This window comes from Gordionus sp. m RMFG-2023, chromosome 1 (assembly GCF_954871325.1).
Source record: "Gordionus sp. m RMFG-2023 chromosome 1, tfGorSpeb1-WG-v2, whole genome shotgun sequence".
Lineage (NCBI taxonomy): Eukaryota > Metazoa > Nematomorpha > Gordioida > Chordodea > Parachordodidae > Gordionus > Gordionus sp. m RMFG-2023.
In genome coordinates this window covers 17120660-17264838 of record NC_088775.1, presented here as the reverse complement: position 1 = coordinate 17264838, position 144179 = coordinate 17120660, and the positions used below count along the sequence as shown (strand labels likewise).

Here is a 144179-nt window from a genome sequence, read left to right as displayed (position 1 = left end):
TAAAAATAAAAAAGATAGTAAAAATTTCTGAGCGATATATTATATTTTCTAAGAAATTCAATTCTGAGAAAAAATAAATTTTAGGAAATTTTAATAATTTATAAGTAGTTTAAATTCTGAAAAAAAATAATGCATGTTGAAGCACTAACCTACATGTATTGTAATGGACTAACGAAAAAGGTATAGAAAGAATTTGGGACGACTGTATTGAATAAATATAGAAGATTGAAGGTTAAGAATATAGTATCAATTGTGGAATATGGAATCCGTGAGGATTAGGAATATCTCAATTTTAAGTAAATTACTTAGAGCAAATCTAATTTTACAATATGTAGTATATATTAAATAAAGTTATTTATTTTCCAAAAAGATAAAAAAAAGGTAAAACTTAATCATAATCATCTTGGTATATATACAAAATTAACATCAATTTAATATTATATAAAAATCATTGTATATTCAAACATCAATTTAATATAAAATAAATATAATATAATATAACGTTTCTAGCCTTAAGTCTTCTACAATAAATAATCCATTAATAAAATTGTTACTTATATTTAACATGCATCATATTGTAATTAAACATTACATATATTACATATTGGCTTAAGTATTACATATTGTCTTAAATTTCAGAATTAGTGCTTGCCAAAGTTTGACAAACTTTTTTTTGGCTACGTCTTAATATTAGATTCAGATTCCTATCAAATTCTTTGAAAATATAACTAATATGTAATTTAATTTCGAATCGCCATTCAAAATTCGATAAAAACAGTCTAATGATGTTATCGTTTCTATTTAGCCCATAACTCTGTTTTTGGTTAGTGATTGACAAAACTGATTGATGAATTTATAAATAAATACTCATCAGATAATAAATATTGGCGTAATCCAGATATCAATTTTGCTAGTAAGAATCAAGGTTTAACAGATGAACTCAATGATTAATATATTGACTGAGCCCACTATCGCGATTCTTAATAAGATTACGAGGAAAAGCAGAGGATAGGATGACAAATTTTTTCCATTCATTAATAAATTTTATAAGCCAAAGTTCATTAATCATTATATAAATTTATTAAGGAAAAAAATTAAAACTCTATCATGAATAGAGATGTAAATTTCCCTGGGAAATTGGTTCAGGGCAAATTTCCCTGGAAAAATTGGGTAAAAAAGGGAAAATTGAAGAAAAAAGGTAACGGGAAATGGAAAATTAAAAAATAACCACAAACACTCTGAACCTTTCAATTTTTTTATTGAATAACTTTATTAAATTTGGAGAACTAAGGGAAAATGAAATAATTAAACAATAAACAAAATACACTATAAACATTTTGAATAACTTTATTAATTACAAGTAGCATGTATTATAAATTACATTTAACATTCATGGGATGCTAATGAAATAGCATCAACATCTTCATGGGATGTAATTGAAATAATATAATTATCACTTGATATTGATAAATCTGAACTCTTTTGATGATATACCGAACATGATATATTTGTGTGATCCTTTAAATGTATCTTATGCCTGATTTATAATAATCTTTCGACTCCATCATTCTTTTTTATATTTCTCGTTTTTGAATAAATTTTTCATATGCTGACCAGACTCTTTCTGACGGAGCACTTGAGGGTGATATCGAAAGACATCTTAAAATGGGGTATATTTATAATAAGTTGCATGTATTGTCTTAGGACAAATTCCTAATACTCCAGTAAATTCTAAGAAGGGATTTTAAAGAGTGAAGAAGGAAGGGTTATTTTTATCTTTTAAATGTAATAAGATTAGGTTATAGTTATTCCTAAGAGAATTATTATCCGTTCCATCATATGAGTGGTTTGGTATGGATTGAGCTCTCCCATAAGCCAGTTCCTTTTTAGAAACCTTGTTTTGAACGATATTCTGCTAAATTACCCATAATTTTTCAATATCACAATTAATTTGTTCTGAAATAATATTTATTAAATTTAAAGCTACTGTTAATTTTACCCCATAATATCTATAATCCAGAAGATTTATTGTATAATGATATTCTCGGCAACAAAATTTCTTTCGTTTATTAATATGCATCTCAACACTTTTTAATCATTTTCATTAAAAATAAAAGTTCATGAATTGAGTTTATCTTAATATCCCAAAATATTTCTGGTACGTCAGATTATACCCCTGTATCCGATTCTACAATTATAATTTTATCATAAATAAATTCCAAAGTCAATACAGACTCTAATATATCCCAGTATCCTTCTTTGTCAAATATAATACGCCTTCTTTATTTGTAGACTTGAAATTGCAATTTCTTGCAAAACTTCCATATTTACAACATTTAGCATAGATGGAATTTTTAAGGAAGATTATATCCTTTAAATATTTGCCTTTCTTTAAAAGTTGCTAATAAAATACCATTAAATTTTATATATATAATTATTTGTTTAAAACGTATTTGGCATTCATAAATCTTTAATAAGCAGATTCAAGCCATGTGCGGCACATCTAAAGCATTCAATTAAAGACTCACGAGGAAAATAAAAATTATTTTAAAATTTATGATATGATAAAATTAAATTAAATTACAAATCATAATTTTTGAAATAAAATATTTTATTTTATAAAATATAAATCATAATTTTCGCAATAAAAGATTATATTTATATTAAGGGAAAATTAGGGAAATTTCGCAGGCAAATATGAAATTTCCTTGGAATTTTCCCGATATTTTCCTATCTTTACATCTCTAATCATGAATCAATCATTTTAAAAAAATATTATTCAATTAATATGATCATAAAAATTAATGTTTTAAATAAAATAGTCCCTAACAGCAAATATCGCGATATTGTCGATATAATAGCTTCCGAAATATAATAAGCAAAATAGTTTTCGCAATATTGTCTTCGCGATTTGGGGTTGGTGATAATGACTTCGCTATAAAACTTTCTCGAGATAAAAGTTTCGCTGTAATGAATTACTTTAAAGGTTTCGTGAAAAGGGTTTCATTATTAAAAATTCACAAATTGTCTTCGCAGAACAGTATTCGCTAATATGGATTCTCGATAAAGTTTCAGTTATTTGACCCCTAAATTGTTTATATTTTAGTTTATCTTCAATCCGTTTGGTAAACAGTATAAATGTAAAAATTATTAGAAATATAGGAGAATTACTAGAATATATACCGAGATTAAAAATAGAACAATGAATATAAAAACAAACGATATATCTAAGAGAAATTACTATCATCATAATATTAAAACTTTTGTCATATCCCAAAATATGAGACTCCATGTCCCTCGTTCTAACTTTGATATTTTTATAATTTAGAAGAGGTGGTACAAAAAATTAGTCAAATAGACTTTTTATTTAGGTTATGGATCACAGACCTTTAAAATATATCTTAGGTGATAAAACCTAAATAAAATAACAAATAACCGTTTAATACGGTGGGCGACGAAGCTATTAAATTACGACTATGAGATAATTCATAGACCTTATAATCAAAACAAATATGTCGACGCTCTGTCCCGTTTGGAGGTAGAGAGGGAAAAAAACTAATGAAGTTACAAAAAAAATCGAAGATAAAATTAGAGAATTAAAAATTAATTTAATAGAAGATTTATCTTTCACTCGCAATAAAGTCGTAAGTGAAACGAGCAATGATATCAATCTGAAAGAGATTATAAAATTAATTAAAAGTCGGTATATAGATAATATAAATAATTATTCGGAGATTTTAAAAAAATTTAATTTTCGAAGAAGTATTATTATTTTATAATAGGATTTTTATCCCTGATAATCTAAAGAAGGTTTAGAATGTTATTCATCAAGGATATCCTATGATAGTGGGAATGAAATTATTATGCAGATACTATATCTTTTGGGAAATTTGATCGTGATGTTGATTTTATTAAATGCTGCAAAAGTTGCCAGGAAGAAGGACCGAAGGCCAGAGAGGTGCCGTTATGCAATTAAATCATTCCTACCCAACCTTGGGAACGAATACACATAAATTTGACAGACCCCTTATGGAAAAATATTGGCTAATTTGCGTAGGCGCCTTCACCAAATGGGTTGAAGTTGCATTTACACATAAATTCGGCAAGTGTAATAATAATCTGCGTAATTATTTCTATAGATTTGGGTTATCTTATTATATTGTTTCAGATAACGGTACTTAGTTTATTGGATCTGAATTCCGTTTCTTTTAAAAAACAACATAAAACATTTTAGATCGGTCCCTTATAGCCCCAAATCGAATGGTTTGGCTGAGCGCTATATACGTACGATAAAGACGCGTTTCTTAGATGGAAGCAGATGTGGGACTCAGGACCAATTAGATTTAGCGAATGTTTTAATGATTCACCGAAATTCTAAATGCGACCGGTAAATCCCCTGCCGAAATGATGCTTGGAAGGCTGCTCAGGATAACGTTAGATCAGTGGAAACTATCAACGAGAAAAAGGACTGAAACGCATTATGGAAGCAAAAATATAATATAGATAGGAACGTTGATTCCCGTTAATTTGACGAGAAACAAAAGGTTTGGGTAGAAAATGAAAGGCTCTGGGATTGCATGAACGGACAGAGGTTCAACGGAAAAGTGGGATATTGTATAATGTTGAGCCTGAGGATATTGTAAAAAATAAATATGCAGACTAACTTAGCGATTCTCATGTACAAGCTAAGGAAATACACACAACAATGAAAGATTTGGACAATGCAGAACATAATGGAAATATAACTCTTAAAAAATCGAAACCTCCACTACGTTATCATGGCTAATTCAATTTGTAGTGAAAAGAACTGTAATTTATTAACTTTAAATAAATTGTATTTTGTTTGAGAAATACAATTCATGATAATGATTGATTATCGTAAATGTAATTTCGTTCGATGATGATAAAAATAAATTATTGTAAGTTAAATTAACTTTTGATCTTTCATTAGGTTAATTTTACGTTGCCCAATTTTGCAAACATGTTTATAATATCTTCCCTGGCTCTTTCATAATCCATTAAAATTTTGACTTTTTATCTATGAACTATATTTTGGATTCTGGGACTAAATATCCTACCTATGAATATATTTTGTCCATAAGATTCTGTCGGCAGAATTTTGGCCGGCTACTAATCTATCAGCTTGCATTATTATTCTGGGAGTTCCCAAGACCTAGATCCGGCCATTAAAGTGATAGTTACCATTAAAATCAATATATTTTCATTCAAATTTCATTAACGCGAAAAAGTTAGCCAATTTTGGGAATAGCATTTTGGGACGCGCCCCGATCTGGGAAATATAGGTTTGAATTTCTCTAATTTTAATATCGCTAACACCCTAGTTAATTTGAGTTTAAATAAATTTTGCAGTAAACTTTAATTGATAATATAAAAAGAAAAACAGAACATAATTAGCTTACATGGTTTAAATTAAGTATATATATATTTTTAATTAAACCAATGAACGCAATATTATGCAATTGATCCTTTTTTTAATACGTTCAAATCTAACAGCTGCTCGTGGAAAATATAAGTATAAATAAATTTATATTAAACAATCAAGCAAAGCTTAATTAATAAGTAATTACATGTTATGTGTTTGGAAATTTTTTTGTTTTATATTATAAGAAAAGTTTAAATGTTTTTAATTCATCTTAAGCGAAAATATTTTTATTAAAATTTCCTTTCTTATATGCTTATATAATATTTGATTTTTATCAGTGAAATGCTTTTCAAAATAAAAAATCTTCAAAGATTTTGATATCTGAAGAATTGTTTTGAGAATGCTCAAATTTTCCAAATCTTTTTTGTAAAAAAAATCTTTTATAAGCAAAACTTTTGTGATTTAAATTTTTCATGATGAAATCAAAAATTTTTTAAAAAAGGCAAAAAATTTTCAAAAGATATTTGCAATTTTTTTTTCAAAGATTTTAACATTAGCATAATCTCTTACAAAAAATACTTATATTTTTAAATTTATTAATAGCTAGATGGGTTACGCATATAATATTTGTTTTAAAAATTATAATTACATGAATTTTTTTTATAAATATAAATATTATAATAAATATGTACATAATATTACATCATTAATTTCGATATATTTAAGTAAAATATAACGCAATATAAATAAAGTAATAAGATTCAATTGGATAAAAAAAATTAATATTTATATTGGAATGATATATACATTTAATACCTTTAATGTTATATTGCATGGCATGGGTACAATATTAATTATTTATATGTTAGCGTCAATGTGATTTTCCGGCAATGTGTTATTTTTTCAAATTTAAATCATTTATTGAGCGCGTTTTTAAAAATCTGACTTTACCGGAAATGTATACCGTCACGTTTGGAATACCTACCCTATGAATTTCAGACAATTTTTCCATGAACTTTTAAACTTAATATAATTTATATTGAATTTTTCATATATTTTTTACATAAATTATAAATGACTCAAAAGTTAACAGCAAAATTGTCTACAATTCATAAGATTGGTATTCCAAACAAGATAGAATATTTTTCCAGTGAAATCGATTTTTAAATATAAAAAAAGGGCGCAAATGATCTAAAGTTGTAAAGATAACACATTGCCGGATAAAACACATTGATGCTAAGATATATATAATTTACATGTTTATAAAAAAATATAGTCTTATTCTTAATTTAATATTAAATAACTTAAAATTATTTTTTAAAGGCTATATTATTGAATTATTTACAAATCTTTGGTATTAAATGAATACTAAATTATTATTATTTTATTAATTTAACACTATTGTCAAAATTTAAACTTATTTTTTTACGCGTTGCAAATGGAGAAAATTATAAAAAAAATAAGATTCATTTATTGTTTGCTATTGAAATATTATTATATCGCGGTCAGTTTTGCTAAGTTGGAAAAAAGTATTAAACTCTAAATTGCCCATCTTTTAATAAACGAGAGGCTGTTTTTTTGGTAGTGAAAGGGAAACAAGATACAGTCGAGGAATGGGCGGTCTTACCAAAAAAATTGGAAAATTTTCGAGTGCCGTTAGAGAATGATTTATCATTATGCTTCCCAAATTTGGCTCTTAAATAATGATTAATTCCTTCCTCGGACATAGCATCTCGTTCTTTATCGAAGGTTGCCTTAGAATTCGCGTTATCGATTGAATCGGTGTTATTGATACTGAGGCTTTGGCAACTTTTGACTCCCACTTTTCTATCGGTTGTTGATGAGAGCCAGGCGGATAGTGGGTTGAGTAACGAAACTTTTTTAAGGGTATCGTTATTAACCTTACCGTTTGGAATTAGCGATTTTACGCACTTTTTTTTGTCATTTTTTTGATCGGAATCTTTGCCCCTTGACATCGCTAAAAAGGGGGTGAGAAGGAAGCGAGGCAATTTGTACGAAGAAGATCCCAGCCAAAGATTGGTGGTGCGTTTAAATGAATGACTCAAGCTCTTGGGATTGAAGGGATGATAGTTTTTACCGGGAGTCGATGAATGGTTAGAAGAATTGTGATGATCGGAGTGATGATTAAGGGGTTTAAGGGAAGAAGGCAGGTTTCGCAACTCATTTTTCTTTTTGTGGTTCGTCATGTAATATGTTTTGAGCTGGGATTTCAGGTTTGAAGGCAAGCAAAGACGGTTTATCTGAAAAAATTTGACGCTAACCATCAGGGATATGAAACATAACTCCTGTAGTGATTTCACTAATATATCAAAAAAATAGATAATGCATTTGTGAGCCACATTAAAAGTGGTGAAATTCGGTTTAAAAAAAACAATAAAAAATTGTTATAAAATGTCAGGAATATAATGAATTAAAATATAATTTGAGACGATAAATGAATAGCCAGAAGATATAATCTGAATTGCCATAATTATAAAAAAAATAAGAAGAAAAAACTATTGCCATAAACTAAAAAAAACTACTTCTATGGCTAAATATAGGTAAATTTATCAGCGCATTTTTTTAAAACTGAATTTAATTTCTCTTTAAAAATAGATAAGCTATCATTGCCCAACATTTATAAATATTCAGATAAAAATTAACCTTAATCAAAGAGTTTTTTATGAAGATAAGTCAAGGGCCACCTGGACTTTGTAAAATTATAAATTTAAAAAAACCGGTTTTATTGGTCCAAATTTTATCCATCCCTATCCTATGCAGAGCCAAAACCATAAGCTCCATTATCGACTCAGTCACGTTAAAATTACACAGCGGACTGATCTCAAAAAATTCCATGTTATGCTTCGAGGCGTATAGTTCGGCAGTCTCCTGGCTCACCTCTCTTTTGTATTCCAAGTGGAGTCTATTGCCGATTAAAATCTTGGGTATTCCAGGAATATGCTATTTTTTTTAAAAAAAAGAAGAAATATAATATTAATTTAGGTGGTAAGGAAGGATAAATTTTTATATCACAAGGAAAAAATAGATAATATAACTATCTTGCCTATCCGGAATGAATAGAACCATGAACTAACATGGCTTCCGGGTACGGGTGTGATAAAAAAAATGGCTGGCTTCGATTCCTAAAATTTTAAAAAATAAGATTATACTTTCGGTTCGTAAATATGACCCGGTTCAGAAGGTTTCAGATCTTTTGTCAGGACCGTTTTTGGAACAGGTTCCTGGAACTTGAGTACGGTTTAATAAATTTTTAAAAAGGGATCCAGGTTTTGGTTCATAGATTTACCCCGGTTCGGTTCCAAGTTCTCGTTTGGTTCCATATTTAGAATAGAACAACAATATAACATTGCCTGGGCAAAATAACTGATAAAGGGTCAAAATTTTATACAACAATCTCTTTGCATTCACAAAAAAGATAGGTTTCTTTAAAATTAAAATTCTCCCTGACATTTTTTTTATGAGATGCATGTATAAAATTTATCAATGTTAATATAGTAGTCGTTTTTTAAAATAATTTTTTAAAAAAATCGATATCTACAATTTTTATGTATAATTGGATAAAATGAAATAAAATATTGTTAGAAGAATTTTTTTTAACTTAATAAAACATAAATCCATCATGTTGCATAAAATTAATCTATTTTACTGTAGTGTATAAGTTAGTGTCAATATTCAGTTACTGTGATATTACTTTTATTTAATCATTTTTTGAGCAGGTTTTTTTTAATTTTTAAAAAATCTGATTTTACCGGAAATGTAATTTATTTTAGAACTATATCTGGGGTAGGAAAATTCTAATCGAAAAATAAAAACACCATTTTTTTATTTAAATAAATTGCTTGGCCCCTAATCCCATAAATATTCATAGTTTTATTTATTTTTAATTTATAGATTCGAGCTGAGGTTCAGACTGACTTATGCGGTTCTAGTTGGATGAAAAATATAGACAAACGCCATTATAAACTGGATCATTGATTATAATATTATAAGGTGGTATTAGTGGACGTGAACCACGAGAATCTCCGTGCCCCATTAAGTCACGCCAAGGAATTTAAAATTTTAACGTGACGGGCCTTGCCAAAAACCGGGTGTGATAAGGGGTGAATAGACATTTTGCGCGAATCACGTAAAATTTTAAAAAGTAATATCAATGAAAACCAATTATAATTTTATAACATTTTCCTCACAGAAACTATTTTAAGAGACTATTTTCAAAAAATTTTTTCTTCAAACTAGAAGCCTTTTACAAATCGAATTTTACAAAAAAAAATTAAACTCTTTAGAATTTTTCAAAATTATTGTTTGAACATTTTGATTTATAAATATGACGTAAGTAGTGAATTCTTTACCGCAAAAATATGTAAGATTCTTTAAATATTATTTTTGCTATTTGTGTAGAATTATAATTTATGAATATAAATTCAAAGGTAAAAAATATTGATAATCATGCTTTGAAAAGGTAAGAAAAAATTGATTCTAAATTTTAAAATAGTCATTGGATATATCGGGCGTGATTAAAATTTTGTATTTCGTGAGTGGGCGATGAGGGAAAATGAGTATCGGGCGTGAATATAGGACAAATTTTTTTAGTACCAGCCTGAGTGGACGATAGAGGTCTACAAATGGCAAAATATTTAGGCCTAACCCTTTTGGAATTTAACTTTTACCCAAGCCATATTTGTACTCGGCCCCGCTAGTTTTCATTTTTTACTAAAGTTTACCGATCAGGATTCTTTAAATAAAAGCCCTATATGTAGTTAAACACCAAAATAAATAACTATTTATAATAATGGGGAGTGGTTAAATTAAACTATACTATAAGTATTATTACTATCAAATATTAGAATTCATCGATAATTTTTTTGCCCGGCCCGGTCCAAGTAAAAAAAATTCAGATGTTACTTGCCCCCCCATTACGCGCCCAACTATAGGTGGTATCGGTCTAGCCGATCAGATGATCAACGAAAAATTTGCAGATCGGAACAGCTCTAATGATATAATATAATAAATATTACAAGAGGTATCGATCGCTCAATTCTGACAAAAAAAATGTTTCTGGCACATGAAATTTGAACATTCTTGGGTTTTTTACTTTTGAGATATTTTACTTTGAATATTCGAACCATCAGTTGGAGCGGCAGCCCGGTTCGCGGGCCGGATAACTTTTGCAAAATATTTCTACAATTCGGGCGCATCTTTTTAAATCTTAGAATTTGGTATATTTTTGTTTCTTTCCCTTGATAAAAAAAATTACTAGGGGTGGACCGAAAAATTTTTTCAAAAATTTGTAGAACTATAAAATTGCTCGATAATAAACATTTCCGATTATATAAAGGTTTCCATGATACTTATTATCTACTATAAACATAATATTTACTACATTCACATTATTTTATATAAGTTCTCTCTCTTATAGTTATAATTTCACTTAAAAATATAAGACTTTTTTTGTATACGATAATTATTTCGCTATTGAAAATAAAAAAAGAGAAACTTTATAACTACGATTTTGACAAAAGAAAATAGATTATAAATCTTAAAAGTATAAAAAAACCTAGAAGGACATTCGGTGTTAAAAAAATTTAATTACGTATTTTATTATGAATAAGCAAAGCCAATAAGTACTCATTATTTAAAAAAAATTTATATAGGTTATGGCTTAAAAACTCTCGTAAGTTTTTTTTATCCTTGATCAGATAAATATTTTTGGCCTATTCAAGAACGAATACGAATAGTGCATTAAACGAATCGGATAGTGCATTAATATAACGAAATTATGATACATATTAATTTAATTAATGTCAAGCTGATTTTTAAGTGAGAGTTTTCTTATTCTTCTTTGTAAGACAGGCGAGATTATTATACTTTGTTAATCGCACTACCTGTCACGGAGAGGTTATCAATAGAGAATGACAAAATTTAAAAAAACATCATTATTCCGAATAATTTGTCAAATATTAGTATCATTCGAATTACTTATTATATAAGAATTGAATATATCCCTATTCGTATTCAAATAAAATCGATTACTTTTGAATAGGTTTATTACCCCTAGTTAAAAAAAAAGTTAGAAAAGCCGCTGATAGCTAAATAAAGTTAGGAATGCGATAAAAGGGGGTGGGGTAATATAAAAGGTACATATTGTATGATTAATTTTTCATTTATTCCCTGTAATTTTAGTATATATATTTTTTTTTCTTTAGCTTTCACCTTTTCTGGTGGTAAGCTCCTTCAACATTTCTCTCCACTTTATGTTATTCATACAATCTCTTTTATCTAATTTATACTTCTTTATATTGGTTCTAACTTTATGGCCCCATTGAAGTTTTGTTACGTTTGCCCATCACTTCCAAACTCTCAACCTTATTTCCTATGTAGTTCATAGGCCTTCTCATTGTGTGTCCATACCACCTAAGTCTGTTTACCATTAACTTAGTCTTAATGGGCACTACCTTTAAACTACTTAGTAATCTTGTACTGCGCACTTTATCTTTTCTTGTTACCCCAGCAATCATCCTCAGCATTCTCATCTCCATAGTTTGTAGACTTCTCTCGTCTGATTCTTTGGTTGGCCATGTTTCCGAACTATATAGAATAGTTGGTTGTACTATGGAACCGTAAATTTTCCCCTTTAATTTGTATGGGATTCTTTTGTCAAATGGCACTCCAGATAAAGATCTCCACACCACCCTTGATTAATTTTACTCTTTATCTCTTTTTCTATTGTGTCGTTTGTTTGTATAGTGGAGCCCAAATATTTGCAGCTTTCAATTGCCGATATCTGCCATTCATTTATATCAATACTCTCTGTTCCTCCTAATTTACTTTTAGTCCGTGCTTTTCTAGAATATTTATCCAACTCACTAATCTTTCTTTCATATCATCTCGGCAAGTATCACAATATCATCTGCAAATATCATATTCCACGGGACTGTTTGAGGTATACTGTAATGAAGAGAAGTGGGCTGAGAGCCGATCCTTGATGAACTCCTTAGGCTATTGTGAAGCCTGCTGAAGTCCCTGTTGTTCTACGGACCATTGTTGTATGGCCCATATACATATCCTGCATTATTCTTATATATTTTTCGGGAACCTTTTTGTGGCGTAGCGCTCACCAAGTAAGTTTTCTTGGGAGATCGAGAAAGACCATGTGTAGCTTTTTGTTCTTTTCCCTGTATTTTTCACTCATTTGCCTAATTGCGTGGATAGCATCAGTTGTTGATCTTCCAGGCATAAAGCCAAACTGAGTCTCTCCTATTTCGATTATGTCTCTTAATCTTTTTTCTATTATTTTTCCGTATAGTTTTAGACAGTGTGACATTAGTTTGCCCCTGTAATTTTGACAATTGTGTGGATCCCCTTTATTTTGGGGAACCTCTTCATTTCCAAGTATTTTATTGTACACATCATCTCCTAGTGCTTTAAGGCTTTCTATTGGAATATCGTCTAATTTGTTGTTTTTCATATGCTTGAAGCATGTGATTATTTCTTGTTCTGTTATAGGTTGTACAAGGTTTTGACATGGGGAGTGTGTTCGTCTAGATGTAGTATGTGGGGATTAAAGTTAAAAAGCTCCTCAAAATATTATTTATTCGTTAATTCTTTTTCCTTTATTATCAATTTCCCATCTTTATTTTTGATTACTTTCGGAGCTCCGTTTATATCCCTAGAGTTCTTTTCTCGCTGTTTGGCTAATCTGTATATTTTATTTTGCCCTTCTTTGGTATGTAGTTCTTCATACATGTCAACGTATGCCATAGATTTGGCCAGCCACCGCCTTTGTAGCTATTCTCTTGGATTTTTTGTAATTTGTCTTGTCATGTGAGTTTTTGGATTTGAACCATATTTTATATAGGGCTTTTTTCTCCTTTATAGTAGTTTGTACCTCTTCATTCCATCACCATAGTTCTTTGTATGATTTGTTGCCTCCCCTTGTCAAGTCTAGTGTGATTTGGCAGTGTCTATTAATCTGGATGAAAGGTCTGTCTACATTTTTTCACTGACTTGTGAGCAATCTATTGTTTCAATGTTTGCATTGATTGCAAAGGCATCTGTCATTGTTTTTAATTTACCCCATTTGATGCATGGTTCCAGTTATATCTTGTTTTGAGCGGATTTATTTGTGAGGTGTAAATCCATTACTAGTAGCTTGTGTTGCGCGGCGATATTTTCTCCTGGGATGACTTTGCAGACTATTACATCTTTTAATCTTCTGCGAGAGATTAACATGTAATCTATCTGTGTTTTCCTTGTACCACTTTCATATGTTATTAGATGACTGTCTTGTCTTTTTTACTATAGTAGGTGTTGGTTAAGGCAAGGTCGAGGGCTTGCGCAAATTTCAGTACATGCTCTCCTACATCATTTCTTTCTCATTATCCAAAACCATCATGATGCCTTTTGTAGCTATCTCTTGCTTTCCCCATATGTGCATTTAAGTCACCACCAATTATGACTAGGTCATCCTTAGGGATTTCCATTATCTAAAGTCATCTTTCTCTTCTTCCTTGCAACCCGTTTGAGGAGCATATACTGAAAGGATGTGTAGTATTGATTGACCAATGCAGAGTTTTATCTTCATTAGTCTATCAGAGATCCTGTTGACTTCTACTACTGAGGAGGTTAAATCTTGACTGGGGATGATGCCGACATCGTTCCTATAGCTAACAATTCCATTATAGTACAATTTATAACCATCTCCAATCATTAAAGTCTTCTGACCTTTCCAATTCGTCTCTTGTATGCACGCTATATCAACTTTTCTCTTGTTCAACATTGATGCCAATTCTCTCGTCTTACCTTTAAGCGTCCCAATATTCAAACTTGCTAATCTTGTCTTCTTTGCTTTGACCTTTACTTTACTTTTCACAGGATGGAGGTCTACACCCTGCGCGTCGCTTGGAGGAAACGCCCTAGCTTTCATATTCATATTTTCATTTGTTTCCTTCATTTTGTTTATTGGACAGGTATCCTTAGCACCCGGCTGTCCAGGCCTGTCGGTGACCGGGGTGTCATCTCTAAGCTCCGAAATTCATCTTACCATATGTCTTTACACATCAGTCATCGAAGAAAAACTTAAAAGTTTTTATGCTCCTACCAGGATTGAACCTGCGTCCTTGTTTTTAAGCATACATCTAACCCATTAGGCCACCCCGGCGATAGTATATATATATATATAAATTAAAATAACTTGACTAAATTGTTTTAAAATGTAAGATAGATAATTTACATATAATGTAATACATTCTCGGCAATAGATTCATTAAAAAACGTGCTCAAAAAAATTTTTTGTTATATTTTCCAATTTTAAATCATTTATTTGGGCACTTTTTAAAAAATAATTTTTAAAAAATCTGAGAAAATTATACAATATTGCCGGCCAGTAACATATAAAAAAATATAGTACCAATGGAAATAAATTCATTTTTTGAAAACTAGAAGTGAAAAAGCGACATAATAATATTATTTTTAAATAATAAGATATATTTAAAAAAATAACTTTCAAAAGATCTTGAACTCCGAATAAACTAAATAGTAAAATATTATATTTAGTTAGAGCTATCCAAGATTTAAATTAAAATTTAAAGATAAATTATACACTAAAGCCCTTAGGGATGGTTCATTCAAAATAATTTTTAACCAAAAAATAATTGCATTTTTATTATTATTATAATCTTATAAAAAATAAACTTTCCTCGAGTCATATTTTGTATGTTTAAGGGATGAGGAGTTCCGTTTTGTTAATTAGCAATATCGATCTAAACGACACGGTTTATTTAGATCGATTTGATTCGAATAATAAAATTCGTCAACTAGGGTAGAATCCGATTAATCAAAAACAATAGGAAGGGTAGAGATAAATACGTAATTACTTTCTTCCTTTCTTTTCTGCTCCCATTTTATTTTATATTACCCACAAAATTTTTTTTAATTTTTTTTAAAAAAGGAAAAATGAGCCAGATAAGACGTTTCTTCTCTTGCGGTCATACGAGGTTTGTCTCTGTTAGAAGCTGCCCGAATATACTTATTTGACGTTGCGTTTAAAACATTCAAAATTCTAATCCAATGTTAAAATATTTAAGTGATACGTGATATTAAGCGCACTAGACCTAAAATGTCATATATATATCAGAGATATATATATAACAGAGCAACGCTTGGTTCTTTCATGAAAAAACCCATCAAACTGGGATAAAAGATGGAAAATAATTAAATTATTTTATTTTTTAACATCAAAATTTTTTGTCGTTCTAAAAACGTAAAACAACTATCCCGGTCGGTTTCTTATTGAAGGAAATTAACGCGCCCTAATTCTAATAAATATTACATTCTTTTTTTTTAAAAAAAAATTTTTTAAATAGTATATTATGCGTGATATAATTAATTAGTCGGCTAATTTAAAAATAAATAAATAAAAATCAGGATAAAGTTTTAATTCCATTCTAAATTATTTTATATATAATATGGTGAATTCCATATCAAATCTACAAAAAAGTCGATTTTATACCTGACCCCCTCAGAATTTTTTTCAATTTTGTATATTGGTGGTCGTATATACTAAAAAACTAAGAAAAAAAATGAAATTTTACTTCCTTACACCACTTACTAGCTAAGATAAAGGCGTAAGAGCAGAAAATAGTACATTTTTGAAAAAAGATGTACAATATTAATTTTCAAATATCTTAAGAATAAATTAAGTTAGAGCAATAATTTAAATTTTACTATGTAGCTTAACATGACATATAAATAAATGTGATAAAAACCCGATGAATACCAAAAACAGGAAGTACAAAACTGGAAATGGCCATAGAAAAAAATATTTTTTTCAAATTTATTTTCTATAAATATACCAGACTGCTTTATATTTGTAAAAAATCCTAGACTGGGCTGATGGGTCTAGGGGTTATGATTCTTTATACGGCTTGAATTGATCAAAATTTAACATAAATATCATTATATTTAAATTTAATGGATACCGTAATAATTAAAAATTATGTCTAAATGAAAGGCCCTTACTTTATTCTTTAAAAAAATTATTTAAGATGTGTGTGTGGGGGGGGGGGGGGGGGAAGGGGGTAGTGGGTGATTATCTAGTTTATTTGACATTGGTTAAATTTTCTCTTGAAATTAATTAGTAAAATAATTTTAAATCTTTTATTTTAGCATAAATCAAAAATAAAAGACTATTTATTATTTGACGTGAATTCGATAGATTATATTACTGATCTTTCCAAAAATTATCATTTGTAGTGCAGGATCATGTACAAGGATTCCATTGAACCAATAATCAGGCAACTATCCACTTTTTATGATCCTTACCTTTAAGACGGCTTAAGTAAATTTCGTTTCAGATTGTTTAAAGCACAAGGCATGTGCATTTCATTCATTTAAAATAAAATTGATCTTATTCTTTGAAGAAAGGGCAGAGTAATCAAAGTCCATTATTTTTCTGCTGAGGCAGTTACCCAATATGAAAATACAAAACCTTTATTAACCTCTACAATTATAAAAATGATTTTGGGATAAAGGCAGAGTGGCATTTATTTGCAACCGCACATCTAAGTATGAAAAATCATCTTAAAAACAGGTTTTTGACAGCAAAACAAATTTCTGGAACAGAAAATTTTATACTTTTATTCCCCTAGCTGAAAATAAAATGAAAGTGAAAATTTATTCAAATGGATGAATTAATATGATATCAATAAATTTTTGATTGTATTACTACATGCACCAAATAAAGTTATAAATATGTTTAGAATTATTTTGACACGTAATTTCAAAAGAAAAGTTAACCAAAGTATTAATAAACCACATTATTACCCCCCTCCCCACTTCTCAAGTAATTTTTTTAAATAATAAAGGGCCTTTCCTTTAGACATAATTTTAAAATAAAAATTATTACGTAAGTATCCATTAAATTTAAATATGATATTTAATATAAATTTTGATCAATTTTATTCATGTAAAGGTTCATAACTCCTAGACCAACGTTTCTAAAATTTTGTAAAAATATAAAGCAGAAAATTTTTTTGGAAAAATACCTTTTTTATGCCCATTTTCGGTTTTATACTTTTTATTGGTATTAATCGGATTTTTATTATATTTATCTATAAGTCATATTAAAGATTATTATTAAGCTATATAATAAAATTTAAAATATTGCTCTAACTTAAGTTATTCTTGAGATATATGAGAATTAATGACATTTTTTTCAATAAACGCCCATATGTATACTACCAATATCCAAAATTTAAAAATTCTGAGGGGATCTGGTTGAACTCTTGATTGATTTGATATGGAATTCAGATTTAAAATTATTCTGAGGGGGTCGGGTTGAACTCTTGGTTAATTTGACTTCTAGATAATGATATGTGAAACAAAAGATTAGATTATAACTTTTTGATATTGGATTATAAAAAAATTTCATATAGCTGATTTTTAACTTTTAAAAAATATATATCATATTAACCTTATGCATATATAAATTATAAATAAGGGGTTCCCTTATTTTTAACTTAAAATTATATAATGATTGTTTGTGTAAATATATGTTACAATATCAGGAGTAGAGATCAGGATAGACCTATTCAAAACTGGTAAAAAAAAGTATAAATTTGAATTCTTATAAGTTTACACTTTTTTAAAAAATAATTTTATTTTCCCTCCTCAAGAAACATTAAATATTTTGGCATAACAATAATTCGGTTTCGTTTATTAATATTATTCTATTTTTAATGGGTATATATATTCGCTCTCTAGCCCGTTCAAATTTTAAATAGAATTTTAGTCTTTTGTCCATAATTGACCTCCTGGACACGAGACTATCAATTTTACAGATGGAATAGGCAGGGCGGGTTTATAAATATATTAAATTAGTTTTTTATTCCAAAATATTGCACATTTTTTTAAGGTTAAAGATTATGTGAATATAATTTATAAATCTAGTCCACCCAATCAAAATAATTGTTTAAACAATGGGCGGGGCTGACGGTTAATAAAAAAAATTAAAAGTCCAAATTTGATTTGACCGAGCCTAAAAATTTGTTAATTTTGTCTTCAATTTGTTAAAAAATAAAATGATATTTGAAATCGATTCTTGTAACAATTAGGTAATTATTATTAACATTTTATATATGATTATTAATAGTTTTCAATTTAAAAAAATTTTTTTTGAATAAGGCCCTAAAAAATATTAGAATTTGCTAGAGTTTGAAATGGTCCTCAAAATCTAAAATGAGGAATATTTTTTGATCTAATTTTACCTTAAAGTTTCAAATTACTTATTTGTAATTTAGATGCATAAAAAAATTTTCAAAATTTTGAAAAAACATTCAATTTTATGATTTTTAAATCTTTGATTTTTTTCAAGCTATTGAATTCGCAGTGTCTCTAAACTTTATTTATTTAGGCCCCGTTTGATAATATAATAACTTTCGACAAATTTATTTGGTCCAACCCATAATAATTTTTGATGAAGGAAATATATATAAATTTGCCTAATTTTAAGCGAAATTGTGGCTTGCTCTGTAAAAAATATTTTGCGCAAGTTGCTACAACCCGGCCCAAAATTTCTACTTCTAATTTGAACTAGCAGTTACCTAATTTATATAACATTTGGCTTGTAAAAGGTGTTTTGTTATTAATTTTTATTGTATATTTTTTCAAAAAAAATGAAAGAATAAATATTATTGGCACTAATCTTTATTGGAACATAATCAATTTAAACAAATAAAATCTTTAATTAATAGGATATATACAATTTCTGGGGGTGGGTTGAGTATGATATCAAGAAATATGTGGGGTTCACTTAATTATTCAATTATCAATATAATTATAATTTAATTGAAGTTTCCAAGATTAAACAAAAAAAAAATATATAATTAAATACACCCTTATTAAAATTTTGTTTTCTAAACATTATATAGTTTCTAGTTTAATAAATATATATATTCCATTTTCAAACAAGGCCATAAATAAAATGCAAGATTTCATATTAAAATTATATTAAACTTAATTTAATGTAACTCAGTCATCTGATAAATTACGTAATTTTACTTTCAAAAAAAAAAATTTTAATAATAAGACTATTCTATATTTATATAAAATATCTGATTTATTAATAAAAAAAATGTAGATTTAATCCTACATAAAATTATGAAATAATTTTGATTAAGTGAATTTGTAATTAAACTATAATAATTCATAATAAAAAAACAGTAAGAATTAATTTTATGCATTAGTACCTACAGAGTTGGGCAGTGCTACTAAACTTGTACTAAGTAAATTTTTCACATTTTTAATAAGGCATATATTGGTAACTAAAATATATTATAATTTCAAAAGAATTTTGTATCTTTTTGATATTTTTGATTAACAAAAACCAAAAACTAATAATCACTTTAAACTCTAATTTTCATGAATTCTGCATTAATTTGGTTGTTTTTTATATACTTTATACTTTGGCATACCACTTTTTCATATTAATATAATCATTTAACACATTTTGGCAAAATTTGTGATCCCCTTTAAATGAGATATTTTACCTCTACTTCCTGTGTAATTGCTAATAAATAATAAAAGACTAATATTAGTGGTCTGTTTATGTTTGTTTGACAATGTATTTTATCTTATAAGTATTAATAATTTAATTTTTAATGAAATATTTCATTATAAATTATAATTTTTATTATTTTATTCAAATAAAAAGAAATATAATGGGAAGTGAGGGGGGGGGGGGGGGGTAAATACATTTATTTTTATTTCAATATCCAAGATTTAAATTGTCTTGCCTTGCACTGTATATAAAAATAGAAATACTTGGTAGATCGATTGTTTAATAAACATTTAATTATTTTTATTTATGCTCATTAATTATATATATAAATGATAGCGGAAAATATTATTATAAAATATCTTAAGCTAATTTCTCTCAAAGAAACCATAGCTTGGTGTAATTTATTATTCAGACATAATATATCATATATCTCTATCTATGCACATCTGTTGGTTGATTTATATATCTCCCTTAGTGAACAATGTAGATTTTATCTTGGCTTTATCATTAACATTATAGTCTATTATATAGAAAGAATTATTATACCCAATCCCCTATTATATTTTAATTTAATGCAATATTTACCATGCTAATATGAACTAAATGAGATATATTAATGCTTGTATTCAATGTTAAGAATATAAATCTTTTATTATATTATATATTTAAGTTCTACAGAAATAAATAATATATTAAAATTTTTATAAAAAGTATCTTGTACCTTGTTTATAGTAAAAGAAAAATACTGCAATATTGCTCAGGAAATGTGTAATTTACAAAACATACATTATTAAATTATACATCTTATAAAGGGTTGTTAAAAAGTCCAATTCAGGTCAATTTTTAATAACAACCCAATTTCTTAGTTAAAATAATATTATGTAAGCCTCAAAATTTGACAAAGGAGAACCTTTTTGCCATTTATGAGCAAAATTTCCCAGGCTTATATATTATTTTAGATAAAACTTTAATTGAAAATCAACTTGAATCTGGCTTTTTAACAATCCTAATCTATTAACATTAAATGATAAATTGTGCATTGTTAGGGCAATAACATGGTATTTCTTGCTTACCATAAGGCTTAATTTTAGAAAAAAAATATGAGTCTTATATTTATATTCGATATTTTTAGTGATGCAAAATTGCTCCATTTGAGCATTTTTAGAAATGTCTAACTCAGTTATCCAGAAATATATGCAAGTCTAATGATTTTGCTCATAGATGGCACAAAGGGACATTTATTAGTAAAATTTTGAGGCTTAGGCAATTTATTTTTATGAAATGAATCTGTATTTGTACATACTTTTTTTTAGGACCTGTCCAACTCTGAATAGCCACATAATATCAAAAATTTATAATAAGCTTCTGAACAATATATATTAGATACAATTTATCTTACATTATCAATCTCTTTTAGCCATCTATCAATCCCTTTGAATGACCATTTATTAGTTATGTCATAAACCAAAAGAACCCCCTATAATTATTAAAATAAAAGATATACATTTTAATGTTACATGTGCTCCTCTTGAATAAGAACGTATTATTGTACAAAATCTCCCTTGCCCAGAAGTATCCCTGGTTATAAATTATGATAAATAATACAAAAATAAGTATACCATAATTGAAGTTTAATTTTTTTCCCATCTAAGTTAAATAATGATGTTTTAGAGTTTATTCCTATATATGGTTTAAAAATTAATAGTTTAATAATTAAAATACCTAATATATTATTTTCATAATATCCCTCAAGATAATTTAATATTTCTGATTTACCAACATCACTATCACCAACTAATAAAAATTTTAGATAATAATCATGAGCACCCGGTGTTAAATTTGAGTATACGCTACACATTTATAAAAATTACATATGATCACTTTTAATGATATAACTTAGAATATCCTAAATGAGGTATGTTTGATTGACATCTTTGAAAATATTTTGACAAATGCCATTTTATAAATTTTTGACGAATTAACAAATTTACCGTTTTTTAATTTTTTATGGGATTTATGTAATAATAAATTTTCCAAATTATTCATGGACTAAGTAAATTATGTTAACATTTATTTTATTATTAATATTACATTGCATTTTATCATCATTGGTCTTTGATTATTATGGATATCAAAAATATATCATTATCCTTCAGTAAAAAATTTATTGTTTTGATTTATCCTAATATTTTTAGAAGCGTGTTGCAAATTAATAAATGTTTCTATGAAAGCGTTTACTCGTGTAAACATAAGTAAAGTTGTTAGGATTAATTAAAGTATTTTTTTTTCTAAAGGATAATTATATATATCAATGATATGAGAAATGAGAGGTAATGTTTTCAGGTAAACATTTTATGAATTGAATTGAACCTTTCCCTTGACGAAAATATTCTGAAATATTCGCTTATTTGTAACTGAGATTAGGCTTTAAATAATAAGATTTTAAACATCTAGTAGGGCTTGCTAAAAAATTTCAATAAATCTTGGCTTTATCTAGGAAAGATCAATTAAAAATATGGATTATTTGACATTATATTTACGCTTCATACATGTTTAATTACTCTTTAATGCAGCCAATTTAAAATGACAAGATTTTAAAAACCCAGGGGATAGTTATAAAATAATCCAAATTTCAAAAAAATATGGCTCTTGAAAATCAAAACAGAAGCTGAATTTGAAAGTGGGAAAATTTTTTAAAAATCCAAATCCTGGCCTAAAAATAAATCAGGGTTTCACAAAATTCTCAATTATAGTGAGTACACGTAATCAAAATTTTTAATCAAATTGCCAAAAACTTTAATTTTGTATTCTTTAATTTATTTGCTTAAAAATTCTTTCATGGGGAAATTACAAATTTTTTTTAGAAAATCTTTATTTTTGTTCTACAATAATTTTGTTGAAACATTAAATTTTCATGTGAACTCTGTAAAATGGACGACCTCTGCATGTCTCTAATTTCCATAGAGATGTCTTGTGCTATTTAAACTCAATTGAGTAATATTTGTTATTAAATTGGAAATTTTATTCCTGTTCAGTAGAAGTAAACCGATATAACTTGATAGAAAATCAATCTTCAATTCAATAATTACCTATAATATCAGTCAATACAAGTCTATAATGTTGGGAAACTGTCTATCAGAGTATAGAATTAAATAAAATTTATGAATGATAGTGTGTTGGGCAGCAAGAACTCCAATAATCCAATACAGTAGATAAGAATTTTTATTAAGTTAAAAATAAAAAATGAAAAGTACATATTCTGACTAAAAACGGCTTTTTTAAACCTTATAAATCAATATATAAAAAATAATTCTCTAAAATAAAAATAATACAACTCATCTTTAATCATACAATCTAAAGAAACAAATGAGCCATAGGCGTAGCCAGGGTGGGGGGGGGGGCAAGATGAAATTTCCCCCCTTCAGAAATTTAAAACTTTTTGTGAGTATCATTTTAAGCTAATAAAAAATATCCCCCTTAGTCCTACCCCCACTCCCTGACCCTCAAAAATGTATGCATATATCTTAAACAATAATTTGTAAGAAAGAATGAAAAGGTTGATATTTTTTTATAAAACTATTCATCATAATTTATACATTTTTGGAAAAAAAGCAGTCCTCCCCCCATTCCCTGACCCTCAAAAATGTATGCATATATCTTAACCAATAATTTGAAAGAAAGAATGTAAAAGTTGATATTTTTATAAAACTATTCATCATAATTTATACATTTTTGCGAAAAAAGCATTTATATATATATAAAAAGTGAACCAAAAATGTTTTATAAGAAATAGCCAAAGATAAGTTGTAAAGTAACATGAATTAAGTGCCGGTAAATAATAAATATGTTTTATTAACTTTATTAAATAAAAAATATATTTTATTAACTCCTTTCTTTTTCTTTTCTAAAGGTATATATACATTTTCTAAAATATAAATTAGAATATAAAACGAAATACAAAAAAGTAAAATAATATAAAAAAAGTAAGGTTACGCCGTTTATAAAATAAAATTAGATTATAACAAAAAATAAAATTTATATTGTAATTAGAATAATGCAACATTCTCCCTCTTCTGATAATTTCATCGGAGAAGTCATAGAGAGTTTGTTGTCCAAGTGGTTTATCGTTTTGGTAATCAAGTTGTATCACAAATCATCATAACGTTGGCTTGTCCCAATCGTTGGTTTGATCAATTCGATTTTGCACGTTGGTTTGTTTAATCACAAGCTTGATATCCATATCGTAAATTGTCTCCATTAATCATAGCTTGTTTGATAGTACTCAATTGTTATTATCATATTTCCGAAATTGTTATTATCATAAATAAGTTGCGAATAAGAAATAATAGTTCATCATAAGAATAAATAAAGAATGATAAATCAATAAGATTGTTATATTTTTAGCGTTTTAATTTTTTGCGTTTTAATATAAGCGTTTTATTATTTAACTTAGTTTATGCAATTTAACATTTATTTTATATTTTAAGTTACATAGTCTTTTAAATAAGCAGGTAAATAGGTGTTATATCGTTATTATCAGTAATTTTTATATTTTTGTCCATACTTCCCTCCTTAAAAGAATCCTTAGAGTCATAGTTAATAATTGTGTTAAAACAGTTTCTAATTCTTATTTGATCTAAATGTCTCCTCAAAATACCTTTCTCAGTCTTAATTTGGAACATCATATCACTTTCTTTATGTGTGATAATACCTTTGCACCATTTATCATTCCCTTGTATTTTATACCAAACAAAATCTCCTACATTAAAAGTTATATTTCGTGGTAAAGTAACGTTTATTTTATTCTCCTTCTCCTCCATCGGTTTTAATAAGTCCCATTTAATTCTAATATCTTGATTAAACATTCTCTGTGATGGTGTAACTCCTGTAGTATCATTACGCGTATTTCTGTAATTAAGTAAAAATTTGCTAAGTGCGATATCTGGGTCTATTTTAATATTCCTTTTCATATGTGTTTTGAACGTTCTAACCATGCGTTCAACCTGGCCATTGGATTGCTGGTGATAAGCAGATGTAAGCACATGTTTAATACCAAAATTGTTGCAAAATTTTTCAAAATCGTTACTCGTAAAATTAGTGCCGTTATCAGTAACTATAGTTTCAGGTATTCCGTATAGCGAAATAGTTTTAAAGATTTCTTTTAAAGTAACATTAGTCGTAATATTTTTAACAGGAATAATAATTGGAAATTTGCTGTAGGCATCGACTATTATCAACCAATTTTTTGTGAAAAACGGACCCGCATAATCTATATGTATCCTTTCAAACGGTTTGGTTGCCGAAACCTATGGTTTCTGTATCTTTATAGGATTATCGTGATATATATTACAATCGTCACAACTCTTCACTTCCATAACGATATCATTATATATGCCAGGCCACCACATGTAATCTTTGGCTAAGGATTTGATTTTTCCTGCTCCCAAGTGACCTTCATGTAATGACTGTAGTATAGTTTTTCTCATAGAAGACGGAATTATGATTTTGTTGCTTTTGTAAAGACAATCCTTAATTTTACTTAATTCCAATTCAATGTTTTTATAAATATTATTCATTATAGGTCTGTTGTTATTAATATCATTTATGACTTGTTTTAATTCCGTATCTTTCAAAGTTTCATCACGGATTTGATCAAAGTTAATAGGAAAGTCCTCATATTCATTTATAATGGTTACATTTTCAATAGTTTCATCACGACATTCTTGTGGTAATCTCGAAAGGCAATCAGGAACAACATTATATTTACCGGCTTTATACTTTATATTAAAATCATATCCCCCTAATGTAATATTCCACTTCTGGAGTCTTAACGACATAGTGCTATTATCCTTAAGACCCTTGGTGAAGATGTGAACTAGAGGCTTATGGTCAGTAATAATTGTAAATTTTGTGCCGATTAAATATTCCTGAAATCTCTTTATGGCGAACATTATAGGGAGAGCCTCACGCTCAATATTGGTATAGTTCATTTCAGACTTTAATAAAGTTCTCGACGCGAAAGCTATAGGTTTTTCTTTACCATCTTTTTCAATATGAAATAGTACAGCTCCTAAACCACATTTTGATGCGTCAGTGGCTATCCCTATAGGTAATTCAGGGTTAAAATATGTCAAAGCAGGTGGAAGACTAATTAACTTCTTTAGATCATTAAAACTTTTAGAGTGTTCTAGGTTCCAAGCCCATTTTTCTTTGTTGACAATCTTATAAAGAGGATCGGCAATTTCCGCAAAATTGTTCAAAAATTTTCTATAGTAGCCAGCCATTCCCAGAAATGTTGATAATTCAGCAGCTGATTTTGGTTCTGGCATATTAATTATTGCTTCAATTTTGTCGTGATTAGCATGAATCACCTTAGCGTCAATATCATGACCCAGGAACCTCACTTTGTTTTTAAAGAACACACTTTTATTAAAGTTAGGTATTAGCCCATACGATGATATCCTATCAAATACTTTTTTTTATGTTGTTAAAGTGGGCTTCATCGTTTTTACCAGTTATAAGTAAATCATCAATATAAAATATAACGTCATCCATGTCACCGAAGATTTGATCCATAATCTGTTGAAAAATTGCAGATGAGGTCTTAAGCCCAAAAGGAAGTCTAGTAAATTGGTAATATCCCTTATGCGTAGATATGGTTAAAATATTTCTGCAACTTTTATCAATTGGAATCTGTAAGAAAGCATTTTTAAAGTCAATCTTCGTAAATTTCTTTCCTTTCGAAAGTTTAGCAATTAGATCATTAATTCGTGGTAGAGGGTATCTAAAGTCTTCTAGAACTGGGTTTACAGTATCCTTAAAATCAGCGCAAAGCCTAATGCTCCCATCTTCTTTATAGACAGCGGTAACAGGACTTGCCCATCGGACATCATTCACCGGCTCAATTATCATGTATCCATTTTTTGAGTTCATTACTAACAAGATCAATTTTTGAATAAGGGATACGTCTAGGCGGTATAATTTTAGGTTGGGCATCACTTCTTAAATGTAACTTGACACTTGCTTTGTTGATTGGCCCATTAGTTAATTTCGATTCACACTCTTTAATCAATTTTTTTATTTCATCTTCGTAATTAGTGTCAATATTTGCTATAAATTTATTTAAAATATTTTTGAAAGCATTGATCCACGTACGTCCCAACAAGGCATTTTTACTTGATTCAACCACTACCGCTTGTAAATATTTCGAAATACCATCATAAGTCACTTTAACTTGAGTAGTTCCTATGATTTTGATTAAATTCCCGTCATAAGTAGTGAGTTGTAGCTCGGATTTCTTAAGATCTCTAATACCAAATTTTTTAGCCAGACCATGAGGTATAATAGTGTATTTGGATCCAGTGTCCACTTGCATACAAGTAACAACGTCGTTCACTTTTAAAGTAGTCATAAAAGCGTTATCTTTGTCATTAATCACGTCACCAGATAAATTGTTGACATTAAAATCATTATCATCTTTGTTCTTTGTAGAATCAACTTTCTCTTCAATAATTTCTTCAATATTCATATTGTAATCATTATTGTATTGTATTTGCTTTCTATAATTTTCGTCGCCACTTCTATAATTATTTGAGTTGTTGTTATATTGTATTTGCTTTCTCTGATTATTATCATTACCTCTATAATTATTTGAATTGTTGTAATAAGATTGGTAATTGTTACGATTTCTGTCACCGTATTGGATTTGTTTTCTTTGATTATTATTATACCATGTATTATTTCTACCATAATTCGATTGATTATTATTATTATAGCGATAATTGTTATAGTTATAATTGTTATAATTATCGTGGTATCGCGAATTATTATTACCATAATTGTATCTAAAATTATTATTGTAATTCCCATTTCTATATCTAATATCATAATTATTTCTAAAATTATTTCTAAAATTATTATCATTTCTACTGCAAAAATTTTTATCTTTATCGGACTTTTTATCATTATTTATATAACTTATATCATTATCCTCAGACTTAATATTACTAGAGTCCAGTTTCACCCCTAATTCCACCATCTGATTCAATGTAAGGTCAAAATTTTTTGAGAATTTGTATTTAATTTTATCGTTTAAAGTAGATGTCCGTAATTTCTCTTTTAATCTACTATCGTCCAAAAAATTACATTTCTTATGAAGTTTCGATACTCTAATGTACCACAGCATAAAACTCTCTGATGAGTTTTGTTGAAGAAGATTAAATTTATTAATTAAAGTATTTAAATTTAGCGCTGGTAAAAGATAGGTTAACTTTTTAATCACAATTTTAAGATCTAAAATATCGGTATCAGAACAAATTGCCTTAATGTCGTCAAAAATTTCGTCTGATAAATTATTAAGCAAAGTATTAATTTTAATAGAGTCCGATAATGTACTGGTCGAAAAGTAATTTAATATTCTGTCTAAATAAATTTCAGTAAGAGGACCCACTAACTTAGGGATCTTATGTGTGTTTAATTTCCATATTTAATTAATAAGACACATAAATAAACAATTATAACATTTATTATTTTATTAATTCAAGTTTTGGTATAACTATTTATGATTTAACGAATATACAAATTAATTCAATGAAATCACTATCGCCATAAATATAGTGTTTCCCGTTTAATAATTCAAAGCAATTTATCATGTCTCTTAAATTCATAAATTCAAACAGTACATCCTCCTTACCGTTTATCCTATAAAAGTTGACATCGGAATTATAAGTTAACTTAAATAAAATATCGTAGATGGAAATTTGATGGGGTACAATTAGTAGTTTGAAGGCGAACATAATTGATGAAAATAATTTTGAAATGACTTACCCTTTTTTTATCCATCTTATATAGAATTGTTTGTACCATTTTATAATTTTTTTTATTAATCATATTCAAAGGGAAAAAAATTTTATTAAAAAAAAAAATTTCCATGAGGCGAGTTTCTTTTGCCAAAACTGGGGCAGAGTAACATGAATTAAGTGCCGGTAAATAATAAATATGTTTTATTAACTTTATTAAATAAAAAATATATTTTATTAACTCCTTTCTTTTTCTTTTCTAAAGGTATATATACATTTTCTAAAATATAAATTAGAATATAAAACGAAATACAAAAAAGTAAAATAATATTAAAAAAGTAAGGTTACGCCGTTTATAAAATAAAATTAGATTATAACAAAAAATAAAATTTATATTGTAATTAGAATAATGTAACATAAGTTTTAAGACAAAAGTGAAATGTATTATAATTATTAATAATAGATCCATAAAATTACTAAATAATATAATATATCAAATATAATTTTTTATAAAGTGAGTAATTTTAATTTATTTATCTTAATAAAAGTAAAATATAATTATAAAACTATTGATAAAATTAAATCATAAATTAAATAAAAAATTAAAGCACAATACAAACAGTGGAATATTATATGTTGTAGACTTACAGTATATCTAATTTTATCAATTATCATGAAAATCAAGTAATTTTTACCAATATAGCGAATTATATATTTTACAGAAACTAAAAAATATTGATAAGGACATCAGAAAATATCTTTTAAAGACATTGTGGGATGAATAATATGAAGATTAGTTTTTAATAAAATAAATAGATGGCGTTAAATAATTGAATGTAAACTGTTGCTATATTTAATATCAAGAGCAATGATTAGAAAAATTTGTTAAAATAATAACTGTAATATATTCTCTAACTGTCAAATATGTTTGTAGGAGTATAATATTACCTAGTATTTTGTAACTAATTCTATATAATAGAGGAATATCAACTATATGTCTACTTACTTTTTATAAATAAATTTCTTATACTTGTTTGGAATAAATTATGGTTCCATGTCAATTCAGCGAAACTTTTATCGCGAATCCATAATAGCGAATACTATTCCGCGAATGCAATATCGCGAAACAAATATCGCGAATTTTTTATAGCGAAACCTTTATCGCGAAACCTTTATCGCGAAACCTTTATCGCGAAACCTTTATCGCGAAACCTTTATCGCGAAACCTTTATCGCGAAACCTTTATCGCGAAACCTTTATCGCGAAACCTTTATAGCGAATATATTAACGCGAATACAATATCACCGAAACAAATATCGCTAATTTTTTATAGCGAAACCTTTATCGCGAAACCTTTAATGCGAATATATTACCGCGAAACTTTTATCGCGAATCAATAATCGCGAAGATTTTATAGCGAAACCTTTATCGCGAAACATTTGAAGCGAATACATTACCGCGAAACTTTTATCGCGAATCAATAATCGCGAAAATTTTATAGCGAAACTTTTATCGCGAAACCTTTAAAGCGAATACATTACCGCGAAACTTTAATCGCGAATCAATAATCGCGAAAATTTTATAGCGAAGTTATTATCGCGAAAATTTTATAGCGAAACTTTTATCGCGAAACCTTTAAAGCGAATACATTACCGCGAAACTTTAATCGCGAATCAATAATCGCGAAAATTTTATAGCGAAGTTATTATCGCGAAACCCAAATCGCGAAACCCAAATCGCGAAACCCAAATCGCGAAACCCAAATCGTTAAACCCAAATCGCGAAGACAATGTAGCGACAATTATTTCGCGAAACATATCGCGAAGATATTATAGAGAATTTAATATCGCGATAATTGCTAATTATGACTAATTTATTTTGAATCATTTTTTTATAATTATATTATTTGAATAATATTTTTTTAATTCACATAGTTTGATTTTCTTTTAACCTTAAAAAATTTATATAATGATTAATAAACTTAGATCTGGTTTATGAAATTTGTTATTGAAATACACTTTTTTCGCTATCCTATCCTTTTCTTCGAAGTTCTTATTTTATATAATTGCGCACAAGGAACTCAGCTTTATCAATATATTAATCATTGAGTTTATTAGTTAAATCTTGATATTTACTGGCGAAATTGATATCTGGGGATGACTTAATATTTATAAATTTATCAATCAATTTTGGCCAGGGTTAGCAAGTCAGTCAATTGACCAGTCAAATGACTAGATTTTGACGGAAATTGAACGGGGGAATATTTGACCTGGTCAAATGGTCAAATATTCTATAAGATCTGAATATAAAAATATGTTTGAAAAGAAAAACGATATAAATACATGTGTTCACATTGCTGCTATTTATTGAGTTCCTAATATTAAGGAGAGCATTTTAATCATAGTAAATTTAATGAAGTATGTAATATTATAAAAGGATTAGGCATCCAAGGTGGTGATCAAAATATTTCAAGTTATATCATAAATTTCAGAAATAAAAGAGGCTTGTTTAATAGAAAATCATAGAGAAAGCAGTAACTTCCATAAGAAACAATCAGATTTCAATCTCAAGCAATGAAATTAGTTTTGAACACCATGGCCATTAAGAGAAGTAACATTACTAACAATTCCTAGATCTACTTCTTCTTCTTCAGAAAAAAATTGGTCGATTTGTGTCAATAATATTACTAAAACAGAAATCGACTGAAAATTTAGACAAAAAGAAAATTGATTAAAAAATATTAAAGAAAATGATGATATTCAATATAAAAAAATATTTATTTTATTTTAACCATATTTGATTGGTCAAATGCACAACCGTGGTTTTGGCAGTCACTATTCATAAACCGTGTAGATGAATAAAGTTCACAACATTATTGTTTAGAATGTCAATTTTGAATGGCAATTCAAAAATAAATTACATCTAAGTGAAATAAAGCCCAATTTAAAATATTTTTTAATCTTATTATTTTACGATCTTTATAGATATCTTTTTATCTTTTCTGTTTATTTAGAGGGTGAGGGGGGGGGGGGTGATAAAAATTTTAGTATAATATCTCGGCATTAATCTCAATTAATTTAAATATAATATTTTGATATGGATTCTTATTAACGCTTAAATAATTGTAAAATATTGATTAAAAAATATTAAAGAAAATGATGATATTCAATATAAAAAAATATTTATTTTATTTTAACCATATTTGATTGGTCAAATGCACAACCGTGGTTTTGGCAGTCACTATTCATAAACAGTGTAGATGAATAAAGTCCACAACATTACTGTAAAAATAGCTACACTAAAAATTAACCAATAATTAATGACATATTTGACAAATTATAACTATTAAAAAAAAAAGTATTGCCGAAATTTAAAAAAAAAATTTTCTCGTCTGGCTGATGCCATTCCTTTGGTTATAAATTATAAATATTTTCGCCATTTTTTCCTCTTTATTTTGGAGTCTTATAAAATATGTTATCAAGCAGGAGATCTTAAACTTAAAAAATTTTGATCCGCCTGGATAAAGTAGTCTCAGATACTAATTATTATAGATGCATTAATCAAGATATTTAAATGTCCAGTACGACTTACAAAAAAAAATGGTAAGATAAAAGATAATAAAGAAATACACAATCATCCAGAAAATCCAATCGAAATGGAAACCATTAAAAATAATCAATTCAATTAAGAATGAAGCTTTGAATCTTTGAATAATACTATGGAAACTCCAACTTTATTGTGGCGAAACACGTATCTCAATTAAGTGATTCCTTATCAATGGCACTACCATCACCGAATCTTATGAAACGTATAATTTACCGAACGCGGAGTTCAAACAGTTTTGCACCTACGAATCCTAGCAGCCTTATTGAGCTGGTAATTCCGCATAAATATTCAATTACAGATAAGTATGAGGATTTCATAACTTCTTAGCTTCATGCGAACATTGGTTTTCTGATGGTACATTTAAATCGTCGCCACCTTTATTTACGCAAATTTATACAATTCATGGGATTAAAAATAAAAACGTTTTACCTCTCATATATATATTGACCAATAGAAAGGATTATGAAACATATAAAAGAATATTTACTGTTATAGGTGACAACTTAATATCAACTCCAAAAAAAATTATGACGGATTTTGAAATGGCCAGTGTAAAAGCTTTCAATGAAGTGTTTCCCAGTTCGCAACACAAATGTTGCCATTTCCATTTTGGCCAATCCTTTTGGCGAAACATTCAAAAATATCCAGAAATATAAAACAGATGTGGAATTTAATATACAACTTAGAATTATGGTTTGCTTGGCATTTGTGCCATCCTTAAATGTAGTTGAAACATTTGAATTACTAATAAACTCAGAATTTTATTCTAATAATCAATTGTTACTTCAGCCTTTAATTGAAACTTTTGAAAAAGCTTACGTTGGTAAAACGTTTGGAAGAGGCAGACTACCTGCTTTGTTTAATATAGAACTATGGAATTGTTAACAATCAACTCCGAACGGTGAAGCGAAAACCAACAACGCGGTTGAAGGGTGGCATAGATGCTTTAGTTCCCTCCTAACAAGTTACCATCCAAACATGTGGAAATTTAGTTATCTATGTATCTATTATTTTAAAATGATTTAAAAAGTATAAAGATTTACTAATAAACTATATAATTTATATTCTAGGCTTAAAAAAACAACAAGGGTTGACAGAGTTAAAAATTGTTCAATATAATTCTGGTGAAACACCCTCTACCACGAGAAAAAAATATCGAAATCTACATGCGAGAATAGTAACAATTGTTTCTGACTTCGAAAATCGATCAAGATTAGATTATCTTAAAGGAATCGCTATTAATATAACATTGAATGTTTAATTTTTTAAAATTCTTATCTACAATAATAAAAATTTTATTTGTTTTTATATAATAGTCTCAAATTTTTTATATTTGCATTATTTTTTGTGACAAAAATATAGGAAGGTCTACTTGGTATAAAATTTAGCTAGCTACATACAGATTCATTCATCAAGATACAGATTTTATGAGAGTATTTACAAATTCTTTTATATGTGACGCAGATTTACAAATTCTTTTATATGTGACGCAGTCTTTCTCCACCACATCAATCCCACAATTAAATTTCAAAAATAACTACCTTTCGTCATGCATTATAAAATTATTTTAAAACTAATATTCCTAGCCCTTGAGTCATATAGTTGTTTTTCCTTACAAATATGATCATTTTTGATGAGCAACAATATTAGAAAAATATTATTATAAAATAACACTCAAGTATTACACTAAAGGGCAAAGTTTAAAACATGGATTACATTTTCCTTTTATTTATTAAAGCATGTAAATTTTTTTATATTGGGGTGTATTTGTCCGATGTTTTTTTCCATGGTTATTTTTAACCAGTCTTTGTCCAAATTAGTGATTCTTTTAAAATTTTACATTCAGTTATATATTTCACAAACAAACTATTGGTTTAGACGATATGATATGGCAATGCTCTACTTCCTTCACATATTCAATAAATAAAAAAATCATTTTTTAAAAAACTTTTTATAATGAATTTTATTTTGTAAGGATATTTATTCTATATGTAAATTAGATATAAAAAAATATGACCTAAAGGGATCTATTAAAATAAGAATACTTGCTATATCATTTCCTATTTTAACTTAAGAAAAGGACTGCGGAGAATATAATCAGGGGCTTGTATACATATCTATAAATGATATCAACCCTCTCAAAACTTTTAAGCTCCTACCAAATATAAATAATTAAAAAAAGAAAATACCATTCATCCCTTTCCAATTTTATTCAAATAATAATAATTATTTCATAACTAACTATCCCCCCTCTAATTTCAATGATACTCCTTTAATGAGTTCGCAGTTCAAGTTACGATATAGACCTTGTTATAAAAATTTGGGAAAAAATTGGTTGAATTAATTTTGTTTATATTATAATTCTAAAATTCCTTAAGGTTATTAATTATTTAAATATTGGCATTTGGTTAACTTTTTTTAATATACTACATTCTCATTTGATTTGATAACAATGTAATTGAGCTTGTTGGGTGGCTTCATGTCATGTCATGAATAATAAAAATAAAACTAAAATTAAAATACATCATTTTTTTGGTTATATTTTTTTAAAAATTATTTTTATTTTTTTTACGTCATTAAAAATAATCTAATTTAGCTCACTAAAAAATTTTGCAATCTATAAAATGAGAAAATTGAATAAGACACACAGACACACACCTATTTAATCAATTAAAATATAGCCACATTTTATAATTATTTTTTATTATCCTTCATTTATATACTTTTTAAATTGTTTCTAACAAACCCCCCCCCTTCATCCTTGTCGTGGTAAAATATGTAAGAGTAAATAAGTAAACACTCCATTTTGCCCTGGTTTCCCGATATTGGAATATCTTTATTTTCTTGATTTGGAACATTTTCTATTTATTTTCAAAAAATCCTGATTTTTTTTAAATTCCATTTTATTAGAAAAAATAATAAGTAAAAGTGCTTACAAATTGAGTAGAAGCGTTTAGCGGTGTTTTCGTAAAAACGCTGTGATTTAAATTGAACTGGTATTATTTTAAAAAATGATGAAAACTATTTTACGTTTTTTAATTTTTATATTGTTTAGTTAGACTTGTGAAATCAGCAAAAATAAAAACTAAAATAACTGAAGATCTAATGATTTATATCCATAATTTATTCTTAATAAATATTACAAATTTATGCAATCCAATAGAATATTTTGAAATTTTCTTTTGATTAATCATCACTTTGCAGTTATTTCTATTTATATCAAAATATTCAAATGAGTTAGTTACTATTATATCAGAAATTTATATCGATGTGCATTATCTAAAAATTGTAATTAGGAGGTATTAATTATCAGTAAAATCTTCTATAATTTTTAAAAATAATCTGAGAAAATCAATAAAAAATTCTTAGCTTTCAGTATATTTTTTTTTTGGAAAATAAGTATTTCATTTAAATGACATAAAGCACACTTTAAAATTTTATGTTGGGGGCAGGGTTAACTTATTCTGGTAAAAACTTAACCCAAAATGTCCGCTCCATACTTACAACCATGAGTGACTGAGACCAGGAAGACTAATATATTTTCTATCACATCAGATAGAGGTTACATGCTTATTAAATAAACAATAAGTAATAAAATATTCTTAAAACATTCGCGTTTATGATTTAAGAAACTTCGGTTGGTAAATTGATATTGAATATATCAATTTCACTTTAAATGAATTCTCAATTTTGGCGGTCATGCGCTCGCTATAATAATTTCGCGCAAATACATTCGCGGTAGAAAATTCGCTATAAATGGTTCGCGATTAGCTATAACGAGTTCGCGATCAAAGTTTCGCTAAAATGTATTCGCTCTAAAGTATTCGCGGTTTAGGTTTTGCTGAAATAAATTCGCTATAATGAGTTCGCGATCAAAGTTTCGCCAAAATGTATTCGCTATAAAGTATTCGCGGTTAAAGTTTCGCGAAAATAAATTCGCTATAACGAGTTCGCGATCAAAGTTTAGCTAGAATGTATTCGCTATAAAGTATTCGCGGTTAAGGTTTCGCGGAAATAAATTCGCGATAATAAGTTCATATTGTCTTCGCTATAAATGTTTCGCGGAAAAAAATTCGCGGAATTGGTTTCGCAATATTACCTTCGCTATAAAATTCCTTCGCGATAAACGACATTCGCTATAAAAGTTTCGCGAAAAAGTGTTTCGCGATAAAGCTGAATTGACCTGATACGATAAATTATTACCATGCTTTTTAATGTATATACAAGTAATTTATTATATTTTATATAACAATAAAAATATATTTCATATTTGTTCCAGGCTTATTTTTTTCATTAAAATTAACCTCCTACCTTGTAAAAATATTTTATGACTATATATAGATTAAGGTAACCCGGCCGAAGGCCCGCCGAAATAGGGTCTGGGGGCGAAGCCCCCAGTATATTTCTAATCCCCCCTTAGGAATATCCTGGCTACACCTATGAAATGAGCCGATGTTATCAAACCAGATTATTGCGCGTGATATAAACATAATGAATTTACACAAAAAATTATATCAAAATAATAATTAAAAAACATCAATCATGAATCATGACATATCTATCATTCCTCACTCCAAAGTTCCCCATAGAAGGCGCAAGGGTCTCTGACCTAAATAATTCTTCCAATTCCTGCGTCCCTACTCCAAATTCCAAGAGTTCTTCGTGTGTAACCGCCTGTCTGCCCGTGACCTCCAATACCGACGGCCTTCGTTGTTGAGATGTTGCCTGAATTCCTGATGCGTCCCCCACGTACTTGACCCCATTCTCTGTCTCTCCGGCATTTACTTCCCTCCTCCAGGGTACACTTACCTGCGGTCAATCCCTCCGAAATTACCAATCTACTCTGCAGCGAAAGCAGTGAACGTTGACCTCCAATCTCAGCGGCGGCACCAACTGGGTCTCCACTCTCCTGACTCGGGGGTTGCATACATCTGGATCTTTAGACATTAGCCTCCACTTGCTGACCAAGGGCTCCATATCATTACTTATAGTAGTAGTCAGCCCTAAGCATAGAGGTCCCTAAATCTATATAACTCTAAATGAAAACAATATACCTAAACCCAAATATAAATTCACTCTTATTCAAATTACCTCACAACGTATTAATTTACTCTTTTAATTCTCTCCCCCTGTATCTTTTCTATATTTTTATTTTTTTTTTATAAAAACCCACCTCACAAAATATTAGCACTTATATAAAGATTTACCTCACAAAATATTAATTCCCCTTTCAATTTTTTCCACAAAAAAAAAATTAAATTAATTTTATAAATGTTATCTCATCAAAAATATTACTTCACTCTCTAATATCTTTTTATTTAAATCAGTAATTTCTACCTAAAATATTACTCCACTTTCTAAATTTTTTTCCTAAAAAAAAATAACTTAACATTTCATAATTTAATATAAAAAAATTATAAAATAGTTTACAACTTACCAGTTGATTATGGGCATTTTATTAATGTCTTCCGAAAAATTAAAAAAAGCTTTAATAAAATAAGCAAAAAAACAAAACTATTTAAGAAATTTTATATAAAAGAATACTTCTTAGAAGAAATTTTAATTAAAAACAAAACTCTTTTGGTTCTCCTTGCCAATCCCCAACCCTCTCTAATAAATCACTCCATTGCCCTAATTTACTATAATTTTCTCAACATTTCTACCTAGAAACAATTTTTATTTTTCATAAGAAAACCTTGATTCATGAAACTCATATAAAATCACTATCCCCGTTCCCTTTCCAATCTCAACCTTCCTCTATCACAAATCCCTATCTTATTCATCTCACATATTTTCCTCAATTTAAAAAAAATTTTAATTAAAAGAAACAAACAACTTTAATATAAAAAAGAGAAAATATATTTTCTTTCTTTCTAAATCTTATCCACATTCTTATTCACTTACAGACCTTCATTCCTATTCAACTTTAGAAAAAATGTATATGATCTTCAATTCTTTAATGCTTTGTATAATATATAAATATCAATTAAGCTTACCTTAAATCATTTTCTATATCTCATTATTTTTCCCTTTTAACAACAACTTTAAAAAAAAACTATAAAAACTCCTACTTCCTTATGTTTCCATGAGGTATTAACGGTTAAAATTTTAATCACCTTTCCCCATTCCATATTTACAAAACAAAATATAATACAGGTTCTTGAATACAATTTTTATATTCATTCTACTAAAGTCTTAGATTCCCATTACTTATAAAACAAATTCCTCAAATAAACATAAGCGATATAACATGTTATGAAATAAGATACATAGGCTTTAATTAATTTGCGAAAACATGTATTTTCATAAATGTTAACATCGATAATTAGGACAAGATTCCCTTTTAGACACCATAGTTTGTTTTTTATTTATTTATTTAGCCCATCTTGTTGAGAGACAATATATATTGGAAAGTATACAATTTAATTTAAAAATGTATATATTCATAGAAAAATTCAATAGTTATAAAAAGTTAGATATTAGTATATCATATTTTTTCTTTGTCCTTTCTGGAAAAGAAAAACCCGTTGATTTTTCAATGACCTTGAAATTTTTTTTTTTAAATCGGTCCTTTACACCCTTTTATCTTTGTCCCTCACCTCATGACCGCAATCTCCCTGATTCGATTCCCCTTTCCGGCTGGTCAGCATGCCTGATCCCCATCCCATCTAAGAACATTATACGCAGCGTCTTCATGACAGGATTTTCACTGGATGCAAACCCCCTTCAAAAACCTTTTCCTACCTCCCTAAAAAATTAGTTCCGCCTTCGGCGGCGGTGTCTCAAGCGTCTACATGACATAATTTTCACTGGATGAAAACCGCTTTCAAAAACCTTTGCCTATCCCCCTAAAAAATTCCCGCCAACTTCGGCGGCGGTGTCTCTTTATCATTATTTTCACCTATTTATTTATTGATACTCTTTTCAAATAATTTATAAAGGATAACTTAAATTAATCTATCTCTACTACCAACTATCGATATTTTGTGAAAGAATTTATTTTTTAGATAATAAATTCAATTAAAACCTCAATTATTTACAATGAATTAATTATTATGGCATTATGACCTTGCTGAAATATCTAAACCTTTTAAATTACATTTAAAAGGATAGTTTATTTGGAAAACAATGTGTAGGATTGTATGCAATATATAGATTGTCGATGAATTGCATTATAATAATACTATAATAAAAGTATTAATTTTTACAGCAATAAATTTTGTCCTATTTCATCTCAAAATTTAATAGATAACCTCCCAAATAATTTATCCGACCCCATTAATGCAGCTTACCCCCTACCTCCTCAAAGAAATAGGATGCAAACTGTTCCTACCCCTCCCGCTCATGTAGACGCTGATTATACGACACAACATTCCCCTCATTTTTTCGATAACAACTCCCGATTCCCATTTCTTTTCACTTCCATACACCCTTACCCACACTGTGTAACCCACAGGCGTAGCCAGAATTTTTCTAAGGGGGGGGGGGGGATTACCCAATTTTGCCCGGCCTTCGGCCGGCTTACCTTAGTCTATATATAGTAAAATATTTTTACAAGATAGGAGGTTATTTTTAATAAAAAAATAAGCCTGGAACAAATATGAAATATATTTTTATTAGTTTATATATAATATAATATATTACTTGTATATACATTAATATAAAAGTATGGTATTAATTTATTCCAAACAAGTATAAGAAATTTATTTATAAAACTAAGTAGACATATAGTTGATATTCCTCCATTATATAGAATTGGTTACAAAATAGTAGGTAAAATTCCCCTTTTACAGACATATTTGACGTTAGAGAATATATTACAGTTAATATTTTAACAAATTTTTACTAATCAATGCTCTTGATAATAAATATAGCAACAATTTGCATTCAATTATTTAACGCCATCTATTTAAATACAAAATGATATTAAAAATTAATCTATATCATAGGCGTAGCCAGGGGGGTACAAGGGGAAATCCCCCCTTCAGAAATTTATCACTTTTTGTAAATATCATTTTTAGCTAATAAAAAATATCCCCCTTAGTCCTCCCCCCACTCCCTGACCCTCAAATATGTATGCATATATCTTAAATAATAATTTAAAAGAAAGAATGTAAAAGTTGATATTTTTTTATAAAACTATTCGTCATAATTTATAGATTTTTGGGAAAATAAATTTATAAATATATAAAATGAACCAAAAATGTTTTTTAATAAATGGAATATAAGCCAAAGATAAGTCTTAAGACAGAAGTGAAATGTATTATAATTATTAATAATAGATCCATAAAATTACTAAATAATATAATATATCAAATATAATTTTTTATAAAGTGAGTAATTTTAATTTATTTATCTTAATAAAAGTAAAATATAATTATAAAACTATTTATAAAATTAAATCATAAATTAAAAAAATATTAAAGCACAATACAAACATGGAATATTATATGTCATAGATTTACTGTATATCTAATTATCAAATGACAATCAAGTAATTTTTACCAATATAGCGAATTATATATTTTACAGAAAACTCTAAAATATTGATAAGGACATCAGAAAATATCTTAAGACATTGTGGGATGAATAATATGAAGATTAATATTTGATATCATTTTTCTTAAAATAAACAGATGGCGTTAAATAATTGAATGCAAATTGTTGATATATTTATTATCAAGAGCATTGATTAGTAAAATTTGTTAAATTATTAACTGTAATATATTCTCTAATTATCAAATATGTCTGTAAAAGTGGAATTTTACCTAGTATTTTATAACTAATTCTATATAATAGAGTAAAATCAACTATATGTCTACTTACTTTTTATAAATAAATTTCTTATAATTGTTTGGAATAAATTATTACCATACTCTTATATTAAGGTATATACAATACAAGTAATTTATTTTATTTTTATTTTATATAAACTAATAAAAATATATTTCATATTTGTTCCAGGCCTATTTTTTTTATTAAAATTTGTAAAAATATTTTATGACTATATATAGATTAAAGTAACCCGGCCGAAGGCCGGGGAAAAGCGGGCCGAAGGCCCGTCCAAAAGGGGGTCTGGGGGCTTCGCCTTCAGTAATTTTTAATTTCCCCTCCCCTTATGAAAATCCTGGCTACGCCTATGATCTATATATTATTCATCATCCCACAATGTCTTTAAAAGATATTTTGTAGTTTTCTATAAAATATATAATTCGCTATATTGATAAAATTTATTTGATTGTCATATGATAATTAATAAAATTAGATATACTGTAAATCTACGACATATAATATTCCACTGTTTTCATTGTATTTTAATTTATGATTTAATTTTATCAATAGTTTTATAATTATATTTTACTTTTATTGGGATAAATAAATTAAAATTACTCACTTTATAAAAAATTATATTTTATATATATTATATTATGTAGTAATTTTATGGATCTATTAGAATAATTATGATACATTTCACTTTTGTCTTAAGACTTTTCTTTAGCTTATATTCCATTTCTTTAAAAACATTTTTGGTTTACTTTTTTTATATATAAATGCTTTTTTCCAAAATTTTATAAATTATGATGAATAGTTTTAGTTTAAAAAAATATCAACTTTTACATTCTTTCTTTCAAATTATTGTTTAAAAAGGCTAAATATAGAAAAGGTGGGATATGGGTATCGGTGGCTTATTATAATAATAGCCAGAAACGGGCCGTCTGAAAAGTTTTTGGGTCGTAGAACTTGGATTGGGTTGGATGCGTTGAAGCCAGGAAATGATATGGAAGGAGAAAAGTTTAAACCGGAAAATGGTAGAAAGTTTGAAGTAGGTCACACCATAGGCGTAGCCAGAAGGGGGGGCAAGGAAAATTTCTCCCCCCTTTAGAAATTTATCATTTTTAGCTAATAAAAGATAACCCCCTTAGTCCTCCCCCCCACTCCCTGACCCCCAAAAATTGTCCATTCGAGCACGGATGAAAAGAGCACATGTTTCGCCCCACGGTCCACATAAAATTTCCCTAACCCTTCACTATTAAAACCGAACCTCCATAGGACACTATTACCTTCGCCATCCGAACTTCTCCATAAATTTTTCAACTTTCTGACCATAATGTTTGTTGCCAATCCACCCACAATCTCAAACTCGACTCACTTGGAGTATGCATCTATCACAAGGAAATACTCTTTACTTTCGAACTCAAAGAAGTCCACGTGTATTCTCTCCCAGGACCACTACGTTTTCGGTCATGTATTCTTTTGATCGCTCCTCGGCATTCTGGCACAGATATTGCACACTACATATTGCCTAGCCAGCTTCTTAATTTTTTCAGTCTTTTACGGCCACCATACATATTCGCGGCTCCATTGTTTTATCCTTTCCACTCCCTGATGCCCAGCATGCAACATTATCATCACAGCTTCTCTCAGCCTATTAGGTACAACCGCTTTATTTACCCGCACTACACAATCATCCAATACAGTTAATTCTTTATCCACACTCTTGTATCCTTTATCTTCATCTCGCCATGGCCCGCGCCCCATTATGTACTCCTTTAGTCTACTCAAATCTCTATCTTTCATCGTCGCTCCGCGAATTTATTCCCAGCTCACAGGGTCACCTTTTAGAATTCTTGACATCGCCCTCACCATAGCAATCTACATGTCTTCCCTCACCATGACATCTGTTTCAAACATCTTCACCTGCCCCATATCTCGACATAATGTTCGGTAAATAGTTCTCTCGCTCGCCCCCTTCGATATTTCAACGTTAAATCAAACTTTCTACCAATAACAACCACATCTGTAACCTCTGAGACATCATCAACTCCTTGCTATCTTTTTTAAACAAATATATCAATGGCTTGTGATCCGTATACACCACAAACCGCCACTCAATCAAATATTATCTGCAGCCCAAAAATCACCGTCAATTCCTCCCGTTCGATTACCAAATACCTCTTCTCAGCATCCCGGAATACTCTCGAGAAACATCACCGGTCTTTCTATTCCATCTATCTCATGTAATCATGCCCCACCGCAGAGCCTTACAGAGGTACCATTTGCAGGACACGGCCCGGATTTTTTTAAAAATTTTTTCCCGCCCGGGTTTTTTTAAAAAAATTTTCAGGCCCGGCTCGGCTTTTTTGAAAATAAAATTTTCAGGCCCGGCCCGAATTTTTATAAAATAAATTATATTTATTTTTGATTTTTATAGCTAATAATGGCGATTTCAAGTTTGGTTTTAAAAATATACAGCTCGGCCCGGATATTTTTTCTAAAAAAATTTTCAGGCCCAGCCCGGTTTCAGGCCCGGCTGGATTTTTTGAAAATAAAATTTTCAGACCCGGCCCGAATTTTTTTAAAATAAATTATATTTATTTTTGATTTTTATAGCTAATAATGACGATTCCAAATTTGGTTTTAAAATATACAGCTCGGCCCGGATATTTTTTCTAAAAAAATTTTCAGGCCCAGCCAAGGTGTTTTTTTTTAAAAATTCAGGCCCGGCCCGGTTTTCAGGTCCGGCTCGGTTTTCAGGCCCGGCTCGGTTTTCAGGCCCGGCCCTTTTTAAATAAATTATATTTATTTTTGATTTTTATAGCTAATAATGGCGATTTCAAATATTTGGTTTTAAAATATACAGCTCGGCCCGAATATTTTTTCTAAAAAAATTAAAATAGTGTCCGAAAACACACCTATGAAAAACAACATCTAAAAGTAGATTGAATGATTTGGATCTTTTGAATATTCACGGGCATTTAACGCCAAGCAAGGATAGATAATTGAATAATTCGCTCAAAACATACAAAATACAATTATTCCTAATAAACTTTTGTGTATTAATTTATATTTCCAACATTTAAATTTTTTATACTTTATATATTTTAAAAGCTCAAAAAATTCAAATTTCAATTTTGGGTCATTTTAGTGATTCATATTGTGGGTTATATTCACTTTATATTTTATAATTCACATTTATTTTATAGTTTTTCAATGCCGGTTTATATATATAATTTTTTTAATTCACATTAGTTTAAAATTGTGTATTAGAAAAGTTATTAGTCCTAATAAATTTATGCTTATTATTTTTAATTAACAATAATATTTCTTAAATTTACTAAATATTACAAATTATTAATATTTTTATCTCTAGGCTTATTTATTTATTTTATACAAACAGATGATCCTATAACTTAAATTTTCTATGCAAACCAAAAAGTAATACATTATTTACTATTGTTGATTTTATTTATTTATTTTATACAAACAGATGATCCTATAACTTAAATTTTCTATGCAACTGTAAAAGGCCATATTAAAATTAAAAAGTAATACATTATTTACTAAATATTACAAATTATTAATATTTTATATCTCTAGGCTTATTTAATTTTTTATTTGTTGATTTTATATATTTATTTTATACAAACAGAGGATCCTATAACTTAAATTTTCTATGCAAACCAAAAAGTAATACATTATTTACTATTGTTGATTTTATTTATTTATTTTATACAAACAGATGATCCTATAACTTAAATTTTCCATGCAACTGAAAAAGGTCATAAAATAAAAAAGTAATACATTATTTACTAAATATTACAAATTATTAATATTTTATATCTCTAGGCTTGGGAAATTTTTTTCAAAATTAATGCAACTGTAGGATGCACAATATTAGGAAAATTTTGTAACTGTTCCCTTAACCAACGATAAGTTTTTCTTCTTTTTTTACCTAAATAAATATAAATATTTTACCTTATGGTCACGGCACCAATTATTGTGTTGTGCCGCAAGAATAACTCCAATAATCCAATACATTAGAAAATAATTTTTATTGAATTCAAATTAAAAAGATAGATATTTTGCCTTATAAACGGCCTTTTTAAACCTTATAAAGTAATAAATAAAAATAATTATCTAAAATAAAAATAATATAACTCATCATGAGTCTTACAATTTAAAGTCAAACATATGCGCCGATATTATCAAACCAGATTATTGCGCGTGATAAAAACATAATGAATTTACACAAAAAAAAAGATATCAAAATAATAATAAATAAGCATCAAACATGGGAAATGAAATATATAAAGTAACTTGGCTATTCTAATAAAAAGGATAATAGTATTTTTTTTAATTATTGATTAATACTAACATTGTATAGATTGTAAGGTTTCTGATTTGGTAAAAAAAAAATCCCAAATTATGTTGTTTGTTTATAACAATGGTATTTTTGAAGTTTATTTTATTATATTCATCACAAATATTTGTGAGATAAGCGAAATTGCACTGCAAGATTATTTTAATTTAAAATAAATCTATAATGCAAAATATAGCACGATGAGAATATAATAGAATGTTTAATGAACAAAAAAACCCAATAACTATTTGAAATACAAGCATAAAAATGAATTAATTTTGAAATGTGAGTTTCTGTTCAAAAGCATCGAAAAACACATTTATTTTATTGACTTACTGGTTAATTTTATTTTTCATAGTTACATGGTCAAAACAGTGGCATCGCTAGGGGGGGGGCGCAGAGGCTCGAGCCCCCTGAAAAATTTGAATAGCCCCCTGAAGCAAAAATTTTTTTTTAATGGCCCCTTAATATCCCCTTGAACTAAAAATAAATTTTTTTGATTGCCCACTGAATGATTTCTTTTATAATTCCATTAAGTAAAATATATAGATATAATTGTATTATTTAGAAATTAATAAGACTATTTAAATTTTTATTAAATGAATATTATTTTAATTAATAGATTAGATTAATACATATAAATTATATTTTCACTATGTCAGCTTGCAATCAAATATTGTATTAAAAATATAATATCAATAACTCACTAAATATTAATTTAGCTTTAACAGTTGAAGTTTAATTGACTTTTATTATTTAACCCTAATTAAATAAATATAATGATATATTATTTGAAAATTAACAAATTTAATATTGTAATTAGCCGAGTTCAAAATGACTAATCAAGTGTATATTTATTTTGAAATTTTATTATCATACCATAAATATATTTTCAAGGTCCAAATAAGTATAAGAGATTTTTTTATAAAAAGTAAGCAGACATATAGTTTATAATCCACTACTATATACAGTTGTTTATAAAATATTAGATATAATGTTGCTTTTATAGTCGTATTTGACAGTTATATAATATATTACAGTCAATATTATAATAAATTTTACTAATAAATGGGTTTGATAATAAATATAATAACAAGTTGTATTCAGGTATTTAACGCCATCTATTTAGTAATGAATAATTTTAAAAATTAAACATTTTTTTATTCATCCTGTAATAGATGTAATAAATTTGATATATTTTCTACTCATTTTTTACGTGTTTTTAGGAAAGCTATTTTTTTTCTTTTTCGAAACAGTCTTGAGTTAAATTTTTAATACAAGTATATTTTTGACATTATTACAAATACTATTATTTTAAAATATAATATACCAAGGTAGTGCGACCAGTAGCGTACAGGAATTTAGTGTGGGGGGGGGGGGGTAATTAAAATTTTTTAAAATAAAATTAATGTTATTTAAAAATATCAAGCATAAATTTATTAGGACTAATAACTATTTCTAATATACAAATTTAAATTAATATGAATTATAAAAAATTAAATATATAAACCGATATATAAAAATAAATTTGATTTAAAAAATATTAAACGAATATAACCGGCGGCATATAAATACTTTAAATAAATCTGAATTATAAAATATTAAGTGGATATAACCAGGATATGATGACTATAAAATAAATAATCCATAATAGAAATTTAAATTTTTTTGAGCTTTTAAAATTTATATATAAAGTATAAAAAATCTAAATGTTGGAAATATGAATAATTATATTTTTATGTAAAAAAAAAATATATAAGACATTAAAAAATGATAGCACAAAAAATATTATAGAAACATTATATTTTTATAATGTAAAATCCAATCTTCGTTGGGAGGGAGCTAATTTTTCAATTATCTCATCCGTGTTTGGCTTCAAATGCCTATGAATATTAAAAAGGGTCAGACCATTCAACCTACTTTCAGAAGTTATACTTCTTAGGTACGTTTTTAATCTGCTTAAAGAAGAGAATGTTCTCTCATTAGTTGCAGTACTAAAATGGGAAGAGTTGCTAATATATATAATAATTTCAATATATTGGGAAAATAATCTAAAAGATGTTTGAAATGATGCAAAGCATCCATAGCATTTTTTGGGACTATATCAACCATAGTTAATCTTTTATACCATAGTTAGCATTCAGCTAATAAAGCATCATGAGATACATTAATGTCTTCTTGATAAAAATCTTCCAAATATTTTATTTTTTTTCTATCATCATCTGAAAAAGGTTCAGAGGGCTTTTGCGGAAGTAATATCTGCAGATTGATAAGTGCTTCTTGATGAATTAAAAACCTTTCATTTACTTGGGTTATAAATGTGTCCAAAAGTGGTATAAAGACATTTATTTTATAATATTCTTCTATTGACCCTATATTAATATTTGGACGATAAGTTTGCCTTACTGCAAGTCGAGGGAGACAAATATTGAACTCGTATAGCTCTGCTTTTGATTCAACATTAACATATAAAATATGAAATTCCTCATCAGCATTAGCTCTAATTTCTTTGAGTTCTAATAAAATTGTATCTGCTATTCTCATCTCAATCAAATCAATATCAGGTTTTTGAAAAGTATTACATAAAATAGTTGTATAATTAAATAATTTATTAAAACATTCTAATGCGAAAATAAAATTTGGTATAAGTATTGAATCCAGTAACTTGCTTGCTTCTGAGGAAATATCTCTTTCAGACCATTGTGATATTTCTGTAAGAGCATTAATAATCGGCTCTTCTAACTCGATAAAAGCTGTTACTGCTTGATGTCGAAGACTCCATCTTGTTGGACAAGCTTTTTGCAATTTTTTTCTCCTTGTTAAGCAAGGAGTTTCAGATATAATTCTGTTCAAAATATTTTGACGCTCGGGGTATCTAAACATCTCATAGATGCTAGATATTTTACCTGATATAAATATAAAAAATTTAATTTTAATAATTAAAAGCCTAAGCAATTTGATATCAATGGTAAAGAACATGAATCCGATATTGCTAAGTTGAGTGAATGGGCAGCACAGTGGACATATATAGCTGTTGGGCATTTTTTTTAATAAATGCCTGAAGCCCATTGAATTGTCCACTCATAGCACGTGCTCCATCATACCCTTGCCCACGTATCATATTTATATTTAGCTATATTTTTGAAAATAATTATATAATAAGATTAATTATTACTTTTAATTTTTTAAGATTCACAAATATTACATCAGCTAAAGCAGACCCAGTCATGCTTGAAACAGGAATAAATTGGAGAAACATTTCCTTGATAATGTTTTTATGAGTATCTACATATTGCGCACACAACGACATCTGCTCAATGCCAGCAATGTCCGTGGTCTCATCTGCCAAAATTGAGAAGCATGGGGCAGAATTGATTTCAATAATCAATTTTTCTAAAATGATATTGTTGCAATTTCAAATATCAATTATCTCATTTTGTATCCTAGGGCTGAGATAAGTAGCATTTTTATTGGTACTAATGAGGCTCTCCATTAATACAGGGTCTCCTAATGCTTTAAATTTATAAGTCCACGGAAATTACCTTCGTTATCATTATTATTAAAATTTAAGCTTCCTGAATCCTTGTGGTCACGAAGTGCTAGGCCTTGCAAGCCACAATATAAAATAGCCTCAATAGTTAGTTTTATCTTGCCTCTATTTTCTTTTACAATTTTAACCCTATTTTTATCAATTATTGATGAAATGGGAATTATATCCCCCCTTTTGAATTGATTCTTTTGAGGAAATCATCAGTTCACAGCTTTTGTTTATTAAATTATTATACTATACTTTTTTGCTTTTTGGCATGATTTTCACCTTCAGCGTTTTTTAAAAAAAGTCTAATATCCATGACTAGAAATTTGAAAATTATAATACCGGGAAATTTAAAAATAATAGAAAAATATTACGCCACAAGGAAAACTTGAAAATGAAATTAATTGATAAAGTAAATTAGTAAATGAAAAAGGTAATAATATAAAAATTTAAAAAGAAATAGATATGAATAATTATAATAAAATATAAAAATAATATTTTTGAAAAATATGTCCGGCATCTGCATTTTGGCTTTGGGGGGAGGATTTGTCCCCCTGCCCCCCCCCCCCCCGCTGCGTACGCCAATGAAATGTACCAATTTGATTCATTAAAAATTTTGTGATATTTTAAAGCGTATTAGCAATAAAGGATATTTTAGATATTTATCTGTTCCTGCTTTAAATAAAATTGTAAATTTAAATGCACCAATTTGATCATTAAAAAATTGATATTTTAAAGCAGTAAAGGAAGGATATTTTATGTCACTGAGTATTGGCAGCAAATGATATTTTTCTGTTACTTATATTCTCTTATTGTTTGATATTTAATTTTTATTGCTTGACATAAATATAATTATAAATTAAATGTACCAATTTGATTCATTAAAAATTAGATGATATTTTAAAGCAAGTATTGGCAATATAATTACAAATTAAATGTACCAATTTGATTCATTAAAAGTTAGGTGATATTTTAAAGCAAGTATTGGCAACAATTGATATAAATATGATTATAAATTTAAAAGTACCAATTTGATTCATTAAAAATTTTGTGATATTTTAAAGCAATAAAGAAGAATATTTTCCTGTTATAGGTATTCAATAAAGAATATTTTTGACATTTAACTGTACTTGCTTGATATAAAATTATAATTATAAATTTAAGTGTACCATCATTAAAAAATTTGTGATATTTTAAAGCAGTAAAGGAAGGATATTTTCTGTCACTAAGTATTAGCAGCAAATGATATTTTTCTGTTTACTTATATTTTCCTATTTTGATATTTAATTGTTATTGCTTAATAAATATAATTATAAATTTAAATGTACAGATTTCATTCATAAATTTTAGGTTTTATTCTTAAAAGTTGAGGTTAGGTCATAAATTATCAATACGGTATTGATTTTACAATATTGTAGAATCAATACCGTATTGAATTTAGATGGTATTGTTTTTACAATATTACACCGGCTCGATTGAATTTAGATGGTATTGTTTTTACAATATTACACCGGCTCGTCCCTTTAATGTTATTTTTGGTCTAACTAAACACCATCTTTCAATCGTTTAAGTTGATTATTGTTATTTCTATCTTCAATATCAACAAATATTTTACCTTATAATATATATATACATTTTGCTCCTTATGGAAAATCCTCTCGTTGAGCCACATGAGTGGCCTCCAGAACTCTTAAATAGCTCACATGCTAATTTTTAACTATAAATATAAATATATTTAAAAAATCTTCCACTCTAGTGTAGTACTTTTTAATGGATATTTTTAATAAATATTTAAAATAACTTATACATTTTAAGAAAATATTAAAAATACAATACATCTAGGATTAATTTTTCTTTAATGCCGCTATTTCTATTTGTTATATAATTGAATTAAATAAATAATGCATATATTTATGAACAGCAATTATAACCTAATGTTGTAAACGCTCATTTTCAGGTGATTTTTAAAAACGGCTAACTCAATTTATCTAGAAAAATATTACGCAAACCTGATGATTTTGCTCATAGAAGGAACAACGGTATAGACGTATACTTTATTAAATCTAGAGGCTTAGGCAATATTTTTCTGGCTAAAATATTGAGTTAGCCGTTTTAAAAAATCGGCTCAAAATCAGCCATTTACAACAATATTATAACCTGGCAATCCATATATCATTATTTCTCAAGATAATAAAAATAGTAGACTAACCATGTTTAATATAATGAATTAATTTTAAAAAATAAATATTTAAATTCAATCCTTTACCAATATAGGAGGGGGTTTAGAAGATATTTAAAAAAATATATATTATTGTAATTTTATTTAAATTTTATGAATCGCGATTACTTATATGTTATGAAGCAAATTAAGTGAGAGGGAAATTTTGCCTCAAAAAGGTATTTCCATTTAATAGCTAAAATTATATATATTTTTTTATATTATTACTTTATAAAAAAGTATTAGAAAGAAAATAACACTCAATACTTAAAAATTCACAATTTAAAAAATTTTTATATTTTATTTTAAAAAATCTTGGTTAAATATTTTCCATTTTTACTTATAATTTTGTTAAATTGATAACCATTTAAAAAAATAAAAAATTGCTTCTTTAGTTCTCTTCACTTTTTATTTGAAATATTTTATTTTATTATATTAAAAACTATTAAGCCAAAATAAACCAAATATGTAATAATATATATAAATAATAAAGTTAACAAATGGAACTATATTATTTGACCGTATTTACATAAGAGTTTTTCCAACAACCAGGGGTTCATAAACATTGTTAGCTAAAATAACATATTTTTAATAATATTTATTGATTTATATATTTTATTTTATTTATTTACAAATTATAAGCCTATTTTTTTTACATAAACTAAAAAAGCATGGATTTTATTTTATAAGCACAATATTAAATAATAATTATAAAAAATTTAATATTATTATATTATGATAAATAAAAAAATATAAAAAATCTAATGTTGTAAAAATTAAATTTCAAACAAATGCAATTAATGATTTAAAATTTCCTGATGTACCCACTCTCGTCTCGGGTGGTATATTATTTTTTTATGTTATTTTTTTTTTTTTTAAAATTAATATAACATTTTTTTAAATGAATTATATGTATGATTAAGCAACTTGTGAATGAGTTTTGTCTAAATAAACATTTAATATCATCAGTTATACAATATAGTTTAGTGATCAGCATCGGGCCTAATTTTTGAAACCCGGCGCGGCGTAATTTTTTTAAAAAAGTTTCCCCGGCCAAGCCACCCAAAATACGAACCCGAAATTATTTTTGAAATTTACCGGCTTGGCTCGGCCCGAATTTATTATAAATATAGAAATTAATTTTTATAAATAATTCTAAATAAACGATATATGTTATATGGCGTCTAGTTTCTATAAATAAAATCAAATATTTTATTTTACATAAAAAATAAAAATAAAATTGATAAATTTAGATAAAAAAATTTCTCAGGCCCGAGCTCGACCAGGCCCGACCCGAATTTTCTTAAAAAATAATAGGACTGACCCATCCAGAACCCGATGTTTTTCTTGCAGATTTTTAATATACTTAGTGCAATATCATATTGATAATTCGGTAGAAAAAAATCAAAAGTTTGCCATACCGATGAAATAAGTGTCGTAGACCTTTTTTAATTATGGGATCTTTCTTTTGGCTTGAGCCTGAGTCAATTTTTGACTCAAAAATAAGCTGAGTTTAGGACTAAGCAGGCTTGGCTCAGCCGTTTAACAACGCTAACAAATAAATAAATTTCGAATCAATAGTCGGCTTGAGCTAAGTCCTGAGCCGACTCGAGCTAAATTTGACTCAAAAAGCCGGCTTGAATAAATTTTAGACTCAAAAACTAGATGAGTTTTCAGCCGTTTAACAACACTAATCTTAAATAAATTTCGGCTTCAGCTAACGGCTGAGCCAGTCAGCTCAATGAGCCAGCTTGAGCTTGAGCCAAATTTTTGGCTCAAAAACTGGCTGAGTTTTCGGCTAAGCCGGCTTGGCTCAGCCATTTAACAACACTAGTATAGGATCATCTTATTGTATAAAATAAATGAATAAAATCAACAAATAAAAAATAAATGAATAAGTATGTACCGATGACATGACTTAACGATGACATAACATAACGATGACATAACGTAACGATGACATGACGCAGCGATGACATGACGTCACGATGACGTAGTGAGGACATTGGAAAATTATAATATAGATAATTTCATTATTAAAAGGAATACCATATTTATTTGGATTGATTATCCGTGATACATGATAAAAAAATTTCGCCCTCCTGCTGTGGATATAACAGAGCAAATCCATCAAGCAAGATATTTAATATAGTGGTGGGGGGGGTGTATGAAGCCCTTCACACGTTTGTTGGCAAACCGCACTGCACGCACTTGTATGCGCAATAGTAATAGAACTATTACTTAAACATCTATTGGCTCTGATAAAAAGAATTAGGCGAAGCAAATTTCTATACCCGAGAATTGAGAATATATTTAATTACTTTATGGGGTAGGGGAAGGGCTGATTTTAAGTGAATTCTAGTACTGTTATTGTTAGTATTATGAATAAATTTAACGTCTTGTTGATCAAAATTTAAATGACATTTAATTTTTTATAAGTGGTAATTCACATATGACTTTTTTTCGATTAGATACTCCAAAAATCAAAAAAAAAATAATTCAATGCCAATCATTTTATTTTAGATTATTACTACCACCAATTATTAAAAATGGGTAGAAGACCATTGAATACAACCAAGAGTGGGAAGTATATGAATCCCACAGATCAAGCCAGTAATATCTATATTTAATTATTATAATATTTCTAATATCTAGGAAAAATGGCAAGAAAAAAGGAGCTTAAAAAGGTTACTTTTAATAATAAATTGCTTATATTGATATATAATTAAATTATTTAATAGAATAAAAAACAAAGACAGTTAATAAGGCTAGCTGTATTAAAAAGTCAGGACCCTAAACAAATAATTTATGAGATGGAAGCCTTGGATGAAATGGGTATTTTAATATATTTTAATCTGCATTATCACTATAATTTTTATAAATTAGAATATAATACAGAAAAAACTCCAATATTTAGAGAGGCTGTTCTTCAGGATAAGAGAAAGAAATTAAACACAATGTTTGCTAGAGTTGTGGCATTATATGTAATTACAATTTTTATACTATATATATACACATATAAATTAGGAAAAAGATGATCCAACATATTTTAATGAAATTAAGAGGTATTTATGTTTTAAAATAATTTATTAATAAATTAAATTTACAAAGAATAAAACGAGAATATGATATAAGAAGACAAGAAAAGATTAATTATTATGAAAGTGTTAAAAATGCAAAAAATGTTAACCTGGACAGTATTCCATTGCCTCAAAATACAGATTTACTACTAGGTGATTCATCTATAAATCCTTTGTTTTTCCAAAACAATTATATGATGACAAATGCCTTATTTATGGCAGGTTCACCTTTTTTTAATAATATTCCATTGCCTGGAATGTCTGGTTTAATGACTAATCAACAACATCCCTTTAATACTTGTAAGCTGAATATAAATATAATGGGAATTATTATATTGATTTACATGTTTATAAAGTTAACAATAGTCTAGATGGTGTGAAATTAAGTATAGAAAATCAACATCCATTAAAAGGGATTCTTAAACAACCCTCAGATTATGGGTATATATATAGTTTAATAATTTATTAATTATTATACAATTGTATTTCATAAGTGTGACAAAAGTTATTCCTGGGCCACCAATATACATGCCTCCACCACTGAGTCCAATTAGAGATGATAAGAGGGAAGATCGTAGAAACTTTGAACAGAAACATAGAAATAGGGAAAGGGCTAAAAGTTTTTCTAGATCCAGATCACACTCAAGGTCTAGTTCAGGGAGCTTAAGTAGGAAGAGAAGGAATAGGTACATATAGATTCTATATAAATATATTTTTGAAAATAATTCATAATTAATAAATTTTATTCCCCATTTATTCTTTAAGAATATTTTGAATTGAAAAATAAATTTTATTGTTTTATGCTTTTATATAGTTTTTCAGTAAATATATAAAGAATACTAGTTGGATGATATATATAAATATATGACTAGTGTTGTTAAACAGCTTGATTTTTAAAAACGACTAACCCAATATTTTAGCTAAAAAATATTATGCAAGCTTGTTTGGACACTATTAAAAAAATCTTGAGACTTGCATAATATTTTTGCCTAAAATATTAGGTTACATTTTAAAAAATTTAGCTGTTTAACAACAATATGATTAAGTAAAGATTAATAATTATTAAGGATATACCGATATTTTTTATTGGATCGGGCCGATGTTTCATATTTTTGAAAATATCGGTTATCACCCAATATTATAAAATTTTCCAATCCGATCTGATAAAATGACATTTTAATTAAAAATTTTTTTTATTTCAATTGATATTCTATTTGTATTATTAGATTAATGTTATTATTTAAATAAGTGATTTTATTTTATATACTTTTAGTTTCATGAATGAATATAAGCTATAACTGATCATTATAAATATTTAAATGACTTATGTTATGGTATCATTAATTATAGATGCTGTACTATTAAAAAGTGTATAAGATGAGTACATGTAATGAAAATCTCTTGAACCGATTTTTAAAAATGCCAAACTCAATTTTTGCCTAACCCTCGAGATTTCGCTAATAGGTGTCCAAACTTTTGTGCCATCAGAAAAATCTTCAGGCTCTCATTATATTTTTTGGATAAAATAGTGAGTTAATGTTTTTAAAATCGACTCACATGGAACCATTTTGTAACTCTAGATGTATGCATCAAAAATTAAAACAAGTATGTGTACAGAATACAAAATCCGATATGATATCGGATCGGTAATCAGTCGATATCAATTTAATATCAGCAATAAGGGATTGGCCTCCAAAAAGTGATATCGGTACATCCCTAATAATTATTTAAAAAAACAAATATAAAATTTTTTGTTTTGCAGAGTTATCTAATGTCCAGTAGAAAGTTTAAAACTAAATTTTTATAATGACTAGGATTTCCAATTTTTGATTGACTGATTACCTAATGATTCCTTTATAATATATGAGGCAAAATCTAGGAAAATTAAAGATGGTGCTATATTTGAATACAGCCAAAGGCTATTTTATTTCTTTTTATAACATTTAAATGTACAATAATCGATTTATATATCATGTAGATTGATAAAAAAATTTTTTATTAAAATATATTTATTATAAAACATTTTAAAAATACCTTTGATACAAAAATAGTGTCATTAATTTTTTTGACATATTATATACGTTAATTTTTGTAAATGTTTGTTTGACACTCAAATTAGTGAAGAAACTAAGATATTCAGTTAATAAACAATAGAAAAAAAATCGAAAGTTCTAATAATTATAAAAATTTAGTTTTAAACTTTTAACTGGACATAAGATGACCATGTATAACACAAATTTCCATTTTTGCTTTTCCTCCCATAATTTTCCATCTTTTAAATTTAATAAATTGATTTCGTTTTTGATTAATGACTGATTATATAATATCAGTGAAGGGAAATAAATCTATCACGGATTCAAATTTTTTCTTTGTTCTAACTAGCGCATTTATTTCTCATACTAATTTTTATTGGAATCGAAATAGTCGGTCAAAAAATTATTTTCGTCAATTTGATATAGAATTCACATTGACTACTATTTGTTATTTTTATTCATATCAAATTATTTAAACCTCTAAAAAGTAAATTGAATAATTTTTTTTTACTTCAATTTTACACCAAATTTATTTTATATTTTCTTGCAAAATATATAGATTATTTTTTAAATTTATTGTAAAAATGATAAGTTTCTCTTGTGCCTGATATTTATTTATTTATTTTAAATTTCTGTTACTTTTCTTAAAAAAAATTATCTTCTGGCTGACTGACCACTATAGTTTAGTAATGGCTAAATGTCTGCTAATTCGGCTTAATCTTCAGGCGCCTGTTGGAGAAAATCCGTTAACATTATGTCGTTTTAATTTATATTAGTTTCTTTCAAATTGAGTTTAGAAAAACCCCGGTCAAAGTGATAATTTTCGCCTAAAAACTTGGTTTAGACGACTAAAAATTGGCTTAAACAGCTAAAAATATAGTAATTACCCAACTATATTGGCTACTTTCTTTAAAAAAAAGACTAATTCCAATCAAAATAAATATTAAAATTATTATTTATTTGGTCATTAATTATTTTTATGCTAGATGTAATTTTTACCGTTGACAAATTATCAGGATTAAATTATTTTTATTAATTTCAAACTATTTTCATATAATAATTTTATATAAGTTAAGAATTTATGAAAAAAATTGCAATAAATATTTCTGAAATTATATTATAACTTAATTATTTTTTTTCTTTTATACTCTTTATTTTACCACAAAAAAATACTCTACTTATTTAACATAAAACCCCAATACCCCCAAAAAAATCAACCCACATTCTCTAGAATTGAATTACCCCTCTAACTTTCATAACCTGTTTAAATCATCATGTAATATTTTGAATATTGAATTTGAATAACTTAAAAATAAATAATAATTTTAAAAAAAATAATTAGCAAAAATAATATTTAATTTTAGAAAAATATAACAAATCAAAAACTCAAAACCTTTTTAAAATATAATTTCATTAAAGTTAAACACAAATATGATTGAAAACTCCAATCCTATTTAAGATTTAATCTCAAAAAATAATCTTAAAAAAATATATGAATAAATGTAAAATTTCGGTCATCTCTCATGAGATCCCCTCCCATGTAAATTCTTTCTCTATTCTACTCTTTTCCTTCATTTATAATTTAATATTATGCATACAATTAACTAATTAATATATTTAACAATCCTTCCCTAAAAAATTCTATTAAATCATATGAGATCACCCGCAGATCTAACTTATCATCCCTTGGCCCCTGTTGGGATAGTTCCGATCCGTCAACTTCTGCCGAATTATGCGTGACAATGATCGCTTTCCCTGCTCATTTTATTTGTTACTCTTTGTCCTGTTCCAATATTTACTTTCCATATTTTTTCGCCTCAATTTAAATTGGTCCTGGGTCCCATTCCCAAAGCACATTATCCCTCCTGGATATCGTTCCATTGGCCTGATTTCTTAGACCACCCTCAGTTCTGATAATACGTCATTGTTTGTTGGTTGATGGGCTCCTATCTCTACAGATACTTCTTTGCCCACCAACTGTAAGTCCCCAGTTGCAGGTTCCACAGAAATTTTACTTGTGCTGTTACCCATCAATTTCGCATTACCATTCCGTTCATAATTAAGCTAAAACTCAAAACCTATTTTAAAATATTATTTAAACACCGAAAAATATAATATACTGTTCAAGATTTAACCTTGAAAATGTAAATAATACTATCATGAGAAGTCATTTTACGTTAAATCGACCAAAAACGAAATTCCGACGTCTTTAAAAGAACGCTAGGCATGATAGTTATCTGTGTTATATTTTGTAGTAAACTCAAAATTTTAGAGAGATAGCTCAACTAGATTCAAAGATATACGCCTTCAAAGTCGAAAATTGCGCAATGTCTGATTTCATTAAATCTTTTATTTATAAAAAATACTTAAGAAAGAAAGAAAAGAAAGAAAGAAAGGATATTTTATAGCCCTTAAAATTTACATTGGAAATATGGTAAAAATTTCAAGTGCTTTCTTATTTTCGGTAAAAATAAAAAAATAACATTGTTGAGAAGCGATTTTTTTGGGTGTTGATATTCTCTAAAAAATTTTATTACCTTTATGTTAAACTATTTAATAAAATATCTCGATAGCTGTTCTTATTAATAGAAATTCCTGATGCCATTGTAGATATATCCTGTTGCTGTTGTGGATTTATTATCGTTATTTGATATCACTTGTGGGGGTAAAAGAAGGATGTGGTGGTCCTTGGGAAAAAAAGAAATATACATCTCCTCAACAATTTCATTTTTTTAATAATGTGGTTAACCACCAAATTGTCATAAATATTTAGAAAAAAGACCTGCCCAAACCATGGTCCTAAATAAAAGACTCAGGTGGTTAGCCACAAAATTGAAATATATATATATTTATTTTTTACATTCCTATGGACCATCATCATACTTCTTTTACCCACAATAAAGAAAAGAGATGGTTGTCCATTAATCGAATACATTGTTGTTCAGATTTAATAGAAAACATTTCCGTATTTTTTAATTTGTTTGTAAATAAAATTATTTAACTTGTAAAAATTGACAAGAATATATAAATGTTATTGTAACAATTTTTTGCAACTCAAATAACTTTATTTGCAAATAAATTAAATCATAAGGAAATGTTTTCCATCCAATTTGCACAATACTGTAATGATAGTATATCCCATAACAGTGACAAAGCGCATCAAATTATCGCTTCAGGAAATTCTATCAGGCGCAAAATGGGATAAGATTAAAACAAGTGGTATTTTTTTATAATAGTTATAAAATTATAAAATATAGCGTCTTAATAATCATATTCGTATCTGCTTGCTTACATATTGCCTCGGGACATTATATTGTTTATACTCAATCCATTTTTTAATAACAATACAAATTTTTATTGAATATATATTATAATAATTTTCAAATATAACGCCATCTATACTATCTTTTTTATTTGTAAAAATACGAAAATAAGTGTCCTAGTATGTTATGCATTAAAAGCATGTATTCACATTTAATTTTGTTAAACGTCAATCAGATGTATTTGGAATTATTATTATTATATGAAAAGGAAAAAATGATGATTATATAATATATATTTTTCGATATATTTGGATCATTAAAGTTTTGAAATTTTTTAAAAAGATTCTTTTATAAATTAATAAATTACGGAAAAAATATGATAATTTTTTACTATATTATGATTATTGGATGTTTCAATTTTTGATGATTTATAAAGTTAATAAAAACTTGATTTGAAGTGTATATTCTTTCTACAATCTATATTACGAACTTTTAAATATTCTTTTTTACAATCTATATATTACGATACTTTTAAAATAAGCATCGAGATTTTTTATTGAAATAGTTTAATATAAAGGTAATAAGCATTTTTAGAGAATATCAACACCCCAAAAAATCTCTTCCTAACAATGTTAATTTTTTCTTTTTACCGGAGAAAACACTCGGAATTTTTTAATTTTTTTTTGATATTTTCCATTGTAATATTTTAAGGGCTATAAAATGATATATAATTTGTTACTCTATCTTAAATATTTTTTAAAAAAACAAAATTTAATGAAATCACGCATTACGCGATTTTCGACTTTGAAGGCGTATATCTTTGGATCTGGTTGAGCTATGCTCTAAAATTTTGATCATATTAACATTTACGACATTAATAACTATCATGCCAAGTTCATTCATTTTTTTAAATGGTAGTCCGAATCACTGGTCAATTTGTCATAAAATTACAGTAGAATAATTTTGTTTTTTAACGAACTGAACCTTGAACCGTTATTTTTATTTGAGCCGATATTTCCCTTGTTTAAACCATGCAGTAGAGTATTATTGGCATGAAAAAATAAAGGCATTTGTGCATTCATCTATATAGAATAAACATCTAATATTCGTTAAATAATCGTAAATACAACTACACAAAACCTTAGACTTATTATGCCTAATATATAAGTGACTAATTTTAAGTCATAGGAATAAAGAGATTATAAGACCAAATATTTATATTAGGGATATAATAATAGAAATTATTGGATACGCATGAATTCTATAATTTAGCTGATTTTTCATATGGATCTGACACCAATTTCTACTTACATATTTGCCCTCTACCAATTATTTTTCCTCAGACTTTTTATCCTTAAATTATTATTTTAAGAAGTCTCTTATAAATAATTTCCTAATTAAGAGAGAAGGAAAAGGGAAGAAGAAAGAGGGATAGGAGATCACGCTCTCCAAGGAGTCATAGTAGATCTGACAGATCTAGAAGTCCAAGCTCTGACGATTCCGACAAGCAGAATAACAAAAATACGGTCATAAGGGGTATGCTTTTAAACTAGTTAATTATTTCTAGACCTGCCACCCATTTACAAGGTTGGCATGAGTTTCTAAAATTCATCATTTTACTGCTTAGCATGGATAGCTCAGGATTATCATATGCATCCATTTCACTGCCAAGCCCAGGTCTCTAAAGAGTGATTTAAAGGTATTGGCCATCGCATGATTTTTTAAATTTAGGATAATTAAATTAATATGTTATATAGGCTAGCCATACCAAAGCGTTCTAGTGTGTATGTTAAGATAACAAGCCAAAAGAATTGAGCTAAAAAAATATCGTTTCCAAAAATTTTAATATTTTTATAGCCTTTTACATATAAAATTTTTTATCATTTGCTTACTAATGTTGTAATAATTCCCATATTTTAAAATAATATATATTCCTAAAACTACTTATACTTTTTATTTTTTTAATATAATATACATTTATTAAAAATTTCTTATAATATATAAAACACTATAATTTTAAATTACTATTAAGATACTATTGAAATAAAATACAATTTCATAATTGCGTTTCCAGAAAGGAACTACAGGAAACCACATACGAAGATGATGCACCCTGTAGCAACCAGGGACACCGCATCGAGTTGCTCAAAAATGAATTAAGACTCGAGAAGGGCGAAGATAGGTGGCACAGCTTAAAATGACGCAAATTATGTTGCTCACAATTCCATGTACGAATAGATGAGAGCTCGATGACATCCTCAAAGCAGGATGGACAAGGACGATTATATGGAGGTAGGGGTAGAGCCACAAGAATATAAGGATTTGTTCATGTAGTAATATCACCGATATGACCTTCTCACTGGGGCCTTCCGGACTTATGTAGGGGTGGAGATGTCTTGAGTCATCAGGAATTGGAAGTAAAGTTTATTTTTAAATTATACTTGTCACTATGTGCGTAATGGAAATATTTCATTTTTATTATATTATTGTAATGTCAAACTATAACACACTTTTAATAATTAAAATAGTTATTATGCCACAGCATAACAACTATCTCCACAACTTCGCTATTTTTTTCACTACTACTTTCAATCACTACGGTGCAACACAATATTTAAGCAAACATTATAAAAAAAAATTTACTTGCTTGGTCATGGCACCACACTATCGGTTGTCCGTTTTAAATAAATGATGCAAACGCATTTTATTGATAACATTTTATAGTTAGACATATAGATAGTCAATTTTTTTTAAAGTTAAATTAATAATATAATTACAATCTTCTCCCCCTAGGAGGCTATAATTATAAAAAAATAATTAAGATAATATATTAAAAATAGATATTTTAAAAGTTAAAAAAATGAGAATCACATCGATACTGCTACAAGAAGAAAATAAAATATTTCCATTATATGACAAGTATAATTTAAAAATAAACTTACCTTCCAATTGTACAATCCCATGATAACTCAGGACAGGAACCATAGTTGTATCTAAAAATTCCGATTAGTATTTTTGGTTTTCGTTCTAAATCGCTAAAACAAAAATCGCTAAAAATTGGGAATCTGGCTTATATCTCCTAGAAAATTTTTAAAGTAAATTTGAAATTAATATTAATAGATACTAGGGGACTAAAGACTTGTATTTAAATTGAAAATTTTATAAAAATCGCTAAAATGGAAGAAATATCATCCAAATTCCCTAGCGATTTAGAACCTATCTTGTATTTTTTTACAAAAAAAATTGGCTTTGTTTGTAAAATGCCGAATTGGTATCAAGATTTTTTAAAAACTTATAGGTTAATAGAGAAAAATGGCCATTTGTGGCAGACACTTGGAACAAATAGGAAGTTGTTAAAAATTTTGTATGTTCATTTTTGTTTTCTTCTTGTGTTAGCCGAATGACATTGATGTTTGAGGGGTCAAGGGCCTAAGATAATAGTAGTTATACCTTCAGGTCTTAAGCCATCTACGTGCGATAAATATATTGGCTCAAGATAGTTCAGAATGTGGGCGGCTGTTAAACCTCGATTTATCATGGTTTACTATGTGGTGCTAGTGCCGCCCTTGATTCAAAGGGTAGACCCTGCCTACCCTTTGTATCAACTACTGATTTGCATTACAAACATATGGCTGCACGATGTCACACTAGACATAAATCAATGGCAACTCAATTATTCGCCTGATAAAAGATTACCAAGACTACGACTAAGAATTGATTCTAACCATTCATGACAGCCACGTATGTCATCTAATTGAAGGAGTTGAATGCAATCCAAAGTTGGATTGACTGATATAATATATCAGTTTGGTATTTCAATATTAATGTAAACTTAATTTTTTTTTAAATTATTACCATACTCACACTTTAGAATGCTCCAGTATGGCCTCTACCTTTATATGAGCAGTAAAATCAAAATTACGAGTTTTAAAATAATTATCTTTTTTAGTCTTGCCAGGCCCTAGAAAATTTTAAATTTGTCTTACTTTCATCAATTAATTTAGCGCGAATTATTCTTAAAGTAAGATTCAATCAATAAAGTTTGGAATCGGATGGGTCCTTTTCAGACCTAATAAATAAACATAATATAGGTGGTATTTATCAAAATTATATATGTATATTATGAAACTTTATTTTTTAGATTCGGATGAAGAGGAATATGAAGAGATAATAGCTGAAGATAAATCATATGAACCTGAAGGTTTTTAAGAAGAAAAAAATCGCTTATAGCCTATATTATAAATGATTTGTTTTGGGTTTTAGATCCTTAAGATAAAAAATTATCATATAATATAATATTTTGGGTGTTTAAAAAAAAATATATCATTTTATTTAAAAAAAAATTATGAATAAAGTTATGGATAGCAAGGGGAAAAAGATGATTAGGTTTATAGATGGGTCAGCAGACCGTAATGGAGATGAAGAAAAGGATTCTAGGTCAAAATATAAAATGATAGCAAAAAATATGGTATTCATGCAACTTTTTATTTATTTATTTTTTTAGGTTGGACCTATTTTTCAATCATTTTTTTTATTTATTATTTTATGTCCCCTTATTTTACCTTTATATCCTAAATTTTAGGGTAGCAAAACATTTTATTAATTCATATTGCACATGCATAGATTTTAATAAGTCCCAAAAACCTTGGAAATTTAAAATTATGTATACGACATATTTATATTAGTATTAATATATTGTATTCTTAAATTTTGAATATTATTATATTTGATTACGTTTAAACCTGATTACTCTTAATGTGCTAAAATACAACCGCCCAAAGTTGTTTTTCATTTTTCAAAAACATTTACGCGTTAAGTTTTTATGAGTAATTTTTTACTGAGTTAAATTTCTTCTTATGCATACTTTATCTCATTAAATTGGGTAGTTTATTATTGAAAATATTGATTATAAGGTAGATTTCGAAAGAAACACTGGAGCAGGGGCTACTCCTTAATTAGAAATACACTTCGACCAGTGCTCTGACAACAGTCCTATCAATAGCAGCGTTTCTGTTTTTTTATCGATTACATTTCAAAGTGAACCTGACTATAAAAGATTCCTTAATCCGATTGTAGCAGGATTCTAGCTAAAAAGTTTGGGAAGATCCTATGCTCTTATTTTCAAAAAAAAAACTAACACATCAATTATCTCTATGGTTTGAGGCTAAAAAATTAATATTCCTTTTCTGGTTTAGTTAATGATGAATGATTGGTAGTCGATATCTTAAGATAACCTGTTTTGAAATCGTCTCGGCAGTTTTGTGATCTGTTAGATTGTTCATGTAGAGTAACCGAGATGCAGCGTGTTAGTAGAATTTTTTTTAAAATATTTATTGAATATTTATCAATTGAAAACGACATTCCAAAAGTTCTTAATACCTAAGTGTAAAAAATAAACAAAGATAAATATATAAAAATTCGTTATCGGAACTTTATGATTAAATTTATAACGCCTATTTTTAAGGGCTACTATTGCAGTACTATCATTTTTTGTCATTTCTTTCTGAAATAATATAAATAAGCTTATTATACATTCATTTTGAGCGTATAAAAATTCAATTTGAAGGTTTTAGGAATTTGAAAGTTCCCAATCAGATTTAAATAATTTAAGATCCTATTTCTCCCTACTTAACAGATATTTATATTTTTTTAGTGCCACCTACCATTTCTAGCATCATTAAAATACTATGCCAACATGTAGTTCAATATGTCTTTTATGACAAACTATTTCATGTTTTCTTGCAAATCACTTGTTTTAAACAAATCATATAGTAGGTCTAGAATTGGAGTGCTCCACTCGACATTTTCATTGAGTTAGAAGTAAATAAAACTTATTTATTCCCAATATATATTAAAAATAAAAACTAGATTAAAAAATATTAATTTTTGCCAAAGTTATAGCTCTGACAAAATTGATAAAATAGCTTTTCCATGTTTAGCAACTAATATTTAAATAAATAATATCGCAATTTTTAATAAGTTAAAAATATCTTTAAAAATACTTTTTATATTATTTTTCTTCTATAAATAACTATAATTCACAGATAAAAAATATTTTAATAAATTCAGTGGCGCCGTGAGCACCGACACTTCTTTGACGGTGGCGTCAGCTTGGTTAAAGAGTATCGGCGGCGCGCAAGGCTAATTATACTAAATTTATTCATGAAAAATTAGTCATAAATTATTGCCGGAAATTAGATTTTATACATGTACCTAATGATCTTATGGCTTTTACAGGAAATACATTCGATTTACTTATTTGACTTAATTTTATTTAACCTTAGAAATTATTTTAGTTTATCCGAGAAAAAGTGATTGACTCACCTATTATTTGGACGGGTAGTATATTTTTTTTTACTAGAAATCAGGTTTAGACGTCGCCTTAAGAAATATTTTTCTAAATTGATTTTATCGTTTTACTATTGTATATTTTTTTTTACAAATTCAAAAAATTTAGATAAACAATACACCTCCCTCTAAAAACGAAAATCCTATGTATAACATAACAAATAATCCAATGGCATACAACATGTATTCTCAAATGAATTTCCCGCCATACATACCTAATATGTACATAAATATTTCATATAAATTTTCTTAGGGTACTAACTAGAGATTTGCAAAAGTACCGGTCCTTTAAAAATTCGGGTTCGGGCTGGATCGGGCCTAATATTTTTAAAAAAATTTCTGGCCGGGTCGGGTCATGGAATATTTTATATCTAAATTTATCAATTTTATGTTGAATCATATTATATCAAAAAAAGGCGCCAATATTTTTTATAAAATAAAAATATTTAATTTTATTTGTAGAAACTAGACGCTATATGACATATTATCTTCTATTTAATTTTTATTTAAAAATAATAAATTTCAATATTTAAATAAATTCGGGTCGAGCTTGAAAAATTAAGCCCGATGCAGAGTTCTAACTCCACTTTTGATTTCCTTGACCCGATCCCATCTCCTCTAAAATTGATCATGAGTCGGCACATAGAGATGGAATGGTTAAGGGTCATAAAAAATATTTCTTAAATTTATTTTGGAAGAGTATGACTTTTTTTGAACATTTAAAATTTCACTTAAATTTATTAGAACTAATTATATTATATAAATAAAATTCCTTTAAAATTACAAAATATTTAATGTATCATAGGCTGATTTATATATATCATATATTTCTAAAAAAATCGAACGCGTTCATGTTCATTCAAAACTTTGGGAATAATTTTTTTAACACAATATATTAGCCATGTTTAAAATTATAGGTTTTAAGTGAATAAAAATTATTTTAATTTATTAAAAAAAAATACTTATTAATTTTTTTAAAAACTTTTATATATCATGTGAAATTTAATTATTTATAAAATATATAAATTCATAATGTTTAGATCAGGGTTGGCAAGTCGGCCAATTGATCGGTTAAATTCAGTCTATTAACTGGTCATATGTTCCAGTAATCTAAAAATTTTAAGAAAGAAAATGTTTGAAATTTGGTAGATGATTTACGAATTTTTTTAATATTAAAAATATTTGATGCTTTTTTATACGGGAATTTAACTCCCCACCCCTTTCCTCGACTACACATAGAGTTAGAATCTCATAGGAATCAAGCGATAAACTTTTTAAGTCACATAATATCATTTTTCAAGCATATTGTCTTGTCTAATCAGAATTGAAAAACGCTATGTGACTAAAGCGATATATTGCATAAAACAAATTTATATAAGTTTTTTTGAAAAAAGAGAGAAATGAGCCATCCTAACACTTCTAATTACGATATTATTTATTTAACCCATTAATGGTCAAGATTTTTCTAGTGGATAAAAATGCTCAATTTTTTCAAATTATATTGATTAATGCTCAAATATGATATTCTAAAAAAATCAGCCAAAAAAAATAATCCTAAATAGAAAATTTAGCCTGGTGCATATATGCACCGTTAACCATTAAGAGGTTAAAAAAGATAAAAATTATATAAAATACTATAAGATCAAAAAAACAACAAATATCTTTATTCTTTTTTTGTAATTTATAATAAAAACGAGAAAATGTTTATATATTATGAAAATCCTTGAAACATTTAATATGGAGTGCGATTTGACATGTTTGGCACATATATCTTGAGTGCGTATGGCAATGTCTGCATCTTCGTCTTTTTCCATCTATAATTTTGGATAAATAATGTCCAGATGAATCAATAGGGTTTTCACACTGTAATGCAAACTGGCTGGCGTGACCTGTACTTGAATTTTTTTCAATTTTTACTGGCGTTCGAAGGAGGTAGTTAGTAACTTCTCGTCTAAATGCAAGCAAACTCTTCTTGTCATCTCGATTCACGAATTTCCAGATTTTCCATGAATTTACCAAAGCTACATCAATAAAATTGGTGAATATTGGCCACCACCATTTTTTTCCTCTTATTTTTATTCTATATGTAGATATTAGATTATCACATAGATCAACTCCACCCATGTGTTTGTTATAAGCAGTTACCATATTTGGCTGAGGAATTTTTATTTTAGAAGATATTTTCTTAGAATACCTTGAAACATTAGAAAGCAAAGAGATAGTGTGGCATGTCGATGCAACGGTCACCACCGAATTATCATTCCAACGAACTACAAATATTTCGTTTAATTTTTTAAACCTATAATCATAATATCCTCTTTCTTTTTTTGCTACAACCTTTATAGATTCAACTGGGCAATGCTCTATTCTATTGTCCCTCACAGTTCCAGTTGCAAAATATCCCATTTGTTTTAAGTATGACAAGAGTTTAAATGATGTAAAGAAATTATCAAAATATATTTTATGATAATTTGGTTTTTGCAATGCCTTTAATAATTTTATGATTACATTTCCACCTAATCCATATTCATATTTATTTTCGCTTTTTCCTTGATATATATCAAATGAGAATACGTAACCGTCGGAAGAGGCCAATATCCAAGACTTGTATCCGAATCTAATTGGTTTTCCTTTTATGAACATTTTGCAAGAATGTCTTCCTCGATATGGTATCATCTGTTCATCTATTGATAAATGATGTTTTAAAATTCCGAATTGCTGAAATTTATTATTCAATATATTAATGTAAGGCCTAACTTTATAAAATCTATCATGTATATCTATTTTAGTATTGTCTGCCAAATGGATATTATATTTCAAATTTCGAAATTGTAATTGGGTCATTGTATCCCGGATTATTGGAATAGAAATATCGCTGTCATTAGACCAGTACATTCTTTCTTGTGGGAGAGAATGATATCCAGTAAATAATAGAATTCCAATAAATCTCTGAATATCTTGGATGGTTATGCATATGTTAGGTCTATTCATTTGTTTAGCATAAATATTACTTTGTTCTACAATTAGGGAATATAAGTCTTCGTCGAAAATTAAACAAAATATATCTGATGGACTTTTACCATGTAAATCATTTTCAAGTTTTATTACATCTTCCTTTTCTCCATTGAAAGGGCTTGAAGAATATATTGCATCCGTTTTTCTCCATTTTAAATTGTGAGAAATTCGAGAATAGCTTCTTGTAGAATATGGTTCTGGAAGGTCGTCATCAACTGAATTATGAATCTCCAATTCTCCAGCTGTATCTGAAGGCAAAACTCCGACATTTGTTAAGTCATTTTCATCGAAATCTTCTTCATCACTAACTGCAGAGGGGTTTGGCGGAATTATAACCATATCTCTTTCTTCAATTGGTTCCTCTTCAAAAAGTTGAGCAAGCGCTTGTTCAATTGTTAGAAAACGTTTCATTAAAAAAATTTATTAAAAATTAAATATCTAGACAAATTATTTTCGTAGAATCTTGATTTTTTTATTAGTCATCTATTATTTTGATAATTTTGATTGAATTGACAAAACAGGTACATAATATTTTATATAAATAAAATAAAATCTTCAGAAAGGAAGAGGCTAAAAATAATTTTAAACTTTTGAATATTTATGAACCTAATAATTTCATATAATTTGATCGGGATAAAAAATTATAATAGGAACAATATATTATTCGATTTAATCTCAGGGGAAAAAAATTTTTTTAAATTATTTTCAAAAGGTCTTTTTTGGGTATAAAATTTTTTTTAAAAATTCTTAAGGGGCTCGAGCCACCCACCCCTCCCCTTCCCACCCTTAGTGACGGTAGTGGTTTTAAGTATAATATAAAAAATTATAATTCATTATGTTAAATTTCATTTGTTTGAATTTTTTTAAATAATATATACTGCTAGATGGTTAACGGTGCATATATGCACCAGTCAACTTTATGTGGTTACCTACTAAAATATTAATTATTTAAAAATTCAAAAATGATTGATAAATATTGATATATCTATAAAGAATATATACACACTAGTTTTCATCGAAATAATTTTATAATATGCTCGTGAGATCGCTTAGAAAATTTTGCATTTTAGACCTCATAAATTCGCAAAGTTTGAGGGTTTCTTAGGGGCATAAAAAAATATTTTTTTCATATTTTTCTTTTCCAGTTTTGAAGTACAATGTCTGCTATATAAAAATCTTTTTTATTATTTTTAAAAATGCACCGTTAACCAGTAACGGGTTAAGGAGCTCGTTGAGTGGAATTCGAAACATAGTTTTATTCATGTATCAATCTAAATATTTATATTTCAAAAAAATTAAAAAACCAGAATGATACCTCCTTCGATGATGCAAATGTCTAATCCTTACAGACCTCCCATTAGTAAATTATCGATAATTTTTTAATGCATATTGTATCATGAGTTTTGGGGTTTTATTATTTTTAAAACTTTAATAACTTATTTCACACGACGGGTTAAGGCATTAGCCCTGCAGCTTAATATCATCAAAAATAACGACAGCAACCTTCATGAATAGTTGTATTAAACTGCACATTTTTTTATAAACATAATCATATTCACCTTTTAAATATTTATTCTTGTAAGTTATATATTTCGAAATATACTAAATTGCCCAGAAAATGAAATTCCTACACAATTTAAATACGGTTTAATTGTTATGGTGCCAATTAATTTTATAAATCTTATTTTTGTGCTATAATACGATTATTTCTTCGCCTAAACATACAATTCAGACGAGCCTTTAGCTGCTCCTCCCCCTCCGCCATCCCTTAGTACGGGTGTTTATCTGCCAGACGATGACGTTCCACCATTACCCCCTATGCCCAAAGGGCTTGCAAACTTGACCGCTTCCATAGGTTCGGCCCAGATAGTTGGACTACCCAAGATATCCATGGACCACAAAGGTTCAAATTTCGGAAACGTTAATAACGAAAAAGGTGTTAAAAGCATTGGGGAAAGAAGTACCGCAGATGGGGTTTCCGCAAAGAATACAGAAGCCATCGTTATAGAGGTAAAAAAAATCATAAATTCCATATATAAATTTGTGCAAGATGTTGTCGCTCACTAAAGTTTGTTGTAAGACAGTCAGGATAAATTGGTGGCAATAAATCATACTAGGATGTACCGCTAATTTTTTTTATTAAGAATCTGTTCTTAACGATATCGTTAATTATTTATGATAATCGGATGCTAAAAAATATTAATATGGTAATTATTCCTTCCTACCTTAGTTGTTTTTTAAATCGGCTATATCAATATTTTAGCCAGATAAATATTACTTATATATCAAAATTTGCCCAAAAAAGGACCAAACCTTTCTGTCATCTTTTGGGAGGCTTAGGTATTGTTGGCTAAAATCATGATTTAAATGTTTTATAAAAAATTGGCTAATTCGAGATTTCTAACATAGCGACCTTTTATTAGAAAAATTTATCAGCATCGGTCAATATCGATAGCTACCTATACCTTTAATTTTAACCGATAGGAGCAGTTGCCCATAAGAATGATAATTAACCTTTGTAAATAATATTTCAACTTACATCATTAAAATATTATTTGCAGATTTCTAAACCAACAAGAAAGATAGAATTTTTTCCTATTAATTTTTGATAATATACTAGTATAATTTTCACCCCCCCCCAATAAATACTACATACAATAATAAAATTTTTATCTCTGTATGGATATCGATATCAGCTGAAGCAGTATTGGTGATCTCTGGTATAATTAGCATATTTTTCGTATTCTATACCATGACATTTTTCTAATGTTATTATATTGGGTCAGCTAATATCATATAAGGCTATTCCGATCCACAAATTTTTCGATCCGATATTGATAAATCGATCCGTTATCAATCCGATATTTATATTGATTTTTTATCTTTATATCAATGTCATAAATATATCAATATTTTCTACTTTAAAATAAACCAACTAACTTTCATAAATAAGTGTGTGAATGCAGTGTTGTTAAACACCTCCATTTAGTCGATTTTTAAAAAGGGCCAAATCAAAATTTTAACCAAAATATTATTGCCTATGCCTCAGTATTTCACTAATAGAAGTCCAAACATTTCTGATATATGTGGGAAAAGTCAATAAGCATGTACTCTTGGCTAAAATTTTGAGTTAATCGTTTTTAAAATTGACTAAATAGAACCGTTTAGCAACACTTGAATGTGACACGTTAGATGTTTTAAAATCCTTTTCTTTTTGCAGATAGTATAACAAAAAATAGTGTAAAATTTTAAACTGTTTTTTTAAACATTACAACAAATAAATTGTATATTAGTTTCTTTCAGTAATTTATTATGAATAAATAAATGATGTTATATTTACAAATATAAAATAACCAAAAACAATAAAAAATATTGGCTCGGATTTTTTAAAAGATCAGCCCGTTAAGATATTTCTTGAAAACGCTGTACAGCCTTATATCATGCCAATACAATCTTTGCAATACATATTTTTTATCTTATTAATAAAGGCTTACTACATAACGATGAACCCGAGGTTATACTTTGCCTTGGATTAGCCAGACATTGTTTAAGCCAAGGTGTGAACCTATTTTTTTTAACACACTAATACTTATAGTATTCACGATATATTTTTTAAACATTTATCTTTAAAACTATACAAGGCCAAACCCCAACTCCGGAGTTTAACAGAAGAATCGTTAAAATTTTTGCCGACATCCTTGCGGATTAAAAGAAACACTTCTACCAAATCCCAAAATATGAACAAAAATCAATCTGCAAATGCATTAGGCGCCAAATCCGCATCTCGCTTGAAATCCAGTTTATATAATTTTATGCTTTATTTTAAATATCGAGATTTCAATATAAACGAAATCATAATGATATTTATACAAGATTACCAGCTTTTGTTATTTAAAATGTTAGTGAATTATACAGCTATTTTTATTTAAATATTAATCTTAAATGAGTCAACTTTCGACCATAACGTTTTTAAACATAATGAACTCTAGTCTCTTCTTAAAGCCTAATCGTTGTTCAAAATTATCTATAATGATCGTATAGCGAATTCTAGGATATTATTAAGCCATGGTTACCGCTTCTGCTCTAAGACTATATAATTAGTGCTTAAGCCTATTATAAAAAAATTATTAACAATTCCTATTTAAAAATTCGAGGTTGGACATATACCATTTTTTTATAATAATTTTTTCATATTATATTAGCAAATTATTTTAATTTAAAAATTTTGTTTTTCATTTTTTGAATAGATGAAAGGAACCAATTTTTAGAAATGGTCAACGTCCATTATAAGAGTGATAATAGCAATATGACGGCTGCCATGATGAATTTACAAAGCAAAGATGATGCCTACAGCGCTTTTATGAAGGAAATGGAAGATTTAATATAAATTAAACGAATCAATGTCATAGTTTTTTATTTTACATTATTTATCTTTGGTCTGACTTATTTTGTATATTTATAACATTACTAAATCTTCTGTTAAATAAAATGAGTCATTTAATGTTAATTTTATTGATAAGGTAAAATTATTTAGATATTTAAAATGATATTATATTTGTTGTAATATGTAAATTAGTTAAATTTGTACTTTATATTTAATTTGCATAAAGAATTATTTTGGATTTATTATTATAACGCGTGATAAAAATATTATATTTGAATAGTTATGAATATTAGTGATAAAGAAGATTGAAAAAAGTATAAAAAGGCCAATTTTTACCATACAGAAATATCTTTGATAATTATTAACTTTTTTGTATTTTATTTTTTATTAATCTTTTTTATTATTTTTACTTTATAATTTTGTTAATTTGATAATGTTATGATTTTGAATAAAGGATGAAATTGATTTCATGATTTCGTGTTTCCTAATTATTATTAATTTCTTTTTATATATATGTTTTCTTTTTTTATTTTTAGGTCTCAAAAGCCTTACTTTCAACATCCTAATTATTATTAATTTCTTTTTTATATATATATTTCTTTTTATATTTAGGTTTTGATGCACAATGACAAATACCTCATTGTGACAATATTAATTAAAATTACACTATTTTATGGATAACATCATGTACTGTAATTTATTAAAATACATATCGTGGGACTTTGACTGTATGGTAATCATTGATATACCTAGTTCTTAGACAAATAAGTATAATACCACCACTATTATATTTATATAGTATAATTTTTGAATATTCAATATATTTTCCCTAGAAAGAAAGATATGAAAATGATTTAATTATAAGCTCGATTTTTAGCAAAATTACTAACTTGAAAGACACATTTAATTTTTCACATTTTCTTATATAATGTTAAAATAAAATAAATTTTTTCCAAATAATTTTAATTTATTATTCAAAGATTTTTCACATGGGTTATTTTTGGCTTTCCTATAAATTAATTATTAATGTTACTTGAGTGAACCCAGTGTCATACTCCATGATGGGGTTTGACATATTGGTATTAGTTAAACCATCTTTGTTACTTTTTTCCACGGCATATTCGAGATCTGCACTGGACTGCAAAGTGTCTGATTCTATGGAAAATGTTACAAGGGCATATTGAGGCCAGGTAACTCTTTATGTGGACGTCATGGTTTGAATATCTATTTTTCATGAAATCTTTTCCATTTTGTTATGTCATACTTTAAGACCATGATTCTAATAGAAGTGTTACTTATGCATTTGCACCCAGGGCCAGTGCAAGGCGCATCTTATCAATCGTCAATTGGACATTCTTAAAATTTTTATCCTACGATGTTTGGGGCTCATCTAAAAAAATTAATTAATTCCACTTAAAAATCGATCCCGCCCGTCTATGGTAGCTTCATCAAAATTTTGAGACCCAGACAAAGTTTTAATGCATTGGCCAAACTGGAGAACAGGCTAATGTTTCCGGCTGGCCAAATTTTATCAAATAACAAAAATTGATATTTTTTAAGTAAGCTTAATAAAACGTCTATTTGATGATATCTCATGAAGCTGCTATAAACTTAATTGGAATAATCTTCCCTCTTTATTTCAACCACATTCTCTAACCTTATGTAAGTCAGCAATATTGTTGTGTCTCGTTATTTGGTTGACACAATTCCATTTAAGTCCATCAGTAGGACAAAATGTTAAAAATGGTCTTCAGTATCCATTTTGGCGTCATATGGACTTGGACATAGTAATTTTGATCATATAAATCATAGGCATATCTCAGATTTTCATGGGAGAATACTTTTGGGTACATTTTTTCGTTATAAATAATTTTGGGTTGTCATTTTTTATAAAACGTTTTTTCAAAAATATTTATTAGTAATTATTTTAAAAAAATTATCAACTTGTACTTATTTTAAGAAAAAAAAAACAGGATTTATCGTGATATATGTATATTTTGAGGACGAGGGGAGTGTTGTGGGAAATTTATTGCCAAATTTGGTTTCGCCAATGAAACAAATATTGAGTTGTAATATTTCAATACCTTCCACATTCAAAATTCAATTAATTAAAGAAAATATTTCTGAATACAATAATTACCTTCTATAACATTGGAAAAAATATTTTCATTCGCGGATTTTGTAAATACACGTGACTGACAGACGGTGTTTGCATTCAACGCTTTTTAAAAAATTATTCAACAATATTATAGCAAACTTCAGATCTTTTCAAATTTTTGTGTATTTAGCAACGAAGAAAAATGTAAAATTTTAGATTTCTCATTCAGGGTCAGAGATATGGGCGCTCAAAGCACAAAATTTTATTAAATGCATATTTATAAATATATTGCTTAATAATATATCTTTTATATTATATAAAAATTAAATCATGAAAAAAATATTAAGGGCAAATACAGGAAGTTAAAAACCGATGAGTATAATATGAAATGGCACCTTTTTTTTCTTTGATGGCACAAATATATTTTAAAAATTAGGCTTTATCACGTAAAGGGCCAAAAAAGACCCAACTTCACTCTTATAGAATATTATCAATGTCAAAAATTGATAAACTGCACTCGGACCGGCTCGGGGGGACAAGAATATCATTTTTTTTAAAGAATAAGACTTGACAAATGAGTAAGGATATAAAACAAATTAAATTATGTTTTATTTATTTTATTTTTACTAATACATCTAAAATCTCATATAACAAAATAAAAAATATTATATAATACTAAATTTTCATGACAAATTTGATAAATTTATAGGTGTTTATTATTATTTATTTGATATAAATAAAATAATATCTTAATAGCTTTCTTGTCATTAAGAAAAAAAAGATAATATTAATTATATATTTTACATGTATTAACAATTCTTTAATCAATTAATTTGTACTTTCTTCACATTATAAAATTTTCATTGTTTTTTAAGACAACTCTTTTCATAGCTAGTAAATCCAATGCATGACAAAAGCATATTTCATGACAATTGTTACTTTATCAATGTATAGTACCTTTTAATATTTTTTAAAACAAATTGTTTTAAACTTAAAAAAAATTAAATAAAAAAGTTAAAACTAAAAACCATAAATGATGCAACGAAAAAAAATAACTTAAAATACAATTTCAGCAATACCAGGGGCATGAAACGAAATATTCCTGAAACGTTACAGGAACGAAACTTAAAGAAAATCATAAAAGGAGGATTTCGGGAACGTTCCTGGAACATTTCGGGAACGTTTCGAAAACTTAATTTATAATAGAGTGTTTCTCAAATTCCTAAATATTCCTTTCTTCTCTGACTCCATTTTGATTTATAAACTTACAAATTATTTATCGTAATAAAAAATATTATTTTAAAAATTAAATTTAAAATAATTTCAACTTTTTTTGTTATAAAATTGATATCATATTATAATGTAAATTTCAATGGATAATCTTGTTTTAAGTTAGTGTTGAAGAGTGTTTTCCAAAGATCAAATTTTATTTAACACCATCGCATCCATATAAATGATAATCTTTAGAGAATGTTCTTTTATGGATACTTAGATAAGATCAATGAATAAAATTAGTATGTTAATAAAATAGAAATAAAAGTAGATATTTTTTCAGGAATGCGTTCCGGAACGTTCAGAAATATAGAACGTAACTTCTTTTTTTGGCAGGGAAGGAACAGAAAAAGCAAAAAATGCATTCGCTCAGGGTCCCTTATAAAAGTTTTAATCTAATGTAGAACCGTAGTAATACAAATAACAAAATAAACTTGCGTGAGTGGATTGTACGTAAAGTCAAGGCGATAAGATGATCTCTTAATAATATTTTCGGCAGAATCAAATTGAACTAATTTAGGTTTGCGCGGAATTCCCATCAAGGTTACGTTCGATATGAGCAAAGATGACTCTTCGTTGGGCACAGGGAGATAATCAAATTTCAATATCCAGGATCGAAGGGTTTGATTACGTGCCTTGAAGTGTAGCATGTCGTAAGGACCCAAGGAAGACGGAGAAACGGTATGATCTAAAGATAATTTTGATATTGGATTTAATATTTTTAAATCTCCAATTCTTAAAAATCTTAGCTGGAAAAAAATACAAATCCTGTTTTAAAAATGTTTCTTTATAAAATCCGAACCTGTGCGTTTTAATGGCAAAATTTTCAAAAACCAGGTCTCGACGTGTTTAAAATTTAAAAATACTCGGGCTAAGTCAGGTACAAGCTTTTTCTAAAGAAAAAATCCCCCAAAATATTCTTCTTATTGATAAAATTTTTTTTAAAACAATTATGTTATACTTTAAAATGTTGCCTGGAAAAGTTTAAAATGATTATACTTTAAGTTTTACTATTCTATTGGTCGTGATAAATGTTGAGTTATTTTTTAAATTTATTATATTAAAATTACATGGATTAACTGAAATATTGTAATTACCTTATTATATGCACATTTCCGGTAACCAAAGTTTGAGATGCTCTTTGATAAACTCGGAAAATTTTTTTGAGAATACTCAAACATCATTTCTGATCAAATTTTACTTAAAATTCAAATCCTTTATAAGTAAATCTTTTGATCTTCTTTAAAAAATTATTATAAATTTTATGTTTTTTTTCAAACTCTACCGATAATATATATATAATTTTGATATCATCTTTTTGGTGTCAAAAAGAAAATTCATTTATAATCTTACCTAAAGTTTCACCGTCATCGATATACAAGACGCCCTCGGCTTCTCCTAATTTATTGAGCGCTATCAGAAGCCAATATGGGTTTTTTAAACTATTAATACAAAAGATAATATATAAATTGTTGTAAATAGCGAATATTTTATTTCTTTTTTTTGGAAAACAAATCAAATTTTTTTTAAAATAATAGACTCTATAGTCAGGGATGCGAACCCGGGAAAAATTTTAGCCGGGTTAGGTTCGGATTCGATTCAAGGTTGAAAAAAAATAAGTGGGTCCAGTTCGGGTACGGTTCAGATGTATATTTTTGAATCCGGGATTGATTCCTGGTTCGGCTCGGGTTTACGAATTTTGATTTAATAAAAAAAATCTATATTTAGTGGGTGATTCTCTGTATCTAAGGAGGTTGGCGTTCCCACTCAATCTGGTGAAATGTGAAAGTTGTTGAGTGCGTTTACTACTATACCTGTGGAGGTGTGGGTTCTTCCTAACGTCGAAATTCTCTAGGTGACCTAATAATGCCAACGCGTCATTTATTTTATTAAATATTTTCGCAAGATGGGGTATTTACAATAAATAAAGAGAGAACTTAACCTTATAAAAAAACTGGTATTTTAATTTTTTTTTAAAAATTGTGGGAAATATTTTTCCAAGACAGGCCAAAATTTTGCTAATTCTTTTTAAGCTCCGGTCCAGACAACTTCCAAATCTTATTTGGAAAAAAAAACCTTTTATAAGTAAATATTTTGTGACACATAATTAAACCACAAATTTCAATTTTATAATTTTCAAAAAATTTTTGCTCAAAATTTTAGGCAAATATAATTTAAAATATTCTAAGATTTTTTTCCGAACTCTAAAAAAAAATCATTTTACGATTTTCACATGTGAGCCGAGCCGACCTTTAATACTATATATTTTCAGCTGCGAAAAATAAAAATTCAATCATAATTTTCTATTGTTTTAATAGGATTTATGCATTGTCGTTAGAAGAGGGCACAATTGGGAGCACTAATTTATTCAAAGACAAATTTATAGTTGCTAAAAACATTTATTAGGTTTAGGAACTGACATAATAATACTTATCTAGACTAACGATTCTTTTATTAAAATAAGGAACCCGGAACGAAGGAATTTTGCTTTCATTTTCCGTTCTAGCCAAAGTTCCATTCTTTGGAATGATCTGTTGGGCAGGTCCTCCGGAAAAAAGTCTAGATACAGATTCTTTATAAAAAAATGAATCTTAGATACAGATACTAGTATCTTTTTCAAAATATCAAGAAGATACAAGATAAAGATACTTGTATCTTTTACTAAACTAGAGTATCTTAAATACAAGATACTTTTTATTATCATTACCAATTAAATTAGAATAGTTTATAAAATACAGTTTTTTTTATTTATTTGTGAAGAACATAACATACTCATATAATAAGAATAAATGTTTACAATAATTAATAAAATATTTATTGATGAATTAATTATAATAACCAGAGATTTTAATATTAGCTTTTGCCCATTAATAGCATAAACAGGAAAGTGAGAGTAGTATATTTAATGTGAGTTGAAAATTTGCAAAATAAAAAAAAATTAAATCAAATCATTATTTTTTAAAATAATTAATTTTTCAAATAATTTATCATTGAGCCTTTGCCTTTTTGACGTATTTAGCATTGTGCCAAAACTAAATAACCTCTCAACAGGAGCTGATGAAGGTATGGCAGTATTATATTTAAAAAAAAATTCCTTAATTAAAGGATAAAAATTTAGCATTTCTAGTGTTTGGTCTTTAATATAATATAAAACCTCGGTCTCAATGTTGTTTGTATTGTTGAACTCAACAACATTTGCTTCACCAAAAAAATATAATCATCATTTTCTTTATTAGATACTAAATCTACTGGTGAGATAGCAGGAGCTTGATTGTACACTATAGATGCCAGATTTAAGGCTTCATTTAATAATATATTTTGAAAATATTTTTTTTTATTATCAGATTCAATCCATAGGTTCTTAAAAAATGGATGTGATAATGATGCCAAAAAGGCCTCATTATATTCATCATCATAAGAAAAAAAATTTCCAAATCTTTTGCCCATGGCATTTTGGACAGCTTTTAATAGAGGTAGACAATATTGTAAACTTGAATGTTCAAGTTTACCTAATTCCCTTTTTACTACAAATAGTATGGGCACTAATTACCCATAAAATGTACTACTTTGCCTTTGTAGTTTGTCTAATGCAATTGCTATAGGGCCTAAAACTTTACAATATTCCTCCATATAAACAATATTCATTTCTTTATTAGGACAATCAATTGTTTCAAATAATAATTTTAAATCGTATTTATATTTTAATAATGAAGTCATACTATCATATAAACTGTTCCATCTCGTCATGCATGGAACCTTTAGCTGAATACCACCTGTTATCTCCCTTATGTTTTCAAGATTTGGGCCTTCCACATGCATTCCATAATTTTGTGCATTTCCCCATTAGTCTATAATGAATCTTTTCAAGATTCTTCGAGCTTGATATTGATGAAATAATATCTTTAGTTGCAATTAAGGACAAAGTGTGGCAGGCACATCTGATGTGCCTGGGTAATATTATTTAGTTTATATCATCTAAAGATAAAGATTTTAAAAAAATTCTAAAAAAAATCTGTACTAACCATCATTGATTTCATTAAACTCTAATAAATCATCCTCATCCTCAAAATCGTTGTCAATAGCATTTAATTTCACACCATATTCACTAAATGACTTTACAAAATTGGATGCATTATCTGTGACAGTAGCAATTAGTTTATTTCTCATACTCTCTATAGACTTCTTCCAATAACTCGGCAATTTTATCAAATGAATGTGTGCCAGGCATTCTTCAACATGCCAAGGATCTTGATTGCCATTCAATGGTTTCTCTTGTTATCTTTGAAATAATTTATAAAAAAAATTAAAATACGATATAAATACCCAGTGAGCTGTTATTCCCATAAAACTATGGGTTTTTGTAGACCACAAATCTGCCGTGGTACAAATATATGATTGGGCCTTTAAAATATTTTTTAAAGTATCCATGATTTTCAAAAATTTCCTCTATTCTTCTCTGCAAAGACCTCCTTTAAAATATTTTAAATGATCCAATATTACTAAGAATATCATATCAATATTAATCTATATAAAATAATCTAACCTTTCATCATTGTAACAAATTTAGGCTGTTCAACTAGGCACATTATTCATTAATTTTTCCGACGATACCTCTTACATATTTATTTACGTAAATACTAATTATTATAACGTTTTTACTTCATTGTTATTTTTCTTGTGTTTGTATCAAAATTTTATTGGTTCGATCTCCACGTATACCTAATACTACTATTGGGAATAGGCCTCCGCCACCGTTGGATTTAATCACCACCCAGGCGCAAGGCCAGAGACAATTGGAAGGCTCTTTCTTCGAACTTACGCCTAACAATTCGGTCGAAGTCTCTCCTCCGGATCCCAATTCTCAGGCGCTTATCTCCGCGATGCAAGCAATTTCAGCTCAAATGGCAGCATTATCAACGCGGATGGATAACCAGGAACAAATCACCTCTAGATCTCGTTCCCCACGACACACGTCAACGCCGAGAACAGCCAACGTGGCAACAACAAGTGGATCATCCCAGCCCCCGGTCGTAATACCGCCGCCACTCGAGCCACCCCAAACCCCCGCCGAAGCACACGATAGACTGACGAAAGTCTGGGCAGGGTTGCAGCAAGATCTTTTGGAACCCAACTGCAAAGCTAAGATCAGGGATCGCCATGAGATCAAGCATATTGTGGAAATGGTAAAAATTCTTTCTCCCGAATCTGACATCCGGGCGCTCAAGATTATGACGAAAAGAATCCGAGTCCTAGCCCTAGCTATCCATTGGAACTGGCAAACGTCAAGGAACAACGATGCGTCATATCAGGAGAAGTTCCTTTGCGGCGAGAGACCCCCAGCCGAGAAAAGGGCCGCTACGGCCCTTCAACCTCGACTTACAGAGCCGGCCAGGAAGGAGGCGTCCACCTCCAGGGGCAAGAAGAGGAAGTGACAGCTTCAACGTCGCTCCCGCAACTAATCTTTCTCCTTCTCCTAATCTACCACTTTCACTATTACCTCTTTCTTCTTCTCCCTCTACTAACCCGCCGGTACCGGCAGAGGTTACCGGCCCGAGCAACGGCCCTCCGGCTCGAAGGACGAGAACACTGCAGTTCCCCAATTGGTTAGCCACCGTAAACAAACTCCTAAAGGATCTGAGGCATCAGATGTTCTCGCCGGATGACGCTTGGGGAGAGCGACGTGCCCGATCACACAATCGATAACGATCACACCTCTGCGCACCAAATACCCCCGGCTAACCCCCCTTCCGAATCAGACGTCCCATCGTTTCTTTAGAAGACTCTGGAATCCACGAATGGTGGAGACATTCTCCCCCATCGGAATCCTTTTTCTCCAGCGACAACTTGGAAGAAGCGAGGTCCATCGTCTCCGCACTTCAAGATTCGATCTATAGTGAAGACGATGCTGGTATGCCCCAAGGGGGTCCTTCAACAGCCCCGAACATTCCCGGTATCCTCAACGGTATCGTGAGCAATGGGCCTAGAAGCACCTTCACCGACGAACAACTCGCGCAACACCCGAGCCTCAACATCAGCACAGCCCGATTAACAACCGGCCCCTCGATGTCACCATTCACCACAAGGGTAGCCTGTGGAGGCTTCCGCTTGCGCTTAGACCACACGAAAATCAACAATAATAATAACCACTTCTTCGTACACCCTCATCGCACGGGCTTGCATAACAAATATCATGACATCGTGAATCAGCTGTTATTAGCCGACGTCATTGAAATAGGAGACGAAAACCAGATATGCTCCCCTCTCTTAGTCATCCCTAAGAGCAACGGAGCCCCCAGGGTTATCAGTGATTTTTCAGAAGTATCTAAAAACTTTCTTCACTATCCCTTCCGTCTCAAATCCATCCCTCTGATGTCGCAAAAACTCAATGAGGCATCCTTTGCCTTCAAAATAGACATTAGATCTGCTTTCTTCTCGATACCCCTTTCAATTGGGGTGAGAAAGTTCTTTGGATTTAACTTCAATGGCGCCAATTACAGATACAAAGTCCTTCCAATGGGCGCCTCCTTCAGCCCTTATTGCCTACAATCGATCATCCTCGACGCCTGTGCAAAGACGGTCAAAAAGGCAAATTACAATGTCTATCTTGATGACATCTTAATCTAAGGGGCAAACGAAGCAGATGTTAAATGGACAACCATGTCCTTACGACATACTCTAGAGGAATGGGGACTCCAAATAGCAGAGGAAAAGTCGGTCCTCGACCCCTCCCCTACCATTACATATCTCGGAGTCCCGATCGACCTCAATAATAAAACCGTTTCTGCAGATACCATAACCCGTAGAAGGCTCAAGAAATGCCTAGACGTATTCAGAAACCATACCTACCAGCACCTTCAAATCGGCCGTGAGCTTGCAGCAAGAGTCCTAGGCGTAGTAAACCATTACGCTTACACCATTACCGGGATGTATAGGCTATTCTCATCATATTACATCACTATGATCGACGGCCCTATGACACCCGCAGTGGACTCATATCTAGCTTTCAAAAAAGCTGAGCTGATAATCGACGCCCTTGCAACACCTCTATCACTACATTACTATGCAAATTCACCGGTCTATGTCGATGCCTCTAACTCTCATATCGGAATAAACTTTTGGGAAATTGACAACCTCTCAGTTGCATATATCGAGGCCTACCTCCTTTTCAACGTACCTACCCATGCTATCAGCCACATCAACGCCAAGGAAATTTTAGAGGTAGGAATGGGAGCAATCATGGCGATACATCGCAATAACGAGCACCCGATGATTTTCACTGACTCTTCAGTTGCATACTATACCTTCAGAAAAGGTGGATCAGGATCCCCATAGCTGGAGATAATAATAACACAAATAATATGCAAATTGGGACTAGCCAACTTCGCGGCTATAAGCCAAAACATTCAATGGATCCCCACGGATCAAAACCCTGCCGATCTACCATCACGAACATGGATGTCAGACAGGCAACACCTTGGTCTCTTCGAAGGACCTATTCTTGAAGCCGACATTATCCTTCAAAACGAGGAAGACTCCTTATTCGGTACTCAATCAGCGCCCGAAACCCCCTCGTTAATATCCGGCCTTCCCCGGTCCTTCTATCCCAGAATCCAATCAATCAACTACTTCTTATCAGGGGGAACAACTATCAATTCGATCCGAAGACCTCAATCTAGGATGAAACTATTGATCAAAAACATATGAATAACAATTTAAAACCTAAGAACGATTCCTCTTACATATTTATTTACATAAATACTAATTATTATAACGTTTTTACTTCATTGCTATTTTTCTTGTGTTTGTATCAAAATTTTTGATCAATAAAAGCCTTTGGGGTATAAAAGCCATAAAGGCCAATATACCCGGTTATATTCCTATGTTTCGCCCGAAAGGGCAAAAACATGTAAAGGAAATAACTGCGAGATGTAAACCCTTGACAATAAATTCACATATCAATTTATCAATTTTATTTTGGGTATTAGGTTGGTTTTATTTTATTATTTGTAATTGTATTAAATGATTCTGATATATTAGGTTGAATCATTTTTTTATGGTATTAGAATTTGAAGGTTTTTTTCTGTGCTGTTTTAAATATAGCTTATATTCAGAGAATATGGCTAAATGACATCTCTAATAAAAAAAAATATTAGTTCTATTTTATTCATTTATCTTTAATAAGTATTTATCACTTGTTTATGATATTTATGTATTTTTTAAATTAGTTTCATTATATGATTTATTAATTCTGTCTGTGCTTGTAATATCATATTTACTTATTTTATCATCTTATAAATATCATTCAAATCCCTTTCAATTTTTTTTTATATATTTCATGCAAAATCATTATAAAAAAAATATGAAAATAATGTACAACATTATATTATTTAATTATTAAATACATAACATTCTATTATGCATTCTAAATTGATTAAATTTAGTAAATAAATACTGTAATGTAATTTCTTTTATTTAGAGCCTTTTAAAATTATCTAATGTTATATTATATCAATTGTAGCTTAAATATTTCCTCTGATAAGAGAACTTGTTAAAATAATAAAAAAATATATATCCAAAATGATTTTAATTTGATAATCAACCATCTTCTATAAAAATTTTTAAAATAACCATTATCTAAGAGGGACTTAAGTATGTTAATTAATAAAATAAAAATGTATAAATATAATATAATACCTTAAGATGTTTAATAAAATTTGTAGATGAGTTTGTTGATCCTTTAATAACTTTTTTATTTGTACAAGTTTGACATTCCGCTTGTATGTTGCCCTTTTTCACATATATTATCTTATAAAATTTTCCATCTAGGATTTTAAGATTCAGATTTGATTCAGGAGAACCTATCTCCATAATTTCATCTTCACTACTTTCTTCACTACGAATATTAATCATTCTGCAAATCAAAAAATATTATATATAAAATATATCCTTTACTTATTTAGTTTTGGTGTTGTTATTTTTAATCTATCAAACTTTGTGACCTGTAAAATTTCCAACTAATTTTGGTAATCAATATATTTAAAATATAGCAGGAAAAAAATAAAGAAAATAATAGATTCCACGAAGAATATAAAGTTACATTGTGTAATATGTAAATGTTTTATTTAAACATGAATATTAAAAAGAATCTGTATCTGTATCTTTGTCAAGAAAATGGAAAAGATACAAGATTCTTTTCAAAATAAAGGATCTTAGATACAGATACAAGATTCTTTTCAAAATAAAGGATCTTAGATACAGATACTAGTATCTTATTAAAAAGGTCAAAAAGATACTGAGTACAAGATATAAAAGGATCTTGTATCTTAGATACAAGTATTCGCGGTACTGCCCAACTCTGCTTGCAACCTTTTAATATTTTTAATAAGATAATTGTATCTACAACTTCATTTTATTTTTTTATAGAGAGGCTGCATCTGTATTAGATTCCTTATTTTATTTTAAGGATCAGCTCAACTCAAAAGACTTAGCGCCATCGGCCCTTCGAGAAGGTGTTGTAGAAGAAAGAGTAATTAAAATTTTGATGTTTTTATACATGCATACATTTACAACAGTAAAAACTCCAATAGGAAAGAGACAAATTATTTTGATTCAACCTGACCCGAAGGAAGAAAAGCTTTTTCTTTGACCCAGAGAATACATATATTTATTGTAAGTATTTTGCAGTTCAAAGAATACAGTATACCCTAGTATTTTTCACAAATCTTAGTGTATATATATATATATATATATATTTACTCTCAACTTCGGAATCGGTGCCTGAAACCTAAAATTCATTCTGGTTCCTTTTAATTTTAAGGTATGGTTCCAAATGTTAAAGCCAATATAATACATTGTAATAGGTTTTTACCTAAACAAACCTACCTCAAATGAGTGTTAAGAGCTGGTTCCTGCAGAGGCATAATACATCCCGCTTTTACGTGCAAATTGATCTTTGTCAGCGGGGCATCTAAAACCATGTAATTTTTTTCTAAAAATTTCGTACCTCCGAAACGTAAATTATTCGCGTTTGTTCCATTATAGAAATCGTACCAATTACCGAAACCTCCAGGGAAATAGGCTTTAACGGCAAATGTGTTCTTTTTCGATATATGTGGGCATTTCATTTTATAAATTATTTTACCATTACTAGAATTTATTAACAATTTTTTCCTAGCAATTATCTAACAGGATTTTGATCGATCTCTTAAAATGTGGGTGTTTTTTTCGCTCTTTATTTATTTAAAGCATATTATACATATATAATAAATCGAAAAAGTTAAAGCATACTCTATCTAAAACAGGGGTTATCATCAAACAAGAACCCCACAAAAATTGTTTGTCATTGGAATACGTATTTACGTCAATAGGAAATCTTTTTTTTTCAATTATTTTTTAACATATATTGATCTTAAAAACTTACATACGGGTTTCTTAAATTAATCTGGGAATTCAAATAAGAAAAATCAGGGCTTGGTTCTGTGCCGAAGCTGGTTATCAATATTTAAAATTATATTTTATAAATTTAAAATACTTTATAAGGGTAGAATAAATTACTATTTTACATTATCATTATGTAATACGGAAATAGAAGAGCCCAGAATGATATTTTTTTCGGGACAAGCAAATGTATGCAGAGCTTGGTTCGTAGGCCGGGCCATTTTTTTAAAAGATTCTAACTGACCGGGAAACTTGTAGAAAAATAACAGGTCGAAACGGGTCGAGGTTTACAGATCTTTAATTGCATGCAATATCTAAACATAGTAAAATGATCGAACCTATTATTTTTTTTACTTATCTAAAAACAAAATATTAATCCTTATTCTTATTTAAGTTTATGATAAAAAATTTGATCTTGAATAGAATAAAAATTTATTCTAAATATTTTTAAATTCTGTCTATTTTTTTTTATCTTGTCAATAATTATTCTTCCTGAAAAAGCAACATTTATTTTTAAAAAAAATTAAATATTTTAGGCTGATTCAAAATGAAGATTTTTGAAAAATAAATAATTTTCCAAAAGAATGAAGATAAATATCGCCTGTCTCTGTTTAGCAATTGCCAAACATTGACTAAATTTTATTGAATTTTTATAAGGATTCCATTTATACCAATTCTAGGGCCCGTTTCCTATTTGTAATATATATCATACCCCGTAGCAAAAGTGAAAAAAAAGGTACCCAAAAATGGGTTGCGTCGAGAATCGACCTCCTTAAATATGATAACTTAGCTTCTTATCCCTGATTCATAATCAGCGCGAATTTGCGGCGAATTATAAAAAATGCATTTTGTATTCTCCTTCGCGATTCGCACTAACTGTGAATTAGGGGATTACGCATTATACAACCACGAGGCTTTAAAATATCCATAAAATAATTGGGTATTTATTTTAAAAATATCATTCAAATCATATAAGTTATCACACGGGATTTAATATTATATTAAAATATATCATTTTAAAAAAATCTAGTACTCGATATTTAAGCATTCATTTTAAAACGTGAAAAATCATGAAAAATCTGATCAATACTTTCTAAAAAAAGCTCACTCAAAAAATAAGGCCCGAATGACGGTATCGCCTCGGCTATTGGCCAAGTAGAAGAGGGTGTAAAGATAGGGCAACATAGAATAGCGAATTTTAAAGATGGTTCTAGTAGAACTGACTAAATCGGGAAAAGAATTGAGGAAAGCGGCAGGGTCTTGATCGTAAGAGTCATCAGTATTGTGATTCCGACTGAAGGGGTAAAAAGCTCCCAGCTGATGCCATCGAGTGCAAAGCTCGCTTGTTGTGTTCCCGTTAAAACCGCAAATGTCCGATCCTCGAAGTTATTGATGATTAAAAAAAAAATATTTAGTTGATATGTAATTATTTTCTAATCGTATCTTTTTATTTAAAATTATTTATAAAAATAGCATGTAAATAATTTTTATATATTAAACAAAAAAATACAAATAAAATTTTTTAGATATAACTATGGTTACCCTTTTGGAACACAATTGTTAAATCCATAATTTTTATACAACTTTTTAAATTTTATTTGTGAGTTCTATCTCATCGCTAAGATTAAAATTGAGGATCTATGATAGAAGGAATCTATTTCCGGTCAAATATCTTTCAAATCTATAATGGAGATATCAGTGATAGAAGGAATACATCTCCGGTCAAATAGAATTTCTCATATCTAAAATGCGGAAATAAGTTATAAAAAGAAAACATTTCCGGTCAAATCAAATTTTTCAAATCCAAAAATTGCCCTCAGCCACATGATTTGAGATTTAGAATCCGCATGGATATTATTATTCTTTTAAATCGATGGTAAATAAAATATATTAAATCCCGATATCGAACAATTAGCGTCCATTAATTGATTTTATAAACAATTGTTTTTTATTTACTTCCCCCTTTTTCCTGATAGTGTAAAGTATTCATTAAATATTATATAAAATAAACCGGTCATTGGGATTCCGTAAAGATTGTAATTGATCATGGAGGGTATGGTTAGCGCCATATCTTGATACGTAGACCACACGTCGCCAGACCAATGTCCGGCGTATTGACCTAAACCAAGGTAATTAGATCTAGTAATTATGAACGGCCTTTTGCCTACATTCAAGCGTTGCATTATGGCCCTGCGTGAGAAGATAATATATTAAACATATATGAGGGTCTATTCTTATGGTATTCATAAATGTTATCAATATTTTAAGAATATATTTAAATGAATAAATGATATCTAATTTATTAAAACTCGTGGGTAATTTTTGATTGTTGAAGACCGTATAAACTGTGCAGATTGTAATGGGTTGATATATTGTGGCGAGAATCCATACAAATGGTACGGTAATTCAAATTTCGTCCGTTTACGCCTTTTCAAGTTTATAAAAAAAAATTATAACTTATGAATAAAAATTATGATTTAAATGTATGATAACGCGGTTATTATTAATCTAGGAATTTTTTTCTGTTAAAAAAACAAATGAAAAAATCAACCTTTGTTTTTTGTTCGACTTTTAATGTTAGTATGCGATTTAATGTGTATATTTTGATCAATTTCCTAAAAATCAGTATCACTTACTGACTGACAACTGAAAATGTCTGGGTATTGTGTTAAGCATTATTTTTTCTGTTTTTTAAAATATTTTTCAGTTTTGCTTTTTTTTACATTACCCATTTATTTCCCAAAAAATTAGTTAAAAGAAATAGAAATAATTAATGTTGTTAAAGGACTTGATTTAGGCAGATTTTCAAAAATGGCTAATTCAGCATTTATTTCCCAAAAAATAATTAAGCAAGATTGAATTGCTCATAGATGGCACAATGGTTTGGACATCTATTTGCACAAAATCTCGGTGCTTGGGCAGTATTTATCTAGCTAAAATATTGAGTAAGCCGGTTTTAAAAATCCGCTCAAATCAAGCCGTTTAAAAACACTAGAAATAATATTCATATCCAACACCCAACTTTGGAAAATAATTTTATAGGAAAGAGAGAAAAAACATTTGAGTTTCTTTATTTCCATAAGAACTGGGGATGAGGGTTTAATGATTGATCCTATATCGATTTCAACCTAATTTTAGAACCTCAAACCAAGATTATATTCTGAATTATATATATTATTACCCTTAAGCCATCGAAATAAGAACCCCACCCCCTTTTATCTTTCTTTTTTTTTATATAAAAATAAACTCATCGGATAGGGTGGATAGTTGAGTAAATTTTTAGAATCGCAGCCAACAATTGATCCATCCACAAAATTAGCCGGTTCGTTCATATCCAACCATACCCCGTCTAATACGATTTCATCCTGCGTTTCGAACCTTTCAAATTGGTCGCCCCAGTATTTCAACACGGAAGGGTTAAAGAAATCGGGCCACACAGTAAGGCCGGGCCACACCCTACCCACGAAAAGTTTGTTATAAGCGTTTTTTATGAAAATGTCGGAAGAAACCCCCTGGGTAAATGGCAAGTATCCGGAATCATCAAGAACCGACTGAGAGGGTGAAGGGGAATACATTATAGCAGCGTCCTGCGTAAATAATTCATTTAAATTTTACATTATATGATATTTTATACATTGATAAACCTTTTCGATATAAAAAAATGATCTTAAAAGAAAATCACTCATCAACACATGAGCCAATTGAAGCCTAGGCAATATGTCATAACAATGTTACCGGATTTGAATCAAAAATATTAACAAGTGGTTTGTGAATTGTGATTATGATAAGAGGGAAGACAATCTGTCTGCTAAATATTGACTTTATTGATGGGCAACAACAATCACTTCTTTTTCAGTGACACAATCCTTCTGTTCGATTGATGACTACACTTGACAAAACAAAGAATTGACTTATTATTAGATATAATATAAGATGTTTATATGATTACAAACAATATACTGTATAAAGTTAAAACACGCGATTATACGCTTTAACTCTCATGGGCTTAATAAATAGCGTTTATGTAATTACGCCAGAATGAGTTATATGAATTGTTTATATATATTTTTTTACTTAAATTTTAAATAAAATGAGTATTTTTTTACGATAATTGAAATGTATCTCATGCCGAGAGATCGCAAGTATTTTATGTAATCGGGCAAAAGTCGAAAACGTTTTTTATCGTAAGTGAAATCTTTACTGGCTTCCATAGCGTCTATATCGCTCCAATGCACGTCCTTTAAGTTTAAATCAATTTTATAAGAAAGAAAAGTCGATGTATAAGGTAAATAAAATTAACAAGATAGTAAAGCTGTTCGATATATAAGATGGGAATTAAATCGGCAGCGATATTGGTCATTTCCGAGAAATAACGGATCGGTCCGATATCATTAGAAACCCGATATGATTCAATTTATTAAAATAATATAATAATCGCATAATAAGCTATGTATTCCCTAGCATATCCTTATTTTTTAAATATAAATATTTTTTTTTAATAACAATCATCAGATTTAAAAAAAATAAGGATATGTAAGAATTTGATTTTATATATTTTGTTGTGATCATGAGAGGATTTTTCGGATAATTTTTCTACGATTAATAGCCTTTCCTGACATTTTTACACCTGACGAGGAATTCGTTAATTATATTTTACCCCTGATCACAACCTCCATTATCAGTCCCAAGATGGTGCCGCTCCCCAGCCACTTTGAGGCAAGAGGTTGGATTTTGAAGGAATATAATAAAATATTCATATCGGAGTTAATTCCCAATTCAATTGGAGAGTAATATTATCTGAAATAAATTGTAAATAACTGATTATTTTTTTCTTCTTCTATACCATAAACATAAATCTTCACCTTATATAATTAGAGAAGAGAATATTTTAGAGTTTAAACACAAGAAGGCTTTGTAATACTCATTTTATAAGAAAAGTTAGTAGTATAAATATTTTAAAAAAAATGAAATGAAGTTAAAATAATAAATATTTAACAAGTAATTTTTTAATTTTAAAAATCAGATAGGATGGTTCTTAGAAAATATTTTCAATATCGAATTGGCGAATATTGCTAATCGTACGGCCTCTACAGTGCTATTTTTTGGTGGAATTTGGTCTAAAATGATTCTTCTTTTTAGACTCAAAGAAAAAATTTAGAATTTCAAAAAATAAAACAAAAAAGTAAAGGTTTAAAATTTTTTATTATTAAAAAAAGCCCTCTAAGCCGGCGAGATTATTTTTTTCCCCGATTATATTTGTTTTATACTCAAAAAGTTCTAAAAATAATTATTTTAACTATATTTTTTATTATTGTTAATTCAAAGGTATAAATAATTAATATGTTAAAAATGTAAACAACACACAATATCGATATCTATAATATAGAAAACATTAATAATAAAAAACAAAAAATATATAATCTCCAAAATTTATAAGGGATCGTTTTTCTATCTTATTTATGTTAATTTAATTTTATCTATCAACTTCAAAATCCCAGATACATTGATATTAAATAATCTTCTCCAATTAAAATAATACGCACAATGGGTATATCCAGTGCTAAGTTCCGGTTCAATGTTTGATTCATGGAATCCAAGGTGTTGTAACCAAATCTAGATAAGTGAAATCCCAGGCTCCAATAAGGCACCATAAATGGTCTGCCAATGAAATGGGTTGCTTGGCGAATCACATCTGGGGGAGAAGGGCCAGTGAATAAGAAAAAATCGATTATCCCGCCTATACTCCTGAAGGTTATGGCTGGGTATGGTTGTATAATGAATTCTGTAAGATATTCCAAATGAAAATAAAATTATATATAGTTTTTTTATAGCTTATATTTTGTTCTTAACAATAAGTGAAAACTTTATTGGTATAAGATTAATTAGACTTAGGTAGCTGCGCTAAGCAAGTGCTATTCGTACCTAGCATATTTTCCGTTTGAGTGAAACTCTTTTTTTTGAGCACCCCAAAATATATATATCATTGAGGAAAATTAAATTATTAGCAATTAATTAAAAAGATCTACTAACATGATTGGAACTTGGAATGAAATATGCCATATTAAAATTATATATAATAAAATGGGCATGACTAAAATACGCACACCCGGAAATTACGCATTCCCTATTATGAAAACGTAAATTTATTAATAATAATATAGAATCGTATTTAGCTTACAAAGTTGATTTAGAAAATGGTTTTTTTAATTAAAAAAACTGGTAAATTAATGAAATAGGGGCTTCAACCCGAACCGCGAAACCGATAATTTTCTGAATCATAACTGAACCATTATAAAGAATATATAGAAAGAGAAAACAGAACTGTTATAAATTTTTTGAACCGGTTTAAACTGGTTCGTAACGGTTTTTAAAAATATTTGATTTTAATTATTAACCTAAATTTGAAATTTTAATTTTCCATGAGGACAATTTATATTTTTGATTTCTTTTCAAATTAAAATTTTTCTACAATTAAATTTACTTCATATCAGTCAGTACCAAGTTTATTGTTTTTACTTAATATAACCAATTTAATAGAGATTAGACAAATTACTAGTTAATTGCTAAGAAATAATCTTCTGGTTAAATTATAAATATATAAATTTGCAATGGTTAGAGCCACGATCGTAGGTTGTTCTACCATCGGGGTAGGGGGGGGTCGTCGGAGTTCAATGGTCGGGGATTGTTGGAGAGTGGGACTGAGAAGCCGGACTTATCGGGCACTCTGGTCATCGTACAAACATTTTATGTAGAAAAATCGTGAATTTATTGAATCTAGATTTTAGTAGTAACAATTAGGTATAATTAAATTCGAATAAAATAAAATTACAAAATAAAATTATTTAATGATCACGATTATATATTTTTTGTTCTTATATACTAAAAATTTTGTTTACAAAAAAAAATCCATCGACGTATTTCAATAAAGATTTTATCATATTGGCCATCCTTAAAACTGGCTAAGACCAGTTTCAAGTGAATAAAATATAAAAACAAGCTCTGTTTATAATTTACAATCATGTAAAACAAAGGAAAGAAAAATACAGTTTTAAGTTAAAAAAAATATATAATAAGGATCTTTTTTTTTCTTTGTTATAATTTACAAGTAAAGATTTATAAGAGACAAACAATGTGGGGAGGCTTTGAAAGAGGTAGTATAATAAGAGATTTTTAAGTGGAGAACACAACAAAATTAAAAAAATTTTTCTCTAAGATTAATATAAATATATAGTTTATAATTATTATTTTTTTAAAAATCCATAACCGTTATAAATAGAACCGAACCTTAAGAATTTCTTCAAAAATACCGAAATGGAGCAAGACCTTTATAAAATTTAAACTAAAAACCGAAACGAACCGAACAGCTATACAGGTTCGAAACCCTGAATAAAATATTTAAAAAAATACTTTTAACATGACTAAAATATGTCTCCTCAATAATTTTGTGCGATTTTTAATAAATTAATACAGAATCATGTTTAAGTCTTTAAAATAATTCAGAAAATGGTAATATTAATATTTTTTTAATATTTTTTGACCAAAATATCCTTCCCCTCTTATAGAAGCTCAAATATATAAAATTAATATAGAATCGTGATTAGCTTATAGAGATAGTATAGTAAATGTTTCTTTTAATTGTTAAAAAAATGGTAAATTAGTAAATTATTTTCAAAAAAACTTTTTGGATGACTAAAATACACATAACCAACCAATCCATACGCATCCTAAATAAATGGGCAATTTTTAATAAATTAATACAGAATCATGTTTATGTTTTTAAAAGTAATCAGAAAATATTAATATTAATATTAAAAAAATTTGTTAAATTAGTGGAATATGGGAAAAAAACACTCGTTTTTTTAGTAAATTGCGAATCTTAGCTAATTACAAGCGAATAAAAAATAAAAGTTATATCATGTCTAACATCTTAGGGTGATCCGGAAAATGTTAGGGTTATAAAAATATATGGTAAATTTTTAAAAAATGGAAAAAGACTAATTTATAAACAATCGTTTATTGGTAGAAAATAAACAAAAATTCAATTATCTTTAACATGTTATGATTATCCAAGAAATGGCAAAGTAAAATTTAAAAAATGTACAAGAATATTTTAGAAAAATAAAATTTTTTGACAAACTAATAATCTTATCTATATGAAATATCGTTAGATATAATTATCTTTTTGTGGAATTATGTTTTACATGTATCAGGTCAGGCTCAGGAGCTATAATTATTTATCAAAGTCTACATTTTTAAGCACTAAAATTTACTAAAATAATCATATTCATGATGGCATATATTTATGAGGGGATGAGTGTCCTAGTTTGTAAATTATTTATTTTATTTATTATTAATGTCATTTTTTTTGTAAAATGAAAATTATGATTATTAATTTTTTTTACGGATTAATTTTTTTATGGATGAATTTTTTCTACGATAATTAATTTTTTGCAAATAAATTTTATGAATTTTTGAATAAAAAAAGATATTTCTTGTGTTTTATTAATTTAATATTTTTGCTGATTAATTTAGAGACTTGATTAAGTTAAGTTATAAGTTGAGTATTGTCCCCTTTTAAGTATTTTTTTTACGCACTAAATTTTGGTTAGTTCACCTCGTTATTTTGTCAGTTGTAGACCGTATTCCCAGGATACAAAAATCATGGAGTTATTCGTTATTAAAAGGTAAAAAAACCAATTTTTTTATATATAAATTTTGAATTTTACTTTGAAACCACAACGCAAGTACTATCCATAAATATTTTTGATTAATTAATTTTAAAATTTGATAAAATTCTAGATTAATTAGTTTTTATAAAGTAAAATTTTTTTTAAAAAATATTTTGAAATTTTTGTTTGCACGGCAAATATACGGTAATATAAATTTTTAAGGTAATGAAATGGGCTTTATGTTTAATTTTGACGTTGAGCCTAGCTTGTTTAATAAACTTTCGGAGTATCCGAGTATCACTTATCAAATATTGTATAAAACTATTGATAAATTTGATTTGAATAATATATTAGTGACAATATTATTATTGGTCATAATATATGGATTATTTGTTTATGTAAAATTTTCACTAAAGAAATGTATCTTTTAGTGACAAAGATATGTATTGGTTTGAAAAAAGACACAGTGGTGTCAAATAATTCTTGTATTCAAGAAGGTGTGGAGAGATCAGTGGTGATCCTCCAAGAATTAAAAGAATCAATCAAAGTAAATTGATTAATATGAGTAATCAGGTTGAAAAAAGACTATTTAATGATATTTCAAATGGAAAAAGTCTCTTACCAAAAACTGTTGGAGAAATGATTTGTAATCGGTGCAGTTACAAAGGTCATTTTTCTAAAACGTGTGTAGTAAAAGAACAGAATTTTAAAATGGGTTTCCCATTACCAAAATCTAGTGTAGAAAATTCCAATGTGAGGAAAATTTCGGGTCTAGATAAAAATAAAGTTAATTCAGTGCAATCAAATCAGGATGGGTCCCGTTTGTGTTTTAAATGTAACAGACCGTGACATGTTGCTATAAACTGTACGGAGAATTGACTATATGATTGCAGGTGCAATCATATAGCGGGTAGGAGACCTAGAAGTCTAAATTTTAATAAATTGTATAATAAGGCTGAAATGAGATATGATTCTCATGAAAGCTGTGATGTTAATGAAAATTTTTGTTTTCATGATGATAAAACTAAAAGTATTAAAGGTAGTAATAATTTTAGATGGGAAAAATATCCTAAGGATATTGTTAAATATTCTGATAAAAAAGATGTTAATAATTTCAAAGGGAAAAAATATCCCGGTGATATTCCCCAAAAATATAAGAATATTATTAGAGAACCGCTAAATTCTGAGTTGAATTTATGTTCAAATGTGAATTCTAATGAAACTGATGTTTCAAATGAATTAAATATTGATCAGTCACAATTAAAACATATGAGATTTTAATGACTGAGAGATTAGTTGAACCTTGTCCTTGTCAGAGAGCTACCGTAAGGGTTAACTCGAGGGACATCGATATGTTGTTCGACACAGGGGCTAGCATTTCAATAATGTCTAGAAAAATTTTTTATAAGCATTGGCCTGAGGGTAAACTTAGAAAAGAATCTATGTGCGTCAGGCAGTTTGTTGGATCCGAAATAATGGTTTTGGGAAAAACTAAATTGGGAATTATTTTCAATGATACGACATTTTCCCTAGATTTGTGGGTAGTGAAGAAAGATGTGGAAACCATCATGGGATGGGATTGGTTTATCAAGTTAGGTCCTTTCAATAATTATTGGAATATTTTTGCCACACAGAATGGTTCGGCCATAAATGAGACCAAAAACAAAAATATTGCTAATAATGCTCGAGATTAAATTTGTGAAATAGAAAGAACGAAATTAACCGTAAAAAGAGGGAATTCAACCCTTAATTCTGATATGTATGTAATTTCCACGGAATTAATGGTGGAGGACAATATTAAAATATTGAAAACCAAATGATTGCTTTTAACGGTAATGAATTATATAAAATGCGTGAGGATATATCTATTTTAATGGAGAAATATGAAATAGTTTTCGAAGAGGCTTTAGGCTGTCTTAATGATTATCAAGTGGATGCAAAATTAAAAGAGGGATTTTCGCCTATTTTTCTAGCGTGTCGACGAGTTTTTTTGAATGGGAAAAGGAAATTGATGAAGAATTCGATCAATGGGTTAAAGATGGCATCATTATTCCAATTGATTATAGTGAGTAGGCCACCCCATTAGTTCCTGTTAAAAAATCAAACGGAAAGTTAAGGCTATGTGCTGATTTCTGTAACCCTAAATAGATGGGTAGTGGAGGTAAAATATCAATTGCCTAGAATTGAGGAAATTTTGGCCAATTTAAAGGGTGACAAATATTTTTCCAAAGTTGATTTTTCTTCTGCTTATTTGCAATCTGCTTATTTGCAATCTTTGAAAGAAGAAATTCAAAAATTGTTTACAATAACGACTCCTAAAGGTTAATTTGCCTTTTGCAGGTTACCGTTTGGATTAAGTGTGTCATCGCCGATATTTCAGTGCACTATGGCTTCAGTTTTCCAAGGCCTTGAAGGAGTTTGTTACTATATGGATGATGTGTTGGTTACTGGTATAACACCAGAGCAACATAATCAACGTTTGGAAGAGGTTTTCAAGCTAATTAGTGATAAAGGTCTAAGGCCCAGTAAAGAAAAAAGTGTCCTTGGGGTAACAGAAGTTACCTATTTAGGACATCAAATAAATGGAATGAAGGTTTTGGGTATGATAAATTATTATCATCGTTTCGTGGAGAATTTTGCAAAAGTGGCATCTCCATTGTATGGCCTATTAAAAAAGGTATGGGATTTAGGGGCATTTTTGCATTAAGTTGAGGGTATGGAAAGACCAGTAGCGTACGCAGGAATGCGGTGTGGGGGGGGGATAATTAAAATTTTTTAAAATAAAATTATTGTTATTTAAAAATATCAAGCATAAATTTATTAGGACTAATAACTATTTCTAATATACAAATTTAAATTAATATGAATTATAAAAAATTAAATATATAAACCGATATATAAAAATAAATTTGATTTAAAAAATATTAAACGAATATAACCGGCGGCATATAAATACTTTAAATAAATCTGAATTATAAAATATTAAGTGGATATAACCAGGATATGATGACTATAAAATAAATAATCCATAATAGAAATTTAAATTTTTTGAGCTTTTAAAATTTATATATAAAGTATAAAAAATCTAAATGTTGGAAATATGAATAATTATATTTTTTATGTAAAAGAAAAATATATAAGACATTAAAAAATGATAGCACAAAAAATATTATAGAAACATTATATTTTTATAATGTAAAATCCAATCTTCGTTGGGAGGGAGCTAATTTTTCAATTATCTTATCCGTGTTTGGCGTCAAATGCCTATGAATATTCAAAAGGGCCAGACCTTCAACCTACTTTCAGAAGTTGTACTTCTTAGGTACGTTTTTAATCTTCTTAAAGAAGAGAATGTTCTCTCATTAGTTGCAGTACTAATGGGAAGAGTTGCTAATATATATAATAATTTCAATATATTGGGAAAATAATCTAAAAGATGTTTGAAATGATGCAAAGCATCATAGCATTTTTTGGGACTATATCAACCATAGTTAATCTTTTACACCATAGTTGGCATTCAGCTAATAAAGCATCATGAGATAAATTAATGTCTTCATGATAAAAATCTTCCAAATATTTTATTTTTTTTCTATCACCATCTGAAAAAGGTTCAGAGGGCTTTTGCGGAAGTAATATATGCAGATTGATAAGTGTTTCTTGATAAATTAAAAACCTTTCATTTATTTAGGTTATAAATGTATCCAAAAGAGGTATAAAGACATTTATTTTATAATATTCTTCTATTGACCCTATATTAATATTTGGACGATAAGTTTGCCTTACTGTAAGTCGAGGGAGACAAATATTGAACTCGTATAGCTCTGCTTTTGATTCAACTTTAACATATAAAATATGAAATTCCTCATCAGCATTAGCTCTAATTTCTTTGAGTTCTAATAAAATTGTCTCTGCTATTCTCATCATCTATTTCTTAAAAAAATTTATTATCCCCCCCCCCCCCAGACCAAATTTCTGCGTAAGCACTTGCTTGATTTTAGTATTAAAGTGGTGAATTTAAAATAAAATTAATAATATTTTTTTTTGGAAATATTTTGTTAATTTAAATAAAACTCTCCTATCTTATCATGGAAGCACAATCACAAGAGACGAAGAACCGGGTACCTCAAATATCCAAGAATAAAGAAAAGTCTTGTAAAATTTTTTTTTGTTAATATGGATATTACAATAATTATTATAAATATTTGTATTTTTAAACTTTCGTAAGGAATGTCACTGGCCCATAAAGGAGTGACATGTCCTAGTTTGTAACTTATTTATTATTTTTTTATTGTTAATGATTGACATTTTGTCCTAGTTTGTAAATTATTTATTATTAATGATTGACATTTTGATATTATCATTTTTTTTGTAAAATGAAAATTATGAATATTAATTTTTTACGGATTAATTTTTTTTATGGATTGATTTTTTTACGATGATGATTTTTTTTTACAATAATTAATTTTTTGCAAATAAATTTTATAAATTTTTGAATAATAAAAAATATTTCTTGTGTTTTATTAATTTAATATTTTTCCTGATTAATTTAGAGACTTGTAAGTTAATTTATAAGTTGAGTATTGTTCCCTTTTAAGTATTTTTTTTAAGCTCTAAATTTTAGTTAATTCACCTCGTTATTTTGTCATATTAAAAATACGGAATTGTCCTCGTTAAATTTTTGACCAGCAGTGTCTCCTCGGGTAATTAAGAAAATTCCAATATTTAAATTGAATGACACAAATAAAAATTTTTATGTTGTGGTGTGACTAGTTTGTAAAAATTTATCAGATGGATCGATCAGAAATCCTGGGGGGGGGGCATTTCAATTTGGGATCTTTTCCCGTCCTCTGTTTTTACACCTACAAGAAATATGTAATAAAATTAATTTTATCAATGATTTTCAAACGTAAAAAATAGACTATAAAAGTTATAAACTCGGACGAGGGAAATAATTATTCGCGTATACTCTTTTTACATCACCCAAATTTAATAATAAATTTTTTAAAAATGGGAAATTCTGGGCGGTCCAGTAAAATATTTTGCACCGTACGAGTTGTCCATCCAAAATGTTAAGGTATCGGGGTGAGGCATACTGATCTCTTATATCTATAACTAATTTGTACCCTTTAAAAAATTAACATATTGTCATCCATCCACATTGATATCTATTGTTAATAAGTGATAATTCTAATAGTATGATTTTGACTGAATCAACTTTTTTTGAGAAATAGCGGGTCATATCCTTAGGCAAGCCCCTAACAACCTTATCTATCAAGCACTCGTTAAAGGATCCCTGGAGTGGTCATCCCTCAAGCCGTTTCTAACATATAAAAATAGTTGGTTTGGCAGGATATCTAAATTAATAGCGGAAATAGGTTCTTTTGGGAATTCATCAAGCGGGCTGCTGCGGATAGACGTACATTTAAAACTATTCTGAGCCTAATCTGTGACCGATGAACTCCTGCTGAGGGGGAAGGTTTATTTATTTTGTGGTAAGACCTCGAATGCTCCAATTCGGCCGCTAATTCTTAGTTAACGATATTTTAGTTTCGAAATATTAAACATACCGCTATTCGTTGTATAAGGATTTTCGATCTTTATAATCAGTTATTTTTATAGCCTCTAAATTAAGTAGTTTAAGGGGAAATAAATATTCGATGTTATATCTCGATTATCAGTCCGAAGTAGATTAGGGAAACTAATACCATTTATACGTATTTGATTATAATATAATAATACTATAATGTAATTTGATTAAGTTAGCTAATATTACATTTACATGTATTTACTGATTAGGATTTACTATAATATAAGAATAATTTAATGAGTCTAAAATAAATTTCTATTTGTATTTGGAAAAAATAGCTTCATGATTTGTTTCCTCCTTCTCATTCACAACTATACTCACTCTAATACATCAATTTGGTAGGTTGTATTTCAACCCTTTTTATATTTAAATATGCATCTGCGTTAAGGTTTTTTAGTATCTATGAGAAAAAAAATAGGCATAATTATATGCAGGGTGGGCTTCCATATGAAACAAGTTAGCTCACATTGGGAAGGTCTGTGACCATGTGTTAGATAAGATTAATATATGATATTAAAAAAAAATTTATAATATATATAAAAGCCTTGTCACAAAAATAACGTTACGCTATCATGTCACACTTTTAATGTCCCACTTTATAATATATATTCAAAAAATCGTTAATTTTTAAAAGTGCCTGTGGCCCAATAGGGCAAGAACTTCGCTTACAAATCTAGATGGTTTATTGGACTTGGGTTCGAATCCCGGCAGTTGATTTTTTCTTAATCTGGTAAAATATTTTTTTTCTTAATCTGACAAAATTAATCAAATAGATACGATTCAAAGAGTACGAGATTTATTTAAATACTTTTTTAATTCTTGAATTTATGTATAATTTAAAATTTAAATTATTATATGGGAAATCAGAATTTTCTCTTTTATTTGATGAGGGATGAATCAGAAATTTTCCTATCTTATGAGGTGTTATTTAAATATTTATATTTATTTAGGGTTATTCTAAAATTTTCCATTATTTTTATAAAATATGTTAATAAAGTATATATTTAGTAATTTTAATTTATGTGTACAATTAAAAAGTCTTTTAAAATAAATTTTTATTCATTTGTATTTTATAATCTAAAAATTTATTTTTGCAGATGAGAGTTTTATGTTAAAACCCTTAAGAAGGATCCATTCCACATTGAATTTTATACAACTTTATATCTCTTAATTAGGTAATTTTTATACATAAATAAATATTTGCATCTCTCTTATCTTTTCTGAAATTGGCCTTTCTACATGCATTCCATAGTTTTGTTTATTTTTTCATAACTTCATAATTTAATGGTAGAATGTATATTTTTCATAACTTATTATAACATTTTTGATTAAATGTATAAATTTTTTGTTTAACTTATATATAATTTGACTATGATTAAAGTTAACCTCCTATTATTTGTTAACTTAGAATATCTTTTTATTTTTTCTATTGTAATTTAATAACAATGTCTTAAATTTAAATTAGAATGAACATATTTTTAGCATGGTACTTTAATATGTATTCATGATTTTTATAATACCAGGCAGGAGCTAACCAATAGAATAGATAAATCAGATATTTCCCCTTCATTTGATCCTAATTTTGAAAAATTTTCCCAATAATATAAATGACAAAAAAATATATACATATTAGACAGATTCAATTCTTATAAACCCCATCACACCTATTTTTCTGGATCCAAGGAAAAAATAAATTATTCTGGGTTTTCCTGGGTTCGGGAAATATTTTCACAATTAGTATGGACTTGGAAGTAGCTTGGGAAACATTTTTTAAAATAATATAGTCTTAGATTCCTGAAAATTTTTTAATTTTAAATATGGGTTAGAAATTGGCCTGAAAATTTCTTTTGGAGACATGGCCAGGCCTGATCAAATACCAAGGCCCATGCAACTTTCATATTCTGATTGTATTTTTAAATGCATTGTGACATTTTATATATTTTATTTCATTTCTCAACTATCAGAATTATTATGGTCTTTTTGAGAAAATTTTCTAAGTGTGTGGACCTGGCTTGTGAATTTTTTTGATATTAGGCATATGTGTAATATTTAACACAGAATATATATATTGCCCTCCGGTAAAAGCTAATTTAAATGTATTTTTATAAAAATAGTATTCATTCTCAGTCTTAATGGGTTGGCCTTTGTCTGAAGTAGGGGTGAGGTGGGTTAAAATAGAATAAAAAATATATATGGTTTTTAGAGATTTACCTATCTCCCGGGTTGGGAAAAAATTTTGAAAATTACTATGGGTTGGCCAGGCTTGGGAAAATTTTTTTTATAAAATTTTTATAGGTTGGGCTGGGTTTGAAAAATAATTTTATAAATTATATTAAGCTGGGCTTGGGGAAAATTTTTAAAAAATATTATGAGCTAGAATGCTTGAGAATTTTTTTAATATTAACTATGAGTCAGACATTGGCCTAAAAAAAATTTAAAATCTGATTTTGATTGTATTTTTAACATTATGATTATTTAAATATTTTATTTCAGTTCTGAACTACCAAAATTATTATATTCACTGTGCTTGGAAGAATTTTTCAAAATTATTATAGCTTTGCACTTTGCCTAGGAATTTTTTTAATATTAAATATTAGGTACAAATGATCAGTAATATTTATCAAATAATATTGGTATTATCAAGTAAAAGCTTTAAATTTAATTTTACCAAACCATAGTATTTACACTTAGTTTTAATAGATTAAACCTGGCATGAAGGGGTGGGGGAGGGATTAAAAGAATAATAATTGGATATTGTTTTCAAATAAGAGGTAACAACTATCATAAAAACAAGATGAAAATTCTCATTCCCCGTCATTTTTTGACGGGTTATCTTCTAGTATGAAAATAAAACAGATGCAAGCAAATATAAAAGTTGTTATCGAATAATCATGGAAAATTAATTAGTATGATCTTTTTATTAGCCACCTTTGAGGAGAAGCAGAAAAAATATATATGAGCTGTAGATTATTTATTATAGTTTATATACAATTATTGTGTATTTGTTTGTAATTTATTACTATTAATTTTAATCTGACAAATAACATATAATAGATTAAAATATTGTATGGGATTCTTTTTTAATATTATTTTATTGAACTTTCCAAGGTTAGGACCGAATAAAACATTCTAAATTTATCCAACCTATCCAATCAGAATATTTTATAAATTTTATTTCTCCGAATTTTAAAAAGATTTGGTGGTTGATATGAATTAAAAACTCAGATTAAATTATTTCTAAAATTTCTAAAATAATAATCAATAAAATATGTTTTAACGAGTAACGTTTTGAGTTACCGTTACTCAAAAAAGAAACGTGTTACTGTTACTAGCTACTTATACAAGAAGGTAACAAATGGAGTTCCTTTTCTTCTAAAAAGGTAAAGCCATTAGTAACGACCTTACTTTTTGACGTAACCTTACAGCACTAAAAAAAATTGATATTCTAAAAAAGAGTAATAAAAACATTTGGGAGAAATAATTTAAAGTTTTGTCCTAGTCATCCCTAATCTATGTGAATATAAGTTTGAGTTAGATTATCTCGAGTTCCCTGTACAGTAGTGTTAAAATAAAGTGTGCTAGAAAGATTCAGAAAATAAAAAAATCAAAATTTAGGAAAAATTTATTCAGTTTGCCAATATCATAAAATATGATTGAACCACAAAAGCCTCGAAAATCTTGGATATCACTAGTTTTAAAATATAAATCATTTCAAAATTTAAAATGTTTTCATGTATCAGGTCCTGACCTTGGAGTCCAATAAAATATTAGTTAAACATGATTCTACATAGGGCTTTGTTGGGGATGTATATTTTAGTCATCCAAAAGGGTTTTTTTTTATATTTTACTAATTTGCCAGTATTTTTTAAAATTTCAATAAGCTAATCAATTATTTTTTAGCTTTTTTAGTAAATGATGCATTGATCAAAAAAAATTTCAATAATTAAAAATTTTAAAAAAAAAATGAATATTATCATTTTTTAAATCCCCTTAAAGAGCTAAACATGATTGTACATATATAATTTTTTAGCCTTTTTAATAGGGGGTGTAAGGAAGCATAGTTTGGTCAGAAAATAGAAGTGTTTTTTCAAAATCCCACTTTTTCAAAATTTTGGAGTGCTTTTAAAGAGTTAACATAATTCTGCATTCATTTTTAAAAAGTGCATATCTATTGAGGATATGTATAGTTGGGGAATGACTAAAATACGCGTCCCCAAAAACTACGCGTCCCTACGCGTCCCCGGTCAAAACGATTTATTTTTATTAATATTAATAGGAAATCTTATTAAGCTTTATAAGATGAGTTAGAAAATGTTTTTTTTAATTTAAAAAAAATACGGTAACTATATAAAATTTACAAAAATTTATTTTTTTAAAAAATAAACTACGCGTCCCTACGCGTCCCCGGTCAAAATACAGTTTTTTTTAAAAAATCAAAACGGATTCATATTTAGCTTATTAAAAGAATACAGAATATGTAAATATTATATTTTAAACTATTTTATAACTTAGTGATTTTTTCAAAAAACACTTTTTTTTTCAAAAACACTACGCGTCCCCGGTCAAAAAACCTTTTTTTTTAAAAAATAAAAGCAGATTCATGTTTAGCTTTTTAAGGAGATTCAGAAAATGGTATTAATAAAAAAAAAATTTTTTTTTGGCTAAACTACGCGTCCCTACGCGTCCCCGGTCAAAATACAGTTTTTTTAAAAAAATCAAAACGGATTCATATTTAGCTCATTAAAAGAATACAGAATATGTAAATATTATATATTAAACTATTTTATAACTTAGTGATTTTTTCAAAAAACACTTTTTTTTTTCAAAAACACTACGCGTCCCCGGTCAAAAAACCGTTTTTTTTAAAAAATAAAAGCAGATTCATGTTTAGCTTTTTAAGGAGATTCAGAAAATGGTATTAATAAAAAAAAAATTTTTTCCAAAAAAATTTTTTTTTGGCTAAACTACGCGTCCCTACGCGTCCCCGGTCAAAATACAGTTTTTTTAAAAAAATCAAAACGGATTCATATTTAGCTCACTAAAAGAATACAGAATATGTAAATATTATATATTAAACTATTTTATAACTTAGTGATTTTTTCAAAAAACACTTTTTTTTTCAAAAACACTACGCGTCCCCGGTCAAAAAACCTTTTTTTTAAAAAAATAAAAGCAGATTCATGTTTAGCTTTTCAAGGAGATTCAGAAAATGGTATTAATAAAAAAAATTTAAAAAAAAAAATTTTTCGAAAAATTTTTTTTTGGCTAAACTACGCGTCCCCGGCCAAAATACAGTTTTTTTAAAAAAATCAAAACGGATTCATATTTAGCTCATTGAAAGAATACAGAATATGTAAATATTATATTTAAACTATTTTATAACTTAGTGATTTTTTCAAAAAACACTTTTTTCGAAAACACTACGCGTACCCGGTCAAAAAACCGTTTTTTTTTAAAAATAAAAGCAGATTCATGTTTAGCTTTTCAAGGAGATTCAGAATAATTTTGGTAGTTGAGAATTCAAATAAAATATTTAAAAAAGCCAATGTCTAGCCCATATTTAAAATTAAAAAATTTTCAAGGATATCTATTTTAAATTTTACCCAAGTTGATTTCTATCATAAATGTAAATTATGATATTTCTAATACCCTTACATTGCAACATTTTTACCTCTTTTTCTCCTAAATATTAATATTTTTATGAAATATATTAATAAAGCATATTTAGTATCGTATACACCTAACTAATTGGTAATTACCCATCAACCTCGTCATTCTGATTAAATTAAATTAATTTTATAAAAAAAAATTTTAATATATATATATACAAATATATCAAAATATAAAATTTTAATATATATATATACAATATATCAAAATATAAAATTGACGGGGGGCTCAATGGTTAGAACGTATGCCTTCCGAACGATAAGTTGCGAGTTCGAATACCGTGTTGCCATAAAAAATTTAAAAAAAAAATTTTTAACATTAGCGTGATAATAATAGCTCTCGATTTATTTAACATTAAGATGATAGGAAAGTTGATAGAAAAAAAAAATTTTAACATTAGGAGATAGGAAAGTGAAATTAGTTGATAGAAAAAAAATACGAAAACGTTCATTTCTTGATTACATTTATAGATAGATAGATATATATCATATTAAATCAATGTGTTAAAAAGCTAAAAAATCAAACAAAGTTGAGGGTTCTAAATCTGATTGATGAATTAGAAAATATTATAATTATTAATTTATTTTTCATTTATGTTAGTAATAAGTTTTTTAAAATAACTTTCTACATTAATAGTTAAAATTTATCATTTTATATGTTTTGTATATGGGAGACTGGGGTTAGGACCCCGGGCTTGGCAAACCACTTAATCTCATTTCAAAATTAAATATCCTAATATAGTTTTTATTAGTTTACATCTATAGACAAAAAATCTTTTGAAATATTTAATTTATTAAAGATTTTATTTAAGAAGCGTGATAATAATAGCTCTCGATTTATTTAACATTAAGATGATAGGAAAGTTGATAGAAAAAAAAAATTTTAACATTAGGAGATAGGAAAGTGAAATTAGTTGATAGGAAAAAAATACGAAAACGTTCATTTCTTGATTACATTTATAGATAGATAGATATATATCATATTAAATCAATGTGTTAAAAAGCTAAAAAATCAAACAAAGTTGAGGGTTCTAAATCTGATTGATGAATTAGAAAATATTATAATTATTAATTTATTTTTCATTTATGTTAGTAATAAGTTTTTTAAAATAACTTTCTACATTAATAGTTAAAATTTATCATTTTATATGTTTTGTATATGGGAGACTGGGGTTAGGACCCCGGGCTTGGCCAACCACTTAATCTCATTTCAAAATTAAATATCCTAATATAGTTTTTATTAGTTTACATCTATAGACAAAAAATCTTTTGAAATATTTAATTTATTAAAGATTTTATTTAAGAAATAAAATTTTGATGAAATTTTCAAAAAATTTTTACATGACAAAATTTTAATTTTTATTAAAATATATAATCATTTATTAAATTAAATTTTATAGTTAATTTTAAACACTCTTCTATAATTTGGAAAAGTTCAATGTGTATTTATTATATCTAGATAATATTTCAATCATAATTTGTCAATAATAAAATACCATTTATATTACATATTATTATATACAATCGTAATAGGTAAAAAAATGTAAATATTCGTTTGTTGTAAAATAATGTGGGTGTTTCAATCACGGTAGTCTTTATAGAATGTTGTTTCCGACGTATTACGATTTAGTTTTCCAATTTCAATCATTGACCAAACTAAAATATGATGTTGTTTTCATCTTCGATATCTATTTATAGTTTATATAATAATATAATATATTTATTTTTATATGCCTTTTTACCTTCAATAATTATAGATTTCAAATTATAGGACTTTAATAATTGGTAATATTTAAACTTAAAAATAACTATTTATATTGTTATTACAAAAAAATAATTGGATGCATTGTTCTAACTGTACAAACTTTCTCTAATATTAGCTAAACAATATTACATTATTTATACTATATTAATATATTTTATAGTTATAATATTATGGTTTTAGCCATAAAAATATGAAAATTAATTTTTATATTTTTATGGCTAAAACCATAATATTATAACTATAAAATATATTAAATATAAGACCAAAAGCAATAGCGGGACAAATCATTAATATAGTATAAATAATGTAATATTGTTTAGCTAATATTAGAGAAAGTTTGTACAGTTAGAACAATGCATCCAATTATTTTTTTGTAATAACAATATAAATAGTTATTTTTAAGTTTAAATATTACCAATTATTAAAGTCCTATAATTTGAAATCTATAATTATTGAAGGTAAAAAGGCATATAAAAATAAATATATTATATTATTATATAAACTATAAATAGATATCGAAGATGAAAACAACATCATATTATAGTTTGGTCAATGATTGAAATTAGAAAACTAAATCGTGATACGTCGGAAACAACATTCTATAAAGACTACCGTGATTGAAACACCCACATTATTTTACAACAAACGAATATTTACATTTTTTTACCTATTACGATTGTATATAATAATATGTAATATAAATGGTATTTTATTATTGACAAATTATGATTGAAATATTATCTAGATATAATAAATACACATTGAACTTTTCCAAATTATAGAAGAGTGTTTAAAATTAACTATAAAATTTAATTTAGATATAAATGATTATATATTTTAATAAAAATTAAAATTTTGTCATGTAAAAATTTTTTGAAAATTTCATCAAAATTTTATTTCTTAAATAAAATCTTTAATAAATTAAATATTTCAAAAGATTTTTTGTCTATAGATGTAAACTAATAAAAACTATATTAGGATATTTAATTTTGAAATGAGATTAAGTGGTTTGCCAAGCCCGGGGTCCTAACCCCAGTCTCCCATATACAAAACATATAAAATGATAAATTTTAACTATTAATGTAGAAAGTTATTTTAAAAAACTTATTACTAACATAAATGAAAAATAAATTAATAATTATAATATTTTCTAATTCATCAATCAGATTTAGAACCCTCAACTTTGTTTGATTTTTTAGCTTTTTAACACATTGATTTAATATGATATATATCTATCTATCTATAAATGTAATCAAGAAATGAACGTTTTCGTATTTTTTTTCTATCAACTAATTTCACTTTCCTATCTCCTAATGTTAAAATTTTTTTTTTCTATCAACTTTCCTATCATCTTAATGTTAAATAAATCGAGAGCTATTATTATCACGCTAATGTTAAAAATTTTTTTTTTAAATTTTTTATGGCAACACGGTATTCGAACTCGCAACTTATCGTTCGGAAGGCATACGTTCTAACCATTGAGCCCCCCGTCAATTTTATATTTTGATATATTGTATATATATATATTAAAATTTTATATTTTGATATATTTGTATATATATATATTAAAATTTTTTTTTATAAAATTAATTTAATTTAATCAGAATGACGAGGTTGATGGGTAATTACTAATTAGTTAGGTGTATACGATACTAAATATGCTTTATTAATATATTTCATAAAAATATTAATATTTAGGAGAAAAAGAGGTAAAAATGTTGCAATGTAAGGGTATTAGAAATATCATAATTTACATTTATGATAGAAATCAACTTGGGTAAAATTTAAAATAGATATCCTTGAAAATTTTTTAATTTTAAAAATAGGCTAGACATTGGCTTTTTTAAATATTTTATTTGAATTCTCAACTACCAAAATTATTCTGAATCTCCTTGAAAAGCTAAACATGAATCTGCTTTTATTTTTTAAAAAAAACGGTTTTTTGACCGGGGACGCGTAGTGTTTTTGAAAAAAAAAAGTGTTTTTTGAAAAAATCACTAAGTTATAAAATAGTTTAAAATAAAATATTTACATATTCTGTATTCTTTTAATGAGCTAAATATGAATCCGTTTTGATTTTTTTAAAAAAAGTGTATTTTGACCGGGGACGCGTAGTTTAGCCAAAAAAAATTTTTTTGGAAAAAATTTCTTTTTAAATTTTTTTTTTATTAATACCATTTTCTGAATCTCCTTAAAAAGCTAAACATGAATCTGCTTTTATTTTTTAAAAAAAACGGTTTTTTGACCGGGGACGCGTAGTGTTTTTGAAAAAAAAAAGTGTTTTTTGAAAAAATCACTAAGTTATAAAATAGTTTAATATATAATATTTACATATTCTGTATTCTTTTAATGAGCTAAATATGAATCCGTTTTGATTTTTTTAAAAAAACTGTATTTTGACCGGGGACGCGTAGTTTAGCCAAAAAAAAATTTTTTTGGAAAATATTTTTTTTAAAATTTTTTTATTATTAATACCATTTTCTGAATCTCCTTAAAAAGTTAAACATGAATCTGCTATTATTTTTTTAAAAAAAAGGTTTTTTGACCGGGGACGCGTAGTGTTTTTGAAAAAAAAAGTGTTTTTTGAAAAAATCACTAAGTTATAAAATGTTTAAAATATAATATTTACATATTCTGTATTCTTTTAATAAGCTAAATATGAATCCGTTTTGATTTTTTAAAAAAAACTGTATTTTGACCGGGGACGCGTAGTTTATTTTTTAAAAAAATAAATTTTTGTAAATTTTATATAGTTACCGTATTTTTTTTAAATTAAAAAAAACATTTTCTAACTCATCTTATAAAGCTTAATAAGATTTCCTATTAATATTAATAAAAATAAATCGTTTTGACCGGGGACGCGTAGGGACGCGTAGTTTTTAGGGACTCGTATTTTAGTCATTCCCGTATAGTTGTGTATTTTAGTCATAAAAAAATGTATTATTTTAATATTTCACTAATTTACTATTTTATATAAGGGATACATAAGGATATATAGTTTCTAGACATGTCAATTTTAGTCATGCTCAATAAAATATAGATATTGATTAACCCATAGCATTGCTATTTAAAAACATTATTCCATGACTATAACCATCATTTTCCATTACCATGTAAAAGGGTTGCACTCCATATAAATTTTTTTGTTCCTTTTATATCAAAATTAATAAAGCAAATTATGGATTATTTGTTAAACATGGTATATACAAATAAACAGTAATTCAAACTTCAGGAGCCTGATCACTTGAAAACAATGTTATCTTATTCCATTTATTGTTTCTTAAAAGATTGGCTTGCTGTTCTCCTAATCCATAAATAAGTGAAGAATTCATTAATAAAGTTAATTGAATAAGTTGATCTGAATAAATCAGTGTAGAGAGATCTATTTCAAATCTAATAAATTGATTAAAAAATAATGAATTGTTAAAAATTAAATACATCATAAAATTGGTGGAATTCCTTTTAATTCTTATTTTTAAAGATCTGGGTATTATTTCTATTTTTAGATTTGTTTTGTACATATTTTGAGATTTATATGAATAGGTTATTGGAACTTCAAACCTTACATTTTTCATATCTTTAAATTTGAATCTATATGTATTTTCATTTCCAAATTCTATGGTTAGCTTTATAAGATTAATGTTTTGAGAATAAGGAGAATCATATATTTTTTCTAGGTAAATTTCTATAATTTTTTCATATATTGAATAGTTCTTTATGTTGTAATAAGAGTTAAAGTTTGGAGGATAAAAACAATATGGAACATTCAAAAAATCGATTTTATTTTGATGTGTTAAATTATCTTTTGAATTGATTATATTTGAAGACCAACAACACTCTCGCTTATTACATTTTTCAGCTGAAACTCCAGGTTCTGGGTGACAATCGATCCTCAAGTATGTATTAATTGCACATGTTTTAACATAGTTATCATAATAAATAGGCTCATACTTCCTTTTAAAATATGATAAGATCAAAATGAAAATAAAAAATAATAATATATAGAAGAAAAAATGAAAAAATTTTGTCTGCATATGTTTGGATAGAAAACTTTTACCATATGTAATAAGTTAAATTATTCCTAAAATATTTGGAAAAATAAATGGACATATAAAATATTTATATGGCAGCTAAAATATTTTCTTTACATATAGATGAAAATAACGATTATTTTTTCATTAAAACCTTATATAATTAATTTTTTCAATAGAGACAATTGCCTTTATAAAAATATTAAGATAAGCAGGGGAGTTGATTATTTACTTTGGATTTATTAAATAAAATATAAAAGTAAAAATATAAATTTACAATAAAATTAGAATGATAAAATTAATTCTTAAGGTAATAAAATATAAAGGTTATTCATCTCACAATTCATTTGAATATTAAATAAATTATAATTGTCACGAACGTAATATATTAATAACAACGAATATATTTTTAAAACATTTATACATATAATAAACTTTGTTTTTTCTTAAACAAAGGAACATATATATATACAACTTATATTCCTCTCAAAAATTATATTGAAAAACGTCCATAAATGTAAATTTTAAACAGATGTAACAATAATGTTTAATAAATATTAAAGCATCATTATTAATTTCTTATTTTATATTTTATCATTTATTTTACTATATTCAAAAACATTTTAGTGCTAGAGAATCGTTATTAGTTTTTTTTATCTCGTCATTTATTTTACCTTATTCAAAAAAACTTTAGTTATATTTTTCTTTTTCTTTTTCTTTCAGTATGTGGATATATAAATATTTCTAGGCATGTTTGGAAACGAGGCCCAGGGCCTCAATTTCATCAAAATCATAGGAAAAAAAATGAGACAGATCTCAGGGGACCCCAATGAAGGATTTTATCTTCGCCAGCAGATTTCCCTGGAAATTTGCTGGTCTAATTTTTTAAGCATTCATTCTTCTCTTGGATGATATATACCCACCTTTTTTTTAAAATATATATATTCTTTTTTATAGTATCCATTTTAATATATATTTTTTAATCCTCTGTAAATTATATAATTTATTTTATAATTTTATTTTTTAAAAATAATAAAAAAGTCGAATAATTTTTTTAAAAAAAAGAAGTTTTTCTTTTTAATTTTTATTTTACTCTATATTATTTAAGGAGGTATTCTAAACTAAATAATTATTATAAGTGTTGATTTAAATTAAATTTTTTTTCAAAAAAAAATCTAAACTTTAATTCGTTTTATACAACCTTCGAGCTAAAAGTAATTTTTTCATTTTTGTTATATCAATTTATTTTGTAAATAATTTTATATTAATGTATTTAAATTAACTAACCATTATATATATATATTGAGATTTATATTTTTTAAAATTATTGTTGCCCGTCACTTGTGTGTGACATGGTCAGCGTCTACATGGCCGGGAGGGGGGGGGGGTAGGAGACAAATGCCTCCAAAATATGTTGGCATTTTTGGGGGTAGGTATTGATTTTGGGGGGTTGATATTGATTTTTTGGGGGTAGGTATTGATTTTTGTGGGTAATTTTTATTTGCATTATAATCTTTTTAAATCCATTAATTGATACGATTATGATGGTTATCGTTGATTTTCTTAACAAATGTCAATTAAAGTAAAGATATCAATTAATAAATAATATAAACTTTCTTTGTCAACCATTTTCATTTACCATTTTATCAAGTTAATATTATTTACACATTTTCTATTTGGTACTTTTCTTAGAGGTTAATATATTTATATTATGTTTTTTAATAAATTTATAGATTTTAGCAGGATAAATTTTAGGTAATTTTTTGAGTCATGCTTAAAAACATATATCAGCTAGCAAAGAATAATAAAAAACATATGTAAAAAATTATATTATAATAATTATTTCTTTCTAGATGCAAAGTAACAGGACTTTATTTAAGGTAAAATGTAATTACCTTAACTGCAAAACTTCTAAAATAAGAAGTGACAAGATACATGAACATTATAAACATAAACATCCTCATGTCAAACCAACTGATATGAAATTTACAAATATAGCCATCAAAAAAGATAATAATAATTGGGTATCCTTAAATTGTGATATTTCATATAATATCACAAATGGAGTTGAAACCCAGTTGCAAAAAAAGACAATAACATCTTACTTCCAAAAAGTAATATTTTTTATTTATTATTGTAACTAAAGACAATAAATATTATTGAAAATATACCTTAAATTTGTGAATTAATAGAAACTGATTTTTATTTAAAATTTTACCAGAATAATATTAATATTAAAGTAGTCAGGGTATAGAGAAAATAAATTATATATTTCATTATTAAATATTTTTTTAAAATGTTTATCACACTATTTTTATATCTATATATACTTTATGAAGTTCAATTTAACAATATGTTTAATAAGTTAATAATAAAAATTTAAAACCAAAGTATTAAAAAAACTTATTAGTTAATATAATGTAGTAATATAATAAAAGTAAGGTAATGTTAATTTCTAGGAATTTTTAAATTTAAATCTTTTCATCTTTAATTGAATTAAGATTTCAAAGTTCTTTTACTTTTTTTTATAATATGAATTGGATTCAACTATTTTCAAAATGTTATCTGCGTGAATTTCATCCACTTACATTATGTGTTATATTAGGTATGTTTATAATATTATCATTGTTTTATTTAGCTATTAAAATTTCCTAAGATAATATACTTTCATCATGAATTTCACAATGTTATTTATACTAATTTTTCTATTTATAAGTTTACTATTGTTTTTACAGTTACTATAATATTCTTATATGATTTCTTCAGGTGTTCGCAGTTTTATATTAATCTGCATCTATCATGCCTATTTATCTTTCAAGTATATTTTCAAAATGTTTTAACATGATCTTCCTAACTTTTGAGGTAGAGGTATAGTAACAAGTATCGTATAAAGAATATATAATTTATTTTAATAGTCCAATAAATAAATATTTAGATGTATACTTTAATTCATAAAATAATTTCTTTTTTTTCAAATTTCAAAACTTTTATTTCCATCATCCAAAAGAAAAGAATAATCCAAATCCATAACAAAAAAAAGAATGAATCAAAATCCATAAAAAAAAATGTATTCTCAAAAAAAATATATATTATCCAATTATTATTTTTTTTACATTAAATAATAAATAATTTTTTCCTCCAATCAGATGTATACAATCCATCTGATTGACGTTTAATGAGAATATACATTTTTTAATATAACATACTAGGACATGTCACCCCTTTATGGGTCAATGACATTCCTCACCATTAAATATAATATTTCATATATATTTTGAAAAATATTATATTACTAATTATGTTGTCATGATAAGAGAATTTTTTCTTATATCATAGTCATAGGGAAAAATACGGATATCCATTTGTCTACTTTTACTCCATATTTATATACTCTTGAGCTTGATTACTAGTTGTACCGATAATCGTCTGGCTATTGTGGGCTTGATTTGAATAACGATAGTCAGCATTTAATCGTTGGCTTGATTTAAATAACTATAGTCATCAGATAATCGTTGGCTTGATCTGAATAACGATTGCCCTCCATAACATCAATTGAAAAGACCGAAATTTTTTACCTAGAATTGTCTTCTCACTTTTGTGAATCCCATTAGTTCAACCACAAGGTCAAAGTTTATAGTCTTAGTTCAACCATAAGGTCAAAGTTTATAGTCTTTTTATTGTCTAACAACAATTTGAAGTTTTCTTTCTATAACCATAGCAACATCAAAGTGAACCGTCCGTGAAAACAAAAAACCTAACTTTCTTTTTCTTATTCCACTGACCATTCATCACAAAAATTTACATTCTTTTTTTTTTACTTTTTCTTTTCTTTCCTTGAAAAAAAACAACTGCTCGGTGTATAATATAATCATAAACGATCCCTTCATTATACCATTTAATTACTTACTATATTCACATTGCTCTATGATTAAAATACTCGAGTATTTTAAACCATCAATAATTTAATAAAATACTTTCCTCCGATGGACTTTATTACCATCTTTCCGAAAGCATAAATTACCAAAACACCCCCAGTTGTTCAGTGTTCAACTAATTTATATAATTTTGTCTTGTACTCCACTAATTTTATCAATTACGTGATTAATTAAATAACCAAAGGAATCTCTTCCTTCAAGGGAAAACACACAAAAAAATTCGCCTTTGCCCTTCAATAACCCCGAGACTCAATTATAATCCCGTATAATTATAGGATGTTGAGTTCTCCCTCCGAAATATAAAACTCCTTTTATTTTCCAGGCTTTTCAATGTTTCAATTAAGCATCCTTTAATGAATTCCATTAGCACTTAATCACAAATAAGCCTACCTCTATCTTTATTACAGTATCTTACCCCCAATACTACGCAAGTATCGTTATCAGAGTATCCCAAAAGAATCATTCATTATTCATATTTCACATATTATGCTATATTATCACAAAAATCTAAGATTCTGGGAAAAATAAGATAAGATTAATATTTAAGCATCATATTATCTTTATCCTTTCTTACTTTCTCCTAACCTTACGTGATTATTATGTCTGATTACCGTAATTCCATTTATTAGCAAAATTTCATTTAATTTGGAACCAAGGTTTTCTACTATACGACCTTTTTCCCATTTCTTCCCTTTGTTATGAAACAAACGGGCCCATATAATTCTCCCCACAGGATATTTTATTTCAATCTTATCAATCGTACACCAGCCCCATCTTTGGATTTTAAGAAATCCAACGGCATTCTAGTCCTTCCAAAAATAACTCCACCGGCGTAATTCCCTCCCGGTTTCTGGAATTATTATAATACAAATGGGCCATCCAAACATCATTATTTTCTTGTTTGGCCTTTTTAATCTAATTTTTCACGATAGCTACCATTCTCTCCGCCTGTCCATTGGAACTGGGATGATATGGTGGAGCTAATACGTGTTTAATTTTCAACGCATTACAAAAATCTCTGAAACTTTCACTTACAAAGGCCGGACCTCCATCAGACACAATTGTCTTTGGAATCCCGAATCTAGCCCATAACCTTTGTAACACTTTGATAACAATCCTAGTGGTTAATCCATGAACCTCATCAACTTAGAATATGCATCAACAACTAAAAAATACGACTTCTTGTTTAAGTCAAAGAAATCAAAGTGAATACGCTCCCACGCCTTTTCAGATATCGGCCAATAACTGCCTATTTCCTTCCGGGGCATAGCGGCACACGAATTACATGGAATACAACTCCTAGCAATTTTTTCAATATCATTGCTCATTCCAGGCCACCATACATACTCACGAGCCCAAGATTTCATTTTATCTCGACCTTGATGTCCTGCATGCAACAATCGTACAATTTTACTCCGTAATTTCAACGGAATTACGGCTCTATTACCCCGCATCAAACAATCATCCACTACGGACAATTCCTTTTCAATTTTTTTATAAACTTTACTACTATTTTTCCACGGCTCTTGTCCCGTCAAAAATAATTTTACTCGACCCAATTCCTTATCCCTTAAGGTATTGCTTTTAAGATCCTCCCAATTCGTAGGACCACCCTTTAACATATGTGATAAAGAACAAATTAATGCCCTTTCTTCATTCACTATTATACCCTTGTTAACGTCAAAATCCCCTTCACTGGATCCTAACTTAGATAAAATATCCGGCAAACAATTTTCCTTGCCCCTGCGATATCTGATTTCCACATTAAAACTTCCCACCAGTAACAACCAACGTTGCAACCGGGGAGATAGCATTAACTCTTTATTATCCTTCTTAAATAAATGAATTAACGGCTTCCGTGTAAATTATAAATCTTTTACCGATCAAATAATCACGACATTTGGTTAATCCAAAGATAACCGCTAGGGCTTCTTGTTCAATAACCGAATATCTAGTTTCCACTTCCCTGAAAACTCTCGAAAAAAATATGATGGGTCTTTCCAACACCATCCATTAAATGTAACAATGCACCTCCAACCCCCTTGTTGGATGCATCAACTGCCAATATGATCTTTAAATCATTGTTAAAACATACTAAACTACCCATCTATTTAAGGTTACACGGAAATCAGCACATAGCCTTAACTTTCCATTCGATTTCTAACAGGTACCAATGATGTGGTCCACTCACTATATTCCACAGGAATAATGATGCCATCTCTAACCCATTGATCTAATTCTTCATCGATTTCCCTTTTCCACTAAAAAGGAACTCTTCTACAAGCCAAAAAGATGGGTGAAAAACCCTCTTTAAGTTTAACGTCTACTTGATAATCATTTAAACGTCCTAATTTTTCTTCAAAAATTATACCATATTTTCTAACCAAAATAGGTATAGCAAGATCGATCTTTTTTAATCCATCGATTTCAATTTCCATAAATTGATCCCTATCAATTTTACCACTTATTTCGATATGATCAGACCTGATCACTACCTTTTCGGGAGTTTCAATAAAATTATTATTAACGACAATCCTATTTTCATCTTTCAATAATTTAGACATCCCTTTTTTCTGAAGTTCATTTCGGATATTATCCGCTATTAATTTTCTTTTAACATTATCACTAGCCAATTCACTATCAATAATAAATAAATTCCAATAATTATTATAGGGTCCAATTGTGGTAATCCAATCCCACCCCATAATAGTTTCCACGGCTTTTCCTACTATCCATAAATCTAAACTTATGATAGTATAATTAAAACCACATCCCATTGAGTTTTACCCAAAACCTCAACTTCAGAACCATCGAACTGTTTTAAACATATATTTTCCTTTATAATCACGCCATTAGACCAATATTTATAAAAATATTTACAAGACATTATAGAAATGCTCGCACCAGTGTCAAATAGCATATCAATATACCTGCAATCAATTCTCAATTTAACCCTAGGACATTGATCCGGTCTATTTATTCCATCAGTCCTTAAAATTTCACAAGTTTTAAGGGGCTGATCGCTATCTATTCCCTCTGAAATATCCATTTCATTAGAATTTAAATTTCCTCCTAAATTCAACTCGGGATTTCGAGGCTTTTTACTAATATTACTATATTTTTTAATAATATCCCGAGGATATTTTTTCCATTTAAAATTATCAACATTTTTTTTATTTGTATATTTCACAATGCTCCCAAGATATTTTTTCCATTTAAAAGCATTACATTTCATTATATTCAGATTATAACTATAATCAACCGTTTTAACTTTATCTTCATGATAACAAACATTTTCATTAAAACCATTAAAATTATGAGAATCCCATCTCTTTTTATTATTTTAATATACTTTCTTAAAATTTTTATTTCCCTGTATTTTAACTGCTATATGATTACATTTGCTATCATATAGTCAGTGTAAAGCACAATTTATAGCTATATGTCCCGTCTCTTTACATTTAAAACATAAACGAGACCCATCCAAATTCGATTGCAACGAATCAACTTTATTTACATCTAGGCCTGAAATCTTCCTTACTTTGGAATTTTCTCCACTAGATTTTTGCAATGGAAAACCCATTCTAAAATTCTGTTCTTTTAAAATACAGGTTTTAGAATAATGACCCTTGTAACCGCACCGATTACAAATCATGTCAGCAACAATTTTTGGAAAACTTTTCCCATTCGAAATAATTCTATCACCGAATTGTTTCTTGTCCCCTTGATTACTCATATTAATCAACCTAGATACATCACTATAAATATCTTTAATGGATTCTTTTATATCTTTTAATTCCTGGAGGATAACCACTGACCTCTCCACAAATTCCGAACGATCATCGTTATTATCTTTTATCGTTTCAACCATTCCAGGTCTGCCGTTCTTGATTTCATTTAAAATTCCCTTTAAACTACTTTATAAGTCTGAAATTCTCTTAATTAGCCGACACCAGAGTGTCCTTTTTCCAATTACCATATACCTTGGTCGCAACCAAAGTACATTTTCCACATAAAAATTTCAAAAGTACATATTTTAAATATATAATTATTATTAATCATGTAACTAAGTGATGGCCTATATCCAATTCATAATGTTCTGATACAAGATTTTATAACCCATATCCTTAAAGATGGCAATTTTATTAATAAAAGTAGGCTCAGAATACTTATCGAAATGCACAACCATCGCATATTACGAATTTCTACTTTAGAATTATGTTATTACAAAAAGTTATATTATATTATAAAGCCTGGGTGTTACTCAAACTAATCTAAAAAAGTATTTTTCACACTATTTTGTTAATTAAAATTCTAAAAAAATTTAAACAACAAAAACGTTATTATTGCGTTGTGTCCTAAGGGAACATATAATATGTAAAATAAAAATGTGGTTTTTACCTTATAATAACGAATAGGTATCTCTATCCTAAGTCACGGTCAACACTTTTGACGTATAGTAACAAGTATCGTATAAAGAATTAGTTTATTTTAAGAGTCCAATAAATGAATATTTAGATGTATACTTAATTCATAAAATAATTTCTTTTTCTTCAAATTTCAAAACTTTTATTTTCATCATCAAAAAGAAAAGAATAATCCAAATCCATAAAAAAAAAAGAATGAATCGAAATCTATAAAAAAAATGTATTTTCAAAAAAAAATATAAAATCCAATTTTTAACATTTTGAAGTTTTTTTTAAGGATGGAGAGATTAGAACCGTTGTCAAATAAAGAAAGGTTAAAACTAAAATGATACTAAATCTTTATTAAGTAATAAGATAAAACCATAATCAAAATAAATTAATATAAATTAAAATTAAAAAAAAATTAAAGATTAAAAAAATCAAGTTCGTAAAATCATAATCATAATAATTATTATTTACAAGACAAATATCCTCGATTATATTAATATTCATTTACATAATGTTTTACAAACAAACTGAAAAAATCTTGAACTTTATTTAATTTGAATATTTATTCATTTTTCTTTAATCAACATTTGCATAGTCTCAATTTGTATCGAAATTTAATTCTTTTTTCTTGAGTAGATTTGATATCTTTCGGCTTCGTAATTTGGTTTAAAAGTAATTTGCCTTTCTGGCGTTTTTCTTAATCTAGTAAATTTGCATTAACCACAATTACACACCCTTCCACTTAGATTAGCCCCGCCATTCTGCGAGTGATCTCCTTTCTTCCGATTTTGATTTTACTGATCTTGTTTCTCCACCGAATATATTCGTCTTAATATTTAATGTCTTCAAGTTTCTAACGACGGAGGTCTATTGTTATATTTTTTACTTCTAAGGACTGTTATCAGATTACAATCTGAAATTCTTGATTCCTTCTGTTTCTTGTCAACCCCTTGTAAACGATTATCTCTTGATCTCTATAGGCAATTGACGAACTTGATTCACGCCTGTTATTATGATTCCCGATACATTATTCTAGTCTCTTTTAATTATATTTCGTTTTAATCCCCTTGGTAAATTATCCTAGTCTTTGCTTGTTTCTAACGGTATCTAGTAACTAATGACGGTAAACGACTGACGATAATTTGTCTGCGAGTAACAATTGTTTCCACGACTTCTTGTTTCTAAGATCATCGATTTTTTATCCCATACTAAAGTTTTGATAAGCAATTGGCGATAATTTGTCAACGATTAACGATAGCATCCTGGACTTGACCACTTGTTCTACCTAGTCGCTTGACCACTTGTTCTACCTAGTCGCTTGACCACTTGTTCTACCTAGTCGCTTGACCACTTGTTCTACCTAGTCGCTTGACCACTTGTTCTACCTAGTCGCTTGTCCAGATATCCACGTTGCCTTAAGATCTCTTATACGATAATGATTTCTTGTATCTTTTGATCCAAAATAAAAATCCGATCTCTAATTGAGCTCGATTGCGGCATAAATTTTCTAACGACGAAAAGCCGTTTCTCTTTATGAAGATTTTTTGGTTAATCAACAACCTGATATTTTGCTAATATTATCAACTCAAATAACAGTTAAACGTATATCTTTAATAAAAATTTATAACGAATTTCTTTTAGCTACATCGATCACTTGTACGTATAACGATCTCTTGTGACGAATTCCTTTTAATTAAACGACTAATTCTATTCTTTTCCGAAATACGACCATTAATATTGATACCATTGTTTTATTGCTCTCATTCTTTGTCTTAGTCGATCGTCATTTCATACATCCCCTTCCCCCTTTATTTAGAATTTCTTTTCAATTAATTAGACTGAATTGTTGAAATTGCCCTGTCACCTCCACTCTCCAACATCATTGTAACATTTTGAAGTTTTTTTTTAAGGATTGAGAGATTAGAACCGTTGTCAAATAAAGAAAGGTTAAAACTAAAATGATACTAAATCTTTATTAAGTAATAAGATAAAACCATAATCAAAATAAATTAATATAAATTAAAATTAAAAAAAAATTAAAGATTAAAAAAATCAAGTTCGTAAAATCATAATCATAATAATTATTATTTACAAGACAAATATCCTCGATTATATTAATATTCATTTACATAATGTTTTACAAACAAACTGAAAAAATCTTGAACTTTATTTAATTTGAATATTTATTCATTTTTCTTTAATCAACATTTGCATAGTCTCAATTTGCATCGAAATTTAATTCTTTTTTCTTGAGTAGATTTGATATCTTTCGGCTTCGTAATTTGGTTTAAAAGTAATTTGCCTTTCTGGCGTTTTTCTTAATCTAGTAAATTTGCATTAACCACAATTACACACCCTTCCACTTAGATTAGCCCCGCCATTCTGCGAGTGATCTCCTTTCTTCCGATTTTGATTTTACTGATCTTGTTTCTCCACCGAATATATTCGTCTTAATATTTAATGTCTTCAAGTTTCTAACGACGGAGGTCTATTGTTATATTTTTTACTTCTAAGGACTGTTATCAGATTACAATCTGAAATTCTTGATTCCTTCTGTTTCTTGTCAACCCCTTGTAAACGATTATCTCTTGATCTCTATAGGCAATTGACGAACTTGATTCACGCCTGTTATTATGATTCCCGATACATTATTCTAGTCTCTTTTAATTATATTTCGTTTTAATCCCCTTGATAAATTATCCTAGTCTTTGCTTGTTTCTAACGGTATCTAGTAACTAATGACGGTAAACGACTGACGATAATTTGTCTGCGAGTAACAATTGTTTCCACGACTTCTTGTTTCTAAGATCATCGATTTTTTATCCCATACTAAAGTTTTGATAAGCAATTGGCGATAATTTGTCAACGATTAACGATAGCATCCTGGACTTGACCACTTGTTCTACCTAGTCGCTTGTCCAGATATCCACGTTGCCTTAAGATCTCTTATACGATAATGATTTCTTGTATCTTTTGATCCAAAATAAAAATCCGATCTCTAATTGAGCTCGATTGCGGCATAAATTTTCTAACGACGAAAAGCCGTTTCTCTTTATGAAGATTTTTTGGTTAATCAACAACCTGATATTTTGCTAATATTATCAACTCAAATAACAGTTAAACGTATATCTTTAATAAAAATTTATAACGAATTTCTTTTAGCTACATCGATCACTTGTACGTATAACGATCTCTTGTGACGAATTCCTTTTAATTAAACGACTAATTCTATTCTTTTCCGAAATACGACCATTAATATTGATACCATTGTTTTATTGCTCTCATTCTTTGTCTTAGTCGATCGTCATTTCATACATCCCCTTCCCCCTTTATTTAGAATTTCTTTTCAATTAATTAGACTGAATTGTTGAAATTGCCCTGTCACCTCCACTCTCCAACATCATTGTAACATTTTGAAGTTTTTTTTAAGGATTGAGAGATTAGAACCGTTGTCAAATAAAGAAAGGTTAAAACTAAAATGATACTAAATCTTTATTAAGTAATAAGATAAAACCATAATCAAAATAAATTAATATAAATTAAAATTAAAAAAAAATTAAAGATTAAAAAAATCAAGTTCGTAAAATCATAATCATAATAATTATTATTTACAAGACAAATATCCTCGATTATATTAATATTCATTTACATAATGTTTTACAAACAAACTGAAAAAATCTTGAACTTTATTTAATTTGAATATTTATTCATTTTTCTTTAATCAACATTTGCATAGTCTCAATTTGTATCGAAATTTAATTCTTTTTTCTTGAGTAGATTTGATATCTTTCGGCTTCGTAATTTGGTTTAAAAGTAATTTGCCTTTCTGGCCTTTTTCTTAATCTAGTAAATTTGCATGTTACCACAATTACAACACAATTATTATTTTTTTTACATTAAATAATAAATAATTTTTTCCTCCAATCAGATGTATACAATCCATCTGATTGACGTTTAATGAGAATATACGTTTTTTAATATAACATACTAGGACACTAACAAAGACATTTTATTAATGTTTATGATTAACGCGTTCAAAATTTGTGAATTCCCTTTGTATTCTACATTCACTGCTGTACCTATCACTTGTATCATCTTGCTATTGTAACCTGATAACTTTATGTTGGACTTCATAATATTTTTAATGCCTGTTTTCTCAATCATGTATTCTTGTTAAAACATTTATTAAAAACTTAATTATAAAGTAGTTAAGAAAAAAATTACCATTGGCTAAAATTTTATTAAAAATATAGTTTTTCATATAAGGAAAGAAATTAAACTCCTCTTTATTTATAGAAAATCTCAGTTATTGAAGATTCACAAATTGTATTATCTCCTCATCCAATCCCCAGTTCCAGTGAAGCGCTTACTTTGCATGATGAGGTATTTAATTTAAATACGAATTATATGATAGATTTTGAAGGAAATAAATTATGATTATAAGGTTATTCAAATATTTCTAACATTTATTAAAAACTTAATTATAATGTAGTTAAGAAAAAAATTACCATTTGGCTAATATAGATTTTCATAAGGAAGAAATTAAACTCCTCTTTATTTATAGAAAATCTCAGTTATTGAAGATTCACAAATTGTATTATCTCCTCATCCAATCCCCAGTTCCAGTGAAGCGCTTACTTTGCATGATGAGGTATTTAATTTAAATACGAATTATTTGATAAATTTTGAATGGAAATAAATTATGATTATGAGGTTATTCAAATATTTCCAACATTTATTAAAAACTTAATTATAATGTAGTTAAGAAATAAATTACCATTTGGCTAAAATTTTATTAAAAATATAGTTTTTCATAAGGAAAGAAATTAAACTCCTCTTTATTTATAGAAAATCTCAGTTATTGAAGATTCACAAATTGTATTATCTCCTCATCCAATCCCCAGTTCCAGTGAAGCGCTTACTTTGCATGATGAGGTATTTAATTTAAATACGAATTATTTGATAAATTTTGAATGGAAATAAATTATGATTATGAGGTTATTCAAATATTTCCAACATTTATTAAAAACTTAATTATAATGTAGTTAAGAAATAAATTACCATTTGGCTAAAATTTTATTAAAAATATAGTTTTTCATAAGGAAAGAAATTAAACTTCTCTTTATTTATAGAAAATCTCAGTTATTGAATATTCACAAATTGTATTATCTCCTCATCCAATCCCCAGTTCCAGTGAGGCGCTTACTTTGCATGATGAGGTATTTAATTTAAATACGAATTATATGATAACTTTTGAATGAAATAAATTATGATTATGAGGTTATTCAAATATTTCCAACATTTATTAAAAACTTAATTATAATATTGTTAAGAAAAAAATTACCATTTGGCTAAAATTTTATTAAAAATATAGTTTTTCATAAAGAAAGAAATTAAACTCCTCTTTATTTATAGAAAATCTCAGTTATTGAAGATTCACAAATTGTATTATCTCCTCATCCAATCCCCAGTTCTAGTGAGGCGCTTACTTTGCATGAGGTATTTTATTTAAATAAAATTTATATAATAACTTTTGAAGGGAAAAAATTATGAGGATATTCAAAGTCCAAGTCTTATTCAGCTATACAAAAAGAAGGAACCAAATGACCCATTTCACTTCAAATTATTTAGGATGACAAATATTTTGATTAATTTCATAATTGCTGTAGGCTCTTGTCAGCCATGTACAAATAAATTTCAATATCCTGTTACTCTCAAGAGGTTTTAAATAATATTTAATTTTCATTAATTTTTACCCATCCATTATTTCTATACCAGTTTTTATTTTTTTACTTTTTAAACAGGAGCATGAATATAACCTATTATAGAAAGGTTAATATTGATGGTTCCCTCAACCCCAGAAATTGGCTATCTTATAGCACTACTTTAGACAAAGTCTTTTGTCTATATTGTATTATGTTTGGTGGCCCTAAGTCCAATACTTTTTGGACTCAATTTGGGGTAAATAATTGGAAAAACATAAAGCGTAACTTAGAGAGACACGAAGCATCTTCTCTTCATAAAGATTGTGAATATGCAAACATGACTTGGCTTGCAAATAAACGCATTCAAGATCATTTGCTATCAAATAAGCTTGATATAATCATGGAAAATCGTAATATAGTTCATAATATTATCGATGCCATTATGTACCTTATAAAATGTAATATAGCCTTTTGGGGTTCTAATTCGAATGAAGGTAATCTTATGTGTCTCATAAAATTAATGGCAAAAACGGTTCCAACTTTACGTGCATACATGGATAACAACGAAAAATTGCGGAGAAAAAAATCAGATAAAATTTCGAGACCTTGTATAAATTTATTGTCATATGGCCACGTGAAAAAAATAACTGAAATTATTAAGATAAAAATAACAAAAAGCATTATTCAAAAATTTAAAGAGAATCGTGCCTATAAATATTAGATGGAACATATGATGTGTCTAAAAAAGAATGCATAGCTCTGCTTGTACCGTATATAGAAGATGATCTGCATCCACATCCTGTAGAAAAAATCATACATGTTTTTACAACATCAGAAACCAGTGGGAAAAATATAAAGAAGCATGTTTTTTTAAGTTTAATGATCTTGGTCTTCCTCTTGATTATTTGGTTGGACAAAGTATGGATGGTGCAGGGAATATGAAAAGAGTATACAAAGGAACGCAGGCTTTAATATTGAAAGAGGCTCCAAAAGCCATCTATATTTGGTGCCATGCACATCGGCTAAATTTAGTAGTTGCTCATGTTTGTGGATGCAAAATTGAAATGAAAAAGGCAATGGGAATATTAGATGAGTTATATAATTTTATGAATGGAGTTAGACGTCAAGGTGTTTGTTAAATATCAAATGAGAAAGTCCAAGAAATCTCTTAAAAGAATTAAAAACACGACAAGGTAAATAAAATATTTTTAATGAAACTTATATATTTTCAGAAATTGGTCATCATCCTACAAATCTGTAGAAATCTTGAATTAAAAGATTCTAATGACCCAAGCACCTCTTCTATTGCTGATGGATTATTATCAAGAATTAAAGATGAAAATTTTATATTAAGTCTATTTATTTTGAAAGAAATATTGAAATGTACACATGAGGCTTGTATTGAAATGCAGGCAGTTTGTAATGATTTGGCTATGGTAACCAAATTAATACAACATACAAAAAATAAATTACAAAGACTAAAAGGGTAATATTAGTTACTATTTTTATAAATAATTTTAAAATATAGCTAATGGAGACAATATATTTTAAAATTACATTCCTTATCTAATAGTTTTTTGAAAAAGAATAATGTAATAACTGATTTGTATAATATGAAATCAATATTCAAATTGGATCAAACAGAATTCAATAATTATGTTGAACAAAAAAAAACAAGTTGAATAAATTTAAAAATTTTAAATTATTATTTATTGTTATAGATAGGACGGAAATATTTTTCCCTGTGCTAAATGCAATAATTAACCACCTAAATGATCGATTTAATTATGATTGTTTAAATTTTTTATCACAAATATCCATTTTTACTGCCGCTGGAATTATGGATAATGAAAAAATAGAAAGGATGGCAAATATCCGAAATTTGTCATACTTATCATGGATGTCCAAAACATTGTTGATGAATATAATGATTTTCGCTCTTTGTATTTGGAGTCTCACTCAAGCATTTTTTGCGAATATCTATTGAAAGTTAAAAAGAATGATGCGTTATATAATCATGATAGTAATTTATTGATATATTATTTGTAATTGTATATAATTAAAGGTATTGCAAACGATCAAACAATCGGAGAAAATATCAACAGCGAAATCATGACCAAAATAAAAAAATGGATAAAATATTCTTTTATATTACCATAACGACTTTTAAATCAATTAAATTCTTATTCTAATTTAAATTTATTATATAAATATTTATTTACCTTTCCTACAACTTCCTGTTCAGCCGAAAGGGCCATGAGTAAAGTAAAAATTAACAAAACTCGAATGCGGCATAAAATTTCGGACCCATTTTTAGAAAATTTACTGTTAATATCCAGCGAAATTGATGTTTTTGAAAAATTTACAATTGATGATATTATAACACAATTTGCATTAACATCTATAAAGTTATCCACATTATTAATAAAATAAGTAATGTATCTTTTTCACAGCGAATATATACGCTTTTAAAATATGTAAATTTAATTTAACATTTTATAATTTCAATGCAAAATATACTATAATTCATTTTATTCTAATATTTTATATAATAGCTCTATTTACAATACATGTTTTTAATTAATTAAAAGGTAATATAGATATGTGGAATCAAGCTAAATATACCTCTTTAAATTTATTCGTCTTATATTTTTTACAATATTTTAGATCTTTTTTATAGAAATATTAATATGTTATCTCATTTAATTCACTTATATATATTTTATGAAAATAAAGTGAATATTAACCAAATTATGAAAAGATTGCATTTAAATATAAGTTAATTATCACCTACAAATTTTTAAAAATTTTTTTCCCTAAATAGGCTTGAAATAAATGGTGGCTTATTATAAGATTTTTTAAATAAAATCACTATACCATCGTAGGTTTGTAAATTTCGCGGCCGAAGGCCGCTGGATTTTTTTTAGGTGGGTATGGGTAGATTTTGTAGGGGTTTGTCTTCATCAAATTTTCTGCCATATAGATGCTGGACATGGTGGCAGCGACTATCTTCAGTAAATTAAAATTTTATTATAGCACAAAGATGAGTCATTTAATTATTTCTTTTTTCAAAAAGTCTTGATTTTTTCTTATATCTGAAAAATATTAATATTATCGGAAATTTTCCAGATATGAGATTAAACTCATTTATGACTTCTAACTCACTCATATGATACTAGAAGGAGTTGTATACGACTGTGGACAAAATTTTTAAAGAAAAAAATTATTTAACTAACATTAGGTAGGATTATAGAATAATTAAAAATTTTGGCGACATTTTTATAAATACTTAAATATGGTAAATAAAAAAAACCCACTGTTTTAAATTACACTATATCATATAAATGTGATTTTTCTAAATATATAAAAACATTGATGTATAAATAACTAAAATTGAACTTATTTTCAAGAATATTAATAGTACAGATGACGATAATGCCACTACCTTATTCCACAATCTACAAGAAGACATCTTTACTAAACTACAATCTATATGCTCTAAGCTCATTGACATATATAAGACCTAGACTGACGATTCATTCATTAAAAGTGTACATCAATGCAAATCAGCTGGAGGCGCCATCTTGGTTACAATAATCATTATTAAAATTTTAAACGAGAGCCTAATTTATTCCTAAATCTGATGCAAACTTTATGAAAGAATTACCGGATCATCGAGATAATAAGGAAACAAGTTATCAATTTAATAGTAGTTTTTAACATGAGAATAATTACTAAATGTGTTACCAAAATGGCGGGTCCAGCTAATTTGCTTTTAACGACGCTTAAAAATGCATTTCAATGAATGAATCATCAGTCTAGGTATTATATATGTCATTGTCTAAGGCCGACCTTATGAAATTGTCAACACTAATCAACAATAAAATTTGAAACAAGAATATCGATTTCAATGATGTGCTCCAAAAGGGGAACGAAAGTTTTTTTGAATGGATCACCAGAATTTGTCAGCTTAACATGGATTGCAACTTTGTTGAACATGACAGGGTTATAGAGAAAATAAAGATGTCAAGCTAAGGAAATAAAGTACAGAACTAAAGATTTACTTATTTTAGATGGCATCATTAAGATAGGTAAAGAATTAGATGAAACTGATATAGAACATCAATACATAAGATCGTTATCAAAGATAATACACATTCTGGTGTAAAGCACGTAGAGGGAGCAAGATAAGATAAGAAAGTGGACAAAAACCAACTAACAGCAAATATGATCAAAGTGATACCATATGCCGAGATCAACAGATATTACGATTATCATTGCAAACAACAGTTGGCAGACACGACCACATTATGACAACCAAAGATTTAACAACCAATAAAAGAATATTTTCCAAGACGAAACTATGACAGATTTCATGATCAAAATAGATGGGAAACTCCTTACGTTCCTTTCAGTAATTACGACACAAGAGATAATAACAATTATAGATATAATAATAATTACAAGCCTTTTAATGATTTTCAACAGATTTGACAACAACAAACAACTGTTTCAAAATTTTAGAAGTTTAATTTTTACTATCGTGGCAATAGAAATTATGGGGTATATAATTTTAGACATCAAGAGCCTTACTTAAATAAGATCAAAACTGTTAATATAGAAGAGATCGAAGAGGGCAAAATTATATCTAACGACAATAAAGATTATAATTAGCTACCTATGAAGGTCTGGAATTAAATTAATAATGACATCGATAATGAAATTAAAGAATGGAAATCTTATAATATTTGGGCCTATATTCCCATTAACACACAGCATCCATGGAAGACAACGAAAAGCCATTCGAAAGAATACACATTGACTACGCTGGGCCATTTTTTTAAACAGATACTGGTTGCCTATAGTAGACACATACAGTAAGTTTCCTATAATCACGCCGGTTAAATCAATAAGGGTGCATTCACAGTAGAGGGTGACAGCGACACGACAAAATACAAATATATGTAATTACCAATGACTATTCATAGTGAGCTTTTGCGACGTGACACGACATTCACGCCACATTTGTCGCATTAAACATAGAAATCAAGTTACAAAACATTATGTTTTTTTTTTCAAAACGATATAACTACAATATGGCCGAAAAAGAAAATTTGCAAGTAAATTTTTGATATGCTATTAAAATAATAAATGTTATATATATATATATATAATTAGAATTTAAATAAATTTTATGTTAATAATTTTTTATAGAAAATCAATAGATCAACTCCGTTAGATACCATCAACTGAAAACAATATTGAGAGGTAATTAAAGAGTATATTAATTTGAAATATTTTTCTTTTGCAGTAGAGATGGCCAATTCAGCATGGAAAAATCTAAGAGATTGCTTTATGAACGAACATAAAAACTATAGAGCTAGTATACCAATTTGAAAAAAAAACAAATCATCTAAAATTGATGAAGCAAATATTGCCAGAGAAATGTATGAGCAAATGAGTGGTAATAAAAATTATCAATATGAAGATGGTAAATATACTAATTTTTGTTAAGATTTTATTAATACATCGCCATTGAAATCTCCTGCATAGAGACAAGTAGTGAAGCTACAATTTTAAGGAATGATTGTAATCATATATATATAAATAATATTATATATATTTAGCATCACCATCAACTAGTAAGGATCAAATTTATCTTAAAAAAATTAATTAAATAGAAGGATATTGATCAAGGTAATTTGCATTTTGTAAATATTTTTATTATTTTAAACTAGATCTATTAATAAATAAACTTTCTTTTTATTAAATAATTACAATCAATATAAAAAAAAATAGGGTAATATTTTTAAAATTATTATAAAGCTATAATTGCCATAATTTATTTCTATAAAAATATTCAGAAAAGTAATCTCTAATATCTTTAGAAACCTTTGAGGGATTTTTATAGATTGAGGATTCCATAAATAATTATTTTGTTTAGTATCCTTGGGGTGGAGATCTATGTTTTCTTTATCAATAACCAAATTGTGTAATAGTACACAAGTTTTTATAATTGTTTCGCTATTGGTGACATTGGTATCCAAGGCTCAATTAAGAATACACCATTTAAATGCCAATATGCAAAGGTGCATTCCACCATTCTTCTGGCCCTTGAAAGGCGACGGATAGTTACATCCTGTTCCTAAATATCTAAGAAATTTTGATTATATAAAAAAAATTAATATAAACCTTAGTATCATCATCAATTTTTCTTCTACCGATGTGGGATTTTTAATAAAATTTGTTTTTTACCATTATTTTCGATTTAATATGGGTTAAAATATAATAAAAGGTTTTCTAAATACAAAATTTCAATTTAGATTATACAATGAAATATATATTTTGGTTAATCTCATATAATTTTAAAACTTTTCAGGATTGTTTATAAGTTTTGGGAATAGTACTGAGAACTCTTTCCTCTTCTTTTCTAACATTTAGATTATTTTTTCTCCTTTTCATATAAGGATATAATAGAAATAATTTTAAAGTTGTATAGATACCTTTTTTTAAAAAATAAAAATATGCTTGTCGCAACTACTATCGCTTACAACACATCAGCTGCTCTGTCGTTTAATGTCGTGTTGTGTTTGTCGTGTCGCTGTCGCTCTCCTCTGGGAATGTACCCTAACTGCGGAGATCACAATAAAGGAATTAATGAAAATTATCAGCTTATTTGGCATTCCAGAACAAATAGTCAATGGCTCTTTTCAAGTCGACTGTTTAAAAAAAATTGTGGACGATATAAATCACTTTCTGACTTCAGCCCACCATCAGTAGTCAAATGGGCAAGTCAAAGGTCAGAACTTTCAAAACGCACATGAAAAGATGCATGGAGCAAAATAATATAGATTTAGATATCGCTCTTGAAAATATTTTATTCAATTACATAAATATACCTAACAACACGATAGGTATTCCTCGAAGGAAACTAAAGTTTAATCACGATATGAGAACCAAATGGAATTTATTAAAATATAAAAAGAACAATCACAATATTTTGATCACGACTTTACCGAAAAACAGAATTATGGATATCGGAGACAAAATTTGGTACAAAATATTTGGAGTAGATTCTTTAATTTACAATAAATATTTTTCTATAGGAATTAGACTAAGGCATTATCATAAATAAAGAAAGCAATATGCTATATCATACAAACACAATAAATGGGGTATAAAGGAGGTATATAAATCAACTTAAAAAAAGATTTATTACTGATAAAATTATCACGCATGAAAAGAACCTTTACCTACGGTCACACTCTACAAGAGGGGAAATGTTGGAAAAGATATAATCAACACAGCAAAATTTTTTTGACTAACGTATCTAAGCCAGGTAGAAAGAGAACAATGTCAGTACGATATGAAGATTATATCTTAAACACAGAAAATTCACAATAATTAACATCAACACAAAACATATACATAATTAAAAATAATACGCATACTTATATAAAAAAATTTGTTTCTATTTTTATAAAAAAAACTTATTGCATATTAGCTTATTTTTACTTTTTTATAAAGTTTATTTTATATTTTATTGTGGCTATTGAAAATTGAATGGATCTTAATTTTATTTTGATAAAACTATCTTATATTTTTTATTCAAATTATAAAAGATTTTTTTTGTGTATATACTAACGATATTTTTATAAAAATAAATTAAATGTTTGAAATACATTTGAACTTCTCATCTAATTCTATATTTTGATAAATATTTGAATAAAAAATGAAATGATTTATTTTTAGCAGAATATTGATCGATCAAGAAATTTAGCAACATCATAGAACATGATCACGAAAAGTAACGATATCGTATAATATTAAGAATAATGAAGATTGCAGTTTGAACAAATGCTATAAATGCTTACGAATTTTTTTTGAATGAAGAATGTTTATTTAAATTTTTAAATAAAAAAAAGATCTAAACTTAAATTCGTTTTATACAACCTTCTAGCTAAAAGTATTTTTTCGTTTTTGTTATATCAATTTATTTTGTAAATAATTTATAATAATGTTTCAAATTAACTAATCATTTTTGTTATATATATACACTTTAAAATTTGTTATATTTTTTTTGTTATAAACTTTTATTATTTAAATTAGAATAAAGAGATTTCTATTTTTTAAAACTATTTCTGTTTGTCACTTGTTACAATAAGTTTTTTATATTTCATTTTACTTACAAAAACAGTTTGAACCAAAATATTTTAAGGTCATAGTTTATTTTACTTGATATTCTAATTATATTTTTTTTATTTTCTTTTTATTGTTTATAAGGAGATTATTTTATACTATTTTAATGATTATGATTTTTCGATTAAGAATAAAATTTATTTTCTCATCGAACTTAGTGCAACCCCAAAATTTAATGGTGAAACTTCAGAATATATGTATAAATAAATCATAATGTTCATCGACAATTGATCTAAAATAATTCTTATATATAACCAAATAATTTCTTTATATTATTATATAAATTAACGAATTATCATAACTTTTAAAAAAATATTATTCAATTTGATTATATTAATCTTCAACGCTTTCTATTTTTCAATGTTTTTATTTTCTTCAAGGCACAAATAATTTATTATTAATGTTCCTGACAGAAATAAAATTTCAATAATTATTATAAAATATTTAAGCACATCTTAGAAAAAATTATTTCTCTAGCCTACATAAGTTCTTAGCTTGAATTGCAAAATTGTTTTATGTCTGTTATAATAAAAATAGTTCTTAAATGAATAATGAACCATTTCTTTGAAACAATTATAATTATTTCTGAAATCTCAAAAATTCTTAAGAAGGCTTTTTCCTTCTCATGTTTGATAAAATCTCCAAACTTTTTCGCTTATTTATACAATTTATTTTAATCATAACTTGTAGTAATTATAAATAATCCTAAAGTTAAACACATCATAAATAATTAAAATAAAAGATTTTAACTAAATATTTAAGCTCTAGATAAAAATAAAAATTAGTGTTGTCAAACGGCCTTATATGAACCCTTTTTAAAAACGACTAACTCAATATTTTTTCTAGAAAAATATAACACAAGCGGGAAGAATAGAAAACTTTTTATTATATTTTAACCCATATTAAATCAAAACTAATGGTAAAAAAAAACAAATGTTAAAATCCCACATCAGTACAAGAAAAATTCATGATAACACTAAGATTTAAATTAATTTATTTTATATAATCAAAATTGCTTAGATATTTGGGATCAGGATGTAATTATCCATCGCCTTTCAAGGGCCAGAAGAATGGTGGAATGCACCTTTGGCATACATCTAAATGGTCTATTCTTAATCGAGTCTTGGATACCATTGTCACCAATAGTGAAACAATTATAAAAACTTATGCACTATTACACAATTTGGTTATTGATAAAGAAAACATAGATCTCCACCCCAAGGATACTAAACAAAATAATTATTTATGGAATCCTCAATCTATAAAAAACCCCTCAAAGGTTTCTAAAGATATTAGAGATGACTTTTCTAAATATTTTTATAGAAATATATTATGGCAATTATAGCTTTATAAATTAATTTTAAAAATATTACTCTATTTTTTTTTATATTGATTTGTAATTATTTAATAAAAAGAAAGTTTATTTATTATATGTGTCTTAAATATGATTAAAATAATATAAAAGCCCTCCAATGAAATAATAACAATGCAATATATTATTTTTTATTATTCTTGATCACTGTCAAAATTGAAGAGTATATCAAGAATAATTATAATAAGCTTTTTCTTTCCCCTTTCTGATCTTTTTGCTAGGGTTTGCTCAAGCATGACATTGATCCAAGAATTTGTAGATAAACTTCTTTCTTTCATTTTTTTCCATTTTTAAATAGACCAGTTTGAAATAATAAAAATATTTACAAATGCAAATTACCTTGATCAATATTCCTCTTTTTAATTAAATTTTTGCAAGATAAATCTGATCCTACACTAATTGATGGTGATGCTAAATATATATAATATTATTTATATAAAATATTACAATCATTCCTTAAAATTGTAGCTACACTACTTGTCTCTATGCAGGGGATTTCAATGGCGATGTATTAATAAAATCTTAACAAAAATTAGTATATTTACCATCTTCATATTAATAATTTTTATTACCACTCATTTGCTCATACATTTCTCTAGCAATATTTGCTTCATCAATTTTAGATGATTTGTTTTTTTTTCAAATTGGTATACTGAATCCCTAGCTCTATAGTTTTTATGTTCGTTCATAAAGCAATCTCTTAGATTTTTCCATGCTGAATTGGCCATCTCTACTGCAAAAGAAAAATATTTCAAATTAATATACTCTTTAATTACCTCTCAATATTGTTTTCAGTTGATGGTATCTAACGGAGTTGATCAAATCTTCTTTATTGATTTTCTATTAAAAATTATTAACATAATATTTATTTATATTCTAATATATATATATATATATAACATGTATTATTTTAATAGCATTTCAAAAATTTACTTGCAAATTTTCTTTTTCGGTCATACTGTAGTTATGTCGCTTTGAAAAAAAAACAAAATGTTTTGTAACTTGATTTCTATATTTAATGCGACAAATTTGGCTGGAAAATCGTGTCGCGTCCCAAAAGCTCACTATGAATAGTCATTGGTAATTACATATATTTATATTTTGTCGTGTCGCTGTCGCTCTCTACTGTGAATGCACCCTGAAAAGTTATATAGATACAGATATATCATCTAAAAATTTAACTAGATATAGATACATATTTTAAAATATATCTAGATATAGATACAATTTTTATTATACTCTTATGTAAGGTTTGCATAAACCTAAATTAATATTTTATTGTGAAAATTCATGAAATAAGCTAAAAAAATTGAATCGATATCAAATTTATTAAAATATATTTAAAATAATGATATTTAGATTTTAATATAATAATATAATATATGAAATTATATGATCAAATGATTATAAATAATTATTAGATTTCAGTAAAGTTTTTTCAAAATTTTGGCGACTAAGGCATCCTCGTTTATCTGTAAAGACATTTTTAGCTACATTAAAATGTCTTTTTACCAGGGCGCTTGAAGGAAGTGTGGTGTTATATTTTATGAATAAAAATTTTATATCAGGAAATTCATTAAAAAAATTTTGAAAAAATTATTTAAAGTTTGTTGAGTATCAAAATTTAAATAATTATTAACAATCATATCTGTTGCTGTGGGCTGTGCGCCGCCGGCATTCTCGCCGGAACAGCCGCCGATTGAGATCAGTGGCGTGAGCCGTCTAGCCGCCGATTTTTCTTATGGCGGCGGCGCGGCGTGTATAATATTTAGAATGTTGTTTAATTATATTTATATATTAAATTATTATTATTTAAATTTGAATATTAACATTAATATAATAAAACATGAATTGTATTCTATTGCTTTATATAATAGAATAGTGTATATCATTTACATTCATTCATACACCATATTCATTTCGGCTATATTAATTATTTTTATGGATTTGCGCGTTTTAAACCACCCTATATACAATTATGAAATAACAACTCTCTCTACTAATCAAAAATCAAGTTATGTGTGGAAGTACTTTGGAAATTATTTTGAAGAATGAATTTATTAAAATAATTATGTAAAACTTTAAAACAACTAATTTTTTAGTTTGTTAATTGTCAGCTCTATTTTGAGATCCTTTTAATGCATAAACTTAATGTATTATTTAAATTTATTAAAATAATTATGTAAAACTTTAAAACAACTAAATTTTTAGTTTGTTTAATGTCAGCTGTATTTTGAGATCCTTTTAATGAATAAACTAAAAATATATTTTATTAAATTATGTAAAACTTTATTTTGAAAGTTCAAAACTAAATCAAATTTTTTATTTGTTTCTCTTTTTTATTTTTTCTAATAGGGCGAAATTATGTTTTGATGTGCTGCTTAGATTTATTGCCATTTGATTCTATAAGCAATAATGGGATGACAGATTTTCTAAAGGTTTAAAATTTAAATAAAATGATTATTAAAAAATAAATTGCCTAAAAAAATAGAAATATAAGATAATTGATTCCTCATCAGAATTGCCTAATAGGACAACTATTAGTCGGGGAGCACTTGATGATGTTTATTGTTCTATAAAGGCACATGTTTTAAACCTGATTGATGCTGGTCCAAAATTCTGTTCCTTTACTTTTGATTTATGGACCGATCATTTCAAGCGGCGAAATTATATTACATTTAGTCTTCATCATTTAGATGAAAATTTTGATTTAAAATATTTTACCCTGGCAACCCGAAATGTGACTCAAAAGCATACTGGGGTAACCATATTATCGGAGATTGATGGTATCGAAGAGGAGTTTCATTTAAAAGCCAAAATAATACAAATGGTAACAGATGCAGGGGCAAATGTCAAAAGAAGCGTCAGATTGGGGGATTATGACCATCATTTATGCTTAGGCCATGGACTACATAATTTGATTACAGTTGATGGCATAAAAAAAGTTGCCAGAATTGATAATCTCCTTAAAAAAATTAGAGAAATTATTTCAGCCCTCAGATATCGAGTTGGAATGTGAAATTGAAGATGAGCATCGTAAATGTCTCCAGTCAATTTATGAGACAGGTCATATCTTGGATATTGGTGATTCTGATCCATACCTTGATTACCATTTTGATAACGAAGTGGATAATAGAAATGTCATTACACCAACCAATCTATATAATACAAAAACGTTAAAATTAAATTGCCCTACCCGCTGGCACAGCATATTAATTATGCTAGAAAGTGTTCGTAGCGTGAACAAAAATCCTATTAATAATGTTTTGAATAAAATAGGAAAACAATGTTTAAAACTTTTTAATAATGAATGGGATATGATTGACGAGCTTTATGCCGTATTAATTCCATTCCGAGAGTCGGTGGAATTTCTTTCCTCCCAAAAGGGATCGACTATAAATCTAATTTTGAACATTAGATATTAGCGACTATCCTTGATCCCAGATTTCAAAATCTGAAAATTGTATCAGAATATTTAAATTCAAATTCTACTACATCATTTCAATTTTTAACAAGACATTTAAAACTTTTAGAAAATGATAAAAATGCACAAAGTGAAATCCAAGTTGAAGATAATGGGGAGACTTCCAGTTCTTATATCGCCAAAATAGCTCGTAAACATTCCATTCCAAGCAGTGATTATAACAATATAAGTAATTTAGAACAAGAATGCCATATTTTGCTAAGCCAAAATAATATCCAAGAAGAGGATGCATTAACTTTTTGGAAGAAAAAGCAACTGGAACTTCCTAGGCTTGCTAATTTAGCTAGGAAGTTTCTTTGTTTACCTGCAACCAGTACACCCAGCGAAAGAATTTTTTCCATTGCTGGATTAATACTCAATGCAAAAAGGACTTCTTTATGTCCCACCAATCTTGATAAAATTCTATTTATTCATAATAATTATAATTTAGCTAAATCTGAATTCTGATTTATTATATTTCTTACTTAATATTTTGTTAGCATTCCAAATATATATGTAATAATAAAAATCAATCGAATATTACTAATATGTGTTGTTTATGTGACCCTGATCTGAGTGAAAATGCAATTCCTTAGTCTATTTCTGAGAATGAGAAAATACATGAATTTAAATTGAAGTGAGACAGGAAATAATTTAAGAAACAAACTATGTTAACAATGTGTTAGAAAAGAGCGCCAAATTATAAAAAAATGTAATACATTGATTTATAAATTAAGCCGCCGCCGACAATTTAGTAGACGGCGGCGAAATCGGCGCGCCGCCGAACACCGATAAAAAATTTAAAAAAATCTGTCGCCGTAAATTGAGACATCGGCGCACAGGTCTATGTGGGATACTGAAAAAAATCGGATATTAAATTATTTGTTTTTTTTCCACAGGTTATTTGTTTGCAATCAATTCCTTGATAATTCATCAACTAATCTTTATATTAATTGTTTTTTATTTTTATCCATTTGTACCTCCAATCAAGTTATAAACCTAGAATTATTAAATATTGATTAATTTATTATTATTAATTTTATCTTCAATCTTTTTAAGTAAGGCTAGGAGTGGCAAACAAAATCTCACAAGTTCATTTGTTTAAAATTTTTCAATTTGATAATCAGCTTTGAAATGGTTGTACAGTAATAAGCTCTATACATATAATTATCTCCCTGCAAAATATCAAGAGAACTAGTTACTGGCTACATTAACTAATTTAAAATATTGCTATATATATAAATTCTATTAATAACTTACCAAACAATATCCATGAATAAAATCACATTCATTAGAAAAAACAGGTTGAATATTTTTAATATTTTACAATTAAAATTTATGCATTTTATTGTGTAAAAAGTATTTATCTTTCGACGCCATATTTCTTATTCTCGACGCCATATTTATTATTCAAGATGCCATATTTTGTATTTTTGAATAATTCAACACAAAAGAAAAAAGTTAAAATGTTTTAAATCAATCGCGTAATGACATTATAACAATGACTGCCTCCTTCGAACTCAAAATATGTCCTCCCAGCCGGAAACTTATACATTTAACAGAAAAAGATGTTTTTTACGTTCATGGATCTCCAACAGATGTCCTAATTCAAGTCTTACACCTTTCTCCCAGATCGCTTACACACTTATAAATCCATTCATGGAACCATCTTCAAACCACGCCTCTAATACCTCTTCTCAGACAATTTTCTCAATACTACAAAACCAAGTATCATATCTAATCTAGAATACCCAAGGGAGCGAGAATACAAGTTGCCAAATCTATCAGTGACTGCATATACTCTCTCCTGCATAATTTTAACAATAAAGAAGAATAGTTAAAATTCTCTTACTTCTTGTACAAAACTTTTAAAATTAGACAAATCAGTCAAGAAACCTATAACTCAACAAATAAAGGGCGCCAGTTTAAACATCCTTAGCCGTCTTCCCGAATCTATTCACATCCATAAAACAAAAAATATTAATCCCACTCCAACAAAAAACTTCATTGATCTCGAAGAAAATAGACAGTCTTAACATTAAAGATGCTCTCAAACTTACGACCAATGATACCCTTGCTGATTTCTCCGAAGAAACCTATAGCAAGCTACGGTCAAAACATCCGACTTCAACTCTTTCGCCAATAATAACTCAGACTTGCACGCATTGTGCTGCGAACTTCACACAAGAAGAAGTAAGGAAAGTAATCCTATCTTTTTATCGAGACTCAGCGCATGGACATAATGGGATTAGACCAATCTTCTTACAGGTTACCACTCCCTTAATTTTCACACCTGTTTCAATACTAATATTACCAACTTAAGAAATAAAATCTCAAAAGGGGATGTACTAAGCTTTATATCCCCCTTGCTATTTAGAGCCAGACTCATCGCACTCCATAAATCCAACAAAGACATCCTGCCCATTTTCATTAGTTTGCTTATCGCAGATTGGTGGCAAATTGAATTTCCTCAAGAACCAAACACGAGGCCTCACACATCTTCAGGCCTTACCAATTGGGTGGTACCTGGTGGATGTGAAGCTGCAGTAGACATAGCATCATCTTAAAAATAACCCTAAGCCTTAGTGAAAATCGACTTTTCCAACAATTAAAACACTCTTTCACAAAACACCTTCTTACATTCCACTTGCTCCTATTTCCCAGCTTACACCAAATTTCTTTCGCTACCAATCCCCAACAATTTTACAATTCAACACGAAAAAAATACTTTCAGTCTAGAGTATTCAATAATGAGACCCACTAGGATCCATTCTTTTTAGTCTGGAATCAATGACAACATGGCTAGTATATCGATGATGGAATCATAAGTGGTTCCCACAGTGAAATTGACAAAGCGATTAACATAATTCACGATATGGGCACTGCCATTGGACTCTCTGTTAACCCGAGCAAATCCGAATTCATCCAATTGAATCAAACTCTTCAAACACTCATAATTTCAAATTCACAGCTTTTGATGAATTAACACATCTAGGTTCTTCTGTAGGAGACATGAGGCAATTTGTACCTTCCTTCACTCCACTCTTGACACATTCTTAAACTGGAGGTCATCTTTAATCTTCTTCTTTCAGACAAGTTCTTTTTCTTATTAAAAAAATTCTTAAGCTTCGCTCTCTACCAAATCCGGTGGATTTGGCATTAGATCTCCTTATGACCTAGCAATAACCTCTAAGACTCGTAAAAGCAAATAACTAACGCCCATCATTCTATAAAAGACCTTTCATTAATTGGGGCAATAAATACTTGGAAAACTAGGATCAATGTTGATTCTCATTCCCCAACAACCCTTAGACAGAATGACTGGGATGCTCAGGTATTTGCTCGCTACGTTGAAACTCTCTTATCTAGCATGCAATTAACTGACCGCACCATATTCTCTTCCCTGCTCAATGGTACTGGGCATAAGATTCCCAAGGTCATTCCGTCTGTCAATTTTCAACTTCTAACACAAACTTACACACGCCATCGGTATTCGTCTAAATTGCTCAATCATCCACCCTCACACCTGTTCAGGTTACGATTGGAAGACATAGTTTACATTGTCGCTTTTGCATTGGTCGATTCATCAGACACAGGCAATGTAACTCAATCATCCAACATGACTTGAAATCAGCACAACCATCCATACTTCAACCCCAGGGTCTTTTCAGATCTGATGGTAAACGATCTGACGGGATCACTCAAATTTCGTGGAAGAGAGGCCAATTATTGATATGGAACTATTTATCTATTGACCCCCTAGCCCCTGCCCCATCTCATCATTGACCAGAAGGAAGAGCTTAAAACCTCGAAATACATAGAAATCCCTAAAGGCAATTGTTTTATTCCTATTATTTTAACCACACTTGCCACCTTCGGCAAACTTGCCTTATCTTTTTTCAAAAATTTAAGATCTCAAATCAGCAGACACTCAGAAGAACCTCGAGAGTGGTTTTTTCTTCGACAAAGGCTTGCCATAGCAATCCTTAAAGCCAACTACATCAGCTTCAATGGTAGTATACTAGCCAAAGTGCTATTCTAGACCCTTTTTGATTTTGATTTTTTTTCCTCGCTTTATACCATCCCCCGTCTTCATTGATTTTTTAAATTTTTCATATATTCATTTTGTCACATTTTAATATAGACTTTATTTATACGTTTATATATTATTTATCTGTTTTTA

The 144179-nt window shown here is 27.7% G+C and overlaps 4 protein-coding genes across 7 annotated transcripts; 2 read left to right on the top strand and 2 right to left on the bottom strand.

The window, feature by feature from the left end:
- Nucleotides 1–6146: 6146 nt before the first annotated feature.
- Nucleotides 6147–21852, bottom strand: LOC135922858 (uncharacterized). Of its 2 annotated transcripts, XM_065458432.1 has the most exons (6): nucleotides 21681–21852; nucleotides 21578–21638; nucleotides 21476–21536; nucleotides 21358–21435; nucleotides 8122–8344; nucleotides 6148–7703 (listed from the first exon to the last, which is right to left on the bottom strand). In XM_065458432.1, exons 1-6 carry the CDS (start codon nucleotides 21814–21816, stop codon nucleotides 6916–6918), a joined length of 1347 nt encoding a protein of 448 aa, XP_065314504.1. In that variant the 5' UTR covers nucleotides 21817–21852; the 3' UTR covers nucleotides 6148–6915. The 2 variants fall into 2 exon arrangements, with proteins under 2 accessions (XP_065313761.1, XP_065314504.1); XM_065457689.1 differs by having other exon boundaries at nucleotides 6147–7703; nucleotides 21578–21852.
- A 31874-nt stretch (nucleotides 21853–53726) lies between these two features.
- LOC135931400 (WW domain-binding protein 11-like) lies at nucleotides 53727–73728 on the top strand. The gene is made up of 16 exons (XM_065468472.1): nucleotides 53727–53869; nucleotides 53912–53943; nucleotides 53998–54091; nucleotides 54143–54240; nucleotides 54284–54321; nucleotides 54368–54636; nucleotides 54693–54777; nucleotides 54831–55022; nucleotides 61035–61168; nucleotides 63774–63833; nucleotides 63988–64100; nucleotides 66090–66202; nucleotides 70303–70355; nucleotides 70728–71005; nucleotides 72637–72793; nucleotides 73243–73728. The coding sequence occupies exons 1-16, from the start codon at nucleotides 53806–53808 to the stop codon at nucleotides 73380–73382; spliced, it is 1920 nt and encodes a 639-aa protein (XP_065324544.1). The 5' UTR covers nucleotides 53727–53805; the 3' UTR covers nucleotides 73383–73728.
- Nucleotides 73729–76304: 2576 nt separating this feature from the next.
- Nucleotides 76305–112414, bottom strand: LOC135931497 (lysosomal alpha-glucosidase-like). 3 transcript variants are annotated; one of them, XM_065468655.1, is made up of 14 exons: nucleotides 112315–112414; nucleotides 112104–112269; nucleotides 111929–112025; nucleotides 92730–92968; nucleotides 91293–91424; nucleotides 90434–90773; nucleotides 89496–89613; nucleotides 89198–89376; nucleotides 88295–88565; nucleotides 87037–87121; nucleotides 86632–86846; nucleotides 78103–78191; nucleotides 77184–77437; nucleotides 76305–76434 (listed from the first exon to the last, which is right to left on the bottom strand). In XM_065468655.1, exons 1-14 carry the CDS (start codon nucleotides 112395–112397, stop codon nucleotides 76369–76371), a joined length of 2334 nt encoding a protein of 777 aa, XP_065324727.1. In that variant the 5' UTR covers nucleotides 112398–112414; the 3' UTR covers nucleotides 76305–76368. The 3 variants fall into 3 exon arrangements, 2 of the variants coding, with proteins under 2 accessions (XP_065324727.1, XP_065324728.1); XR_010573055.1 differs by lacking the exon at nucleotides 76305–76434 and having other exon boundaries at nucleotides 77422–77437; nucleotides 86618–86846; XM_065468656.1 differs by lacking the exons at nucleotides 86632–86846; nucleotides 87037–87121.
- A 2462-nt stretch (nucleotides 112415–114876) lies between these two features.
- Nucleotides 114877–129122, top strand: LOC135922221 (uncharacterized). Its single transcript, XM_065456637.1, has 9 exons — nucleotides 114877–115021; nucleotides 125554–125640; nucleotides 125822–125908; nucleotides 126106–126192; nucleotides 126390–126476; nucleotides 126673–126756; nucleotides 126797–126978; nucleotides 127062–127456; nucleotides 129028–129122. The coding sequence occupies exons 1-9, from the start codon at nucleotides 114887–114889 to the stop codon at nucleotides 129120–129122; spliced, it is 1239 nt and encodes a 412-aa protein (XP_065312709.1). The 5' UTR covers nucleotides 114877–114886.
- Nucleotides 129123–144179: the final 15057 nt, after the last annotated feature.

Coding starts and splice junctions, on each gene's coding strand:
- LOC135922858 (XM_065457689.1), bottom strand. CDS start 21,816: ATGTGTAGCGTATACTCAAATTTAACACCGGGTGCTCATGATTATTAT. Junction 21,436..21,475: donor CTTATTCAAGAGGAGCACAT/GTAACATTAAAA, acceptor TAATAATTATAG/GGGGTTCTTTTGGTTTATGA. Junction 8,345..21,357: donor GGCTAAAAGAGATTGATAAT/GTAAGATAAATT, acceptor TAAAAAAAATAG/CATATTCCTGGAATACCCAA.
- LOC135931400 (XM_065468472.1), top strand. CDS start 53,806: ATGGGTAGAAGACCATTGAATACAACCAAGAGTGGGAAGTATATGAAT. Junction 53,870..53,911: donor GAATCCCACAGATCAAGCCA/GTAATATCTATA, acceptor TCTAATATCTAG/GAAAAATGGCAAGAAAAAAG. Junction 54,637..54,692: donor ACAACATCCCTTTAATACTT/GTAAGCTGAATA, acceptor ATGTTTATAAAG/TTAACAATAGTCTAGATGGT.
- LOC135931497 (XM_065468655.1), bottom strand. CDS start 112,397: ATGTACAAAACAAATCTAAAAATAGAAATAATACCCAGATCTTTAAAA. Junction 112,270..112,314: donor AATTCCACCAATTTTATGAT/GTATTTAATTTT, acceptor TCAATTTATTAG/ATTTGAAATAGATCTCTCTA. Junction 78,192..86,631: donor GCTCTTAACACTCATTTGAG/GTAGGTTTGTTT, acceptor TTGTATTAATAG/TTTAAAAAACCCATATTGGC.
- LOC135922221 (XM_065456637.1), top strand. CDS start 114,887: ATGAAATTTACAAATATAGCCATCAAAAAAGATAATAATAATTGGGTA. Junction 125,909..126,105: donor CGCTTACTTTGCATGATGAG/GTATTTAATTTA, acceptor CTTTATTTATAG/AAAATCTCAGTTATTGAAGA. Junction 126,477..126,672: donor CGCTTACTTTGCATGATGAG/GTATTTAATTTA, acceptor CTTTATTTATAG/AAAATCTCAGTTATTGAAGA.